This window comes from Opisthocomus hoazin, chromosome 3 (assembly GCF_030867145.1).
Source record: "Opisthocomus hoazin isolate bOpiHoa1 chromosome 3, bOpiHoa1.hap1, whole genome shotgun sequence".
NCBI classification, from domain to species: Eukaryota; Metazoa; Chordata; class Aves; order Opisthocomiformes; family Opisthocomidae; genus Opisthocomus; species Opisthocomus hoazin.
In genome coordinates, this window is record NC_134416.1 from 67675716 (window position 1) to 67801904 (window position 126189).

At 43.6% G+C, this 126189-nt stretch overlaps 3 protein-coding genes across 4 annotated transcripts; 1 reads left to right on the top strand and 2 right to left on the bottom strand.

Moving 5' to 3' along the window:
* Positions 1-29502: 29502 nt before the first annotated feature.
* CYB5A (cytochrome b5 type A) lies at positions 29503-43587 on the bottom strand. Of its 2 annotated transcripts, XM_075416567.1 has the most exons (6): positions 43371-43587; positions 35762-35890; positions 34047-34076; positions 33816-33882; positions 31486-31520; positions 29503-30615 (listed from the first exon to the last, which is right to left on the bottom strand). In XM_075416567.1, exons 1-5 carry the CDS (start codon positions 43509-43511, stop codon positions 31492-31494), a joined length of 396 nt encoding a protein of 131 aa, XP_075272682.1. In that variant the 5' UTR covers positions 43512-43587; the 3' UTR covers positions 29503-30615; positions 31486-31491. The 2 variants fall into 2 exon arrangements, with proteins under 2 accessions (XP_075272682.1, XP_075272681.1); XM_075416566.1 differs by lacking the exon at positions 33816-33882 and having other exon boundaries at positions 43371-43585.
* A 66-nt stretch (positions 43588-43653) lies between these two features.
* On the top strand, positions 43654-67247 carry C3H18orf63 (chromosome 3 C18orf63 homolog). Its single transcript, XM_075416568.1, has 17 exons — positions 43654-43891; positions 45206-45269; positions 45497-45564; positions 46689-46858; positions 47554-47632; positions 49016-49072; positions 50512-50623; positions 51851-51892; positions 53131-53207; positions 54621-54730; positions 55373-55469; positions 55560-55645; positions 56208-56391; positions 57447-58517; positions 59466-59582; positions 61922-62009; positions 65845-67247. The coding sequence occupies exons 4-16, from the start codon at positions 46725-46727 to the stop codon at positions 61976-61978; spliced, it is 2223 nt and encodes a 740-aa protein (XP_075272683.1). The 5' UTR covers positions 43654-43891; positions 45206-45269; positions 45497-45564; positions 46689-46724; the 3' UTR covers positions 61979-62009; positions 65845-67247.
* A 27323-nt stretch (positions 67248-94570) lies between these two features.
* DIPK1C (divergent protein kinase domain 1C) lies at positions 94571-106332 on the bottom strand. Its single transcript, XM_075415286.1, has 4 exons — positions 106147-106332; positions 100426-101103; positions 96467-96631; positions 94571-95741 (listed from the first exon to the last, which is right to left on the bottom strand). Exons 1-4 carry the CDS (start codon positions 106330-106332, stop codon positions 95526-95528), a joined length of 1245 nt encoding a protein of 414 aa, XP_075271401.1. The 3' UTR covers positions 94571-95525.
* Positions 106333-126189: the final 19857 nt, after the last annotated feature.

The following is a 126189-nucleotide window of genomic DNA, read 5'->3' on the forward strand; positions in this document are numbered from 1 at the left end:
GTCAATAACAATATTCAGCACCTGATGTACTCACATGTGTGTTCACTAATGACTTCAGAGATAAAGATGTCTGTCTCTCTGCTACTACCTGAACTTCTGTGGCCTATGACAACTTATTTTCAGACTTCTGTAAATATGTTCTTAATAGTTATTAAAATTACTGATCATTACATGATTATTTTTACAGTTATTATCTCTAGCATTCTAGAGCTTAGTGAAGAGCTGTGAAACATAACACTTCTAAACTTTTCTATTACCTATCTACTCTGGAAGACCAGTAATTAAGTAGCCTATTTGAAAAAGTAAATTGTTTCAGGATCTCTCATTATCTGCTATCCTCAGACTTTGAAAGCGTCAGTAGAATTCTTAGGTCCAGCCTCATCTATTCTAAAAATCCATGTGTCTCTGTAGGTCTTTCTGTCTTATTTGGGGCCTTGATGTCTCTTCGAGTTCCTTGTGATCCACATAAGAATTCTTCTTGCCTTCAGTTGTTTCACCGAAATTTCTGAAAAAGAAGGTTCTCCATAAGGAATAAATGTTATGTTTCAAAGGACATTTCTAGATTTTGCAGGCCCGGAATTTAAGACTTTGAAAAAATATTACCCTCTTAAGAAGTTTTACCGACCGTAGCATTTATGAAGTAATTGTTTTGATTTGTCACAACTAAACTGTGATGCTAACATCGCCTATTCACAAACTGTGAATCAAGCCTCTTGAAAAATGTTTCTTATCCTTTTATTTTCCTTATTATCTCCTTAGGCTTTGAATTAAATTTTAATATGCTCTGATTGTGATCACAGTCACGGAGCCTACAAACCTGTAAACTCAGAATCTTGGATAAATCACTTGACTCCAGAAACACAAGATTTATGCACATCTCTTCAAAAAAAGAGTAGCACTGCAAGTCGAGTAGCATTGCAAGTAAAAGTTTGTAGAAAAAATGAAACAAAATTTCATTTTTATTATTCAACTTTAAGCAAATTCAAGGAGCAGACAAGAAAATAAAGTAGAAAAAGTAGATTAGATACTTCAAGTCTTTATTTTTTGTATAAGAACTCTTGGTAAACAAGATGAGGATTATTTATATCTGAAAATATAATTCAGTTGTTTAATCTTCATTGTATGGTGCGACTCAGAGTCCTTAATCACATGTGTTGGCCATGGAATGGCTGTCTTTGAGGCTGAACAGAGCAATTAAAATCATATGGCAACTCCTAAAGCTAAGCTGCTTCTTTTTTACAGAAGTACAGAAAATTTCGAAGTTCCTTTCTTCCCTAGAAATGGAAAATTCTCTTTTCTTTGGTGCTTTCTTTAGAATTTATGACATGCAGAAAGTGGCTTGAAGTTTATTGACAGTAGGAGGGTTCACATCAACTAACTCTACACAGTGGTGCCTGCTGCCTCAGATCTGCTGATGCTTCATTTTCTTTGGGATTCATCACCACGTAAAAATCAGACGTGTGAATTATGTCTTTGAAACTGTTTTGTGGTTGTCTAATGCTTCACACTACATCACCGTGTTGCAATGACAGGCATTTTATCCTGAATGAAAAATAGATGAAAGGTAGCTGGAAATGCATTTTCTCTGTTGGTTTTTTTTTTTCTGAACGGGACCAATATTTTTTCTCTATTACAACCTAACTTGTTTAACTGATCTTTACAAAAAGCAAGTATAGGATTTCATAGTGCTTGTGTCTACATCATGCATCGCTTTTTACAAAGCTACAGTTACATACTATAAAATGGGAAAACAGCTCCCAAACAAGGCTGACAAGTTTACAAACTTTTCCTGATGACCAGCAGACTTGGCTAGACCTTTGGTATTTTTCTTTCCATGCTGTATGTCAACAAGCTAAGACTCACATAGCCCCTAAGAGGATAATATTAATGCTGGTTAAAGCCAAATAACTCAAAATTTTTGTGTGTGAACAGGATAGCGATTCAGTACACACCTTCCGTTACAACTGAGATTAACATAGCGACGAAGGGGCCGTAGCAGGCAAAGGAGTCATCATCACTCACAGAAACTGTGCTCAACAGCTCTCCTCCAGCTTTGCCCAAAAGCCCGTGCAGACCCCGTGTGGGCTCCACCACTTCTGCGTGGGGCAGGAGGACACCTGGTGATGTTTTCTGCATCCACAGGCGACGCGACCTGAACACCCAAATGCGAACCCCCCCATGGCTACAACCTGTCTCTGTTTCATTGAAGACTTTTTCTGGACTCTGCTGTTCACACTGCCTTTGACCTTCATGCTTGGACCCCAGTTTGCTAAGCTCATCGTTACAAGCAAAGTAGTCGTAGGCCACTGGAAACTCGGTGCAGCCAAACTGCGTGAGAACAAAGTATGCAAAACCGCCTAACACATCTTCTCACTCGCCAGGCTGTGTTGCCTCACAACATCTGGAGGCACACGGGTCCTCCCCCTGCCCTCCCCCTGCTCGGCGCCCCGGGGAAGGCAACAGCGATGACCGTGGCCCTGCTTTCCCTCTGCTTTGCAGGCACCGGCCACCGCTCCCCTCCTGGTTCAGGCAGTTGCTCAGTCTCCTCCGAGCGGCTGGTCTCAGCGTGTGTTTAGCTTCACAGGTTGCCAAGAATTGCAGACCCACAGACCTCTCGCCGTGCTTGCACGGCGGGGTGTTTGTTGCAGAGAGCCAGCACGCGTGCACATTGCAAGCTGCAGGTTTGGACCTGAGAAGTCACGGAGGAGATGGGCTGCTCTGAGGAGAGGAACCTGAAGCTAACACCTCCCACGCCCACAGCCAGCACTGCCAATATCCAGACAAATGGTAAATGGAAATAAATGAAGGAGAAACTAAGTTGAAAACATGTTGTAACTAAAATGGCTGCAGCATGTTTATCAGCAACAGCTAGGGACTTTCCAGAAATGTAAAACGGGATCATCTTTTCCCTGAAGAAACTAATAAACAAGGGCAGGTACGGGCTAGGGGATCCTTATGCCAAAGATATAGTAGAAGGTCACCAGGAGTTATTTAATTAGAATTTAAAGAAAAATTAATTTTCATAAGCAGTGGGAAAGTTTTTAAACAACTGCTGAATATAGGTGAATTATCTTTCACCCAAAGTTACCGTTACAAAATTCACATACCATAACTTTGAATAAATGGCTGAACAGTACTTTCACATGAAAAAAACAATGCCATTTGGTATCACAGCAGAATTCCAGCTGGATGGGAGCTTGGGGCACCTCAGTCAAGCCTCCTGCTCACAGCGGGGCCAGCGATTTCATATTGTGGAGGAGCTACAACTCCAGAATTTCCTCGTTTCCTTTCCTGGATTATTCCATTCCTTCTTTTGTTTAATTAAAAAGTGTACAGTAGTGAGTGTATAGACCAATGGTACTCAGTGTCTAGGCTTTTAGATTTCAAATATGACAGAAAGGGCATATTTAAACATGAACAGATTAAGAGGAGCCAAATCATCGCCTAACAGAAAATAGCACAGGTCTAGCAAAATACAAGTTCTTGTGTGATCTTCTGGGAGAGAAGTTTGCATGAAAGGAACACATCAAATGATCACATTTTTTTCCCAAAAGATAAAATTCTAGGAATGAATAAATATTCATACTACAGAAATTTTAGATGATGTTAGACTAAATTCAATCCTCCAGAAAAATATTAACTTCCATGTTGAACAGGAAAAGGGGAACTTACAGAATCATAGAATCATAGAATGGCAAGGGTTGGAAGGGACCTTAAAGATCATCCAGTTCCAATGCCCCTGCCACGAGCAGGGACATCTTCAACTAGACCAGGCTGCTCACAGCTCCATCCAACCTGGCCTTGAACACTGCCAGGGAGGGGGCAGACACAGCTTCTCTGGGAAACCTGTGCCAGTGTTTCACCACCCTCATGGGGAATAATTTCTTCCTAATATCTCATCTAAATCTTCCCTCTTTTAGTTCACAGCCGTTCCCCCTTGTCCTGTCGCTTATGAAAAGCCCCTCTCCATCCTTCCTGTAGGCCCCCTTCAGGTACTGGAAGGCTGCTATAAGGTCACCCCAGAGCTTTCTCTTCTCCAGGCTGAACAGCCCCAGCTCTCTTAGCCTGTCCTCATAGGAGAGGTGCTCCAGCCCTCTGATCATCTTCGTGGCCCTCTGGACCCGCTCCAACACATCCAGGTCCTTCTGTAACGTCTAGCTTAAAAAATGCTACTAATCTAAAATTAATCAGTAGATCATCAACTGCTATAGCAAGGGCCTCTGGCAATGCTGGAAAAGAAGTACTTTCAAAGGCCGCAAGAAAGATTTTCCCCAGAAACCTGAAGGAACTCTGCAACAACTGTGCTGTTCTGTACCATCTCTAGGACATGCAGGGTCTGGAACAGACATCTCAGAACCCATCTTGTGTAAGTGTCAGCAAGCTCACTCTGCTTGCCTTGTTTTCACGGAGATTATCGACTTCTGATGTGGTAAAAATGTTTACAAAAAATGCTTTTTATTTATGAAAATTAAGTCCCAGTATTTATTTATCTGGCTGCAAAATCCATTTATTTGTATTCCTGTTACCTTAAATATTTTTCAGCTTCAGGTACAGACTTTTTTCCCCCTGGATTTGAGAGAAAACGCTCTCTCAAAATCGCCATTTGTTCTTATTGATCCACAGCTTATAGGTGGGCCACTTGTGAGCCTGAACTGCTGCCATATCTATTGCCATATCATAAAGAAAGTCTGACAGCATTTTTCTCAGCCGTGTCCCTTGGAAGGGCTGGGTTGCTCCACTTCACTCCTAGCTCCCACCAAGGCCCGGGATGGCAGTCTGCTACCTGCAAATAACGGAAGAGAATAAATCCCAAATAAAAAGAATAGCTGGCCTGTTTTTATATGTGAATGGTTTGATAGTTCGTGGCATAGAAACATATTATTCCTTTGTATGTTGCTAGCAGAAAATTAATAGCCTCTTTCTTTTGCCACAAGGGCAACAGTGATAGCTGCTTGCCTAGTGGAGTCTGTCCCGTTTCTCAGCTCATTTATCAGGAATGAGTTTAGATGAGGAGCATTTTGGATCCTATACTTTAGTTGAAAAAATCATGATTAATTGGTTTGGGACATTGCAGCCTGGTTGCGTCTTACACCCTTCTCCAAAACATACGCAGTAACACGCCACACATCTCTGGGAGGTGCTTATTTTTGCATTTCTGTATGCCTTGCCGTATAGTACTCTCCCACAGGTAAATATTCACTGAAATGCATTTAACAGCTTTCCTCTCCTTGTATTTATCTAAAGCTTCTGTGATCTGTTCTTCTTCTTGTTCGCTGACACAGGAGTTACAGACACACCAAGCGAAACTGCTTTGGCACCTTGCTGCTAAAACGTAAAGCTGTAAAGCACTTAGCAGGTGGTCTGACTTTCCTGATTTAAGGAATGCTACTGTGTTCCTGAAGTCAAAGTGGTTATAAGAGAACAATTCTGGCCTTAAAGAAACTGAAATCATACAGCATTGCATAGACTTACTTAAAGTAAGAAAGGTACTGCCACAAAATAGGTATTTTGGATACAATTCAGCAAAAAAATGTCAAAATCTACTCAAGTAAAACCCCTAATGTGTGTTTTTAATGAAGGCTTGCGTATACCTGAAGAAGTAAGTTTGTTTTGAACAGCCAGGTTTTAAGCAAGTGTGGGAATGGGGCTGGGTTCCTAGACTGTTTCTGCTGAGTTTACGCAGTCAAACAGTTCTGACATATCAGCCCTGCAAAACCTGCCAGAGAGCTGACAAATTAGGGGTTTTTCTTTCTTTTTTCCACCTTCATTAATTGAGGTCTCGCAGGAGAGAAGGTTTCCTTGTTCCAGCAGCAGAAATTGTATCCTACTCTTTGTCAAGCTATTTAAATTACACTGAAAACTGTGATGTGGCTCGAGAGTTTTTGACTTCCTGTTTGTAGAAAACATCAATTCTGCTCCCAAGTGCATTTGCGGGAGAAAAATAATTTGTTGTGAGCTCTGAGCCAATGGGTCTTGCCCACATTAGGGACTTTTTACACAAAAATCCCCAGCTGTTGCAAGTAAAGCTGGGAAGATAGACACTTAATGTGCTGCTGAAAAAAAATGTGAGGTGCCCTTAAGTTTTGTATGGTAATAAATCCAAAATTAACATTTGAAGATGTGATCTCATCAGCAGGAATGAAAAAGATCTAATTACAGATGGGTATTTTACACCGGTACTGTAATGTTAACAACTCTAAAAGACAGAAATAATTTATTTTAATTTCTAAAATATGCGTAATTGACTTCACATACAGCCTGGATGCAAATTTACTGACACAGAAGACACCATTCTTGTTGTCATATGCAAAAGAAGAATTGTCCTTTAAATATAATTAAAATCCTCAGAGACACTAGCTTAAATATTTAATGATTTTCAGGTCTTGCTAAAATGATGCTGATTGTTCTTCAGATTCTTCACCCTTCCACTTTGGGAGTTGTTTTTGCTGTGAGTGTTATGCATTCATATAAATGTCTCATGACCACTGAGACTGAAATTTGAAACTATCAGAGCGGTGGGTTTTTTTTCTAATAGTAATGACCACAGTGCACAGGATGTGCATGGTATCTGGCAACTATAATGTCCCTCCTTCTCCCACCTCCGCTCACTGGGTTTGCAAAAAATATTACTTTTCAAAATACATGAAAAAATCAGTGGAAGCTCTTTAAATATTTGTTAACCCGGTCTTTCTGCACGTGCCGAGTATTCTGTGGATAAAACCACATTAAATAATAAGAGCATAATGTGTGGGGAGAGAGATGGGGGCTGGGGGAGAGGCAGACTGCTGAAAGAGCAAGCTGGAAGGAAGAAATGAGGTGATGTATCATGGCTGCAGGCGGACAGCTGGTCCCTGGCCCACACTGATGCTGTCTCAGCAGGACATGGAGAAATTGCTGGCTGTGACATCAGAAATTGCTGGAGGTGACAGATGACAGTGGGAATAACTGGCATAAGTTAGGGAGAGCACCAGGAGGTATGGCAGGAATTCACAGGGGGCTAAGGGGAAGGTGTGTGAGCAGGGGCCAGACGTAACAGCTGAAGGTTGCACGGGGGACTTTTGGGTGTGTTGTAGCTCACAAGGCCAACAAGGCCTGGGGATCCACTTCAGTGACGCCCTCCAAGGCTGAGGGTATCACAAATAGCAAAATTGAGGTGGGATGCAGCAAAACTGGGAGGGATGAGGAAAAAGTGATTAGGGGCAGGCTGTTTATCCCAGTGGAGATAAGGGGAGGTGGAGAATGGGATGTAAAAGGGCAGCTAAAAAGGTGATAAAGAAATAGGAAAAAGGAAGATAAGGTACACAAAGGATGAGATCTGGGTGGTCTGGAGGTACTTGCAGAGCAGCCCAGCACTTGGTCACAGGCTCGCAGGACCATTCCGGCTGGTAGGGAGCTCAGGACATCTCAGTCCAACCTCCTGCTACACCTCTGAGTTCAGACCTGGATGCTGAGGGCTGTGTCCAGCTGGGGCTTGAAAACCTCCAAGGATTGCCGAACCCAGGATGCTGAAACTACATCAGTTGTCTTGCCCACACCATGCATCAACCCTGCTGCCGTGGCCAGGAGGCTGGAGGCAGGGGGGCACTTTCATCCCCAAGCCACAGGTGGTCCCAGGGGACACATGGAGCATGGACCTCCCTTACCAAAACCACATGTTACGGCAATGCAACTCTCCAAAGCTGTGTTTGGTATGTCCGAGATGGGCTTCTGAAAGCTCGTTATCCCTTCTGCCCCGCCTTGCCCCCTCTCTCAGGTCATCTAATGGACACAGGCACAGGGCAGGGTTTAGCCAGTGGCAAGTGACTGTACGAGTCACTTGTGCCAGCGTCAACCAAAAATTAGTTTATAGCTAACCCCCCTTTAGCACTTTGCATCAAGTCTTTCCTACAGTACTAAGGATAATATACAAGAAAGTGGTTTGAATGAGGATACAAGCCATTTATGCAAATCAGGCCTCCTATCCAGTGTTTCAACAAGTAGTAACTTATGACATTCTTAACACATTAAAAATTTTGGTACCTAATCATTTAATCACTCAGTTCTCCGCACTCATTAAATTAACTAGGACTAGAGATGCCCCATTTCCTTACGTTTCATTTTTGACTGACTTTACATGAATCACTCTGGGACTGCAATGCCAATACCTCTTCCTCAGGCATCAGACATCATCACTTAACACAGGATACATAATTCATGCAACCATAAGGCAGTAAAAGAGGTCAGGTAGTCTCAGCCCTGCTTCAAGACCAGGGGAAACTACACCTAAAAATAGACATTTGTCCAAACTGTCTAAAGACCTTTGGCTGTGGCAGCTCCACAACCACCCATGCAGCCTCTTCCATTGCTTCCTATCCTTGGTATGTTATTGCAGCACTGTTAGACCTGCAATCCCCAAACGTCCTGTGATCTTTTCCTGCAGAAGAGAAACATCTGTTCCCTGTGCAGTGACATACTCAGTGACTCCTGCCCAACTGTACCACCTTTCTTTTATCTCCATGGTAGAAATCATCCATATCTCCAGTTTCTCAAAATTTTTGAATTCTAACCTTCTTCCCCTGTGTTCATACCTTATTGTATCCACGGAAATCTGCACAAGAGACATCTTAAACCAGGTGTAAATTACCTTCTCTCTAATTAGGCATGAGCCACTAGTGAAGGTGTGGCTAGGTGCTCTCCATGTCAGCCTCCCACAGGCAGTCTGTGTCCACACAGACTCTGCCTCGACACTGCTGTCCTTCAAGGCATGCATTAATGGCTTTTCCTTTGTCACTGGCTAGCTATTTTTACAAGTAGCGTCAAACTTAATATCTCCAAAACCTTTTTCCCACTGCCAAATTTATTTGACAATAGCCAATAATTGCAAAATTATCCAGGGGAAACAATACACACTTTTGATTCCCTAAGTGACAGTGCTTTAGAAAATAGTAAGAGCAAAAGATGAATTAATGCATTTTGCACTCATGTTAAGTAAATACTTTCTTCATTGACTGAGAAAATTAGATGAATCCCCACCTGAATCTAGCATTTTCAGTCCTGGAGCACCTATTTCTGCTATAGTTTTAAAATCCTAGCATAGGATGGTGACTCTTAAAATAGCAACAGTCTCAGGCCTGGAGAAGATGAGATATTTTCTAAACACTAAGAAAAGAACTGGTGAAAGAGTTACCTGTTCCACCAAAAAATGCATGATGGTACTTATCTTGCTTTAAGAGGTAGTGGTTTTTTACCCAGAATAACAAACATGGTGTGAAGATGTATTGAGTGCACAACTTTGTTTCTAATTTGAAAAAGTTGCTTTTGTCTGTTTGTTTGTTTTTATGGTAGAGTCCTGTTATTTACACTTTGACTTCATAGTATTCCAGCTCCAATAAACTTCTGATTCTCTTTTCCTCCTCTCTCAAAGTAGCTGTTTGAAAGGAAGGGAGAAACAACTACTCTTGCTGCACCAGTACTTTAGATATATAGAATAATCTGTAGTTGACATATTTCATCACTAGAGGGAAATCCGTTACAGTGTTCTTCTTGGTTATGCTGGTAGACTCACTGTTCTCCAGGGTTGCAAAATGCACAACAGGCTTGAGTTCGGGTGCAAAAGTTGTAGAAACCGAGTATGACATAGGGAACACTGTTTTCCCCTTTCTCTCGGAATTGTCCCTAGTGTCATCACACCACACCATAAAAAAAGAAGGAAGATGCTGGAGCACAAGGGTTCCGGAAAGAGAAAACCTCAGACGGGCCTAGCCTGAGCAGTCCAATCGCCCTGCAGCAGTGTCTCCAAGCCAAAACCAGGACAGACAGCTGTCTCCTCTAGAGGAGCACAGCAAAGGAAACAGCGAAGCCTGTTTGTGCCACCAGCCCCCAACCCACAGGCATTTGGAAGAAAGAGCAGCACTTTGAGACACTTGTAAAAACCACTTCCAGCTGCTCTTTCCCTAGCTAGTCTCCATCCTTTACCAGAGCTCATGTTGCTGCTGACCATTAAATAAGATATTGAAGACATATTAGAATCATAGAATGCTTTGGGTTGGAAGGGACCTTTAGAGGTCATCTAGCCCAACCCCCCTGCAGTGAACATCTTCCACTAGACCATGTTGCTCAGAGCCCCACAACCTGGCCTTGAACATTTCCAGGGATGGGGCCTCCACTTCCTCTCTGGGAAACCTGTTCCAGTGTTTCATCACCCTCATGGTAAAAAATTTCTTCCTTATATCTAGTCTAAATCTACCCTCCCTTAGTTTAAAGCCATTATGCCTTGTCCTGTCACAACAGGCCTTGCTAAAAAGATTGTCCCCATCTTTCCTATAGGCCTCCTTCAGGTACTGAAAGGCTGCCCTAAGGTCTCCCCGCAGCCTTCTCTTCTCCAGGCTGAACAGCCCCAACTCTCTCAGCCTTTCCTCGTAGGAGAGGTGCTCCAGCCTTCGGATCATTTCTGTGGCCCTCCTCTGGACTCAGTCCAACAGCCCCATGTCCTTCTTGTGCTGTCCAGTTCTAAAGGCCCGGGAGCAAGAAGCCAATATGGAGATGAACGGTCATAAACGAAAAGCATAAAAGGGGCAAGCAGAGAGCCGGGGTGCTGCGAAGGCAAATTTGTTGCAGTCTGCCTCATAGCCCTGATGTGCCCTTACACATTCTTGTACCCGCTCCGTGTCTGCTATGGGACACGGACACGCTGGGTGCCCGCGCCCTTGCCCGGCCGGCCCGGAGCCCGCTGGCTGCCCGCACTGCTGCCTGGGGCCGCTGCTCGCCCCGGCTCCTGCCGCACAGCCCTGCGCAGCCTGGCCCAGCTCTCCGAGGGGAAAGCCCCAGCCGGCACCTGCCCCGGCACTGCTCCAGCCCTCGCACCGCTGAGGGTGATCTGCAGCGCGAAGAGGAAGCAAGCAATGAGAGAGAAATGCTAACGAGGGAGCAAACCTGCTTCTCAGTGCTGCCTCTTAGGGATTTTATAGCATGTTCTATCTTTGACCTCATTTGGTGGGAGTCCAAGCAAGTCAATGAGAGAACAGAAACAGATCGCATGAGCCACTGCCATTTTGCATGACAGTTTGTCTGTTTCTAGCTTAAATGTTTCATTTCAAAGCAATAAATTGAACTTCCATTTCATGCTGGTTTTACAGTGACCTTCTGTGGCAAAGTACTACAGAAGTCGGTGTGGCATGTATAGCTGGTATTAATTATGCTCCTTTTAATCAAAACATTTTTAATGAAGCATAGTCACGACAATTCAATTTTTACTACTTTTATTTCCCTTTTTAAATACTGCTATGCTCCTTACCATTCAAATATTGCATCTGAATATCAGAATATCTTAAACCCTGAACTTCATGCTATGAATGAAAGAATAAAGAGCTTTCTGAGTGATTTTTTAATAGACAGGTCCTCACTTTGCCATCCATGCTCTCTGTTTTGTTTTGTTTTTCTTTCCACTGCAGTGGCACACACTAGTAACTACTTTGCTGCTCTGGCGTCCTACGCACAGATGCTGAAAGATGGAGTAAATCTTTGGATAGACACAGGGTTACATTGACTTATACTGGCAAAATCCTAAGCTCTGATCAGCCTTCTATATAATTTCCCAATTATATTGTTCCTTTAACACACCGCAAAGCAATTTTCATATTCTTACACAACTTTCTTTAAATGCAGCTGAGCATTAGATTACAAGATTTTCAGGCTTCACAGATGAATGCCTGAACCTAAGAATCATCAAAACCTCGGAGATCAGACTGAAAAAATACTTGTTGTAATTCCAGTTTTGAACAGCAGTCAAAATCCATTTCACGTTCAAAGTTTCTTATTCTGTTCCAAAAACTGAAGTGGCTCTGTGTTTGCATACTGAACAGCTAAAAAACCTAGACACAGTAATACATAATGTGTCCTAGGAGGCTTTTTCTCCTAACAGTATTTTCTTCTTCTATGAACACATATTTTAGTACACATATTTTGACCAGTTAAAAAGGACTTATATGGTATCTAAGTGCTCTTCCTAGATAATAGCAACTGGCAGGGAAAAGAAGAATATGAGGGAGAGCAGGAATAGAGGGAGGAAAACAAAAAAACTAGTGAAATTGCAAACAGGTTATCAGCAAAGGCTGATCAAGAAAGGCTGGTGGAGATACCAGCAACCTGCCTCCACCCTGTCTTGGGCCACCACCTCCGTCCAGCTGCTGCAGGTCACTTGTGGCTGTGCAGACAGACCTGACTTCTAGATTTGCTTGTTTTGGAGCTAGAAGTGCCAAAACACCCGGGATTCAAGCCTGTTTCTAGATATTTTTCATCCAAGAAACAAGTATCTTGGGAAAAAGAAATGTAACTTGCAGAAATCCATAAATAGTAGCCCCTTACTCACATGGGTTCGCTGTCCTATAGCTGATTTTCTGTACTTACATGCTTTAGAATAGCAAGATAAATGACAATTATTTTCTTTACTCACTGATTCAGTCAGAATGCCATATGACAAATTTCATACTGATGTTTTCAGGGAAAATTATATCGTTAGACTGATGCCAAAGAGCAACATTCTTTCAGTATTTGTTTGCATACACATATATACACACACACAGAGAAACTCACAGAAAAACCTTATTTGGAAGGATCCTCCTGATCTCATCTGCTCTGATCCTTGCTCAAAGTAGGGCCAACCTTGAAGTTAGATTCAACGTTAAAATTAGATCAGATGGCTCAGGGTCACATGTAGTCAAGTTCTGATTATCTCCAAGGATGGAGATTTATGTTCTTTTCCTAATAAACAAGTGGCTTAGATCCAGAGCACAGGCAGCTCAAGGACTTAACCTTTTGCAGTTTAGCTTCAAAAGAAATTAACACTAACATAAGGGATCATGTGAAAGCAAAGACACTTCATCTCATTCACTAGTCTCACAGCTGGGTTTGGGTTGTAATCTACTGTTCTGTGATTAATTTTGCTTTTCCATTTAGCCCGTTTGGGGCCTATAGGAAAAATGGGGAAAATCTTTTCATCAGGGCTTGTTGCGACAGGACAAGGGGTAATGGCTTTAAACTAAGGGAGGGTAGATTTAGACTAGATATCAGGAAGAAATTTTTTACCATGAGGGTGGTGAAACACAGGAACAGGCTGCCCAGAGAGGCAGTGGAGGCCCCATCTCTGGAAACATTCAAGGCCAGGTTGGAGGGGACTCTGAGCAACCTGGTCTAGTTGAAGATGTCCCTGCTCACTGCAGGGGGGTTGGGCTAGATGACCTCTAAAAGTCCCTTCCAACCCAAAGCATTCTATGATTCAATGATTTCCAGTGTTTTACTCTCACCCTAACATCACAAAAATCATGGGTACTTTTTCCCTTAGGGGAAAAAATTAATTACATTATATACAGGTATGCAATTTAAGGGTTAAAATCAAAATGGTATCAAGATGTTTCCTTCCAGGTTCTCTCTCGCACACAGACTCTGAAAAACTTCCTTTACTGATTAATAGACTTCTGGCAATCAAATAGTCCAAAGTTTTACTGGCAGGACTGAACTCTTTTGCTCTTTATCATTGATGAGCCTTTTCAAAGAGCTGTAAAGTAATTAGTTAGACTTTTTAATAAATTACCTGGGGGAAAAACCCCACACTGTTTTTACCATCTCAGAGTTGTCAGTAAGCAAAATAATAAAATCAATTGGCAAAAATATAGGTTCATTTCAAGATAAGTTTAAAAATGTTGTGGCATTTGATGTGTTCCACATTTATTTTGAAAGGCTATGCAATATGTTGATATTTTGCATTAGAAAATACAGTTACTTAAAAATATGAATTGTTTTCGAAAAAGCTAGCACAGACAGTGTTTTAAATACAAAACACATTGAACAGCTACATGAAATTTTTCAGCTAGGTATGTCCCAGGTGAAATAGAGGACCAGACTAAAAAACAAGGGCTCCTGTAGCTTAAGCCAGACATTTCAGATGTTCTTGACCCTCCTGAAGGTCTCTCTTCACCGACGAAGGTTACTGAGCCCATCCCTATCTCCATTCTTCATCCATCACAGTCATGGCTGCTGCAAACCTCTCACTTACGAAGATGGGCTTGTTCTAACATGCCAACGCTGGGTACAGAGCTGTGTAGCATGTTGAGCCTCAGCCTGTCCATGTTCTCAGAGGATACCAGAGCCATTCCTCCAGATCAAGCCCACAGGGACTTTAAGCAGCAGGACATCTATTTTATGGTTCAGATGATCAAGGTATCAATTTGCTCAGTCTTGCTGATACTGGGACATCTCTGGATACACATACAGATGCTACCATAGTCATTGGGGAAAGTTAAATCACACAGAAAGATTTTTCGCTGGATGCTAAGAGACTCCAGGGTTAAGCAACACCCAGGCATGGTTTTCAGGACCCTTAGTTTTAGACATTAGGCCATACTTTCATCTGGCTTCTGACACCATCAGCAACAGTACGTCAGCAATACCAAATAAAACAGGATCAAGGCACTGGACCCCACTGCACAGACCTAGCCCAGGCAGCCCTGCACAGCTAAGGGGTTGTGGACGACACAACACACACAACAGCAGGCCGACTGCCCACAGAGAATGAGCACGTCCGAGGAGGTTGATCGCTGTTTGCTGATGTAGCACCGTTACTCCACTGAGCCCCAGGCAAGTGAGACAGCATCATGTGGAGATGACCACAAACCAGAAAAGTCACTTGCTGTAGCCCCAGCTGACTTCTCTCTGCTAGCCTGGGCCTCTTGCACACTGGTATTGCCATCTGCTCCTCTTGTTCTCACTTCCAGCCAGAGTATACAGCACATCAACCTCTCAGTAGGTTGAGAAGCGTGATCCTAAATCCGTCCTTTAACAAGGCCTCATATCTCATTGCCTGAGCAAAGGCAGCCCTCACTCTGAGCCTAACCAAAGTCCTTGCACAGCCTATGCCATACTGACCCCAAGTCTGCACATCATTTCCCTGTTTGGACATCAGAAGGCTGCCACGACCCACCAGGACACTTGTTCTGTGCTTGGTCTCCAGCTTCCAAAAGCTAAAGTCACCGCTGCGGCATCAGCCATAATCTTATACCATCTGTAAGACAGAGCATGGCAAGAGGTCCCAGACTTGATCCCTCGAGGCTTCTTCTAACTGAGGCCTTATTCTTGTTCAGTGAATTCAAGCACACATCTTACACCCTCCCCCCCTCCAAACTGACCTGTGCTGATTTCCAAATCAGTTCCTTCTCTGTCCCAGCCCTTTTCCCCATCAAATGTTCCACCATTGCAGCCCAAAAGCAAAAAGATGCAGTTCCCTCTAAAACAAAATGTTAAGTATTCATGTCAACTTCCAACAAACCAAATGCATCTAAACCGTAGCCCTAATCCTTTACACATGCTTGAAAAGGCAAACCTGATCTAGCTATCTTCCTCAACACATTTCACTCAAGATATTCTGAGACTCCAGACTTACAACTCAAAAATAAATAAACAATAGCTCAATATCGAAATTAGAAAATTATGTCTTAGATATTTATTTCTTTTCCCTAACTCCCCACTTCTTTAACTGAAACCTGTAATTAACTCTAACTACAAATTTTCCAAGGCAACTTCTATCAGCTCAAGAGGAAAGTCAAGCTAGGACATGGTCAACAAAACTGGGCGTTTTTTCTGAATGCAAGACTTACCTCTATATTTAGACCACTGAAAAAAACATACTCCTGCAAAGCCCAATCAAACTGTACCAATTGCTAGGAAGAAAGGTGATCTGCAAGCCTCAAATGCACAAATGCTAACCTGAGCCCTGGATGAAGGGCCTTCTGAAGGTGGAAACTTAAAAAAATGCCCTCAGACCATGCCAGTGCACACCCATAGCTTGGTGTAGCTGCCCTTTACACCAATGTACTCCACTGGAGAAAAGGGCAATCCTCCCTGAAGAGACTCAGAGGAGCAGACCCACGAGTTAGCCTGAACTCAGGGTAGCCCAAGATAGCCATTTTTTAAAATCAGTCACCGTGTGTCAGAAGCACTCTATCTAACCTCATTTCAGAAAACCTGGAGTCTAAAACATACAGCAATAAAATCAAAACTTCCTCAGACCTCAACCCACAGCCCTAACATAAAAATTATTTCTACCTGCACCATCCCCCCCAGCTGTCTAACACCAAATAAGTCTTATTTATTCTAAAAAATTCCACAGTATAAGCACCCTCCAAAATATCCCCTCTTAGAAATCAGGCTGATCAAATAATGAGACTGGGGATGAAGTTAGGAATACAATTTACTGAAACAATAGCCAAGATTGTTATATGTTCATTATGAAATTAATTAATCCTTCTCTCCCACCCAACAGGATTAAAAATCAGTGTCTGCAAAAACTGGGCCACCAAACCCATAAAGGATCCCATGCTTCTTTGCAAAGTTGACATGGCAAGGATATCCCAGCACTTGATCAACATTGAACTTCAGCCAAAACAGAGAGAAAAGAGCCTCCTCTGGTACAGCCAAACTTAAATTCATCTTGCTGCCTCTGTCCAAGACCAGAACTTTTCCAAACACTTCCAGCCCTCTCTGCCTCTCTTTGAGGCCACCATGAGTTGGTGGCTCCTGGCACAGGAGGGTTGAAGGCACTGGGGCTTCAGGCATGGACCTCAGGCCAAGGTAAAGGTCTGGCTTTCAGGCAGGGTCCCCACCATTGCAGGAGGCCACTGCCCCACTGCCAAGGACAGTGCAAGGGATGAAGATATAGTGCCATAAGCCAAGGGGGTTGAGAAGGCTGAAGACTACACGGGTCTCTGGACAAGATTTAACTTGCATTTTTTTTGCGAGGACTCCCACACCAGCGCCCTGTCCCATGGGGGGTGGTCGTGCTGGGTCACAGGCTCACCGAGAATAAAGTGGAGGCCCAGGACAAATTTCAAGGCCATGTGCATGTGGGGCTGTAGGCTCAAGGTGGGGTTTCAGACCCTGTGAATACCAACACAAGAAGGTGAATGAGCTGGCAAGGGCTCGCTGGGCTGAACTGAGGGCTACTCTCCAAGTTCGGCACCACAATGTTTCAGCACTTGAGGCTAGATGGGGTGCCTAGACCAGGATTAGGTTTGGTACAACTTTTCAGGACAGCATGAACACCCAGCTTTAAAAAATGGGTTGTCCAGGACACACTGCGGGCTGCAGCCTCGTTAAGACAGCACAGCTCTTGCAGGTAGCAGGGCATAGGCTTTGCTCTGACTTTGCAGAGCCTCGGGACAAAGGCTTATCAGGCTAGTTTTGCCTGCATTTCTGTAGACCTGCCCAGAGCTTTCCTTTTTTTTGGTTTCTTTTGTCGCTGTAACAGCCATTTCTCTAACGACCAGGTAGCCACACCTAGCTTGCTTTGCTCATCTTCGTACACTATAACCATAACTTCTGTACAGGTAGTAGTAACATGCAACTGTGAATTATTTATGACCTTAGCAGAATGATGTAATGCAGGCCTGGTGTGAGAGAGGAGGCCCTGAAGATGGGCTTGCAAGGGGTGGCGTAGAGGAGTACAGGCACAGGACGATGGACACGGGGCGTGGGGTATTGCCGAGCGCTGCAGGGCTGTGACCCACACACCAGTGGTCATCTACAGAAGTACAGACCTGGGAGTTGAACCAAACCCATCTGAGGAGCAACAAAAAGAATGAAGAACAAGTTTCTAGCATAGGTAAAATGCACCATATATAGTAAATTTAGATATGATGTAGAATTGCTGACTGATGAAGAAAGAACAAAGAGTGAAAGGTGTTGGGAAACATGAAAATGACCCTGAGTGGATCCTAGAGGAGGAGGAAGAAACCACCGCCACCATACTCCTCCCAGTGAAGGACTCAGGGTGCCGTCGCCTCGCCACTCCTGTTCCCCCCAGGAGGGGGAACAGCCACTGACCCAGGGGAGCAGTAGAAGGGTGAGCAGGACAGCAGGGGAAAGGGGTAGAGCCTAGACACAGTTTTGACTCTATTATTATTGCTGAGGCTTTCCATAAATAATTATATTCCTAATTTTTTTCCTCCTTCTTCCCATTTTGAAAAACAAACAAAAAATCAATCTGCATAACAACAATTTTTTTATTAGACTGCTAAGACTTCAGTTATACCCTCCCCCCGTAAGAAGATTTTGAATGTGACAGGGCTTGTACAAGTATGGATTTATTTAGGCAAAGGGTGGCAAGGATTGCTAGGCTTTGGCTAAGGCTGGAGTCAGAGTTTGGTTTAAGGTTGAGTTCGTAGCTCAGGTTTGAAGGACTCTTCCAGAAAGCATAGAGTTTGGGCTCCAAAATGTCTGTCAGGTGTGGCTGAGCTAAACCAAGGTCATTCAATGCGATCCCTCCACATCTGCAGCTACATTCTTGCAGGCATCTCTAACAAAAGCATCAATCCTTGTTGAGCAACCCTGAGCAGGGGCAGAGCTCAGTGACCCATGCAGGCATTAGCAGACAGCTTAACCCCCCATCACTTTCTGTAGCCTGTCAGTTGCCTCGGTGTATCCCAAATCCCAGCTGCGGCCAGGCTGTGGGCAAGGGTGATGGCTCGGGCTTGCATACACCCATGAGTGGGAGCAGGCTGGTACCACCAACAGTTCTGCAGCTTCCCACCTCCGCTGCTGCCCGAATCTGGGGGCCTGAACCTCAGCTAAGGGTCATGCAGCACCAACAGGAGGGGAAAAGGAGAGAACCTGCCAAGCGAGAGCCCAAATCCATTCACTGTCCCCAAGACAGCCTCACCTTCCTGCTCTCTGAACTTGGCTTAGGTCTCAGGGAATGTATTACTCTGAACGTTTTTCCTTCCAGTTTGGATGCCAGACCATGACAGTGGCTCTTAGGCAACAGAAATAGTTAATTAAGCAACAAACCTCTGAATGGAGTTGTCAAGCAACAGGGTCAATTTAACTCTTTTGCCTTGGACTCTGGCCCGGGACTGTTGCCTCCACACAGTCCAGAAGGACACAGTCAAAGTTCAAGCAAACAAAAGATTATTGGTCTGCTTGGGCAACTGGGAAGAAGAGGAAAGATAAATTATACTGCCTGGATAACCATGTAAAGATTGATTGTTATTACTAGTGTAGGGCAACAATAGAGAGAGGATAAGAGGTTTATCCACATTTTGCAGTGACAAAAGATACAAAAAACATCAAGAACAAAGCCTTTCCCACTTCTATTTATACAAAAATTATTTTACACGTAGACACTGAGTTAAAAAAATTACTGAACGAGTAGGAAGAAAAAGCTTTTCGTAATTTCTCCTCTTTTTTAAAAGGAACCAAAACCAAACATAAATACCTTGCTTACTTTAAAAAAAAAATCACTTTATATTCTTTTCTGTTTATACACTTCATATGTACAAATAATTTACTGAATTTACCAAAAAATATTTTGACCTACCATTACATTGAAAAAAAGTAGATCTTTCATCTTTGGATGTTTTAGTAAATGGCAATTTTTACAGAAGACACTACCCTCATTCAAGATGTCAACTTCATTATGTCTCTCCAGCCTGACATAACTATATTCCTCATCGCCACAGAAAACTTTTTTGGCAGTTAATCAGCTTAACAAGATTAGTGCAAGGATCCCAGCATTTGCTGTTCTCCTAGCGCAACTTTATGGTGCCTCGCTTCTAAGGTCAGTGCGTTTCTTTCCATTGACACGCACTTGCGTGACACAGCTGATCCTGGCACACCTTCAAATGAAACTCCTGGGCGGCCTCTCATGACCCCCTGAAGAAACGTTGGCTCTGAGAGCTCAGCAGTCTTCAGAGGTGCCTGCAAAAGAAGTCTTGCAAAGAAGGACATACCAACAGAAAAGAAAGAATTATGGAAACACAGTAGGCAGCCCTAAAACATCACTTTTATGACCCAGCTCCTCTACAGCAGGACATTTGTTTGGAGAACCCTCAGCTGTAGCTGATCAAACCCTCGGCCACAGAGTGAGGCAGCCAATGCCTTCAGCCAACAAGGCTGTGCTGGCAAGCATTGAGAAAACACGCACGGATACAAAAATCTTCTCTTCTGGGGTGGGTGTGCAGCATTTCTTCCTCCTCTGAACCTTGAATACTTTAAAAGAAAAAAAAAAGCCCACTAAGAATGAGGGAATCATCCAAAAACTCCCCTGGGCACAGACCAAGCCCCTCCGTGACTCAGAGCCCTGCTATTTCAGCAAGGTCAGTCAGAGTTAGCCTGAACTTATGGTCAAGCAGCATTTGGCCCAACATTTTTTTACAGGCACTTAAAAGAGTTTTCTTCTGCCTCAGCCTAACTTTCAGTGAAATGCACAGTAAGCCTGGGGGAGTGGGACCAAGCAGGATGTTTATACCGATCCCCCAGCTGCCCCTGCCTGTGGGAAAAGCTTTGACGGGAGAAAACAGCAGCAGCTCTTACAAAAGCCAGGTAACCCCATACAGTACATATTTCTGTAATTTTATCTCAACAAGGAAAAAAATTAACAGATCACCTCAGCCTCTTAGAAAACCTTTTGTCCCTCACTGGTCGCGTTCTCTGGCAACAGAGCAGCTCCATGTTTGGGCTGAGACCTGTGTCTCAGCTGTCTTTTGGCACGGCTACAAAATCCAGACACAGATTTTGCCCCACAGAAGGCGGCATTAAGGACTCAGAAGAGAAGGTGGAAGAGAGCTATTCGTTCTTGGGTAAAAATTTGAGCAGAAGTTTTCAAAAAGATGTGGATTTTTTGATGCTCAGTTCACATGGGTGAGCAGATGAGTCTGAGAATTCCTTTTTTTTTCTAATGAGAGCTTTCCCTTTTTTAGTTATTAACATGTATCTACAGAACAATAACCCAACTAGTTTTTGGCATCAAGCAACCTTAAGATTTACCTTAGCTCAGTAAATCTGTTTACTTTGCTGAAGTGCTTCTAATAAATACTAAACAATAAAGAAATTTACAAATAATAATAAGGATATAAATTAAACATTAAATATTTAATAATATTTAATTAATTAAAATAAATTATAAAATTGTAAACATTTTTTTAAATTTAATATTAATAGAAACTCTAGAAATGCTCTGCATTTGAAAACTGGCACCAGTGCAGTGTTGCAGGACACACAGAAGGTGGCATAAGAAAAGCAACTCTTACATATTGAGAAGAATTTCTCAGAGTTCTCAAATCTGCGTGCTTTGTCTTTGATGCCCGCTACCTGGAGCAAACCATACTTTTATTTTACCCATTAAAACTTGTTTAACTTGCACTTAGCTGCCTTATTCTTTTCTATTGCCAACAACTTAAAGAGCCCTGATGAGTCTCGTACACTATTTCTATTTTATTATGATACTTCTAGTCTCTGAATGGCTTGGTGGCGTGGTAACTCACAAGGTCATTAGAAACTGGAGGGACTTTTGGATGCAAGCTTCAGTGTTTGGAGTACTACAGTTAAAAAAAAAAGTAATGTAAAGTGTTGGTGAACCTCTCATTTGTCTTTTGGAGTGGAAATCAAATCAAGTTCTGACCATGTGAAGTCATTGAATGCACCCTATGAAATGTCTGTTACTAGGGCAGAGATATGAAATGCCTGCGCTCTGGCTGGGGCTCATTAAATTGTAATAATAAGACTCAAACTATTTCATGAAACTGAGAGATTGGGAGGAGAAGGATAACCAAGGGTGTACAGTATATCTTTCACTGATGTCCTACCCACTTAAACAAAAGTCACTACATCTTGTTTTGATACTACTTTCTGTTTATATTTTTTATAATGCAACACATTGATAAAGATAACACCTATTTTGTTATACTCATAGGAGACAACATTTGTCTTATGCTGAGCAGCTGCTTGAATGGATTTGTGGTCTAACATAGCTGATTTATGCAACAAGATGCTAAAAAATACATATGCCTAAGAAAACATGTTTCTGGAAGAAGGCTATCCTTACTCCAGAATATTTTGACAGCACAGTGTTGCACAGACTGGGTTGATACCTCTAAAAGGGACACTGTTGCCTCAGTTTAACATTTATTTAAAATTTTAAATTATAAAAGGAAGGGTTTTTTGTGATGGAGCAATCTAATTTCTGTGGAAATCCTGTTTTCTTCATGATGTTCCTGTCACCGATCTCCAAAGGTAACTTTGCAGCCAGGATACGATCCATGAATCCTAGAACTCATAACGCTTCTATGATGCTCTAAAAAAATAGAAGTCCTTTTTATATTGTCTTAATAAAACAAATATTAAGGCAAACTTAGCCTTCTTCCAATAGCATTGTATGAGTGGATTCAAAATGAGATTATTAAGGGAAGGTTTACCAAAAGCTAGAATGAGCAGAGTGCAGCCTGCCAGAAGAAACAGCATGCTGAGCGACATACGTGCTCCCCTTGCTTACTTTAACACTCCACAGCACCGCACAAAACCGCAGTTCAGCGCAGCGTTCACACGTGGGGTCTCATTTTGTGCTCAGTTTCAAGACAAAGTCTGTAGCCTTAATTCACTCCATATTCCAGATGTTTAATTGTTTTCGTAGTTTACAAAATTAAAAAAAAAAAAATCTGGCGCTGACATGTAGAAATTTGTATTTATAAGGGAATTTAGACTCATCCGCTTGCCTGCAAGCCCCGTTACCGATACTCTTATCACCACTGTTATTAGAACCACTGAGCCTTCCGAATGAGAGCAGGGCCTGTTTGCACGAGGTGTTTTACACAAGAGAGTGAAGTCCTTGCATCAATGGGTTTAAAATATGTGGATATTTAAAGTACAGGAAGAATGCAGTTTGGTGATTCGTCATTAATGCTAACCCTGGGCTTTTTTTTTTTAAATTCAAATTAGCAGTTGGAAGTAAGGAGCCCATCCATTTCTAAGGGATTCGCAATGACCTGGCCCAGCCTCGCGAGCAGACGGGCAGGCTCCCAGGCGGAAGGCGAGCCCGGAGCTGTGCTCATCTGCTCGGCGGCAGCCAGCGGCGAGGCCCAGCGGGAGCCAGCGAGGTCGCGCCTACGGGAATGACGCAGACACATCCAAGCTCACTCTGAACTAGGCCAGAGTTCACCTGGGCTGTACAACTTTGTCCAAGAACCAGGGTAGATATTCGAGCAGTTCATCCATTCCAGCGAGAGAACGAAAAACAATGCCGGATTCAGAGAGAAGAGAGCAGGACTCTCTGCAGCTTAGCAGTTAGGGCACAGAGCTTAGAAAGAAAATCCTGGGTGACAGCCTTTGCTTCACAGGCTGTTTCTGTTTTCTCCAGCCACTCTCCCCGCTCTTTCTCACCTGCTGACACTTGTTTGTGGACACCAGCTCACTATATGGGGAAGCATAATTTGTTGTGAAGAGTCTGATCCTGTGGATGTGTGTTACATGTGATCTGAGACGCCATCCTGGATCAAGACTCTTGTGGGACCTTGAGGCACGAAGGTCTTGTTTGGCCAGGATTACACACCTACTAGATGCTGAGCTTCTCGAACATGGGATCATATATCCTTCAGCAAAGGTGCAACAACTTGTCTCGCACGCAACCAAGACTAAGAGCAGCCCACCACCAGGAGCTGCCAGGGAGTAGCTAGCTTTAAATCTACACACCCTAGCTTGTATTCTAGTAACTTGTTCACCCACATCCTCAGGTCTGAAGATCTTCTCACCGTGACAACAAAGTCTATAATAACCTGTATTGCTCAAGTGTATTTGTTACTTCAGTGAAGTCAAAAAGCAGTTCTACAGAATCGCCTAAAAATAAAACAAGGTTTTCTTATTCTAATCCTGGAAGCTGTGACTGCTCAAATACCAGCTTCCCTTTATTATTCGCATGCTGCTTGTCCTCTTTAGGCTGATGCAGAGAACGTTACCCATTGCAATGCTACTCTGAAAATGGATCCAAGTATATACAGGTTGGGAATCCATCCAGTTTGCAAATGAAAGGCCATATTTGCTTGTTACCAGCCCACCACCCTGCGGCTTCTAAGCAGCAGGCTAAGCTCTTCTTTGATGTCCATCCTCACCACCTACACAGATAACCTACACATCATGCTCTTAAAGATATCCCTGCAAGCCATGTTAAGACTAGATGAGTGACACTAAAAGCATTAAGTGGCTTCAGCAATCTGTGACAACTGAATCTGATGGGTGAATGATCCTTCTTCTCAAGAAGTCATTTGGGAAAGCACTCCCTGTGCTTGGCTCACCTTCTTTTCCATAACCATCCCCTCCTAGACCTTGAAGCAGCTTCCAGAATGCGTTCTATTTAAAGAGACGTTTTCCCACAGCTGACAGGTAAAAACCATGTAATTTCCAACAATACAAGGCTGCATTTAACCAGGACCTAAGTATGGGGAACTCCAGAGACACCGTGGAGTGCTCTCACCCTGCAATAGGATCAGTCAATCAGCTTTACCCGTAGACTGGGGTTTATGGAAAAAGGAGAGATTTCTGCGGTAACTGTGCTGCTGGATACTATTCCTGGACTCTGGGCGTCTGTGTAAGTTCTGCGGGGTTCTTCCCGGAGATACCAAAAACCCTTCCCTAAGGTTTTCCCGTGTATAACTCTTCTTGCCTTACAGTGCTGCTTTTCTCTCAGTGAACAGAACTGACAGTTCTTTGCAGTACGCTGTCTGCCTAAGTGCAGTAAACTGTAAGGCAGAGGCACAAAAATTATGCTGCACAGGATAAAAGTCATAATCTGTTCCTTATACATGAGACTCTGCAGTGCAATCGAGTCCATTCTAAGCTATGTTTTAGCAGCCAGCAATACACACCAGTAGTTGCACTGTATGTCCCCAATTTTATAAAGCTGGCAAAGAAAATGTCAAGGATTGTTTTATGCACACTCTTACATGTAAGAAGATTAAGAACAAGTCTTTCAAGTTTTCAGAAAGAACAGAAAATCCAGCTTTAATCATCTGCCAAGATCCAATGTTCCAATACTTCTCATGAATTTATATGCTTGTCTACCCACATACTTCTAAGCCAGGTCATTCAAAACTCAAAATAGTATCATAGAATCATAGCCTGGAAAAGACCTCTAAGATAATCAAGTCCAACCGTAAAATATTTCAACACATAATGAATTGATCGTAAGAACAAATGTAATATAGTATGAAAGGAAAGTAAAAAACAAATATATGTACTACTAGTTACTAGCTTTACCTCAGATCTAGCCAGGTGTTAGAGCTAAGCATAAGGGAGTATGAGCTTCCTCCCCTCCTTTGTTGCTTCTATGCTGTTTCTGAAATCCTTTTCTATATTCAGGAGAAAACACTGTAATACTATTGATGTTCTACATGTTTTGTGTGATACTTTGATGTAGCTCATTCATTCTCCCTGAGTTTCAGTTAATAATATTCATTACCAACCTTGCAGAAAATACAGTAACAGTTTTGCTCAAAATGGCCAAGAATTTATAAGCATTCATTTACCCTCAGTAGTCAAACATCCAGAAAATAAAAACTGTATCAATCACCCTCCCATTTTTTTCATTCTAAGAAAATTTGTGATCAGCTTCCATTTGCCTAGCTGTTTACCCCCTGGCCAGTTCCCCTCCAGGATTCTGCAAAATCCTGACTGCAGCACAGCATTCGGCACTATAGAAACGCACTGGACCAGTGTGCCGAAGCAAGTGAGCCAGAGAAAGGGCCAGCATGCTATTCTTTTCTCATCGTAGCCGAGGGAGCAAGTGAACAAGCTGTGCTGGCTTTACTCCATAGGCATCAAGTGGAAGCCAAGGCCATCTCCATTTAAGGGAGCTCTCTTACCATTATTGCGTTCTTGTGAACAACAGAGGATAGGCAAAGGAAAGCCAAAAATGCAATGCTCAAATAATTTGTTTCAGGATATAAAGGCGGTACAAATATTGTGAGGGTGTACATGTAAACAGCATAAAAAAACATCTGATCTAAAGCATTGACCACCAAAACCAGCTTCTCCAAACAAAAACTAGTATTAAAGCAAATTGCCAGACAAATAGAGCAAATGCCTTCAGATCGTATCTGGGGACAAAGGATTTTGTTCTGAGAAGAAAGCAGACTCTGTCCATTCTTTTCTTTTTGCTGTCATACTGTAAAAATATTGACTACCCTCAATTCACTTGACTAGTTTTTCAATAGCATAGTCATTCGTTCCTCTCCACACCCATATACCTTTTCTCTTCCTCTCATATTCATAATCAAAAGCTAAAGTCAAATAAAAACTCCTGTACAACACCCTATGGAAAGCAGCTCTAACCTTACAGTATTAAAAAGGAAAATTCTAAGTCTGATTATTTTTTGAGTTTACAAATGTATCTGTTTACATTTAAAAACCTGAAACAGTCATGTTCACCTCTGAGGAACAACTCCCACCAGCGCTGGTGGAAGCGAACATGAACAGAGCAGCTACAGCAAACAAGCCGTGTGCCATCTGTATTAGCGTTTTAACTTGTTTCCATTTTTGAAGCACTGCCTACTCGTCTCCACTCACTGTGGTTTTGGTTCACATTGAGGAAATTCCCTGCACGTGCCAGCTGGACTGATTTTAGATGGAACGGAGCTAGCATAGCTACTCCAGGGGACTGCATAACGCGCTCCAGTCCCCAGTGAACAACCAGTATTTAGGACCCAAACAGAGTTATACCATACTAAAACAGTTAAGCTTTCTAAAGTTGAGGGGTTTTGCCTCACCAAGTTGTGTGAATTTAAATGTTATTTTAAAAACAAACAGAAGATTCAGTACTGAAATTTGATTTATGAGCCCAAATGAGTTATATCATATCTATGAGTTAATACAGCCTTCTCAGAGGTTATCTGTAAGAATTCAATAAAGCCTGAATTTTTAACTCAGCTTCACCACATTCAGAGGAAAAGCTAGGGCAAGAACAGGACAAAATAAGCTAGTGCTAGACACAATCCCAAACACTGCCATTTACAGTGCAGGTTAAAATTTCCAAGGTAAAGATGATGGCATCTACTGTAAGTGCACGTGTCCATCTGTAAACCAAGTCTGACAGAGCACATGAAGACAAATGTAAGAGATACTAAGCACTTTCACAGTTGAAGCTATATGAGATATTTGCTGTAACAGTAAAGGAATTCCAACAAAAGCAATCCCTCGTAAGGAATTCTTAAATGATTCCTGTATTGACATATTCTTCAAGGAGCAAGTCTTAAAGGCACAGGAGCAGGCTGTCCCCATGTGCCACAAGACAAACCGGCAGGGAAGATGACCAGCCTGGCTGAACAGGGAGCTCTTGCTGGGACTCAGAGAAAAAAGGAGGGTCTACCACTTTTGGAATAAAGGGCAGGTGACTCAAGAGGATTACGGAGATCTCATTAGGTTGTGCAGAGAGGAAATCGGAAAGGCAAAAGCCCAGCTAGAACTCAGGCTGGCCACTGTTGTAAGGGGCAACCAAAAATGTTTTTACAAATACATTAACGACAAAAAGAGGGCCTAGGAGAATTTCCATCCCTTATTGGATGAAAGGGGGAATATTGCCAACAAGGATGAGAAAAAGGCTGAGGTACCTAATGCCTTCTTTGCCTCAGTCTTTAATAGTTGGACCAGTTATTCCCAGGGTATTCAGCCCCGAGAGCTGGAATACAGGGATGGAGAGTGGAACAAACCTCCCATAATCCAGGAGGAAGCAGTTAGCAACCTGCTGTGCCACCTGAACACTTACAAGCCTACGGGGCCAGATGAGATCCATCCAAGAGTACTGAGGGAACTGGTGGAGGAGCTGGCCAAGCCACTCTCCATCATCTATCAGCAGTCCTGGCTACCAGGGGAGGTCCCAGGTGACTGGATGATCGTCAATGTAATACGCATCTACAAGAAAGGCCAGAAGGAGGATTCCGGGAACTACAGGCCTGTCAGCCTGACCTCGGTGCCGGACAAGATTATGGACCAGTTGATCTTGAGTGCACTCACTGGGCATGTGAAGGACAACCAGAGGATCAGGCCCAACCAGCATGGTTCATGAAAGGCAGGTCCTGCTTGACCACCCTGATCTCCTTCTATGACCAGGTGACCCGCCTAGTGGATGAGGGAAAGGCTGTGGATGTTGTCTACCTGGACTTTAGTAAGGCCTTTGACACTGTTCCCCACAGCATCCTCCTGCAGACACTAGCTGTGCATGGTTCGGATGGGTGTACTCTTCACTGGATAAAGAACTGGCTGACTGGCTGAGTCCAGAGAGTGGTGGTGAATGGAGTTAAATCCAGTTGGCGGCTGGTCACAAGTGGTGTTCCCCAGGGCTCAGTTTTGGGTCCGGTCTTGTTCAACATCTTTATCAATGATCTGGATGAGGGGATTGAGTGCTCCCTCAGGACGTTTGCAGATGACACCAAGTTGGGTGGGAGTGTCAATCTGCTGGAGGCATCTGGACAGACTGGATCAATGGGCTAAGACCAGCTGTATGAGGTTCAACAAGGCCAAATGCCAGGTCCTGCACTTGGGTCACAACAACCCCATGCAACACTACAGGCTTGGAGAAGAGTGCCTGGCAGAAAAGGACCTGGGGGTGTTGGTCGACAGCCAGCTGAACATGAGCCAGCAGTGTGTCCAGGTGGCCAAGAAGGCCAAAGGCATCCTGGCTTGTGTCAGGAATAGTGTGGCCAGCAGGAGCAGGGAGGTGATCGTGCCCCTGTACTCGGCACTGATGAGGCTGCACTCGAGTACCGTGTTCAGTTTTGGGCCCCTACATTGAGGACATTGAGGTGCTGGAGCATGCCCAGGGAAGAGCAACGAGGCTGGTGAGGGGTCTGGAGAACAAGTCTTATGAGGAGCAGCTGAGGGAACTGGGGCTGTTTAGTCTGGAGGAGGCTAAGGGGAGACCTTATTGCTCTCTACAACTACCTGAAAGGAGGTTGTAGTGAGGCAGGTGTTGGTCTCTTCTCCCAGGTAACTAGCGATAGGACAAGAGGAAATGGCCTCAAGTTGCATCAGGGGAGATTTAGATTGGATATTAGGAAAAATTTCTTTACTAAAAGAGTGGTCAGACATTAGAACAGGCTGCCCATGGAGGTGGTTGAGTCACCAGCCCTGGAGGTGTTGAAAAAACATGCAGATGGGGCACTTCAGGATATGGTTTAGCAGGCATGGTGGTGTTGGTTTGACCGTTGGACTTGATGATCTTAGAGGTCTTTTCCAATCTTAATGATTCTATTCCTACATACGTACATGACAATCTCCTGAAGTCACATCATTTCCTCTCCCCCATTTTTTTTTTTTTTTTTAAAAAGCCCTCATGTTTACAGAGTACTATCTTTCAATTTGATTTGACTGGACACAGGGCCTAAACTGCATGCATCTTCCCTGGTGCTGCTGGGAGACAGCCCTTGGAATCGCGTTTCAAGTCCTGATGAATGTCAGGGAGGGAGAGCTTGCAAGGCCAAGCCACTGCTAAGGCACTAGTTGGTGTTGAGGTCATGCTGATGAAAATATTGGTCTAGGCTAACTGTTCTACAGTACACTTCCCACTTTTCACATGTGGGTCCCCTACATAAGAGACACATCTTGACTTTCAGGATGCACCGTCAAACAGGTACTTCCGAGAAGCGTCCCCCTACGCAAGAGCATCCCTTCCAAGGCCTTAAAAAAAGTTTGAAATGAATGTATTTGAGCCAGCAAGAGTAAGCAATTAAAGTTTTATTCATGATCATTTACATATGACTAAAAATGGTCACCACAAAATGCAAACTTTCAGTTACCTTGTATTTAGCAGTGAAAATAGCCATCTCTTCATAGTAAAGCACCAAGGAGCACATCACTGAACAGTCAGAAACAGATTCCATGTATCAGTTTTTCCCCTTACAATGTACATGACAAAACTGAAGATTTTAGAAAAGTCTAAAAGTTCCAGAACAAATTCTAGAGTCACCTGAGTGCTTGGCAGGAACAGTATTATTTAGTAGCACTTATACTACCTGTAGTGGAATTTACATAAGTTTTTTTCCTCAAAAAAACCACAGAAAAATGTGCTCTTTTCACAAAACTGAGACAGACATAATTGGGCCAAACATTGGGTTTTGTATTTTCAATGGGAGCCAAACAGAACAGTTTGCTAGTAACGGTATCTACAACCACTGTAACAGCAGATGTCAAGAGGAAAGGAAAAAAGTCAGCTCATCACAGCCTGATTGGTAAGGCCCAACTGCTTACAGGCACCTATACCCACTATTCCACTCAGCTTTTTCCAATACTTTTAATTAGCATTTCATTCAAACACACTACATTTAAGAAGACAACATGATTTTTTAAGTTACGTGAAGTTGTGTACATGGACAAATACATGTCCACAGTTTTGGTAGTCATTTAAAGCTGTAAAATTTATATGTAAAGAGTCCTACGGATCCCATTACAGATTTAAGAGAAATAATCAGAATCAGTGTTACATACAAAACAATGTTCTAACACATAAACCAATACAGTTATCAAATAATTCATTAGAGAATAAAATTGTTATACAAAAAGAGAAATGGTGCCTTTTTATCGCTTCAGAACAGCAAATAAGAAGGCAACATTAAGAAAAGTGCACAGCAGAAAAGAATTGTTCAGTTTTCTGAAAAAGTTTAATTTTTCTTTCTTGTCTGGAAAGATATTGGGTTAGGATTGCTTATATTCTCTTCCAGATCAGTCTCTTCTTGAATTAGTTCTCAGTAAGGCGCTTACTCTGACATGTAGGAACGATACATCAGGGCCACGATAATTGCCGCTATTGCTGGGATCACCCAGTTGGACCACGAACTAGAAGGAAGTTTTTGAAACAGCAGTTTAGGAAGTGACGATCAACAAGTTCAAAAAAACAACAAAAAAATAATTGCTTAAAGAAGTTCTTCCTCCCCGCCCCAACAAATGCTTCAACATTAGGGCAACACTTAGGGCAACCTGGGCTGGCCAGTAATACTCTAGCCAAGTAAAAAAGCTCATACTGTTGGGGCTTTGTACTAGAGCTTACAAGAAGTTTGCTTAATAGAAAAGAGTAGGACTCCAGACACAGTTAAAGTCACGGCATGCTGCCCCGCACACCATTAATTCAAAAGCCATTTCAGCAGCAGCATCACACAACACTTTCAACCACCCAGGCTCCCCACTCAGAGGAGCATGGAATCATCCTCTGAGGTTTCAGCAACAGGCAACTGTCAGCAGCACGTAACTAAGAAGTTTTATTCAGTACTGTCCCAAGGTGGCTTTTTCCCCCCCTCCCAATTCTGACAGATTTTCCTTCTTATAGACACAATCCTCTCATTTCCCTTAGATGCAACAGTTGTAGCAAATTTTAAAAGTGAGGCATCCATGTCAGTAAAAAAAGTCAGCAATGGCACCAAGTGTCTTCTATTGACTGGACAGCCTCCAAAAAGGAAGGCTATTGTTGTGCAACGTAAAACATTCAGTAGAGACTGACACATACCAAAGAGAGAAAAAAATCTAGACAGTAAGCTAACATGCTTGTAAAGTGGTAGACAGATGCCAACTTGGACTTCACGTAGAACAGAAATTTTCACACACCACCCTCTGACATCTAAGCTTCCAGCAGATAGAAGCTATGCAGCTTTTTAGGCTTCAGAAACATAGTCATGAGGAATTTTAAGTTTGACAACAGGTGTCATACTATACCTGGAATTAGACTGAGTAGTGGTAATAAGAGTTTCCTGGAAAGCAAAGCATAAAAAGATATTTATGTCAGGCAGACATCCCTCTGAATCTTAACCATCCCCTCAATTTCTAAAAACTCATTAAGTGGGACTAATTTAAAAACAACTTAGTGCATTGCATTTGGAAAGCATATCTACTACAACAGACTGTTGTGTTAGAAGCTAGCTAGCAGCAGTTTCTGTAGTCAACACTGCATCAGAAGTTACTAAAAAAAAAAAAAGTATCATCACAAGGAATTTTCCTGCAAGTTTCCATGAAGCTAACTTCAACCTCAGGTTTGAGAAACTTTGAAAAGTTTTAGTTGCCTAAAAGGCAAAGAACCCTTACTTACCTCAAATCTAATTGAAAAGACTCTGAATTAATACACAGATATTTTTTACATGGAACCTACATGAAGAAAGTTACCAATTTACATCCACAAGGCTTATTAAACTCAGTTTTTTAGTTTCAGATGGTATAAGAATCAGTCAAATTGTTATAGTTGTTTCTGATACTGATTTGGACTTCTTGTTGAGTTTCCATAGAAAAAGCAGCACTACAAGATCAAACCCCAGTTGGGTACACATGCACAATTTATATGAAGACTTATTAATTTGAATACTAGTAATTGCACATGGCCTTAAGTGCATTTAGAAGATCCAAGCATTAAAACTGTACTTAAATTTAGTGGTACAAGATCCATCACTGAAAAATTAATTGCTTCAATATCAGAATATTTGCAATTCATTTAAATAGCAAAAGATTCCCAACGTCCTCACATAGGTTCAGACAGGCTACTTTTTCAAACCCCCTAATCATCAGAGGCTTACACATGACAAATACCATGCATAAAAGAATAAGACTCAGATGATTACATCTATATTGGTTTTGTCAACGCTTCTGTGAAAAACTAATCCCAATGCCAAACAGTGCGGAGCAGCTTGTGCCCACATTATCAAGGCTAACGCCTGCTACGACACACTTGCCGCATCCAGTGCTGGAGGACGGTTCTCCCCACACCAAGACAGTAAGAATACAGCCCAGCTCATATTGTTTTTAAACAGTATGACACTGGGCACGTACACCAAGGGTACTTTAAATACGGTGCAAGGATGAGCAGGCCCTTTGAAAGCACAGGACCTTCTGACGGGTCCTGGAGGGCCAGGGCACGGGGCATAACCTGTCACACTGCGCACCCGGGGCCCCGCGCGCAGCGGAACTGCCTTATCAGCTACGCCCATGCGTCCTGCTGGAGGAAAGCGCTCCAGCTTCCTTCTGTAATGATGGAAAACACACATGTAGCGTAGATAACTATGACCTGCTCTAAAACAAGGGACTAAGCCAAACAGGAGGATAGTAAAAAGTCGTTTGGATACATCTTAACGCCCAGTTTGCAACACTTTGGCTAAGCTAATATTTTAAGTACTTCAGTTGAGTAAGTTCCTGTGAGCTTAATCAAGAGATAGTATACTGCAGCTTGCACCGGGCAGTCTGCTTCTCAGTTGCGTTTATTGTTGCTGCTCCTACAGTTTAAGTGTAAATTGCCCTGAATTTCAAAAGAAATCGGAATGCAGTTGTTGTTCTTGGTGGGAAGAAACTCTGAATTCCAGTCACCACTCCATTTCTTGTTTTCATTAGTATACTAGTTCCAGTTCTTAATTAAGAATAAAATTAATAACTGCTATAGCAAACCTTTCAGTGTATATAGTTTTTTTAACTTTCTCTCCTTTAACTTACTCATATTATTGGAAGATCTTCCAAAAGTCGTTTCCTAAAAGTAACCTCTCAAACAGCAAGACTAAGATCCTATTCCTACTACACTTCATTTAAAAATGATCTTTAACTGCTTCCTCAGTGCACTGCTGTACTGTTGAGCCAGCCCTGAGTGAACATCCTCTATACACACAGCAGCAGCAACTGTACAAATTAATCCCCAATACACTTGCTCCTTTAAGGGACATCTAAATTTTGTAAGTTTGATAGTTGAGTGCCAACACAACTTTACTCTATTAAAGATAGAAAAAAATAGAAAATAAGTGAAATACTGCATTGACAGGACACTTGGCAAAATCTGCTAAAACAGTCAAGAAGCAAACAGTGTTTTCACCCTTGAAAAGGGTTCACAATTGCAAATTAACTCATCTGTAATACAGCAATCAAATGCCCCTACATTCTCCAACTGCTAGTGGTATCCATGTATTAAGCATAACATTTTTCCCCACAAACACTTCTTAGTTTAATCCATTCTGTCTACAAACTGATTTTTTTCTTAAACTGAATACTAGAAAGCCACTGACTGATTCTAGACTCACCTTTTTGCTGTAGTGTAACGCCATCACACTTAGTAACCTCCTGGTTACCAATTAAAGAAAAGAACAGCTAACAGGAAAAGTAAGTTGAAGCCAGATCAACAGGTTTAACAGATTTATGACCTGAAACACTACACTTTAAATCGAGCTGAATTATTTTTGCCTCTGGAGGTATACCATTTAGAGAGACACACTATCCCCAATGCCCAATGGCATTTCAAGAAACACACTTACTGTTGGTTTCTGAAGCTTCCCTCTATCATCCTGCAAGAAAACAAGCAAAAAAAAAACACCCCATATTTAGAGAGTAACTCAAAGCATTCAAATAACATTTATCACTAAATTAAGTTTGCAATTCTATTCTGATAATGTGTACCTATTTTTACCTAGGAAACAGACTTGCAAAAGAGTAGATGCCACTGTATGATTTTGAGCTACCATAAACAAGATCACTTCCTTAAATAATACTTCTCAGTGTACAATAAAGAAGTGAAACTCCAGTCTCCAACATATTTCATTATTTCTTGTCCCCATGATTTTGCATTTCCTTTGTCTCTAAACAGTACATATATCCTTAGCTTATACACTGATTACAATCGTATTAGTTTCCTTCTACCTAGTCTACTCATACTGTCACGCAAAGTCATCTAACTAGTTTTGTTCCAACGTCCAGTACAAAGGTTCCAAATTCTGTGGATCTTTCATAAAGTCAGGAAGTCATAATTGAAATAGTCACATTCAACACAAAAAAGCCCAACGTATATAATTTTGACAGTGCTGTACTTGTACATGAAACTATCAAGCTGTTTGTTTCATGTCACATGAAAACAGGCACTTGTCAAACACAGAAGAACTGGACTAGCAGACAGGTTAAGAACAAGTTTACTGGCATTAACTGCCATCTGAAATAGATGACAGCCCTGCAAGCTTACAAACGTGCATCAGAGCTGAATTATTTCGTGTCAGGAGAAGCTACAATATTAGTATTTATCAAGAGAGGACCCAAGACAAATACAAGATAAGGAATCTTACTTTGAAATATGCTACTCAAGACAGTGATATTTACCCCAAATGCAAGACAAAAACACACACAAAACAGACAGAAGAGAAAAAGAGAAGAGGTGGAGATGGGCAGCAGAGCAGATGGGCACACTAGCAGCCCAAGTCTCTAACAAGTGGTTTTCAAGCACTCAGATGCAGGAGAGCTTAAATAAGGCCTATCTGAGGGAAGCCAAGGCAGCAGCAGCTCTGTAGCTAGAAGTAAATCCTACAAAGGTTGCGGCCACAGAAAGGTGCTTGTTAGAAGTCCAGGAAATGGCAAGGCCAGTATAGAAAAAAGGAAGTGACAGATGATCCAGTGGAACTGATCACAAACAATGCTGACAGCTACAAGTAGGGGACACAGATACAGCACAAAATGGGGGGACCCAGAGAGGGGAAAGACAGAGCATCAAACTACAAGAAGCTTAGAGCAGCCATTTTCTAAACATACATGTGAAAAGCCTGAACTGTACTTTCAGATCCAGATGGAAGTCTGGCATATCTACTTACCATGGTGAAAGAGGCTGTCAGTAACCACTCTACGTATTGACATAAGCAAAGGTCTAGACATTCTGACCTAGCATCTTCAGGGGTTATAGAGTCCCACTATAAAGCTCACAGGATACACCAGAAATGGCATGATTCCATATTCAGTTTATTCAAGAACTAAGCTGTAAAATATTTCAAAGCAGCTAACATTCAGATGCGACCATCCTTATGCTACACTAATCAAATCCCTTCACATTAGGGGAACCTATGTCCAGTTCAGGTCCATCCACCAACAGCTGCAGGGATGGCATCCAACGGAACCAGCAGCTCTCCTTTATTTTGAAGTAAATTACCAGAGAAATAACTAGATGCAAAACCACTACAGTAAACAGCAAATATTGGTATTCTCACATACTCACCGGATGAAGTTCCCCAACAATAAATGTTTCTGACAGTGTCCTTGCATCTGTGGAATGGCCAACATCTTCGAAGTTCTCAGTAGCATCTCCCCCAGCTTGCTCCCTTAGGACCTCTTCACCACCTGGGTGCTGCAATTTTGAATAAGTTTGAATTTGCTACCGAAAACCACTCCACATTCTAAAAATGGAAATTCTTCATTTCTACATTTCTAAAAATAAAATAAAATAAATTGTCCTTGCAAAATCAGCTGCTAGACTTCTCAGAGCAAACATAAGCTTCTCAGAATAACTAAAAAGCTTTATGTATTCTCTGAAGCCAAAACCAAGGAAGCGAAGTCTCTATCAGTGACAGAGCAGTAAGAGGCATTACCCCTAATAACTAACATTTAAAACATTAGGGCAAACAGTCAGTCTCTTAATAGCCCAACTATTATCTAAAGTTACATGCTGTGTTCTCACTTCTGCAGGAAATGTGTATTTTTATTCAAACAACCCTTTATACCACAAAAAGATAAAAGCCAAAAGGTGTAAGTTGCAGCAAGAACATTCCAGGTAGATATAACAAAAAAAGCTATTGACAAGAGCAGCAGTCAAGCACTGAAGGAAGTTGGCAAGGGAGCCCACAGAATCTCCATCCCTTGAGGTTGCCTAGCCAAGGTGCTAAGGAACCTCACCTTCAAGTTAATCCTAGTCTGAGCTGGCAGTTGGACCGGGTAATCTTCAAGGGTCCTTTCCAACATACATTACTGTACGATTATTTAGTAATCCAGCGACTTTTGAACTGCTTAAACACAACTGAAAGCTTATACAAGACACTAAAGTAGCAATTTGGTTTTAGCAGACTATGGAATCTGAAAACCACATTGCTGATAAAACCCTTGAGATGGCAGAGAAGTTGTCTCCCTGTGTCCGCCGACAGCTCAAGCCGTCACCATTCCCTTAACCTAAATCCCTGTTCTCCACTGACTTTGATTCTTCCCCAGGATGCACTTTCAGGATTGCATGCAGTTCCACATTTCCATCCATCATATACCTCTGTATGTACTGCAAGATGTATCACATCTTCTAGTTCAGCGAATTTACGCAGCTTCAAGTTACTCATTTATGTAACAGATAAGTAACATGCCATAAAAATTCACCACTCAACTTTTCAGTAGGGAACTACTACATAAACACCAGGAATGATTAGATAAGCAAGTTGAAAACACTTTATTACTACTGCCTCCAATTAAGGCAGCCAAGTTCTAACACTTTACCAGTGACAAGAAATAAGGCTACAGAACCTCAACTCCATTTTTAATACTTCTGACTACAGGATCTAAAATTATGAAAATAGGCTAAAGTTCTACTATTTAGGGTCATCTTGCCTGGAGTATAGCTGAACAGAAAGGCTATGCTTAGACAGTAAATGAAAGAAATGGTATAAACATTGCTGCTATTCTAGACAATTCAGGTTAGCATTTACTTCAAATCCACCATGTCAACCTCCTATTAATTCTCTTCCAACAAAAATAAAACTTGTTCATACACGAAGACTTGTGCATCAGGAAGACACTACTACTACCAGTTGCCAGCAGTACCAGAACTCCAAAACTTGCATTATTTTAATAGATTAAGAAAGTTTGTTTTTTTTAAAAAAAAAAACAAAAACAAACAAAAAAAAAACCCCACAAAACAATCCAACTCTTTTTCTAAAGAGCCAAGATACCACAGCTAGAAGGGTAAGGGATCCCTACAATGACTAAGCAAAAGCAAGATTAAGCAATCGACAGAAAGATTAGGCACGGCAGCTGAGCCAAAAATGGCTAAAAGAGTGCATGCAGAGTAAAGATTATGCAAGCAGACGTACAAATATCGCATGCTCACCAAAATCCTGCCCTTGAATCCGTCCTGATAAGTATTCAGGGAAAGCACTGGACAAGAGTTGAGAGATCACTCGAGTTCAGTGCCTCGAAATGTATAGTACATTTAAGAAGTTGAACTTGGGTCGAACAGGCTTTCCCACATATTGCTACAACTAATTCTTCAAGTAACTCCTTCAGCAACATGGGGTTTAGGGTTTTGTTGGGGTTTTTGGTTTTGTTTTTTGTTTGGTTGGTTTTGGTTTTTTAATACCTTACTAAAGAATTGTGCGCCCCAAAACAGAAAAATGTATGAAGAACATATGAAGAAAAGAAGGCAAAACTCCTTGGAAAACATGCTTACCAAAGAAGACATCAACAAGTAGCAAAAGGCACCAAAGTCAAGCTACCCACAAAGCACTGGTAGCACGAGTAGCATGTAGTATCGTACTCGTGCACTCAATGCCAAACCCCACTCGTACAAGTAAATAAACCACTAGTTACTCCAGCAAGTTGTCAAGATCACATGGTTTACACTAGTTCCCCCCAAAAATCCACCAGCCAAACAAGTGGATACCTACCAGTATAACAGCATCTACATTAAAACTGTTTCACAGTACTTTAACAAACTACCTGCAAGTTGCTGACTACAGAATGATCATATACTGGTGGTATTTTTTCCTCACATCAGCAAGACTAAGGTAGAGACAATCTCACACAGAGTTCCCAACTTAAGCCAATTAGCAGATGTTGTTACTAGTAACCTACCAGACATACACAAAAGTACTCTGAAATTAAACACTTTTCTTTTAGATGGCACCTCCGCTTGAAGAGGCAAACTTGCAAACCCTCTGCAAACAACTAGCATGTAACACAAGCAATTAATGAAAAGACTTCGCCTCCCCTAATGCAAGGGAGCAACTCAAAGGGCAAGAAGTGACTTTTCTAGCAAAAGCTGAGCTTTTTGTATATGGTTCAATGAGTTTCTCAAAGTTTCTTTATACGTTTTTGGGCCTTTTTGACACTTCTGCCTGGTAAACAAAGCTTGCTACCAGAATTTCTACTTTAACAAAGAGCCTCTGGAGAGACCCTGGAACGGGAAAGCCCAGGAGACTATACAGATAATGACTCCTAAGCTGGGTACAAATAACTAAAGTGGTTTTGCAGGTCAAATTGCAGTTCAAGAAAAATGAAAAGGCTCTTGCTGGTAAGTTAAGCTAGTCTAGCTCATTCCTAGGACATTCCCATTACAGTAACACAGATATTTAAGTTACACGTGTAACAGAAGTCTGTGCAAAGCCAGCACTAGTACTTGGCACAGACCAGTTCCTAACAGCAGCACGTTAGTAAGGTCTAGATAAAGAAGATAAGCAGTTAAACTCACTGCTCTGATCTGGGTCAGAAGTCTGCAATTACTTCATCCTGAATGCCTGTCACCTCTCCTCCCCCTCACTGCAGTCATGCAACTTTCTCAGTACCATAGTTCAAGACCCTATTAATGTATAACTACTCTAACTCACAATCCCTGCCCCCTCCCCCTTCCCATACTGGGACAATCAAATCCAGGGTCCAATTTAACTTTGGGGGAGATCAGGAAACATCTCCACCAGTAGCAGTCTTTATGAATTCACGTTTTGCTTTCTGCACTACAGGGAATGAGAAGCAGAAAGGAGCAGCAACAGAGCCAGAAACACACAGAGAACCTCAGCGTTATTCTGCAAGACAGACAGACGAACGCTTGTTCTTTTTAAGGGCACATTCATGTAGTCCAAAGAGTCCTCCACATTATTTCCATCACCTATTTAAGTTACAGGGCAGAAATTCTGTACTCATCTAAAATTTTAGGAGCCTAGGAGAGAAGATCTCTTTCCGAGAGTCATGTATGTTTGAAAACCATCATTAGGGTTTTAGATGAACTGCAAAAGAAACACGCAATAGCTGGGTGCCCCTTTCCCTACTTAGAAAACAATTACAGCTTGCCGCATCTTGCATTAAAGAGTGCAAAGAAGTGCTATTTTTTTCAAAGCGTTTTCAAATCTTGCTGCAATTTTCAAATCTTCCTGCAAGCTTCATCAGAGCTTAAGGAAGTGACAACACCGGTTTTAATCCTTAGACTACAAGGTTCTGCAATGAAAATTCACATGGTACACTAACAGACTTTAAAACGTGCTAGTACTGGCAGCTTCTGATGCAAGCTATTCATTACTTTAAACATGGAAGGCATAATGCTACTCCTCCACAGTGTCATCATACTGGATGAATGTTAACTTATAACCACATAGTGAAGAGAACATCTTTCATTCTGACACAGTAAACCAATTGTTTTTCTGCACTTCATTTGATCAGCATTACAAAACTCTTTTTGCGCGAGCTGTCCATTTTGTTTAGAAACAGTGCTGCGAAAGCACCTTATGAAAAACCCATTTTTATTGGCCACTAATATTTTCACTAAATTACGAGACCACCAACAACTGATGTAGCCTAAACAAAGTCTGTATTGGATGAATATTAAATACATATCATAGTTAGCTTCCAGAATAAGGAACTAGTCTCAGATAGAGATGTTCTTATCCTTGTTAGCTTCTCTGCCTAGCTTAAGGCATTCAACCAAGTTCCCACAAAAGCCACAGGGAAGACTCACCACAACAGGAAGCAGATCAAGACACTGATCATTTTATTGTTATTTTTATAGCCCCCAGCTACTCTTGTTTAGCTCATTAGATTGATGTCAAAGCCTGACTATTGGGATTGCTTTATTAAACTCTGGGAAATACTGTCAAGCTTTACCAACATACTTAACCCATTAATTGACATTTAGTATTATTCACATACGTAATTATTTGTAATATGGTTATTACCATAGGATCCTGCAGTGAGTGCACATACATTTCTACTAGCTATTTTCCCTTAAATAATGGAGGACCTGAAACTATGAAAAAGGTTTCCCAAATTTTCTGTAATACAGGTCTGACAGCCTTTGAATGAAAAAGATACTAAACAAGTTTCTAGTCTCAAGAATAGTCTGTCATGCCAAGAGCTTTCAGATACTACAATCCAAAAGCTGAAGTCTCTAGATTTCCTATCCTAGAGGATATACTTGGATAATCAAAGAAAATTCAGATACATAAATTCAAGCAACAAAGTTTTCCTAAGATCTGCCATTAAAAAAAAAAAAAAAAAAAAAGTAAAAAACCCAGTTGCTGGAGTCTTCATCTTCAGTAACCCCCACGGGAAAGTGTCAAAGTACACAATCCTTTCCTCCTCCAGTACTTCATCTGTATTTCAAATGATCTTTTTAAAGCCTTGTCCTTAGGAAACCAAGCTAATACAGTCACACTGTGCAATGCCTCCACTCCTTTCCAGCTTCACCACTCCCAACAGATATACATCACCACCCCCAGCCCGCTTAGCATCTAACTTCAATCAAGTGTTTACAGAGGCTGATGGTTCCCAAAAACCAAAACAAGTTTCACTAAACATCTACAAGCTTTATGAAGAGACAACAGCTGGACAGAGGAAACATACCCTTTAAGTACTGCAATGGAGTGAAAAGCAGCAGCATACTTTCACTTACTAAGCACAACAGCATTCAAGGTGTCTTTAACACTGAAGCACTGTAAAGTTTTCAACTTCATAACCAAAAAGAAAGTATTTCCATAGGTTAACGCAGTGGCTGGAAAGATTGCTTGTTGAGTTAAGAAATGGGGCTGGTGAAGTCAGCTTCTGTGCCTAGTAAACTGATACTTTTACTTATTTACTACTTGGAAAGAGCAGGAGATGATGCTTTAGCAGTGCACCCTCTTTAGTACCACTGGACTTATTTTCGTAGTCTACATTTAATTCTTGAAATATTTTAAGCTTTCCTACTACTGCAAGGAACTGTAAGTAGTAAAAATGAGTCTGACCAGTAATGCTATTGAAACAGCTAACGTAATCCCCACTTCACTAAGAAGTGTTTACCGTACTTCAGAATGCACCAGCAAGAGGCTAGCTCTAATTTCTCCTCATCTGTCACATTTAAATGCCTCAGGGTGTCTCACAGCGTCAAAAGAATTAACACATCACTTAACAAATTAACTAGGTATCAAAAGCGTTCAACAAAAGGTAAGTAAAAAAGTGTCCTACGAAATACTTTAATGCAAGGGTTCCATCCCAAAAATCACCAACACATTGAACATGACAATATCCAAGGGCTTTCCTTAGGAGTGTAGTTTCATTTACATACTTTGTTGAAAATAGTTATCCAATCTTATTTATTATCTCAGAATATGAGCCAGAAATTTCAGCTCCAAAACCAGCCATATTACATTGAAAGCTGTTTAGTGTGAGGCTAAGATTTGACCCATGTGTACCAGAGTGCATCTGACATCCCACAACTGTCCAAGAAACAGCTATTTAACTGCTTACGGACAAACCGAATTCGGTTGATATGCTGCCGAATTAGCAATGTTGTCATTAAGGCTGAAATGAAGACTTTCTGGAGAAATCTGCATAAGGTAGTGCCTCTTAATACTTACCCATTTCATCACACGTACTGAAGGAAGAGGCTGCCAGCTTGTTTGTGCAGCTACTTAAATCCAAAAGCTGACAATCATCATGTTTTTATGTTGGGTTTTTTTTTTGTCAAGTCTGTTTTTTCTTGTGTTTGGGGTTTTTTTCGTGGGGGCGGATGGGTTCTGATGTGGGGTTTCCCACCCGCCCCCAGTCTGGAAGCACTTATACAACTATGTATCAACCAAAACTGATCAAGTTGCCAAGGACAGCTACTTCAATTTCTCAAGCTGCATGAAAAACTGCATTCTCCTCCGGGGCTTCTATAATTAAATCGGCCTTGTCTTGCCTCCATAACCAAACAAATATTTCCGTAACTAAAGGCCGAACCAGACCAGGGACAGAGCTAGATGAAAAATAATCAAGAGTCATTAGATCGGTTTCACAATCTGCCTTGCTGGAAAGCCAAACAATTTCTGTTGGCATGCAGCTTCAGAAGCAAAGCCTACTTGTGTCAACGCTTCCTTTGAAAAGTTGCTTGCCCACCTCTTATTTGCAGAATGCTGAATTTATACTTTACATTTCAAGTATTTCGATTTACAACCACAAAAAAATCAAGATAGGGCTGCAGAACTACAGAGGCTTGAATTCTGTCACATCACTACCGACCTGAGTAGTCATTTATTAAAGAAACGAATGCAAATCGGTAATAACGTCTCAGCGGGACGCCAGACCTTTGCAGATAAAGGGAGAAGACTCAAAAGTACCGCTGGTAACTCCTAGCTACATTTAATACTGGAAAAGAAATCGCGGAGGAGTCGCATTTCTGTACCTCCACAAACGAGCGTTTCAGTGCGGTAACTGAAACGCTTCTTAACCACGGCTGCCAATAATTACACCAATAGCTCACCACCACCCAGCCATCGGGAACATCAATCGTTAGTTGGGGGAGGGAGGGGAGTGGTCGGGCCCGACCACAGCGCTCTCTGCCAGCGCCTGAGCTCCTGCAGCCCCGCCGTGCGCGCCGGGACGCGGCAGCAGCACGGAGAGGCCTCGGGGGGCTCCGTCTCCCACCACGGCGGGAGGCTCCGAGGCAGGTGAAGGGGGAACGCGGCTCCCAGCAACGGGTCACCGCCGCCCGGAGCGGAGCCCGCCGCGCCGGGAGAGCCCCCCCCCCCGCTCCCCCTCAGCCAGGCCCCGGGGCCGCCACGCCGCCGCCTCCCTAGAGCGGCATGGCGGTACAGGCGGCACCCGCGGCGCCCGGCCCGGGCACCTACCTCGTCCAGGAACTTGGTGACGTCGTAGATGCGGTGGTGCAGGATGATCCAGGCGCTCTGGCTGTTGTTGTGCTTCTGCACCTCCTCCAGCCGGTAGTACCGGCCCCGCCACGACTCGCCGCCCTCGCCGGAGCCCACCATGTCCCGCGACCCTGCCGACACCCGCGGGCTCCGCAACAGTCGACGGCCCCGCGCGCACGCCGAACGTAGCCCCAGCCGCAGGCCTATCACCGCCCGCCTTCCTCCCCTCCCTCCCTCCCTGCCGGGCTTCTGATTGGCGCAGCGAAATGCCTCTCACAGAAGGTCGTCAGGCTGGCGACCGAGGTGGCCGCGGGGGCGGGACTCGTGCTGCGCCCCCTCCCCGTGCGCTTTCCAGGCCGTCGGCGGGCTCCGGGCAGGTCGTGCCGTGAGGGACGGTGCTACTCTCCCCGCCCCGGCCGGCCGCGGGGCTGCTTGGCCGAGGCTCTGGGAGCCTTCAGCGCCGTTCGGACCGAGGGCCGGTTCCTTCGCGCTGCCCTCAGGTGTGTCCGGTGGCTTTGTTTGCTCGCTGGGCCAGAACGGGACCCCACGTCCCCTTCACGGCGGTGCCCCGCGCCGGGCGGTGCCCGCACGCCGCCGGGGTGCCTCAGCCGGCGCTGGGCTCTCGGGTGCCCCGCGCTCCGGTGTGGTGGCAGGCCGGGGGTTTTTGCGGGGGTTGTTTACAGCGCAACTTTACTGGTAGACGTAAAATTTACCCAGTGGTGTGGCCTGTCGAGACCCCGTTCCCTGAAGCTGGAGCCTGGGTAGTTGTTCTGTGCCCCGTGCGCGTGCTGTTGGTTGTCAGCGCGCAGGACAGCTTCGTACTTCCTCGCTGAGCCTTCCGCTTCACGCCCCGTCTCCAGTTCATTGCAGTCAGCTTAGCGGGAGGAATAGCTGCTGCCCCTCGCAGACTGGTCTCGTTCGCAGCTTTCATAAGGTCGTTACTGAAAATAACACATACTGTCACCAAGCTCGGTGAATTACCTGTCTGTTCTGACAGAAAACCAGCACTAGGCATTCTCCGGCTGATGTCCTGTTCAGCTTAGCCGGAGCTCTGTGGCGGTTTCAAGTTCACGTGTTGCGTGTATCAGCGTCTAAAGATGTAGTTTCTCCCATCTCCTGCTTGTACAGAAGGCAGTTGGGTTTGTTTCCTATGGTTCATAACTGTCTTCTATCTTAACTGGTAGTTCTCTCTTTAGCCTCTCCCCCGAAGGGAGAAGCCATTTGCAAGCACTCTGTCCCATTAGCTTTTAAGATGACCGGCAAGATTTAGTTTACGCTGAATACAGCGAGTGGTTCCCACAGGGGAGCTGGCGTCAAACAGCAAGAGGATCACTGGAGCATTGCAGCATGTGTTTTACAACATCTTTGCTACACGAATCCCCCATTGGCCAGTTAGGATTCTTCTAAACATTATGAAGGCTGGGGACCCAGCCTTTCTTTTCTGTGTTTGCAAATGGACAAGTTTTTTTTCTCATTTGTTTAAAATGGTACTTACGCTTCAGCTGGAGCTTTTATAATTCTCTGATGAACTGATAGTCGTGGCTGGCATTTTAAAAAAATCTGCTTTTCATGATTGCTAGAAAAAACTTGAAATGTGTTTTCCCTTAAGGAAACGTTATTTTCTTTAAAATTACAGTTATAAACGCTGATCTTCTGATTTTTCCAGGATATGACTGAGATGAACATTTTTAGTGTGTTATACTGTAAGCAAGGCAGAGCAAAATCAGAACAGCAAAGTTATCTGTGACATTGTTCCTGAAAAAATGTTTCCAGTTCATCATTTTTGAATCATGATTTGCAATATTGCTTTTCAGGTGAATACCTTGTGACTTCGTAAAATTTGGAAACAAAATATTTATTGCTATCTTCACTGTGCCGGTAAGACCATTTCCAAAAAGGGTTTTAGGGCTTGGAGTTGGGGAGAGCTATTAAAACAAGTTTTTCTGGTGTGCAGGGTGTGCTCCTGGATTTTCATAACAAATGGACTTTCTACCTGCCTGGTTTTCTTTGAAACACTTTGGCTGAGAAAGGTGCTATAGTTAAAAGGTGTATTTTCTTTATATAGTGAAATGTCACATGTTCTTTTTTTGTCATAAATGTTCTAGTTCCTTTACGCTGAGCCTGGCCTGTGCTGCAGTACATAGGAGCGTGCAACAGCCATCCAACAGGCCAGGTAACAGCGATAATTTCATATTATTCCCACTCATGTGAAATTTGTTCATACTGCATCAAAGATCACATTCTCAGTCTGAAATTCTGGTTCTTTCAGTTCTTTTTGGTGCTTTCTAGGAAGTTCCAAAAATGATGGAGTTGAAGCACATCTGCTCGGTGATGTATTCTGTATCCTCACATCACGTGAAATAGCAGGTCATGTGCACTTCAAGATAATGATTGTGGCCTGAGCCCAAAACTGCCTCGTACTCTCGAACACAAAATATAGTTAATAATTTCTATTGCAAGGCAAAGTTTAGGATGTGAGAGACAGCTTTGGTAGAACCGCTATATGTCTGACCATATCCCGCTCCAAATACCAGCTATGTTTTCTTCGTCTTTTGAGAGGTATGTAGGTGTGTACCTATTAAAAATTCTCACAAAGACAAAACACTGCTCTTCGTACATTTCTCCTTTGAGAGCAAGAATGGGAGAACAAATTGTCATATAGCTGAATGCCGTTCTGGATTAGTACGGCTTTCAGTCCGGTGTAAGATTGTACCCAGTTCTGCGTAAGTTAGAATATGGTGTTCACCTGTCGCTTCAGAAGAGAGAGAGATTGAAGCAGGGAGCGCACAAGTTCCCTGTACCGCTTGGAACGGAGCGTGGTGTGGGGAAAAAGGAAGAGCTTTCCAGTGTGCCTCCATGATTCTGTGGTATTCATGCTCCCCCACAGGCTGGCCATGATCTTGGTATGCCTTAGTGAAGAGATCTCTGTTAAGCTGCTGGGAATTAAACTTTGTTGCCAAACAGGAGGGGACCAGTGTTGTAGAGGGATTCCTCAGCTCTTGGATCTGAGGTAGATTCCAGCCCCAACATAGACTGAGAAGAAGATGAAAAGGATGCTTTTGTCCTTGTCTTTACACTGAATATTTTGACTCTTGTAAATAATTATTTTTTCAAGTATAATGCATTTTTTATAGCAATAGTATTTTGAGCTGTTTTAGTTGACCAAATTATGTTACATTGCCTACCTAATCTTAATCAGAAGATAATTGATTATTCATTTACCTGATACCATATCCTTACAAAGTTCTGTAAACAAATACCTGCCTTATGAAAATGAATTTAAATTTTTCTTTTAAGACCCAGGCACCGCTTTGGGGCAATCAACAACATAACATGAGTAGCACCAGGCACCAATCTCTGTTCTTTGCCAGTCTGCCGGAGCTACAAAAACTCTGTGCCACTACAGTAACACTGAGTTCTCAGATACCGGAAAATGAGACAAGGAGTACACAGATAAAGATTTGCAGGTAAAGAATTCTGAGGATTATTATTTTCAGAAGCTGTTGGTAGTTGTTATTCAAAGATTTTATTAGCAGTACTAGAATTAACTGTAATAAAATCAGCAAATTTCTTATCAGCAGGAAACAGTATTGAATTGTTCAAAATAGCATTTTTTTCTTGGTGGAGGTTTTGCTGATTATAGGGGGGAAAAAAAACACATAGCCATTATGTTTTAAATGTTATCAGGTAAAGCTGACAAGGCCATCTACTTCAAATTAGTAAATAGTTAGAATCAATCTGTGTTCACATGCAAGGTTGGAATGCTTTAGGTACTTCTTTTGAGCTTTATATTATTATTAGTATTACTTTATGTACGTCAAAACTGAGTGAAAAGAACACTTAGAAAGCATGTCTATGCGTCTTAGTGTTCACCAAGAATTCCCTTGATTAGGAAAGGGAAGAAATGAGAAATTCTGCCAAAAGGAACACTTTCAGAGAGTTCTGTTCATGTGCCAAAGGCCTGTAGTCTTTGTCTTAGACCACTGTGGGTGGGTTAAGAGTGAATAACTTGGACTAGTCCAATATATTATACAGAACCACTGGAAACTGATTAGAATTGGAATGTATTATCTTTGCAGAAGGTGAGGAAAATAAATTTAAGCTGAGAAAATCAAGTATGGAAAATTATTCTTGAATTTTTTTTCTAACTTTTTTTTTAAAGACAGTTATTATTCCTGCATCAAGACATCCTTTCTGCACCTGTTATTGGAACACTAAATCAAATTTCAGTTGTAATGGCGGTCAGTATCACTGAGTAAATAAGTGTATGTAGTTACATACTGTTGTGGATGAGTGGAATGCACCTCACTTAAAAGAGAGAAGCGGCAATATATTTTATTGAGGTAAAATAATAATTTGACAGAGTTCAACACGTTCAGTGGCAAGGTTCATTGTAGTAATTACTGCATGGAAGAAACACACAAAGGAAAGTTGAGTTAGAATGACTCATACAGAGACCAGAGGCACAAAAAGTGCAGAGGACCCTCACGTTGAGTCCCGAGGTTCAGAGTGGACCCCCTTGCTTTCTAATCTCATTTTTGGAGCCTAGGTGCAGCTGGATCTGATCTTGGTCTCAGACTTGGTCAATGATCCATGTCGAATGGAATTATCCATACAACGTTTATAGTATCTGAATAACTACATCGATTAGTAATGCTTCACTGCATTAATTCAGCATGCTGTCAGTCACTTACCAAGGATTTGTTGTGGGTAAGGGGTCTCTCCGCCTTGGGTAAGGAAGGATCTCTTGGTCTCAGATAAGGAATCCCTAACCTTGAGAGGCATCCCTGCTCAAGGGGAGAGTCACCTGGCGTGCAGTCCAGCTGCCTTTCAGGGAGAGCTCAGATTGGGCCCATCCTGATTTTAATATTTATAGGGTGAAGTAGTTGGCTGCTAGTCAGTAGTACAGACAAGACAGATGTCTTTGATTTAGCTCTGATATCTTGTTCTATACTTTGGTTATCTTGTAGTTTGGGGTTTCAGAACCACCTTTCAAAATATTTTTCAAGACACCTTCACTCCGTTGTACATGAGCCAGGGGCTTTCTGTCTCACAAATTCACCCTATGGACATGAAGCGTGTTGCTTCTTGCACAGCCTGATACAAAGCACAGCTAGGAGTCAAGTGTATCCGTCACACACGCATGCGTGTTTCTCTAAGAAGTCTTTTGTCTGAGGATCAAGGAGAAGTAAAATTATGTCATTTAAAGCAAACTTTTATTTTTGTGCATTAGTAATGTAGATGGCAGCTTACATCTTCTACTCTTTTGATGAAATGGCCTTTTCAGATGGTGAACATTTTGTGGAACAGAATGGACTCAACTGGTAAAATGCCACCCAATTCCCAGTGAGAGCAACAGGGGCAGAGTTCTGCAATTTTGTTTTGGGCAGTCTTTTGCTTACGTGTTAATGTATCTTTAGCTGGAAATGAGATTATGCTATGACAAATGCCCAAACTAATTTTAGTTATCATTCTCCTTTAAAATATAGGATATGATGTTTGCTGTAACTATTCCCTATTACGTTTTCTGTAAGCAAAGTCACTGAGGGACTTCGCAAATTTAATTTGCAATTTGCTAAAACACCCCTTAATTTCAGATGCTTTTTTTTTTTTTTAATGTTTAGATACCATTTTACAAATCAGGAATATGTCAAGCCTACGTAGAGAAACACGGAGCTACCGTAAGTGCTGAAAGATGTGACAGTTCGTGAGATGGTTACGCTTGTCTACAATTGCTGTTGCCAGAGATAAGTATTTTTCATAGGGCATGTGATTTGCACTGCAGAAGCCACGTTTCAGGGTAAAAAAGTCTGTCCCATAGACAAAATGTCTCTTACGAATCTGGATATGGTAAGTGCACTTTGTCAGAGTCAAAAGTTTTAAGATGTTGCTGAGCAATTTCACTAGATATCTCTGCTGCAGCGGGATCGTGATCCTGCTCAAGGGCGTTGGGGTTTGACCTCGAGGCAACGACAGACCTGCCCTTCGGGCCAAAGACCTGCAGATCCCCTGCTGGTGTCACCCACTCTGCGTGTGTGCTGTAGGCTCCACGGGTCGGGGTGTTCAGACAGCTGAACTGTCTACCTGTTCACATTTTGGCTTTATCCAGCCTATATAGGATAGTCTCAGAAAAACAAAACAGAAACATAGAGAAGAAATCGAACCCATGAGCTTAACAGCTGATACAGTTTTAGACCATTACGCATGTGCTTTACTATCTTCTAGTATGCAGTGTGTGTAGATTTTGTGAATGTATGTGTGGATGCACTAAAATTGCTGAGTCAAAAGGCTGATTGTAATCAAAGCCAGTACCTCTCGTGATTCGTTTGTACAGCCGGTGGGTGTATTTTCCTTTCTTCCAAGAAGACTAAATGCATATCTGGATTAGTAAGACATATACTGTTCAGATATGCTTACCTTACAAAACTGCTTTATGTTGGTATGTGTAACTGACCTGTCATCTTTAGATTTTCCAGCACCAGAAGATTAATAGTATGAAGTATATTTAATAACTGTGAGCTGCAAGCAAATCCTTGCAGGATCTCATTAGAAATATCCTCTCGGAGGTGTATTAGTTTTTAACATTTTAACCTATTGTAATTAGTTTATTTTTCTTAACTAGTGCTGACTGTCAGTAGAAAGCTATGCAGGACAGGCTATACAAGCAGTCAGGCAAGTGGTACTGCTGGGTGAACAAAGCTACATTTATGTATTATTGTGACTGCAAGAAAAAGTCTCTGGTCTTGAGTTTGACAGCAGAGTTTATATATGTAAATTTTTGATGTTGTGCCTATTGTCTGGGAAGAGATGCATATCTAGTAAAGTACTCCACACAGTTCAATTAATCTTAACCACAAGTGTATTATCAGCCCTGTGATAAACATTAAAGGAATTGTAGTGCACCTTATTTTGATAACACATGAAATCTAAATGCCTACATAAAAATTGTACTAACTTCCTCTTGTAGCTAAGTAGATGAAAAGTAAAGATGTGTAACATATACTAGGATTTGGCTCCACGATGCAGGAGCAATATCTTTGATTAAATTTTGACTGAAGCCTTTAAAACAACCTGTTAAATTATTGATGATGTATTTTTATTTTCTCACTGATGTTATTAGCTGGAAGCACCACAAACAGTTAGTCCAGTCGTTCTCCAAACCTGTCTCTCCTACACACTGACAGCCAGACTTGCACCCAGATGGAACAAGGCTGGTCATCTCTTGGTGCAAGGTATTTCAGTCACCTGGGTCAGGGATCAAGCATTTAGTTTTCAGTTCTTTATTGTTGCATTTATTTTCCCTAATTTAACTTCCATAATTATTTCAGTTCTATCATTATTTCATTTGTTATATTAAATTATTTTATTCATTTATCCTGTGGGGTTTTTTTTTGTTTGATTGAATTTTTATTATTCCTTTGTCCAAGTTCAGTTATTCAAGTTAGCAATCTGAATGGATGTATCAGTCACTTTTTCATCTTCCTCTTCATCTTTGTAATAGATCAAATAATTAATTCAACCAAATACAGCATACTAGATTAATAATTCCTAAACCAAATATTGTTGGACAGTAAATGTCTTCAAAAAATTGTTTTTTCAGATTCATGCTTTCATCAGGGGCACTTCTGCACATGGTTTGCATGCTTTTCTAATACAGACATGTTTCTCTGTCAGACCACCTCCTTCTACCAAGCTTTGCCTTTTTAGATGGCAGTTCCTTTGCCTGACATCTCTTTACTAACTCCTGTGCAGGATAAATGTGGATTACAAAAGAATGGAAAAACAGATGTGTTTCAGATACACTGGTGTGCTCTTACTAAGCTGAGCAATTGTATAGATCATTCCAAATATACATTGAGAAAACTGTATATGTTATTTTCTTATTTCCAGCCACAATATTAACAGTATCTTGTTTTCAGTATCTTCAAAATATATATCTCTTGAATGAAATCAGCTTATTCAGGAATAGCAGATAGAAGTAGAGGGCTAGATGGTAGCTGATATAGAACTGGTTTCAGTGAAAGACATTGACTAACAGCAATGGGACGCTCGTACATGCAGCTTGTCTAATCATATATGTTGCTAAAGCTGGGCAAAACTGATGAGAGGTGGTAAAATAAGTAGTAACACTATACAGATTTGCTTTTGAACCTGATAAATTTATTAACTGTTAGTCAATTTAAAATAGTTGTGTGTATAAATTCCTTACTGGGAGGAAAAAACTGTAAAAATTGCTGTCCGCTAATATACTTTCATGTATCTTTCTTTTTTCATGTAAGATTTAAATGAATCAGTGAAAAGTTAATTGATAGAGGGGTTTTTCCTCTCCTTAAAAGGAACAAACCTTTCAGCATTCATGACACATACAAGCGAAACTGTGTGATTTCTCCTTCTTTTTTTGCATTAAGACATTAGGCATATGGTTTTGAAAATACCATCTGTCTATTTTATTTATTAAGGAGAAGATTTTTTGTCTCACTCAGGAAGGCAAAATGCTGTTGGTAAGTACAATATTCTGTTAATGATAAACTTGTGAGAGCAGGGTATAGTTATGTGCTTTCATACTGCCATGATCTTGGTATTACCAACACAATGCCTTTTTGCTTGTCATTCTGAAATAACCTTAGTCAAAATACACTTGGTGGCAGACAGTGTAGTCAAAAATTGTCAGCTCAGCTGCACCTTTGAAAAATTACCCCTGAAAAAGGTAATTTTTCCACTATTAATCTACAGCTACAGATTGAAATTTACTATTTAAAAGTTATGATTATTACAGTTAAATGGATTTGCCTCACGTGATAAGTCTTGCAAGTGATATGAAAGTTCTGTAATAATAGTTAGGAAAATGAGCTAAACTGACTGTCCTGTATGTACTACGTTTGCTGTTCCTAAAAGTTAAGTCACAAAGCATACTGCTTAGCTATTGCAGAAATTACAAAGTAATATTTTTATTCCAGTATAAAAATTAAAGATTGTATTTGGGGATATTGTTGCTTAAATTTGCAACAAGGATGTGTGTTGAGCAACATAATATGTTCAGTCCCTGTGCTATAGGTTGCTCAGAGCTGGGTGAGTCTTCTGGAGATCATAGAATCATAGAATCATTAAGATTGGAATAGACCTCTAAGATCATAGGTCTCCCCTCAGCCTCCTCTTCTCCAGGCTAAACAGCCCCAGTTCCCTCAGCCACTCCTCATAACACTTGTTCCCTAGACCCCTCACCAGCCTCGTTGCTCTTCTCTGGACACGCTCCAGCACCTCAATGTCCTTCTTGTAGCGAGGGGCTCAAAACTGAACACAGTACTCGAGGTGCAGCCTCATCAGTGCTGAGTACAGGGGCACAATCGCTTGCCTTGCTCATATAGTCTTTCCTATTGACTGCTTCTGGATGCATAATACTGGGCTAGATGATTCAGTACAGCAAATGGTCATAAGAACTACATATGCTTTGAAAATGGTTGTTTGTGTATTAAGGATATGACTATCAAGCATCCAGATATATGGACAGCCATGAGTTCCTAGGGAGGTGTACTCTATGGATGGTAATTCATTATTATTTAAATTTTTCACAGTTAAAATACAAGTAATTTTTATTTGCATGCTGAGGAAGTCTATCCTTCTGATTTTCAAATGCAGCATTTTGACTAACAATTACTTTAAATAAACGTTTGGTTTAGCTTTCTGTCTAACACATGGACTGTAGTTGAAAACAGGGTTTTGTGCTTTGTTTTTATTTTAGTTATAGACCTCAACGTAGCAGAGAGACAGCTTTGCATCAGTGTGGAGGCTTGCTCAATTCGGTTGCCACCCCCTGAGGTATAAAACAGTTACATTTTCTGTTACTGTATTTGTCTGACTAATCTTTATCTTCTTTTTTGTTAGTTGACTTGCAATTAGCATGATGGGGATAGAAGTGCTTATTTCTGATTGTGTTAAGACAGTTACAATATTCATTAACTATCTGCATCTGTTCTGAGTGCGTAACATCCGTATTATATCTATATTGATGCATTCTGGCAAGCATTGTAAAATTGAGATTCTAGCCTAATTAAGAGACCTTTTGAAAAATGCTAACAGAGTATAGTAGTGAAGTGCCTTTATGATTCTAGATTTCCTTCTAGCAGTATTTTCTAGAGGGGTATCACTGTCTCACTGTAATACATAGACAGTTTTGAGTAACATCTTAAAAGTGAAGCTACAAGTAAGTTGTCAGCACTATGTTTAATGTCCCTGTATATAATTATTCTGGAATCTGCTTCATTTTCTATGCAGCTTCCAAAATACTGGAGCAGCCTGAACTACACTGCTTGTAAGCATAATTAATAAATCGCTTAAGAAGTGATGGTTGACCTTGAAAAATTACCATCCTTTCTGAACATCCATGTCACCGTTGTGGAGTACGTTCATACATACAGGGCATATTTCTCAGACTTGATGGTTTTGTCCAAAATAAGTATTTCTGATGCAAATTCCTCTGTCTTACAATAGAAGAATAGGATTTGTTCTGTGACCTAGCTGGACAGCATAAGAATTGAAGCAATCCAATTCCAGAATGACATAAAGCAATGATAGAAGCAATCATCATGTGGCTTTATTATCAGTTTGATCATTTAAATACTTTTTTAAAATAGAAATGGCCAGATTTTTTTTTAGTGAATAAATGCAAACCCTGGGAGACCACAGAGAGAGAAAATGTTTCTTGTATCTCAGTGGTTGATTGGCCCCTACAGACAAATACTTTCACATTGTGAAGATGTGTGGTGTTTTTTGACTTCTCACGGGGTGAAACTATATTGTCCCATTAATTCTATTGCTGGGATCTTTGCACTTGATTAGGCAAGGTGGCATATGCAGTTACTAGACTGTCAGGCATAGGTTTCTGCCTTGAATTTTAAAAACGTGCATGGAAGTGAGACAGTTCTTAGTCTTAGAAATTCCTTCTGTACTCTTACTTATTAAAACACTTCAAATAAAGTTTAAATCTCACTGATTTAAATAACTTTTAAACCTTGTACTTGGATAACTTTTGGAAGTGTAGGCTCTACAAATGATAGTATGCAATTTGGTAATGGGAATATCTTCTGAAATAAGCAGTCCGTGAGAGCTGATAAAAGAATAATAATGTATAAGCTTCAGTGTATTGTGATACACAAGTATTTTTGAAAATTTTAATTTTGTACAGGTGTGAAAATATTTGCAAGTAACTTTTTTTTTTTTTTCTGTTTCAAGCTGGGAGATTTTGATATTTCAGCAAACACATTGAAGCTGTTTAACAGTGATGAAAATACAGTTATTCACCAACATTCCATATTAAGTAACTGGTGCTATGTTTTGCCAAGGTAGGAGTCTGTTTACATTTCAGCAGAAACAAGTATTTCCTGGAATGCTGGCCATAGAAATTGTGAATTTGATACTAGTGATAAGAACACTTCTGTTTTACAGTCTGTTTTACATCCAGGAATCTTTCTTTTTTACTTTTATGGTCTCAATGTTATGGAAAACAAGAAAGAAAAAATAGTAGGTCATAAATTACACCTTTAAATATTATTTAACTTTTAGTAATCTGCTACTTCTGTGATATGCAAGAGCATTAATTTTTCTCAAATATAATTTTATCAGGAAGTGTCAATTTAAAGAAAAAACATATTTACACCTTTGCCACAAACTATGTCTATTTTCACCTACGATTTTCATGATAAAAATATGAGAAATAATGATGCATTTGCTTTTGTTCTGCATTCCCTGGTAGTGAGTATTACAGACAAGAGAAATTAGACTTGTAGGTACCAAGTTCTTTTCCATATTGCTGTTGTTCTGTCATAAACTTACAAGCTAAAGGTATTAGTACTCAAATCATAAAAATAATCCAGAAATACTTTCAATGCCAAACATAACATTAACTTTTTTAAAAAAAGTCCACTATATGTCCAGCTAAGTTTTATGACAACCTTTCTAAGCATCCTTTCTTTACCCATGCACAGCATGAAAATGGGTCAAATCATAAACATCAGCCACATAATTCCTCCAGAATCTCCTTTCCGTTCATATGAAGAACTTCAAATCCACTGGAAGAATCTGGTAAGAAATAATATACACTTTCTTTTTTCCCTTCCTTTTTTGTACCTGTTGAATTTGTATTTGTAACACGTGTTTGTGGATTTTTTGAAGTATGGATATATTCTTCCAGAGGATCTTGACGAGACAAAAATATACTTCAGTATTTACTTCAGGCCAATAGGGGAAAAGTTCTTTACGTATCCTTTCAGAATACTTTTGTACATTTCCTCAAGTACAATTCTAGTGAAGATCTAATTTTTCATTTTTGATTGTGTCACATTTTCTTCTTCCATAATTTCATAGAAGTCTCTGAAGAATTGTTTCATTAGACAAATTGGAACAAAATATTTAGTGAAGTCTCTTTGTCCTAGTATTGAATAATAGTAAGTCGAATAGATCAGTTTGCATCACAGCTTCTGTAAACGTGATAATGCCACGCTAAGTGGTGATGTAAAAGGAAGAGTTAAATTCCTGTAAAAATATGGTCAACGAAGATTTGTTTTAAAGAGAATTTTCCTGCTTGGAAAGACTAGACTAAGGATTACTTACATTGAGTAATTTTTACTATGGTAGACTAGCGTGGTATAATCATGTTGAAGTCCTGTAACTTTATAAACTTCAGTACCTTAAGAAAGTAAGTGCTTTTGTTCACCTTTTGGAAAAAACTTTAGACAGGTTCATGCTTTCTTCTCAATGAAGATGATTCATAATTACAGAAATGTAAAGAAACTTGTTGTGTATCCCTGAACACTTACTCAGGTATCCTTTAAATTGCATTCGAAGTCAGCCAGTGCAGTATTTCCCTAGAATGAATTCAGAAAGTGTGCTGAACTCTTTTCTTTCTGACATGAAGCGTAATCTTTCACATCTATGTGGATTTCCAGTAAAGATGACAAGTAAAGCACTTTATGCTACGCAGGAACTCTCCAGGGCTCTGGTGCGTGTAAGGTTTTTTTTTTATAAACATGCTAGTGGCATGTACTTTGTTCATGGTATGAAGTGGGCTTTATTGTATTCAGAACATAGTAAGAGCATAAAACTATGTTTTTCATGACAGCTATCAGTCAAGTAACTTTTCATTAAATGTGTAACTAAATATTATATTGCTGTTTGCCATTGTTGTGGTGTTGTTCACATCACAAATACATTAAAACATTGGACTTAGTGTTAATTAGTTGCTATCAATATTTGCAATTCTATAGACTTTATTTTATGGTTGGATATCCAGAACTTTCTCACACCTCTTCCTCCATAATAACAATAATAATATTACAATTATTTTTTAAAAAATAATCAAAGAAAAATCCAAAGTTCTGTGGACTTAGGCATTTAAAAACAGTCAAGCTGTAGGATTTATTCCATGGCTGGTGATGGAAAGGAGGCAAGCAGTCAAAACTCCTTTAATTTGAGTTTGCAACAAAGGCTGAGACTCAGATTTCTTTGGTAGTAGCGTGTGAAAGAAGAAATGAAGTAATTAATTCTGAACAAAGAATAGTGACAGAAATTGCAGACATTTTAAAATACTGTAATCCTCTTTCAGAAAGCAGTTCCTGTTTGTCTCTTCAGTGATCAAAGCTAGAATGGCTCCACATCCAAACTGTCTTTTGCTCAGACTACAGATGCCCTTAGAAGTCTTAAGAGATGAGGAGCCCTGTTAGTCAAACTCTCTGCAGACCCCCTCAAAAGGGGTAGGCATCACCCGGTAGGAAAGCACTAAACCAAGATAATGACTGTAATTTAAGTCTTTCCTTCTGAGAGATACGATATTCCAGCATAGCTTATAAACAAAGAACTGAGGGGAGGAGAAAACAAATCTTCCTTTATACAGACAACAAAATATTGTTTTAAAAATATGGTTCATTCTAATTCAAAACAGGAAAATGTATAGTTATGTATTGTGATGTTTATTAGGTAGATATCATATAGTGATGCATTAGATGGCACTATCAGATTTTTAAATCGAGTTCATTCAATTTAGCAACTCTTACTGTATTGCAGGAAATAAAATCTAAGCACATGAAATTGGCTGGTGAGATGGTTTGTGTAGCTTCTGTAACGCAGGCTCCTCCAAGGAAACAGTCTTTGCCTAGAATTTCTTCACCGTGCAGCACGGAGAACAGCCACAGGATGGAGCGCTGGATCAAAGAGCCAGAAACGCGCTCTCACTCGAGTAGCTCTAAGGGTACAGAAAGGGCTAGCGTTGAAGCCACAGAGAAATCAGTGAGTAACAGGCAGACACCAGGAATACCAGAGTTACCAGCTGTGAAACCTTTAGGGATGCCTGTAAATTCAGCCTTTGAGCTCCCCCTCAAAAAAGTCAGCAAAATTATACCAATTTTCAAAGGAAAGTTGATGCAAATGAATGGAAAGACCACAAATCAAATGGATGGGAAGAAAAGAGAAAATGCTGAAAGATGTTCCCCAGCAAAAATGATGGGCGTTTCATCTTCTATGCTGACTGCGCATAAGTCCAGCATAACTCAGGTTTACAAGCCCGTTCAAAATATGTCTGTCAAAAATCCTACTCATAGCGGTGTACTTCAGGTAATGAACACAAAAACATACGCAAAACATGGTATACCCATATTTCGATGGAGAACAGAGTCCAGGGGACAAATGACTACTTCTGATTTTTCTGATAACTCACCTTCAGGTGGGGGTTCAAGTGAAGACAGTCATAAAAAGGCAAATTCTCCTTCTGTGCTGAAGAATTTTGGGTCAGTGCTTCAGAAATCTAACATCAATCTGAGTCTGAATACATACGCATCTCCTACTTCCAGTGCAAGCAGGGGAAAAAAGTTTGCAAGTCAAAACATCGTGCAAGTTCTTGAGAAACAACACCAGTCAAAGAAAGTACATTTGCAGATTTGTAAATTAGACAATGAAACAACAGATTCCAGTTTATCACAGGCACAAAGAAAGAGATCAAATGAAGGAGCAGGGTTAAATATTCATGAATCTGTCTTAAATGTGTGCATCGCCAAAAATGAAGGAAATAAAGCAGCATGCCATTCTAAGGACTACATTGCTAAGACAACTAGTTGTCATTCCAAATCCAACTTTGAACAGGTATGGTAAATAACAGGGCTCATTCTCACTGGTTCTCACAAATTCAGTATATTCTAAAACAATGTTAAGCAGTAAAGAGCATGACTTTCATCATGCTTTACCATCATTCTCAATACAGTTTTCGAAAATTTCCAGTATGAAAGTTAATGTTTTCAGCCACTGCTGCTTTTCATCTGAAAGGAAGGGTGATTTACAGTGTTGTCCAAGATACGCACTTTTTATTATTTGGGACTTTTAAGGTGGGATAATTAGTTTTCTTTAAAACAGTTTATCAGTTTATCAAGATTTGTGTGAGGTTAACATGGTGAAATTTTCGGTGTTCAGTCTGTTTTCATATGAAACCGTGTTAATGAACAGCTCCTGGAAGGAGTCTCAAACTTCATCAGTTGTGTAGCACTGACTGCAGTGTGTGCAAAGTGCTGTGCTGTTAGACAAACTGGGAAGTTTTGCAAACACAAGTTGCAACAGGAAAAATTCCTACTGGGCAGAAGGAAAAATATTCTTCAGAGGGTGGTTAAGTGCTGGAACAAGTGACACAAGAGAGGTTGTGGAGTGGTTATCCTTTCAGATTCTCAAAACTTGATTAGATGAGGCACAAAGCAGTGTGATCTAACTTTGAAGTTAGCTCTGTTTTGAGTAAAAGTTATGGTTATATGACCACTAGAGGTACTTTACAACCTAAATTTTCTGTGTTTCTGTCTGCATTTCAATAAAGTAAATAACTGAGCTGATTTCAATGCAGTTTTTATGAGGATGATATTCTGCAGATTGGGAACATGGATGAAATGTGTTGAGTTTGTCACATTTTTTCACCTATAAAATGTAATTTGGTAGGTTATTTCAACTTTGTGTTATGAGGGCACCTTTTGAAAAAGTAGGTCATTTTAACAAGTAGAAAAATACTAGAGTTTTTTTGGCTAATGAAGGTATGAATTTCTGTACTTTAAGATGACTATTGGGAACGAGTATCTGACATGTGAAACACTGACCTCGAAACTGACTTCCTCAATCAAGGAGAGCAACGTGGAAGCATCTGTAAAGAAACGTTGTGCCAGAAGAGGACAGGTAAAAAAACTCATAGACGTACACCCCTTAATCCAGTCTGTAAGGACCTGAATTAAGAGATAAAAAGGAAAAAAGAGATTTTTTTATTTTAGCATGTTCCAGTTAAAATGGGAAAACCAAGAAATCTTATTGAGCCCACTCTGGATAAAATTAACCATTGCTTATGTTACTGTTACTTCAAGTATGCATTGCAAATGTTTGTCTCCTGCAAAAGATACTACTAAAATGAAAATGTTTAATGATGTTACTTAATGTAAATATGCTTCTGAAGCAGATTTTGTGATTCTACAGAAAACAGTTTTATCCTGTCCAGTATAACTATGGTCATTCTCATTGGCTCTGCAAGTGTCTCATCTTAAGTGCTTGAATTCAGCAACGTACTGTAGAAATCAGTTCCAGAAGTCTATTTGTAATTCATTCTGGGTTTTAAAAGTTACATTATCTTAGTGATTTAATATATTTAAGTTGTTATTGTCTTACTAGATGGGGTCAGCAGCAGCAATTAGGTAAGTTCCTAATATGACTTATGTTTTTAATACTTTTTCTTTTGGGTGCTGTTCTAATGATAGTAGTATATACTTTTAAATTCCTCTTCAAAATATTTTTTCATTATTCTTAAATATTGCTTTTACCTACCACTGGGATACACTTCCGTTTCTAAATATCAGTTCTTTAAAACTCAGTTGCATCTTCCATCTCCTTCTCCTTACAACCACATTCTCTATGTTTTTGCTACCTAGAAATTAGGCTCATTAGAAGGAATGGGTCCCAGGTCTCCAGTGCTCAGTAGAATTGTGTTTTCTTATATAAATATGTATGTATTATTTCTGCTAACAGCCAACCGAAAGTACTGTGCAGTAACTCTACAAAATAAGCCAGGAGGAAAAGTTGCACAAATGTAACAGGTTCCTTTGCCTTTTATATTTCCTTTCAAGTGTGACCATTTGAGGTCTCATTACCCATGCTTGATCTGAAGTGCCTTTGCCTAGTCATGTGTTGCAATATATAAACTTACCTTGTCAACATACTCGTTAACTGTCAATTAAGAACTTAAGAGTATATATCCATAATTCAGATTCTTTCACTTAATTTGCATTTGATTAATTAAATTTTATCGGTCATCTTTTTGTCTTGTTATGCTTTTAAAACCAAATACAAGACAATTCTGTAACTTTTAGTGGTAATTAAAAGAGCGCAGTCTGTGCTATCCAGGCCAGTAGAGCAACCTCAGGGGCCTGCTGCAGGAACACACTCATACCCCAGAGCTCAGACTGCCGCAGGGAAGAGAGGGGTTCGTTGGGAGACGCCAGCCCAGCTGCTCGGAGCTGGCCCGATCCAGCTGCAGCTGGGAAGGGCCTTTCCACAGGGCCACAACTGAGTCACTGGTAACAGGCCCAGCGCTGTGATGCTGCAGCAGTGGAGTCAGGAGTCAGTCTCACAAAGAAGAAAAGAAGAACAGCAACTAAAAATGACTGTGGTTATAAGAATAACAACCCAGGGGTCTGAGTACTGAAAGGAGACTTCCACCATAATACGGGTTAAGTGCTGAAGTCCTTTGCCTGCCACTGGGAATGACTCAGCCACACTAGGGCTTGTGAGCACGGAGCTAGCTCTCCAGCCTGGGCAGCTGGACAAGCAGAGAGCTCATAGCTGGTCTGGCAGCACTGCTGGGATGGGGAAGGGGCATTGCGCTGTCCTCGTCGTGAGTCACAAGTGCCCCCTGCCATTCCTCCCTCTAGGCAGGCTGGGAGCACCATGGGTACCAGCCTGAGCCCTGCAAGCTGCTTTTGGGAAGCGGCAGGAGACAGCAAGTTCTCACTGTCTGCCTGCCGCTCTGCCAGTGCAGCATTGCCACTGCTGGAGCCAAGTGAGGTGGATGGGCAGCTCTAGGGAAGCCTCTACTGGAGCCTCAGGAATAGGAGAGGGACTTCTCTGTTAGCTGGGTAGGGATGGACTCTCCAGTGCTCGTTAGTCCGATTCCTCCTTTCTTCACATGAAAATACAATGGTGCTGACTGGGGACGCTACTAAGCACTTCTCTGAACAGTAAGCCATTGTCATTATGTCAAGTTTGAACACCAAAAATGATCAGTTGGTTTTGAAAATCTTGGTTGCCAGCATGTAAAAGGGTATTTTCAAAATAGCTCTGGTTTTAATTTTTTACCCACTGTACATATAAACATACTTTATATTTATATTGGAAAATAAAAACTTTTATTAATTACTTCTCATCATTTCACTCAGAAACAACTTTTTAATTGAGCTGTTAGCTTAGTATTACTACTTTGTTTGCTTTACTTTTTTCTGGCTTTTGTTTGTTTGCTTGTTTTTTGTAAACAGAAGGAAGAAGGTTATTCAAAGTTAAATAAAGCCAAGAGAAGTAAGCCTTCCATTTAGGATGTTCTGGAGTACTGAAAGAAAACTCTGGGTATGCTCATTACAAATTTTAAATATTTTTCTCTATTAAAATAATATTGCGTCTATAATAGTTCCTATTCTTTTGGATCACAATAATGATATCAGCTGCTCCAAAGAAATCACTTTACTAAACAAAAAGCTTCTAGAGCAAAATAACAAGGTAACAGAAGTGAAGATTCTCTGGTTTATTGGACACCAGCAAGTAAAGCTTTGGGTTTTTTTTTGTGAAACAAGCAAAGTTAAATATAAAGGCATCTTGTAGTAAGTAGATCTTAATATTTGGCTTAAATTTGTATTTTGATTGGCTTATTTTCTTTTAGACTAAAAGAAACCTGTTTTTTGTGCTGTTGAGTTTCATTTGAATGTGAGCTGAAGTTAAAACCATAAACCATTAAAAGTGCAGCTATGTATACTATTTAATATCTTTAATAACATTACGTGAAATGGGGCATCTAAATACTTTTGTGGTGCTAAGATCTAATCCAAGGACAAAATGTTCTGTCATACAAAATCAATAAATTTAGTTTTGTGACCAGATATTTCAACCCACATTGTGGGTGGTTGTCTATAGTAGTCTTGCAGGATAGAACAAGCTTTTCCTTTGAATATTAAGGATAAATACAGCATAGGAAACCCACCGGTTTTATTGACCTGATGCCTATCACAAGTTATCAATAGTAAAACGTGCAGGGAGGAGTAGCCCATGCAGTTAACTGTTTCAGAGATAAATAGAAGTATATTTATTCAAAAGAAAATATTGACGTAAGCATGATGGTTGCACAGACACAACAGCACAAAAATGTGTAATATGCAAAACAAATAGAAAAACATAGCAATAAAGAAGCAAAATATAAACTGCGCATCTTTTAACCTGGCTTTTGGCTTCAACATAAATGATAACAAGTAGCCAAATGTGCATTTTGTCTCAGAGATGCACTTTATGTCATTCCTTTCTGTGGATAGTTTTCCTCCAGTGAACATGTACATCAGTTGTCTGCTTTCCCTAAAGAAAGTCCGTTGTATGGATCGAAGCTTTGCATACAAGGCCTTTGTACTTCAGCATATCCTGTTCCTGGGTCTAGCATTTCATCTCTCCTGCTTCAAGCCAGGCATTTCAGGCATGGTCCTTCTTCAGAAGTGATCTGTTTTAGCGATTCAGCATAGATATCTGTAGGTCCTCTTTCACTGAGGACTGATGAACAGAAATGGTGTCTCTGAGAATGGTCAGAACTGTCATTTTTCTACTTATATAAAAAAAAAAAAATCTAATTTTTTTCTTATTTATGAGTGAAATGCTGCAGGAGCAAGTTGTGGTAGGCAACGCTTAAACGCTGGAGAGGAAACAGTGTCTTCCATAAAGTGCTTAAAATATGATTTCTAAGAATCCCATTGGCATGGGCTCTTCATTGGTGTTGATGATTTAAAAAGAAAACTAGAGCTAGAATAGCTTCTGCTATTGGATCGTTGCCTACAATTTTGATTCTGAAAAGCTTTGCTCTGAATTTCTGTATTATGTATTACTACACATGCATTCAGAGTACATGTTTTCATTTGAACACTTGAGAATTATTTCTAAGTTTTCAAATTCACTGTGTAGCAAGATTTATGGGTGAGAAGGTCTTACAATGGAATTCAATGATGTAGTCAACAGGAAGAACTTGGGTCTATAATTCATGACAATAAAAACATTTTTTTTGCAATTATCTTGCAATAAGGGTCAGTTTTTATGACTAACATGCCAAGTTGCACAGCCTCTTAAATTGTCCAGGAAATCACAGCATAATCCTAATTTTCTTCTTTATTTTGCTGGTGAAAATAGTGGGTATGTTAATAAAGCAACGTGAGAGAAGTATTTAACGTTTTAAGAAGCTGAACATTTGATTCTAATACTAAATCATTCTCATTCATTCTGGTTTTACCCATATGTAGACAATCCCCCACTCTCTGGGGAAGGACTTGGGCTTTTCTTTGGCATAAAAGAGTATCTGGATATTAAGCCTGAGTTTGAAATACTCCCATCCTGCCTGCCAATTTAGGGGTCTGGACTATGCTAGGTACATTGTTCTTTTTCAAGGCCATGCAGATTGGGCCAGTGGAACCTCCAAGGCTGCTGAGGTGCCCAGCCCATGGGGTGGGGGCGGGATCTCTGCTGCTGAGTGAGCTCTGTAGAGTCTGTTGGGTATGTCTACTAGATTTAACAGGAGTTTGGTCATGTAACACGTATATAGACAGCTAAATGTAGGTGGTCTAAATCTGGAGCTCAAAACCATTCCAAGAGTCAGACTTGAATAGTTATTCGGTTTAAATAAAGACTTGCATGTTTACAGACTTCTCAGAAGAGGTTTATACATTCTTTTTAAGCTATTTTATATTTGCTGTCAAATTAAAAAAAAAAGTCTCCGTGCTTAGTCTTCTATTAGTGAAAGTCATCCTGTCATTTTCAAGGTGAAAAACTACTGTGAAAGGGAGGTTTGGCTTCTAAGACCAATCAGAAGAGCAAAGCTTCCAAAGGAGAGTATATACCAGCACAGAAAAATGATTTAACAGAAGGATTTGCATCGTTATAAACATTGGTGCTAGAACAGACATATTCAAAATAACAGTGCTGAAGTTCCCAAGCCTTTTCCAGTGATCTCCATAACTCTTCCTGTTGCTCTGCTCCCGTGTTGTCATATGATACTGACCTTTGGGTTTAGTTGCCAAATTTCATTTAGCAAATGAGCAGCTAAAAGTTCATTTCATATAGTAATAATAGTATTATATTACATGAAAGTAATTGATGCCATTACTGTCAGGATATTGTATGAACACAAGATGAAGGCAGGAGATCCACACAACTGGAACTGAGTAAAAATTCTCAGCAGTTTTGTATATAAGGGCTAGAGATCTATTGGATTGATTCTTCTGAAAGGTAGATTGCCCCAAGTCAGCATTTAGGAATTTCTCTTCTAATTAGAAGCTTATGGTACAGAAATTTCAACAAAGACATCTTTCAAATGCTTTCTTGATGTGAAATATTAGGCTAAAATAATACCTTTTAAAATATCATATAAATATAATAGCTGGAGTCGGTTTTGTGAAGAAACAGTTTTAACTTAAATATGAAAATATTTGCATGGAAATTGTATGTGGTGAAAATATTTGAGTTTTCATTGAAAAAATATTCTGAAAATGTTTAGTCTTTCAATGAAAAAGCAACTTCTTTTATGATGGGGGAAAATTCATTTCCTAATCAAATCTAGTATCAGAAATAAACTTTGGACTGTGTTCATTAGTAGGTTGTTCGTACCTAAATACTTGAGACATACTCCAAAAAATAGATGCTATTGTAACATTATTGCTATTATCCTGTCCATTTTTCATTGCTGCAGGATTGTTCCATGCTAGGGCTAACCTAATTTACTGCATGGCTGGCCATTTAAAAATACTAAAGAATAGTTTCTTAAGATTCTGTCTCTTATTTGTTGTAGACCTAAGAATGTGGTTTCGTTACCTGATCTCAGCTGGTTAAGACGGTGTAAATACACTTCTGCAATCAAAGTTCCTCCCTCCAACACCACAGCTGATTGCAGTATTTTGAGGGCTTTAAATTTATGAGCTCAGACCGAAGAGGAAGGATAAAGCTGAGCATAGTACCACAGACTTATCTAGGAGAGGATTTTTTTTCTTGTTCTGTATAAAAATGCAAACATTTAAATTGAATGCCGTAAACCCAAACTTTGTAAACAGGATGCAAATACAAATGTGGAAATACAACAACTTTTGTTTGCGTACTAACCATATAGTTCTGGGTTGTCTTTCGGTTTCTTTTGTAATCTAAACTTTTTCTGTTTTCCTCCATTCAGGTTCCCAAGAGGGCATTAACATACCTGAGGATCTCTCAGCTTTGTGAATTTTGCTCTGTTTATTTCACATCATTGGTACCTGTTTCTGGGTCAAAAATTAAGGGTTAAACATGTATAGTGAAGTGAATCCATGTATCAACATCTTCTCCAGACAGTTTAGGTTAATAAGCCTCTAGTGAATTTGAGACTTTAGCTAATTGCTTACTTTTTGAACCACATTATGTCTGTCCTGGTACTTGCTTACACACTTAATAATTCTTCTAAGTTATTTTGAAGTTTCAACTCTGTCTTTTTATGATAGAATTGTATTTAATTTGTTGCTACAATGTCTGGGCCTCTGTTTCATCAGTAAAGCATTCCTAAATAACTTTTCCTTGTCAAGTCACATGGCTACAAAATAAACGGTACATTTTTTCTTAGGGGAATAATCTGAAGGCTGGTTTAGATTCAAGCTTCTTTAATTCTTGTTATAATTTTTAATGAATTTGCATTTTCAGAAATGAAACTGCTCTTCAAAATATTTGTCTCATTGATAACGCCATTCTTCAGCAGTTCATGCAGAATGTGTATAGCTGCCCTTTGACTAGTTTTAGCAGCATAAATGTATCTTCAATGACCTACTTGAAGGTGTAATTACAAATATGTCTGTATATATGATTGTTGCCCCATAATCGCTGTTTTGAAGTGAATATTAATGTGTTACCTGGAAAATAAGAATCAAATGATACAACACTAGCTCCTCAACTCAAACGAAACAGAACTGTAGTTTAACACTTGCTTTAGATATAGATTTGCAAAACTTTTTTTCCTAAAGGAATTGGTACAATGGAACTTTATGCGCTTTATGGAAACCTTTTCAGGTTTATATTGCCGTAGGTGTACTTTTATTTACCTCATTTTTCAGAGCAGGATTTTGTCCTACCACAATGACAACTGCTGTTTTGGTTTATTTTTTTCTGAAATGGTGACTGTTAACATGGCTCTAATTTAATGGTGACAGTGTTTAAAAGGAAGTGGGCACTTCAACAACATGTGATTTTCTCGTACATAATACAAAAAATACAAACCAACACAAATATTTTAAAAATTAGAGGAATATGCTCAGGAAGAAATCAAATTATATTTACATTTTATCTGGAAATTGGTACACAAAGCTACTTTTCAAATGCCGTGGATTAGTTATTCTTTCATAGGTTTGACTATATGTGTAACTGATCTTTTCCTTGTCTTACAACATGAAAAAGCCTGCAGAGCCGTTGTCTTTCTGCTATGTTATATAAATTAGTACTTCATCTCATCTGTCTCCTATTGTTGCTTTTTAAATGCTGCTGGTTGCCAACATTTGCCTTGTATTATAACAGAAGTGTTATCTATTACAATACTCAAAATACAGAAAATGTAATTATTGCATATGTTAATTTTTTTCCATTTAAAATAAACTATTGAATTATTCATTCGTGCTAAGCTGCTGAATACTTCCTAGTCTGTGCTGTGGGAGAGGACCCTGTTATTCTACCCCATGCACCCACTGCTTGTAAACATATAGTAAGGTGTTGATACTGAGTGGGAGCGTACTGGGTGGAGGAGCAGTGGTGGAAACGCCGCTAACAGGGAGGGAGGATTAGTGCTGTGGCTGCCTTCGGAGGATTTGGTGGTGCTGAAGCGACCTTTGCTGCTGCCCTACCCACGAGTGTTGGTATGGAGGGGTTGTAAGAGCCTGCCTCACTTTCTCCTTTTAATCAGTTCTTCCTAACTGGGCAGAGTACCCCTTGCTTCTGGCAGGTACAGGAAGCTGTCAAAGCACAGGAGCCCTCGACATCCAGGATCACCTTGGCCCCTCCACGTGTGATGTCTGCAGGCTTGATTTCTCAAGGCTAAAGGAGCCCTCCATCTGCCCTGGCGTATATGAATGTACATCAGGAACAAGTGGAAAGATAAAAGAGAATCTGGTGAGAGGTCAGCTGGCAGAAGACATCACCTGCCTTTTGACACCTGCTGGGTTTTGTAGTGTTTTAGATCTTTTTCGTCAGTTTTGAAATGGTCTGATTCTATGTCTAAGCCAATTCAGATTTGCATTTGCAAAAGTTTTCTTTGGCCACTGTATTAGAAGATTCAGAAAGTATTCATTGAGCTGAAGTATTCGTAAGGAGTTCATGTTACTTAGTAAATATGCACTTCCAGAGAGTGATTTTTCTCAAATATTCCCATAAATTGACAGTGTTCTTTTCCTCCCTCGTCTTCACAGATGTAAGCCGAAGGGACTTCTTACATACTTTAAATTGGCGTATGCTCAAGCGCTCTGTCAAATCTGAACTTAGAAGTTTACAAATTATTTTATAGGTGCTTATAACAGCAGGGAGGCTTGCTGGTTAGTTCTTTTGGTGCCAGTGTCATACCAGCTTGTGGTTAATAGTTGGTTTAAAAATAGTCAGATTAAGATCTCTGAAAGTATTGTGTCACAAAGTAATTTAGTAAATACAGCAATTTAAGCGCTTGGGGCTGCGTGCTGATTTGCATCAACATGCTCGACCTAGCTTCATGGAGAACCATGAACTGATGGGCTCCGTGACCTCTCTTTTACTAGTTCAGGAAAATTATTTGTCCCAGCCCTGGAAAAGACACACTGTTCTGTCTCTTCACAAAACCGTAGTTCTGCTGGCCCGCAGACAGCGCAGAGCAGCGGCTCAACTTCTCGCCTAAAAATTTGCAGCCAGGATGAGCAAGTATGTTTTCCCTGGGATCTGTGCAGAACTTGATGCAACCTCCGAATAGCTTAATCCCCCCAGGGTAGCGTTAGAATCTGGGACAAAGAAGTCTAACTTTGCTGGAAAATATGTGAAAATTGTTCCCAAAGAGCTTACAATTCCATCAGGAACACACATAGCTTCTTGCAATGATTTTTTTTTTTTATTGTTCAAAAGAGTGACAGCAAATTTCTTATTATACCTAATATGTAAAAGGGATTCAAGCTTGCTCTAGCCAGGGAAGTTCAAAAACATTGGAAGCTGATACATCTGATCTTCTTGCAGGATGAAGCTCCTTGCCTGGGATCAAATAGTCACTTTTGGGAACAGATACAGTTTTGTTCCAGTGTGAAAGCAGCCCAATATGTGTGTAGATATATGTGTATATATACACATATGTATGTGTGTTAGGGCGTGTGTGTGCATATACACACACACATACATAAAGCTATGCTTCGTCACACATGTTTAAAAAATATGTAGAGTATGTGTAATGTGAAAAATTTTGCTCTGGTACGGACAGTTCAGACTGGGCAGCAGCGTTTGGTAGTCGCCTGTTGCCAGGTGCCACGGGGGACGTGTGAGGGATAACTTTCATTTTGTCGTCCTGGGTCCCTTGTCAGAACGCACAGCACAAAACTCCATTTACATCGAAGGGAACAGGCTGCCAAAGCTTCCCTGGTTTTAACCGTGCTGTCTCTGTCAGTATATGAGCTTAATTAAATGCTGTTAAACCATCAACTGCTATGCAAATAAATCAACAGTTAGTCAAGTGCGCCGATAGTTGCAGCATGCAGCGTGGCTGTGGTATGAAATCCTGGGCGATGCCAGCTCCGTAATGGAGGTAAAACTTCGGCTTTTTGCTCCACGCCAGGATCTACCTGTTCCGACGCATCGGTCTGCGCACTTGGGAGTTGAAGTGTTCACCTGGGTAGGTGGTCCAAAGTTGAACCTTAACATAAATAAATGTCAAGCACGTGATTATGTGCTTTCCAGCTTCCACAGACCAGTAAAAGGCCTTTCCCTTAACTATGCATGATCTGGCAGCACAGATTTCAGCAAGAAAAAACATTTGCCTTACGGAGCAGCGGCCACCTGTCTTGGTTCAGCCCGTGAATAGTACCGGGGAAATCAGCTAAGACCACTCGCTGCCAAAGCGCTTGCCAGAATGAAAAGAAAAAGGGTTATTCTACTGGGAGGTGCTAGCAAAAGATACCTATTCCTACGCAGCCAAAAGAGATGCAGATGCCTATTTAACTTTTTATGTTACGTATTTGATTATATTATGCACTAGAAATGTTTTTATTGCAACTGGAGCTGTGTGGCTCTGGGATATTTCAAAGAAGATGAAACAAAATTCAACCTCTGCTGAAAAGGGGAAAAAAAGATAAGTCACAATTCAAAATAGTAATGTGTAGTTTTCAGTCTTCAAAAGAAAAAATTATCAGAAAATTAACTTAATTCCTTTTTCTACCATTCAAATAATGGAAAATAATATGGAAAAGAGAAAAACAGGCTCTCTGTAAAGCAGGTATCATTCTGCAGCTTACAGTGCATCTTTTAACATCCGTGACTGGCATTGTAAAGAACTGAAATTTGCGTAAGTTCAAACATTTGTTAACCAGGAAATTTCCGTAGCGCTCTTTCTATTGAAAGAAAGACTTAAGTAAGACTCAGCTCCATAAGGTTTTATTTCCTGAGAGATCAGATGCTTTGAAGGCTGATGAAAGCATTTCATTTCGTATCAAATCCCACAGCTTCGTTAGGAATGCCCTCACTAAAATGCCATCCAGACAAAGCGAGCACTTCGACCTACTGACCAAACTTGCATTATTATTTTCCAGTCTTATAGTACTAATTGGATATTCTGCCTCTGAAGGTTTTTGAATTCAGAAAGAATAACAATAAAATCCAAATTCTGCACATCGGTGACAGTAAATGCATTCCAGTAATGGAAAACACATAGCTCACAATACCTGGGCACCCGGCCAGCCCAGCTTGGTGTTAAGCATACATCTTCATTAATTCTCATTTACAGGTGAATTGATTGATGTTAGCAGTGTAAGCTCAAGTAGTGTGAACCACCATTCGGAGGTAAAGGAAACAACAGCATCAGTCTCGGGACTTTGCACTTGCTGGGAATACTGGATGTGCGTATATCCATCAGCAATTGGCACGCGTGCATCCACGGAAATCTGAGGCCCCAGCTGGGTGAGGGGTGCTGAGCTGACCTCCCTCACGTCCTGCACTCCCCTGGCAGAGCCAAATCTGCCGGCCTTTGGGTCAGAATGCCAATTTTACCTACTTTCCCAGGCTTTTTCTGGGCTGGAGGAAGCCAAATGGGTGGGAGTGAGAAAGAAGTGATGCTAAATCGCAGAGACACTTCTTTAGAAAGCTGTTTTGCCTGTTTGACATAAGGTTACAGAGATTAATTAATTTTAAATGAGTCCAAATTAAAAGGCTAAAAGCTACTTACTTTCTGCATTGTTAGTTGGTGATAATCAGCCAGCGGGAATTTATCGTACCGATTATGCTGGGAGTTTCAATACTCTGAATGCTGTATACATCTTTATGGAAGAAAATTCTCATCTGCTTGGATCTTTTCAAATATTACTGGAAGGTTTAAAAGGTGCTGTAGAAGAAGGTGTTTTTCTGCTTCACAGCTTAAAATATTTGAGGTTTTTCCCAAACTTCAGTCAAAAAAACCCTGGTTTTATGCTATCATACGGAATTTGTAACCCAAGATGGAGCTCTAAAGTAGTTTTACTGGCAACTGGAAAGGAGAACACAGAGCGCAAGATCTGACAGAAAGTATCTGTAGGTGAAGTAGAAGAATAAAGATACACAGAAGGAAAGCTTTTAGGTGAACCGAGCCCATGCCCCTGTGCATCGAGGGCATACCTGTCTAGCTGGAATCTCATCTGAACATAATGAGTTGTGCATCAGTAATGAGATAACACTGAAAGTATGCATCATTAATTTTTAGGACAGCTACTGTTAGAAGAAAACCGTCAGACTTCGTGAAGAGTGTGATAGACCTGTCGGGGCTACATTTTAACACCACAACATTTTTATTTTCATGTCTCTGAAGAGTCAATATCTGTTTAAGTTACAGCAACACTGACTTACTGTGCAGTTTCACACGATACCCAGGGGAAATTTGATGCAAAGTTTAGCTCCTTCAAATCAACTGCACATGCCTACTACTGTATAATCAAGGCGAGTATTTTCAGAATTGTTCAGAATAATTACACAGCAGCCTTTTAACATCTTCATCACAAAAAAAATTTAGCATAGAATGCACTGAGTGATTTTTTATATTTTTGTGAACGTAGGATAAAATATTTTTGCAGTAATTCACTATTTCTTTAAGATAGGATATGTTTTATTATACTTTTAAATGTAACAGTCACACAAGCTCAGAAGGTCTGTAAAACTTTGGAAGTCACATAGCATCACTGGGTATGAGACTCACTGTTCTGATGAGCTTATACTCAGACAGGAAAGGCACGAGCTGGGAGGCACAGGCTACGCGTAGGAACTGCGAGCTGGTAAGTATCAGAATTTATAACTGACTCTTGGTCACCTGATTCCAGCTGAGTTCTTGGTACATTTAATCCTGTCTCCGTTTATGATTATGGTGGCACTTCTATTAAAGCTAATTAATCAATCATCGAATGGTTTGGGTTGGAAGGGACCTTACAGATCATCCAGTTCCAACCCCCTTGCCATGGGCAGGGACACCTTCCACTAGACCAGGTTGCTCAAAGCCCCGTCCAACCTGGCCTTGAACACTGCCAGGGAGAGGGCAGCCACAGCTTCTCTGGGAAACCTGTGCCAGTGCCTCACCACCCCCATAGCAAACAATTTCTTCCTAATATGTAATCTAAACCTACCCTCTTTCAGTTTAAAACTATTACCCCTTGTCCTGTCACTACATGCCCTTGTAAAAAGTCCTTCTCCATCCTTCCTGTAGGCCCCCTTCAGGTACTGAAAGTCTGCTAAAATAACATCATATCATATCATATCATATTGAATTCTGTGTCATTTTTGTCACTCCCCTCTCCCACAAGTTTACGCATGCTCAGTCCAGAGGTGTAGCTCTCTGCCTGTATCCAAATGAGGGTCTTCCCACCTCTGCCTCATGAACCACAGCGTGCTTAGAACTTCAGTGTGATTAACGGACTTCTGGGAATGCTCTACAGAAATAATTAATGGGGATGGCTTTCATTCCTAGTGAGTCATGTTTGGGCCAGCAACAATTTTCATAAAGTGTAGGCTGTTCGCTGTTGCTTAACAGGGCAGATATGATTAAATGCATTCAGAGTGTCAGAGCCAAGTGTCTTTTGAAAAGGGAACCTGAAGAGAATTGAAATAAGCTCTTTTTTTTTTTTTTCCCTTCTTGGTCTTTTGAGAATGAGGTATTTAATTCATAGCCATATACATTAGGTTTCTTTTACCTTTTCCTTCTAACTTTTGTTCTTGGGGGGGGGAAATAGTTTGACTTAAAGTAAAACCGCGAGCATAGGTATTCTGCTCATATATTTGCTCATGTCTTTTTTATCCTTGTCCTTTCTGCATCAGCTTCCACTGCTTCTTGCTTGTGCTTGCTGCGTGCTGTCTCACAAAGCTACACGCTTCCGTTCAGGGCGGCGCTTTGCTGCTCTTTGCCGATCACCGCTTTTCCTCCTGTTCCAACCCCGAGTGGGTCACCCACGGCCGCAGTCGCTTGGGGTGCCCCCGCCCCAGGATGTCTGTCTGTCCCTGCCCCAGGGTGTCAGTCTGTCCCTGCCCCAGGGTGTCTCTCTGTGTCCCTGCCAGCTTCTCCCTGGCCAGGAGTGCCAGCCCCACTGAGCGGTGCCAGAACCAGCTTTGCCTGCGAGGAGGTGTCCCCGTGGTGGCAGGGCTCCCAGGCACGACGAGATGGCCACAGCTCTGGTCGGACAGCAGGACACCGTCTCCTGTCCCTCAGCCTCAAATCCCGGTCCTGCAGCGGTGCTCAGATGGCCGCTGAACCAGCGCCAGCAGGAGAAGCGGGTGGCAGGGCAATGATGTCGCTTGTTGGTGCCTCATGCTCCCGTGCCCGCAGCTGCAGAAGGTGCCTGCCATGCTCCCGCCCTCAGACTCAGCCCCTGTGTCATTTTTGGGCAAGCCAGTGCTTCCCACAGTCACTTTATACAACGTCAGAAAAGATCTTAACAGGAATGGTCTTTGTTTGCATTCAAACTCTTTGCTCCAAGGTGCTGGTCCTGCTTGGTACCCAGGCCCTGGCCAGCCGGCTGCCTCCCCTGATGCCCTGACACCCACCCCTCCATTTCCCCATCCCAGCCTTGCAGTGTTTACCCAGTTGGTTGATGGCAAGACTGGACTCCCATGGAGCTGATTCCCTCCTGGGCCGGGCACCAGCTAATTCTGTCTGTGAGTACATGCTGGCAATCTGTTTCCGAGCAGCCTGCCGTGCCCCACAGTTGGGCAGCGCCAGCCTCTCCCACCAGGCTTGCCCTCTCCCACAGCCTTACCCCGGGCCGATGGTTTCCCAGCTTCCCAGCCAGAAATCTCTGTCACTAGTCAGTGTTTTCTTACCCCTGCCTTGGCTTCCACACTTGTATCAGCGCAAGCAAAGATCGGAGGAGGACTGAGAAGACTGGCAGTTGTCTGCTCTTCCAAGATTTGCTATGAAGGGACCTTTGAGAGAAGGACCTTGAGACTTGTCCTTTAGAGCAGCGTCTTTTCCAGGGCGCGAGGGCGAGGGAACGTGCTGCTGATTTGAGACGGATGATGTTCTTTCCCTGGCTGCACCACCATCTTTCTTCTAGCTCCTACATCCTTTGTGCTCAGCGATTAGTGATTACTGCCAAGCCGTGTATTCCTCCAGTTGTGTACATGGATACCTGGAAAGTGATCCTGTGGCATCCCAAGACGGGGTGATGGATATACTGGCAAAACCGCCCCATCCCTGCCAGGGCTAGTGTTGATGCAGAAGCCATCTAACCAGAAAGTTCATGGTGGCTGTGCCTGCTGCACAGCTTGGTTCCCATTAGGCACTACCAGAACTACCCAGTCAATTGATGTAGGGAGGACATGAAGGCCAAGTAAACACCCAGGAGGTGGATCCGTGACTGACACTGAGCAGTAGCCCTGCACAGCTCTACAAGCAGCCAGTTTCTCTGTCCTCAAGCTTTTACCCCTTCCCTCCTTGCCTGCTTAAAGGGGTCATCCTTCACACTTAGTCTTTGTGATGCCCCCCACCACAAAATGTCCTGAAGTGGGTTCCCTTGGGCTCAGAATGGTTTCTTTTGGTTTTCTTTAGAAAAGCAGATAGCCTTGTTTGTGCTTCTTCTGCCCTGGCAAGTCTTATCACAGCCTTCATGGCAGGCCTGGCTCCACGGCTTCTTCAAGGACATCCCACACTGGATTCACCGGGCATCGAGGCATCGGAGTGCACTGCTTTGTAGCCCTGTTGCATAGGTCTGAGCAGAGCATGGGAATGGGCACAGAAAAGGCATTTTTAACTGAGGCAATACCTATAGACCCTGACCTTTGCAATGGAATAAAGTCTACGTCTGTGTAGGTGCTCAGGGAAAGCCGAGGGTGCAAGTGCTGAGTGCTCCATTCAGTGCCAGCTTCTGGCTGCCGGTGGCTAGCGTAGGGACCTCAGGACTGGGTTGCCTCTTCCCTCTTTGTGTTAAGTGGCAGTGGTAAAGAGGAATATGAGGCAAGCAGAGCCGTTTATGTGAGGCCAGATAGGTAAGGCCCTGGATGTGTGTCATGTAAACAAGCTGGGAGGGAGCTGCAAGGGCTTGAGGGTAGACCACATGCTCAGGATCTGCCAGGATGCCCTAAAGGGCTGCGCTTTGGGTCGAGGAGTGCTTCAGCCTCGGCTAGCCTCAGGATTAACCTAATCAAGGGGTACAGAGGCAGCCACAGAGATGAATCCTGTAGTTCTTGACTCTGCTAATTAAAAGTCATGGGAGTTTCCATATGTAAGATTTGGCCCAGACCAGAACTATGCTTAGTACTTGGTTTGCTTAGTACATTTTATTGCCTGGGGTTTGTGATTAAATGGGGAAGTAAGTTCTCATGCCCCTTCATCTCCTGTTTATCAGCATAGCTGTGTTGAAACTAAAACAAATGACCTTAGTAAGGAAAACCTTATGTTACAAAAATACTCTTACAGTATGTATGGAAAGCATGTGAATATTCCTGAAATATGATCAAAACAAAACCCAGATGACTCGAAGAGATTGAAGTAACATTATCTTTCCTTTATTCAACCCAAGCAGAATTTAAATCTGCTGCAGGCAGTCTCTAGAAATAGCACTTAATGCAATGCCAGAATACTCTGCAGAAAAGGTGCAGCACATTAATGTACCTGGATTGTCTTTGATTTCCTTTAGCTGTGTGAAAGGGCGTAATCGGATAACTGCGCTAATGGTAATTGTGTAATCCATTCATTCACAATGATTAGTTAAATGCAGTGTTGTTCTTCTGTGGTGGAGAACAACAAGAAGAACTTAGACCATTATCTCAACTACTAAAATAAATCTTGGCTACTTTGTTTTGTAGGGGTCTTTGAAAATCTCGTTAGAAAGATGACAGTAACTTTCTCAGAGTAGTACTTTGCAGTTAGTTTGCGGGTTTTTAAATATTTTTGCTTTTCCTGCCCTTGCCCCTGGGCTGTGTGCCTGATTTTACATCTCCGTGGGCTTTGAGGCTGGTGGGTTTACAAAGCATTCTTGTGCTTGTCTCAGGTTTTCAGTCTGTCCTTATGGTCCCATCCTTCCGAACCCAGTCTGTAAACCGACGGCTGGCGTACCCAGCCCAGCGCAGTGACGTTGACATGGGGAGTGCCATGAACAGTTCTTGAGTCTGAGGGGACTGTGTAGAGGAAATATTTCAGTCAAAGCAGTAGAGCATGCGATAGCGTGGACAGCAAAGCTTCCAGAGGTTTCAATGGATGCAGACCCAGATTTTTTCTTCTCCTCTCTACTGTGTTTTCTGCATTTTTGAGCCATTCCTTTTTCTTCTGGGCATGTGAGGCCTCAGTTTCTCTGATTTCAGAGTAGAGTTGGCAGAGAAGAAACGGCTTTCAAATGCAAATACAGCTATTGAATGCCACAGTTGGGTCTTTAAGATTTTTCCCTATGAGTTTCATTAGAGACAAGTGAAGCTTTGAGTATTATTTCATTCTCTTTAGTCAGCCAGACTGTCGGCTGGTGTTTCTTTAGAGTTTCCAGTACTGTTCTTGGCCTACTCCTTACACAGTGGATTTCTCTAACTTCATAAACAGACACTTGAGATGATAGACAAGAATGCAGATGTTCGTTACACAAAGCAGAAGAACAAATACGTATTTTTTTGTATTTTGCCAATTCTCAGTAATACCTGCCTAGAGAAATATTAAAATGAAACCATATGCTCACATAATGCCCAATGCCTTTTAAAATGCTGTAGAAAACACTAAGTCACTGTATTTTTTTAATTTCATTTAATGTAAAAAAATATGTAAAGAGTTTATAACTAAAAATGCTAACATCCATTCTTGCAGAGCATTTTGCTCGAGCGGACGTAGCTTGCCAATGCCTGACCCTGACTTACCCAAAGCTGTCTTAGTTCATGAGAAAGACATTGTGAGAATAGGTGGCTGGAAGCCAGCATCAGACAGATTTAATTGAGAACAAGTGAGAGTGATTAGACATCGGAACAAACTACGAAGAGAAGTGGAGGGCTTTCCATGACTGGATGTCTTCAAATCAACAATCAAATCTCACATGGAAAAAATGAGTAATCAAACAAATATTTTCAGGGCTTCAACAAAGAATAAGTGTGTGAAAGTCAATGGCCTGTGATCTACAGCAGATTACAATATTTAATGATTCCTTCTGGGCTTAAGTCTGAGTTCAGGGCAAATTAAAATACTGATAACACGAGTATGACTTTCTGAACCCTGAATTCCCTTGCAGATCTTTTTCTCCAAGTCTGCCAAACTCCGAACATCCAACTATGGAGAGAATATGGAAATCATTGTTTAAAAGCCCAGTTTTGCAAAGTTGCCAAGAAAATCACGGGCCCACATGTCACAGGAGGCATTTGTAGGTGAAAGCTTCTCCCAGCAGAGAGAAGCTGGCTTTATCCTGACGGGCCATCAAGGAGCCTCGCTAGAGATGGTCTGCCCGCTGCTGGCACTCTTTGCCCCAGAAAACACCTTGGTGACCCCAAGTGTGAGACCCAGATACTTCTTTGACCTGGTAAGTTATTCTAGATGGACATCAAATGCAAAGGCTGCCAGGATTTGATTGTCTTCATGCTTGACAAGCCCAAGGACGGAAAAACGGATTGAGCAAATCGACTTGTAAGTCATCACCGGTTCTCCCAAAACACATTTCCATCCAACCATTGAGTCATGCGATAAAACATTTTACCATTTGATAAAACTGAGCTGTCAGGGGTTAAGGTACAAGAGCAGGCTATCACATAGAAAGCAAATCATTACAAGCACGTATTGCATTAGATGTTTGTGGTGACAGAGTCCCCGCGCTGAGACCAGCAGACGGACGCTTCTTGGGACTGCTCGGGGTGTGCTGCAGTGAGCGCTGGGAGCATGTGTAACCCACTGCCATCGCCCTTCCGTGGCAATAACTTTGCTAGCAAGCACGGAGTTCATAATCAGTCGCTATTTAAAACACCCATACAAACAGTGGCACATCTTCTCTCCATACATAACAAATGAATAGTAATTAGAGGAGGAAGAATTCAGTAGCTTTTGCCTTTGCAGTAAATTATTGTTTGTGAGATATTCAAAAAGTTGCAGCTCTTTCAACCCACTTTTATGTCTCTCTTGCAAAATAAGCAGGCACATGTTTTAATTTCAGGCTAGCACTCTAACCAGTGGGGTTTTTTTTTTTTCAAAATTAGAAAGAAAAATTGGTTCCTGTGCTTAGTGGATTCCTGTGATCTAAAGCTGCAGTGAGATATTTCCCCTGTTATCAGTATGCAGCTGCTTGCTTTAAGTCGCCAACTTCTGAAACACTTTTTCAAACATGCCTGAAATAGAATATTTCATGTGGAAATAAATGAGTGTGAAACCCTTTTAATTATTTTACTTCAGTGAAAAGATTAAAATCTAAGTCTCTCTCGCTGCACATCCATGTTCTAACTTAAAAGAATATAAAAGAGATAAATCATTTTCAAGCCAATACAGAACAAAGGCTATTTTTTCCTTTCCCCCACAATCTGAAAGCCATCAAATTCCCCCACCCACCTACTGCGCATATGAGTTGAACATTGTCAAGTACAAATTAAGGATCTGATCTAGCAATTGCTTCTGAGCGTAGGCTCGCAGAGCCGTGCCGGCTGCGGTGGGGAATCGCAGGCTGGATTCAAAGCCTGCAGCGCACTTCCGTAATATGCTGGGGATCAAGCATCTCGGAGAGATAAAAAGGCTCCACATCTGCAAATATGGCCCATATCTAATTCTAACTGTAAAAGAAAAAAGTTACTGTCCCAATTTTAGCAAAATTTAGCATCATTCAACAATAAAATGGCCTGATGAGTTTTTGGAGGGCAAGATGTACCTGTCCTGAGGGGCTGTTTGGGAATCAGGTTGGTGAGAAACTAGACCTCAAGATTTGGGTCTTTTTGAGTTTGTATGATTTTGTAGTGCCGTTTGCTCCCAGTGAACACACTAAGCCTTCTGCCCCGCTCCTAGGGAAGCTGGTTGCTGGGAATTAATTAAAAACAAGGGCTTAAATGTAGCCTACTGGCCCCTGGGCTACAGCTGGTGAATACCCCACCACAGTCTGCAGAGCCATGAAAACCTTGATTGCAGTTTAGTTCGCTGTAATTTGCACTTTGTATTTGTACTATGCATTTTAAATCAGGTGTGCATTAATGCATCAATTACCAAGAATGAGCAGCACAGAGTGTTCAGCTTTTTATAAAGATGTATTCCAGGCTAGCTGATTTTTAACGTGTGTGATTAGTTGCAACCGAAATTACAGTAATTGAAATAAAATTATACACAAATCAGAATAGGATGCTTTTACATAAGAATGGGTCAAATGATACAACAAATGCCAAATTGATTTCTAATGGTGGTTCAGATAAAATGTTTATAAGAATTACTTCTGCTTTGATCTCAGCACTGAAAAATGTGAAGAAGTTGTTTATTAAAAAAATACTTCAAAACTATTAAACTGTCTGTTAATGGATGCTCATATTCATATGGGCATGCCCATATTTGTAAATACTGTAAAGAGTGACACTAAAATTGGGAGTTTGTTTTATGCAGCATAGTGAGCATCATTCACAGCAACAGAGGCATCCCAGATGTCATGGGGAGTTCTGTACCTTACAGTCCCCTTTTGCTCAGAGTCTCCAGTTCCCAAAAGGTGAGTCTGTTCTCTGAAAATCGTCAGCTGAGTCGGGGCTTCTACGATGCCGGTTTTGCAAAAGGGTTCTGGAAACAGTGCGGTCATATGCTTTGAGGCAGCTCACAAATTAGGGCTACTCCTAGGTATGAACATTTTGGCATCTGCAGGACCACCCCTATCACCAAGAAGACACAGAACAACATATCCTAGGCATTAAGCCTAGTAGGTAGCCTGGCAAAAAAAATACACTAGTTCAGTGCCATTTTTGTGTTCCTGTGGATGTTTCTCACAGTGGATACATTTTTTTTTTTTTCAAAATATTTTCTTTGATTGGTATTTCTCAGTCTTTTAAAAGTTGCTAAAAAAAATTCCCAAGCAGCTGGCTGTGGAGGCTTTCTTTACACAAGAAATGCTACTTACGTACCCTTGAATTCAACCCTAAGAAGCACTGCGCTTCTCTAGAGCAATTTATACCCAGAATCTTCTCTAATCTCTGGTCAATTATTGTGTGTTTTCCCTGGCTCTGCTCCATGCCTTAGAGTTAATTTCTCTTGCCAGCTTGCTCAGTGGCTTCACCGTGAACAGATTTCCTGAGAAGTTTCAGATTTTTCCTGTGCCTCTCATGTATTATGGGTTTCCTAATGGAATGAGTTTGCACCCTTTGGCTGCAATCTGACCAACAGGAAAACAAGTTTCTGTTCCCTGGGCTCTGTATTTGGTGTTTATTCACCTGATTCTCCGCTCGTGCTCCCTGCGTATAGGTCTCCACACATTCCATCACCCGCTTTCTTCTGAAACCCCGCCAAAAGCCACCTCGCCTTTACAGCCTGCAAAGGGAGAGAAATGAACTTGCGCTACACTTGCTCTTGACCCCGGGGAGTCCGGCTGCAGGGTCTGAGCTGACCCATCTCCCTCACCTCCGGCCTCTGCAGCTGTCCTGATGGCACTGCTGCAGCTCCTCTCCTCCCTGCTGAAAGGGCTCGGGGGAGAGGCACGGAGGTCTCCACGAAGATCCCGGTGCCTGGCTTTCTCGCAGTGCCGCAGACCAGGGTGGTTGCTGCTCTAGAGCTGCCAGCCCCAGCACTGGCTTGGGCTTTGGGGAGCATTGCTGGGCGGGCGGGATGCCAGCCCGGGGTGGTGACGCAAGGCATGCATGGGGGCTGGAGGCTTTGGGCTGAAAACGCTCGCCCAAAGTGCAGGGTTTCACTGTTACCTTTCCTCCAAGCCTCTTGTGTCCTTCAGTGTGTTAGTGCAGGTCAGGCTTAAAAGATAGTTGTGCCAGGCAGCCCGTGGCAGTACTTGGCTGGAGCATCTACCTGCAATGTACCTAGCTCCCCGTGGCTGTCAGTAATCCAAACAACAGTCTAGCTACTCCTTTTTCTCTCTAAAGACCATTACAAATGAGAGCTGCTTGAGATACGCACAACAGTAGCAAAGCCCTGCTTTGAGGAGGTCTTGCTCAAGGATAAATAAATTCATGTTCGTGGGGTTCCCAGCCTCTGCGTCCCGGGGGCTGTAACAGTGATGGAGGCAACTGGCAATTCAAGCACCGGAAAATACTAAAACGTAGAAAAACATCCACATCAGTAGGTTACCTTCATGTAATTAGGAGGTAGAATATTTTTCACATCTCTTAGAAGTTGGCTGTGACCTTGTTTACTAGGATAGCCCAGCCTGTAACACAGCTAGCCCTTTGCACAGCGATCGACCCAGCTCTGGTGGTGAAGGGGACCTGATGCGCTGGCCCCCGGGGTGTAGGAGATGCAGAGATCACCTTGTGCTTAGTAAAAACTGAGCATGTAAAAACTCCCCTAGAACGTAGGAGTGAGGTTTTGAACCACTGAGGCTTGATTAAAGCCTGAAATGTGTACTTTTTGTAGCCTATTATGTTTTTGTTTTTCAAGGCAGGCCAAACCCTCAAGAAGCCTGCTGTTAGATGTCACCTGTTAACTTCTCATTATTAAAAATAAATTTACCTCTCTGTCCTGAGGTAACAAGTAACAAATATGAGGTAGTGTATAACAAATGCACATGTTGGAGTCCAACTTGACTGTGTAATTTCACTTGCAATGCTAGGCGAGATGTTAGTCTGTCACTAGAACACTGCCAGATTGCAGCCAGTGAGGATCTGACTGCTAATTTTCCTCTCCCAACGGTCTGTACTATTTTGAAAAGAAGTTTTCTTTAATGAAAATTCCATTATTGTTCCCTTTCACTACTGTTAGCTGAGAAGGTTCCATTTGCTTTATTAAAAAATCATTTTTCATATGAACTTGTTCTGACATTTTCTTGGTCTGACGATGAGAAAATCTCTGAATAATGTGAGAGGAATAAAAATGTGCTGCCTTTTTTTTTCCATAAGGAATATATTGTAAAAGACACTCACCAGCTCCACCAGAACTGTTTTTGTGAGAGCATTTGTGCCTTTCCTGATGGCAGGGCTGTTAGACATCTATTTTGTCTGACTTGGCATGGCTCTCTGACACGTCCCATTTCATACCTGATGAGCCTGCACAGCCAGCTCAAAATGTTCAGTGCCAGATCCTCAGACTGTGTAAAAAGACCTGGCTCCATTAACTTGACTCAAGATGTGTCCATTTACACCAACGGGCGCAGTGTGAAGCGCAGCTATTGTCCGTGGAGGGAAGAGGATACAGAATGTCGGAGGGGCAGCCACTGACAAACAGATTATATCTGACAACAAAAGCGGAGCAGAATGAAATCTCCATTACTTTTTTCAGGGCTGCTATTAAATGGTCTTCCACTAACTAATGCCACAAATCTTCTTTTTCCTCCTACAAGCAGCAGGCTTGTGTTAGCACAGATCACAATTCATAATGTGCTAACAAATTCTGAGGACCCTTCTAAGGAAAGTCTTAAGGTACCTCTCAGATATTTGCGGGTCATGACAAAATTAGACCAAAGAGCCTCAAGTATTCATCCCAGATGTTAAAAAGTCAAAATACTGTTGTCAGTGATAACAGCTCGTAGCCAAATTCCTGGGAAGCCTGTGCACCTGCTGAAGAGAGTTTGATAGGCTTCTCTGCTGCAACCACACCATGTTCTGGTCAAGACAGCAAAGCCCCAGGGTGCACCATAGATGCAGCAATTCACGCCAGTGATTTCCAGCGGCTTACTTGGTGGATGACAACACCCCTAACTCTCAGCAACAAGCCTGTTCTCCCTCTTTAGGCTCACTGATCCGGAGGAGCCGGGTTTGTTTTCTTTTTAGCAGATGCCATCCTCTGTTTCGTCTGCCATGCAGTGAAGAACACATTGCTGATTACAAAATAAAGGTTTTTATTGCCTCCTCCCTTAAAATGTGATATGGTATGACAAGGTTCACATTACCTTTGTCCCTTCTGGCATTCTAACGAACTGCCTCTGTGGCTTTTGGCAGTCCAAGCTGCCCCCTCACTGCCATGGAAGTGGAAGGTGAGGCAGGAGCGTCCACAGCTGCAGTCAGCTGGATGCCATTGCAGCTTCAAGAAGAGAAGAAACCCCAACCTGCCTGAGCTTGTTCCCACCTAGAGACCCATGGGACACATTCAGCTGTCTCCTTCACCTGGGTCAGCTTTTACAAAAAATTACTATTTTTGCAGCATTGCAAGAGGTTAGTTTCTAGGTCTCCAGCACTTTTTTGTTAATGAAAACTAAAATGGTTGAAAACTGTGCAGATCCTAACAACCTTTGACTTAATCTTCAGATCTGTTGTAGGTCATGTATGGGAGAATATGGTTTCATACAATTATAAATTAATGAGGAGTATGTTATTAGTGACAATGAACTCTTTGTAGTTTATGATTTACTGAAGAATACTTTTTAAAAGAAGACTTTGTGGTCTCAGGACAATTTATGTTTGAACAAGAGCATCTATAAACTGCAGGTGTCTCATTAAATTCTGCTGGTGATTAAAAGAAGCAGCCATGTGCAGAGATGTTCATCAGGGGCTCCGTGATTTGTGTTGTCATGCTCAGCTTTTCCCTAATAGCTACACACTACTTAGCATTGATGCTCAGCTGCTGTGAGCAGAACTCTGCAAAAATAGTCGGTTTCCATTCAGAAGCGAATGGCATCGAGCCAGCTATTGATTTATAGACTGACACATACCCCTTTGTAATGACCATGACAACGTTTGCTACTTACCTGTTACCTTTCTTCAGGAGTACATTAAAAATAATTTTCCACTTCATAAACGGGAGCACACAGCATGATATTTTTACTGGTCATTTTCATAGAGAGATCTGCAAAGGGCTGCTTTATACAATTGCACTGGAGAGAGAGAGAGGTTGAGAAAGTTTGTCAGTATTCCCAGTTCTGGTTAAATAGTTTGGCCTGAAGGCAAGATGGATACATGCCCATTTCTTTCCAGCATCGACATGCATTTGAAAACAGCAACTTGGCATAGTGCTTCAAAAAAAAACCTAAACCCAAACCAACAACCTTTTGTATCTGCCACATACACTACTTCTTTGGGGAGAAAAAGCAATTATATTCAAGCTTCTAACAATAGAGATACATTATTTAGAAACGTGCTATGTCTTATTTATCTGAACAAATAAAAGGCATTTATTTTCATATTTCTGCAGAATTTATTTTAAATTCTCTGCTAGTTACATGACAGCTACATTTCAAAATCTTGGTACGTCCAGTGCTTGTCTGGTCTCTTTTTATTCTTAATCTCACAATTGTGCCTAAGATAGAGGAGGAGCAGTGGGGTTTTCTCAGCACTGAGGTTCTGTTTGGGAAGAATAATCTGAGTTATGCCAAAGGGCACCAAACTATTTGGCTTGATTCCAATTTTTTTCTCATGTTGAGGTCTTGCAGCAGACTTAGATTGTACTGATAGTCTTGCCCCTGAAGGTCTTTTACAGAGCAGGCCAGAGGGATCCAAATGTGAATGCAGACTCAGGCACTGTTTATTACTCTGGTCCTGCCCAGCACCTGACACGAGGCCCTTACCCACTTGGCCTACTAGAGACAACAAAATGTTTAAGCCATGAGCATATTGCCCTAGAAGTTCAGATGAAGAGTAAGTTTGGGGATTCAAGAATTTTGCAGAGGATTCATCCTGTTGGCAATGCAACTCTTCAGTTCGTGAAACTCTTGTTCTCCCCATTCCTCAGCATCCTAAGAGCTTGAGTTGGTTTTGGCTAGGCTAGAGTGTGAAATCTGTGCTTCAGCTTAGAGTAGAAGATGCCTGCAAACAACTGGATGGGGCACTTGTTAGACAGAGACCAAGTGTGTGCTTTTGCCTCCTTCACATAAAGAATAGCCACAGCTACAAGAAACATTTGGGTATGTTGAGCAATAATAGTTAAGAAAGACCATTATGTATCTCTGATTTTTAAACTGTGGTTGACATTTTTGAAAATCTGCACGCTGGACTGAGACATGGAGGTCACCTAGTCCAACCTCCTGCTCAAAGGAGGCCCAATTAGACCAGATTTCTCAGAGCCTTGTCCTCTCAAGCTTGAATAGCTCCGAGGCTGGAGACTCCACAACCTCTCTGGGACCCCGTTCCAGTGCTTGACCCTCTTCACAGTGTAAAAATTTTTCTTAATACTGTGTTGGAATTTCCCATGTTCCAGCTTGTGCCTGTTGCCTCTTGTCCTGCCACCACGCACTTCCAAGAAGAGGTTGGCTCCATTTTCTTTACACGCTCCTGTTAACTGCACACAGCAGTCACTTCTTCAAGCTACACAAGCCCAGTTCTCTCAGCCTCTTCTCATAATAATCTGCCCTATTCCCATGCAAGAGAGAGGCTGTATTTTTTTGGTATGTCTTTCTTCTGATGATGAAAAGACACCATTATCTTCTGCTTTTAGTAGCACTTCACAGCACCAGAAGTGTCCACAGAGATACATGCACTGTTTAAAAGCCCATGCCTATTGATTTGGCATTGCTCCAGCTCTGCTTAGCACTCCGGCATCACTGCAGCTCGAGAACACGCACTCAGAGCAGCTAGTTTAAGTATTTATAGCTGTGTGGTTGCACACTCCGGCTACCAGACTTTTATCCAAACGCCCTAGCAGGTGTGTGTGCCTGCATCGACATCCCTGTTGCTTCCAGAGACGGCATCTGACCCAGCTGACAGCTTTGTGAACTCCCGGACTACAAATGAATCACAGCCTTGCAGTGGGCTATGTAGGTCTTTCTCAGCAAAGTTCGTGTGAGGCTGTCAAAATCCTGGGGCTGTGGGAAAGGGGTGAAATCAATAGACCAGAAGCTTCCAACAGTGCTGCACTTCTTTTGTTTTCTTTCTCTGCGCTTCTTGACATGAATGCGGCATTTCTCTGAGGCGCCAGTCTCGGCATGGGAAAGGCTCTCACAGCCTGCGCCGGAGAAGCAGGACAGCGAGTGGTGGGGTGAACCCCCCACACAGAGCCCCACTGCTGTGCCGGGATGGGGAAGGGCCCCTATCACAAGGGAGACTTTCCTGGAGGGGACAGCTCGGCCCTGGGGACGGTGCTAGAGACTCACCCTCCCGCACCCTGCTGAGATCCATCAGCATTTATCTCTCAGTGAGCTTGCACTCAAGGGCTGGGAGAGGGAACACTCGTAACTCATGGCCTAAGGACCCGCGCTATCAGAGAAAAGGGACAGAGCTACAGCCTTCATCCGGTAGCTTGGCCTCATCTATCTGGTCAAGGTTGAGGGAGGTTCTCCTCCCCCTCTACTCTGCCCTAGTGAGGCCCCATCTGGAGTACTGTGTCCAGTTCTGGGTCCCCAGTTCAAGAAAGATGAGGAGCTACTGGAGAGAGTCCAGCGGAGGGCTACGAGGATGATGAGGGCACTGGAGCATCTCTCCTATGAGGAAAGGCTGAGGGAGCTGAGCTTGTTCAGCCTGAAGAAGAGAAGGCTGAGAGGGGACCTTAGAAATGCTTATAAATATCTGAAGGGTGGGTGTCAGGAGGACGGGGCCAAACTCTTTTCAGTGGTGCCCAGTGACAGGACAAGGGGCAATGGGCACAAACTAAAGCATAGGAAGTTCCGTCTGAACATGAGGAAGAACTTCTTCCCTCTGAGGGTGACGGAGCACTGGAACAGGCTGCCCAGGGAGGTTGTGGAGTCTCCTTCTCTGGAGATATTCAAGACCCGCCTGGATGAGGTCCTGTGGAGCCTGCTGTAGGTGACCCTGCTTTGGCAGGGGGGTTAGACTAGATGATCCCCAGAGGTCCTTTCCAACCCCTACCATTCTGTGATCTGCTCATCATCCAGGTGCAAGAGAGAAGAAGGTGGCGTGCCCCAGAACTCCCTGTCCTGCCCTAAGGCCGAGAGGAGGCGGATGAGGTGCGAGCAGAGCCACACCCCAGCGCCGGCGTGCCGGCCACCATCGCTGAGCCAGCATCTGTGGAGTGACGGCTACAGACTGTGCCGTGGTCCTCAAGGAGCATCCCTGGAGCGCTTCTGAGATGGTGCAGCCATGCGTTGCCCTTTCCACAGAGCTTTCAGCTAGGGAAAGGAAGAAAGCTCCGGGCTATGGTTAAATTTCTGTATTCTTACATTTATTAAATGGGCTTATTGCTCATATTACTCCTACCTTGCCCATTTAAGAAAGAGCTCCTGCTCTCCTGCTGATGTGAAGCAAGAACACACACCAAAATGCCAGTGAGTTATGCTGGTGTAAATCCAGCTCAAGCCTTAAAACATGCTAATATCACGTGCGACTTCATGTAAGTGCATATGCAGGGAAAACGACACAAAAAGAATGAGGTGAGACTGAAGATCTGTCCCTGCTATTTAACATAGAGTCCATTTGCAGGCATTTCAGTAGTGCTTATTGCTGTCCTGTCCGGCTCTTGGCTTCATCTCTTCGCTTTTGAGAGATATCTACTGAAATGGCAACAGAAACTCATGCAGTATACTTGCATTATCTAATGCCTCTTCAGCGATATTGCTTTGGCTAATATAATACTGTTCATCTGATATTTTCTAAGAGTTGGAGACTAGAATGTGATCCAAAATATTTAACTCTAATCACTTCAGAAAACTCAGTGAAATCAATGGGTAAAAATGCAGAATTTGATTAAGCATTCCATTAATTTTTCATTATCTCTCCACATCGTGTGATGCTCGTTCATGTTGTTAAATAGTCTTGCATTTTCTCAATTCATATAGAATATAACATGAAAAATAAAAATACCAGGCATTCGTGGACTATTCACTGAGCATTTGTTACCTGAAGTTACAGTTGAACAGACTCGAGTATCTGTGTGCACCCACACTGCCTCTACTCCCCAAATAGGTGATTATGATGACTAAAAGAAAGACCACAGATACAAGTTTGTAAATGTTATTTTTTGTTCCTCTGTGCTCCAGTCCAGATACACAGTTTTTCCAAGAGGCAACCGTAGTCTTAATCCATGTGAAAGCATATCTGAACGTAAGTTTGGCAAAGCACTTACTTGTACATATGTAATGTGGAATCGGATAGGATAATACTGGTATCATTCCATTAAAAGCGAAATTCTGAACACTGGAGTAATTAGATGGCTATTTATTTAGCTATTCTTAGACACTGAGTCCATTAATCAGGCCCTGGTGTCATGTAATAAATATTTAGCCACTGATAACCCTCTGCAAGATTAGAGTGGTGCTTAATAACCCTCGAACAAGAGAAAAAAATAATTATTGGAAACTGCATTTTTCCAGATATTCAGTTTCTTGGGATAATGGAAAAAATCTGTTTCCTAAGGACAAAGATACAACCTGAAATGTCTGTCATAGAAATGGGAAAGAAGTAATTGGCATACCTGTGAAATCTGGAGTAGTAAACACATTCTGCTTTTTTAATTCTCTTTTGAATGGGAAAGGAGCAGAGGGCTTTAGATCGTTCAAATACAGACAAATGTTAATTCATAAATGTACATCGGATTTTGGTTGAAACATTGATTTTTTTCACCTACTTACATTTAGCCAGCGAACCTCTTCTTCAGAAATAAAACTTAACCTCTGCTCTTTCCGGCAGCTTTGCATGTCGTACCTTTAAGAGAATGAACCCATCCTGAACTCGACGCAATTTGGTCTTTCCCTGCTGTAGCATGAATCTTGGAGAGATTATAACCAATTTAAGCAGGATGGGGGATTCTGTTTCTAACTAGCTACAAGCAAACCGCTAAGGAACCAGCAAGGGAAAATGAAAGGTATTCACAATAGTCTCCAGCTTGGCTTACATGTGAAAGCATGAGCAGCAGATGCTTGTGGGAGCGATTCTGCACTGGATCACACACACATCCTTCTGGCTGCCGGCACCACTTGGGCACAGTCGTAGCGTAGGAAAAAGCCCCTCCAGTGCACAGCAAAAAAGGAGCTCAAAGTGTATTCCGGAAGGCACCAATAATCACGGAGTCTAAAGGAGCTCAGCAATCACTCTGCTGCTTCGGGGCCCAGGCCTGCAGGATCAAAACTTTAAACAAACCACGGGATTACGGATTGTAGCCTTTCAGGGATTTCAGCATTTCGCCGTACTTTAATTTATAGACATACTAACACTTTTATTGAGAAAAGCACTCCTCTCTTTTTTTGGCCGACATAGGCTGTTAGTAATTAGGGCAGTTTTCTGCATTTATGTAAACAGTAGTTCTAAAAGTTTCACTCCATTATTTCATTCTGTCTAGCTTTAGGCTGCAGATGTCGTCATACAGCTCTGCAGTGTACCTGACAGACCCTGAGACACATACAGCAAACGGCTTTGGAGATGCCTGCACTATAGCCCCTGTGCTGCAGTTCTTTTTTATTTAAAAAAAAAACTACAGTAGAAGTGTTTGGGATTTAGTTTTCCAGTAAATTTATTGACGTTCTCTGACTTTTCAGTACAGGGGTTCTCTTATTAGCTTTGGTTCCAAGTTCAGCTGTCCTGGGTTTTAATTCTTCCAAGCAGCTCCTTCTTTCCCTCTCTATGTGTCGCTGCCTTCTTCTGCTTCTGAAAGCCTCATAGCCTTTCTCCTCGTTTCACCGAGGCTCCCGGAAAGTGGTAGCAACTGAGGCTCCTGCAGCACGGGTCTGCTCATGGCTTGGACTCGCTGCAGGTCAGCCCCAACACAGGGATTTCATCGCTCATCTGTCCCAGGCTTCCGTCTGCCAAGAGGGCTAATGTGATTGCGTGCTTCCACTCACACTGGTTATGGGGTTTTTTTTCAGTTGGTTGTCCGGATGTGTAAACTGTATTACAACCACAAAGCTCCGATGTTACGGCCTGATGCTCATTAAAAGCTGCAATTTATCACCTTCCTGCCCATTACATACAACAATATGGTCTGCTGAAAGACAGGCAGCATGGTATGTGGCTGCTTTAATTCTTTTTTTTTTTTTTCTTTTCCAAAATGACTTAAAAAATAAATAGGGCAGCTTGGGTCTACACTTTTTAACAAAGGAAAAAAAAAAATCAGTTGAGGAGTCCCTAACTCCTTCAAGTTTGTGATCCCATTTTTTACCTGTAGGAACTGTTTCGTTCGGTCGATGTTTCTAATCAAAAGAAAACAAACCCTTCCCTCTCTTCTCCCCGGGTCCCAAATCTCTGTTGTTTTCTCTCGTGCTGCCTCCAGAAATGTATCCAAATGCTCTCAGTGGAGGGGGGGGCCATGAATTCACATGAGGGAGTAGTGGTCTCTATACGAAAAACTGGCTAAAGCAATGACCTGCCTATTGCTTGCAGATGTTTTCGCAGAGCATACAATACCAATTGGAGAAAAATCTGCATTTCAGAAGTAGTTGTTCTGTGCAAATCCTGAGCAAAGGGTTGAATTTATCTTTCCTGAAGATTATGAAGCAGACCTCCAACTGGTCTCACCTCTTGTAAAGTGTGGGAACAGACAGTGTATTTAGATTATCGCAGAGTTGAAGCCCGTGCTGCTAACCGAGACACAAAGGAGGGATAAACAATGACTTTATGCCATTCCTGTTTCACAGGGAGACATAAATATGGGGAGAAAGTTGCTGAGTAAGGGACTAATGCAGCAAGTGGTAGGAATGAATCAAGACGTAGTGCCGCTTCTACAGGGCGAAAAGGATTCAGGAACGGACTGACGGAGCAGAGATGGGGCTGGGATCGATTGAACGGGAGCAGACTTCTGGGATTAAGCGGCCCTTCCCAGTGCAGCCAAATGCTATCAGTCAGCCTGTATAAGAGGAGTCATCCTTCACACAGAGATGAGCAGCTGGAAGAATCTCATGTAGCCTGTGATTTTGCAAAGCTGCAGTGAACCAGATATCAAACAGGGATGCCAGTAGGCAGGTGCTCTGCAGATACCTGCAAGTGAGAGAAACTAAGCAGAAACCGTCGCACCCCAAGTTAACAGCACAACCAGTACGCAGAAATGAAGTGAGAAGCAAAGGTGACTTCAAAGATTACACGTGGATCTCCTCTTTTATGGATCTGACCACAGGAGCTAGGTGAAAAAGTCTCTGCAAAAGATTTTGAGCTTTCATAAGATTTCTCATCTGAATCAGGATGAAAAGTAAACATCAGAAAATGCTGAAGGTACTAGCAAGCTTCTCTGCGTAGAGCGGATGGAACACTGCTTTTCAAATTGTGATTAATTTCCATCTTTGTCTTTTTGCTTTGCAAACCTTTTCAGTATGAATTAACTAAAACTGAGACAATAACTTGCAAATTTTTCCAGACAGAAACTGTCAAAACTGAGTATGTTAGACATTTTCAAAACTGACTTAAAAGCACTTTAAACTGAGAGTGTCTAAAAAAAAAAAAAAAACCCAAAAAAACCCCCAGAAAAACCCTCTTGTAGTGCATGACACCATTTTGGACAACTTTGCATTTCCTGACCACAGCCCAGGAACACTTCACTGCAGAATTTCCCTGCCATCAGTGCTGGCCGTTGTGTGGCCACAAACGGTGCCAATGGCCCAGGTTCAACAGCACGCAGGACTCTCGCTCAGTGCTCGTCTGACCCGGCTGTGCCCTCAGAAGTACGGGCCAGATGGGTAGCTCTTTATGCCAGGGCTATTGCTGGTGGTCAGTGCTGCCAAGGCAGCATGAAAGGGGCTTTGTCAGAAGGGAGCATCAGGCCATGTGAGCCCGGTCCTCTCTGTCAAACACCTGTATAGGTATTTCCACCAAAAAAATGTGGGTGTAAAATAACACAGGCTCAAATGACTGCAGTCTGCACTTGCCTTCTTAAGGTAAATGGTAACTAAACCAGTGTCTTCATTTTCTTTTCCTTCTGTCCCTGGGAGATAAAGACACAACCACTGTTTTATTCCTGTTTTGGTCGTTAGTGCCTGTGCTAAATAAATTGGAATATTTCATTTGTTTCCCTGGTAATATTTTCCTCTCCCATTTCCCAGGTTTGAGTGACTTCTTTACAAGGTGCACAGGGGGCAGTGACGGACCAATCCCTGTGTTCACACAGCCTGTCAGATTCTCCTTGTCTTTCCGCTCGCTGGGGAAGGCGTACCAAAGCCAGGCGGAGCTGGCTGCATCGGAGATATGCAATCTCACAGCCCAGCCAAGCACAAATAACCCATCTGTGTTGCTCTTGAGAGGTTTCTGAGGGTTACTCTCTGCATCCTGAAAAGAAGTGAAACTTAATGACCTGGGAACGTGTGTGATGGGGGGGGGGGGGGGGGCGGTGGGAAAGAGGTGCCTGCCAGGTGGAGGTGGCTGCAGCCAGACCCTGGGGGTTTGGAGAAATCTGTCAATGGCAGCTTCCCTTCCTAAATCCTGCCAAGGAGAAGGACCTTCTGGGCAGGGTGACATTCCACCAGAGTTTGGCTGCCACCGGGTTTCATTTTGCTTGTTTTTTCCACCTTTTTAAAAACTGAAATACCACATCCAACAGAAATTTAGTCTGTTTGAAATGCAAACCTGAAAATGGGGAGTCCTGCCATGGTGGAGCGTACCACTGCTGCAAAGCACTGAGTGCCTGCATGGTGCTTGCTGTTCCCTGATGGCACCCTCTGGGCTTGGGAAGGAGGAAAGAATTATTGGGACCAGTGAAACAGAAGAGAGATCATGTGCAAGATCTTCAGGTTCCCCAGCAGTGTTCTGGGTACATACCGAGTCACTGTTGACCTAGGAAGGATCAGTTCCTAGGTCCTTCCTTCAGCAGGGAGGTCATGCGGGGAACACACAAACCCTGACCACAGCACCAGGCTCCGTAGCACCATTTGCACAGTTGGAGAGCTCTGTGCCTTCCCTTCTCAGCAGACCCCACGGATTTGCACACGTAGGGTAAGGGAGAGTCACCTACCCTCATGTGTCAGAAGGGTGGATTTTGTTGCGAAGGACTGGCAAGAGCACAAACATAAGCTGGTAATAACAGAATCACAGGACTCGGAGATAAAACGCTACCTTCAAGTCAGCAGCATCGACACAACTGCACATCCATCATTCCTGACAGGCACTCACTCTTGCCTGTAGTTAAAAATCATAACTTACGAAGAGTGAAGTTTTCCCAAATGATCTGTGCCAGATCTCCACTGTTCCTTACTATTAGAAAGCCTGGAACAAATGTCTAGCCTGAATTTTTCTTGCTACCATTTAAGCTCCTTGCTCATCATATCCACCAAGGAAATCTGGACAGGGCAGTTTTCTCCTATCCTCCTTTTATCAGCCTCTTTCTGCTTCCAAAGGTACCGTGCTTCTCTTCAGTCTCTTCCTCCTCAGACTAAATGCCAGCTTATTCAATCTTACACTATAAATCATGCTTTCACAAAGCGGGCCATATTTTTTACTTAATTTTACCTATTTCTCCTTTGTCTCTTTTTCCTCATCTTCTCTCTGTCTGTTGCTTTATCTGTCCCTAGCCCTCTATCATAATCTGATTCTATCGCTAATTATTTTCTCCTCTATCAGATAATTTCACGATTTTGTAACAGGGCTTGTTTCGGAATTTGAGTTTCTGCTTGTTCTGCTTTGCCTTCCTGCTTTTGCAAAAAAAGAGTTTTCAAAGTATTGAGACCTTGTCTCCCCCCGGTTAGAGGAGCAGCACGGGCTGAGCACAACTGCACCAGCCGGGAGCTCCTAAGCTGTAGCTCTGGCTTAGCAGCAGCTTGTCTTCAGCACAGCCCCAGGCAAGACCCTGGCCTCGCGACGAGCTTCTTCAGGGCTTGTGTGATTTTTAAAATTATGGTACTTTTTTGCTAGAAAAAAACCCAAAAACCTAGCACTAGTCTGAAAATTTGACCTAGTTTTGGGTAAGTGTCAAGATCTTCTAAGCAGCTCATGATTTGCTGGTCGCACGCCATCTTGAACATCACTTCAAAGAACCACCCCAGAAATGGAAAGTTTATGTATAATTAGTGCTCACAGGCTCCGGGGCTGTCACAAGGCTGAGGGATATAAAGACGAAGAAGATTCGGTGCTGTTATGCGCTTCGCATCCACAAACCAGTATTTCAGTCTTAATATTGAAGAGTCCTCTGAGCCGAGGGCTGTCACAGGCTGTCGGTTTATTTTTGTGTGTGGAGTTTTCAACGTCTTCATGCCAAAACCAGCTCATGGCTATATTGCCCAGTATTGTGCCTAAACACACACAATGTCTTCTGAACCCACGTGTTAGATTCTCCAGACATAGCTACACATATGTGAAAGGCAAAATGAATGACTTTAAGTTAATCTAGGGATCTTTATTTATGTAAGTGATTGCAAGACAATGAATTCTTACAAAAAGATTCCTTTTGTTCATTAAAAAATACTGTGTAAGAAAACTCTGGGTCTGGATATTGTTCTGCTCAGTGCAAAGGACAGATTGTTGGCATTCTGGGATAAATCTGCTCTCTGGCAAGGGAGTGCTTCTTATCAAGTGCTCTGATGTTCAAGGGCCTGAGGGCTTGTTCACGTGGGAAAATTCAGTGGCATTATTCATACCTCTCCACTGCAGAATATGAGTACCCACATGGGAATTCAACAAGGGTATAATTATTTTGCTCTAGAAAAGTCCTAAGTACCTTCATACAATTTCTCCCGAGAAAGTTATCTATGGCACAGGTAATACAACACACCAGAGAAAATGCATTTGGGGACATCAGACAGGACTGCTTTGTACAAAAGCAACTCTTCACTTGTGTGGCAATACATTTCCCTATTTGAGGTTTTTTTTTTGCACAGAACACTCTGTCCCTACTTAAAAAATAAAAACCTCATTCTACAGAGAAATGAAAAAAATACCATGCACATAGTTATCAACACCCACCCACTGTTTTCATTATTGATATTAGTTTTGCTGCACCTACATTTTTCTTCTGTAATGCACCCTCACTCTGAGCACCGCAGTCAGACAGATGCTATCTGAGCAGTGACTGCAGCTCTTGGTAAGCAAACAATGTGCCGAATGCTGATGGAGAGTGCTAGCGCAAGAAAATAAGCCAGAACAAAATCCAGGTAACATAAAACAATTTCACACTTCAAAGGACTTTAACGGGATGTGCTGCACCTGCAGCCATGAATTTCATTTGCATGGGAGAAAAGCAATCTCTGCGCTATGAATGTAATGCAATGGGTAAGAGGGATGGAAGAGAGAGAAGACAACGGAGGCTGCCGTGCCTCTGTACAGCGTCCCTTCGCAGCGGCTGCGACGTGGCCTTCGTGGTTCCGCCTTTCGTGCCTACTCTGCCCTTTGCAGCTCTCGCTGCGTGACCCGGAGCAGGCGGTACAACTCGGAGAGAGATTTCAGAGTCTGCTGGTGCCCGGCTGCGCCCACGTGCCCCGGCTCAGCACACTCCTGCACGGCCTTCTGCAGCTGCAGCTGCAGCAGAGGGGGAACCAACGGTCCTCTGAGATGTGGAGAAAACCAGTGGCGGAATATTTTGTCACAGATCACCTGAGGAGAGGAAAAAGAGCAGATTGTTGTCTTTCAGGAGCTGCAACTAATGCTCTGCTGCTTCTCTGGGACTGTAGTGTAACGTCATCTGAATCCAGAATGCCTCCAGCCATTCAAAGAGGAAGGTATAGACCAGGAGTATCCACAAAAGCCACGCTCTAGCTGAGGAATTCCCTCTTCTCCTCAGACTGCTCTTGCCCTTCTGCATGACAAGTGGCAAGGGGCTGGGAGAAGCAGGGAGAGCATGGCCAAGACACAGCTACGCTCCCCCAGCCCCTCCGCTGCACCAGTGCCTCCCATCAGCACCATCTGGGTGAGCCGTAGGACACCTCATCCCCGGGCCAAGACTCCCTTTGCCACTACACCCACTTACCACGTCGGTAGGACGGAGATTCGCAGCCACTACCCCTCACTGCTCACATGCGGCCAGCCACGGCTTTGCCGTTAGTGGAGGCAGTGAGGCTAATCCCCTGCCCCTGCTCCCTCCACTCGCCTGTCCCAGGCGCTGGGCAAACAGCTACCTGAAAATGTGGCAAATAAACACTGCTGAATACAACGACCTCTTTGCGTGCTCCAGGATGGGATTTCTGCATGGAACAGGCATTTACGTGGCCACGTTTAAAAACCTGGCTGTCTTCATCTCAGTCTTCTAGTACATATCACGCATTTTATAGTCAGTGTGATTTTAAAAGAAATAGATGCATAAAGCAGCTGTGTCTACTCACTTGCAAGTTGTTATTGGCTCTCTGTGCTCCACATTTTCTGATTTTCAGATTGCATTTTGAAAAGCAATCAAAAAAATTACAGTCTTCGTCTCCTGTGCAGTTCTGTTCAAGAATGTCCCTCATTTTGGGTTCAAAAAAGGCCATATCCACATCGATGGCCACCACCTGCGGATCAAAACAACCCGTCAGACCTGGCACGGCACAGCCCGCGGGACGAGGCTGAGCAAGCGTTCTTTGCCGCGTGCTTTTGGACATGCTGTGCTGAGAGCATCTGCCAGTGGGGAACTGGGATCACAATGAAAGGGCTTTATTTCACTTAACTGAGCTGCAGTAGCCTTACGAATACCACTTTTAAACAAAAGCACCCCACCCAGTGCTTACAACACCAGGCAAGGGAAAATTATTTGTGTACAACATGAGTCCCTGGGGTCAACCGGATTGATTTGCCTTAAACCGGGCCTATCCAACTTGAAGACTGATTTACTTCTTGCAGCATATACAGATGGCACCTCAGCGTTTTTAATTATACGATGGTGCAAAACTACCCACAGGCCAGATGGTGTCATCTCACAATTCACCTTTAAGATTAAACCCCTGACTTTATCAGTGCGGAGAGGAGCAGTGGGATGCGCAGAAGGAGCTGCACCTGCCTCCGCTCCTGCAAATCTGCCATTGCATTCGGTGGGTTCGAGTCCGCTCAGTTGTAGAAAGAGATCCCTGAGGCTGGGGAAAGTTGGGACCGACTTTGCCCGGTCCTGTTTGCTATGGTTTGACTCCTTTATTGTGCATGGTTCTTGTTCTGCTGTCCAGAAATATGGTCCATAGCGGAGTCCAGCCAGTGGTTGGTCTCAGCAGAAAAAGCAAGGACTGAAGAGATCAATCTGTTTTCTCAGCCTGAGGGAAGCCTTCTGAGACCACTCTGGGAGCGAAGGGCTGAAGATAGTCTCAGTTTCTGCCAATGTAACTCCACGCATGAGTATTTCACTTTACAAAACCCACAGCAACAAACAGGGAAAGAATGGAAGGCAGTAGGGGGATGGCAGCTGCTCGACGTGAGACAAAGTGTGGGCGACCGCCGTGACGGCCGACTGCCTTCAGCGCTGCGGCTGCAGCAACCAGCACACCTCCAGAGCTGCGCTCAACACTCCACAGCCAGGGTCAGGGAGGTTCCCTTGCAGCGGCTGACACACTGTCATGGAGGGAAACGTCTGGGACCCGGGCAAAGCAGAGTTACTTGGGCTCAAATGATAGTCTCATTTTTAAGATTCAACCTCCCGAAAAACAGGGGAAGCTGAGCTGCGTGGCTGGAGCAGCAGCTGGATCAACCCCAGGAACTAAAGATGTCTGGTCTGGTAGAAGGCCAAACAAACCTTCCACAGGCAAAAGAAAGAACAGGGGATAATCTTCATTTCATTCTACTCCTTTTTCCCCAGGGAAAAATCTTAAAGAGATGAGGCATAGCTTAAAAACTCAAGCATTTTTAAGCTTCTTGGAGAGCTTGATAATGATGACGTAGCCTAAGGAATTATTTCACATGTTTGGACAGGCAAGTCTTTTTTCTTTTCCTCTTTACTTCCTTAAGCTTTCTGCAGTTTCGCCATTCCCTTCTTCGGAGAAGAGACAGTAACAGTGGTGCAGGTTTCCCCCAGCCCCAGGGTCGCTGCACCAGCTCCCAGGTGGGGTCTCTGCCAGCTCTGAGCACCTTCGACAAGCTGATCACCTGCTCCGCCAGGAAAAACAGCCCTGGTTCCCAAACGCGCGGCTGCCAAAGGGCTCAGTGGCTTCACTGAAGTTCATCTGCCACAAAAATGTGCGGGCATCCAGCCAGACCCTGCGAAGACAGACCTGGCTGACACACTACCTATAAACAGCTACATTTTGGTGGGGGTTGTTATGATTGTAACTGATGATGAACGTACCTAGGGAAACACAGGAGGGACCCAGCTCGGCTCCTGACCTGATTTAAAGCCATATTTAAGGTGCTGTAACCCTTCTAGTTCTCTCTGAGGTGCTGGCAGAAGAGGAAGCTCTCCCAGAGCACTGTATATTCATCAGACCTCCTTCCAACTCTGCCCCTTGTGTAGCTCCAAAGCAGCTTAAAATTCCCCCAGATGATGTACCAGGCAGTGACCTCTCCCGTCCGTGCCGCAGGAACGGCATGTGAAGGCTGGAGTGAGGGCTGGAGGCTGATCCCCACCATTTGAAAATAATCCACAAAGTAGAACTATTGCACTCCAGGCACATTTCTTTGGGCATTAGCAGTCTCGTTACCGGGATGAGGAATAGTGGCACTATGAAGGCTGTTTATTATTATCCTATACAGAGCACAAGAAAGAAATGAGTGAAAAAATTGCTTAAAACAAACACGAGAGGCAAAAAGAGAGGTTGCCTTGCTGTGTCCCTGTTCTGGAACTGGCTGGTGAAACCACCCAGAGTTTCTCCTTCTCACTCTCCTGCCTTCTTCACAAATGAGAAGCGCTCTCTGTTCCCCCAAGGCAGCTTTCTGACTGCGTGTATCTCCCGTCTCCCAGCCCAGTGGGGTGACAGCAGGTGATATCAGCAGGTTGTAAGCTGTAACTGGGAGAGCCATGTGTGAGCGGCAACTCACTTTTTTTTTTTTTTATTATTAATTCTCCTACAAAATCCTAAATTAGAATACTTTCCTATGCCAGCAGGTGACTGTTGTCTCTTTGGACCCCAGAAGTCATGGGAAGATCCTGGAGAAGCAAGACTCTTCAGAAGGACTCGTAAGAGAAGACACGTCCAGGATTTTTTCTCTTTTCCTAAATGAAATCGCTTTTCCTCTAAGCAGGCTGTAAAAAAGATGCTCTGGTGTGTGCTCAGCCCCACGCAGTCACAGCCCTGTGTAACAACATCAAAAAGCTGGGCAAAGCTTGCCTTGAGGAAACCCTGCAGTACCTCAATTTGCCTAAATACTGGTACGCTTGTTTTTGGTTCTTGCTGTAGCTCCTCACCCAGTCCCTGTTCAGCTGCTGTACTGCACCTGAATAAACGATGGGAGGGAAGGGAAGGGTGAAGGGGAAGCCCTCTAATTGCTCTTAATGGCTATATGTTTAGGCAACCTTTGCCTAGTACTCTGAAGTTTCGAGGGTTATGTTAACACTCTGTGAGTACTGAGAGTAGCATTCAAGTCCCTGGAAATGCTTTATGTTCGCTCAGAGTGCAGAAACTCCCCTGATGTCGCTGCAAATTGTGAGCCTGGTTCAAACACTCACTTACTGCACAGCACCTCCAGTCCGTACACACAATTCCCACTGAAACCAGTGGAATTTCTGCCCGCAGCACGAATGCGAGACACGTTCAGCAGCGCAGTGCTGGGCTACATCACTACTTAAAAAACACGGACAGCTATTCGGGTCTGGGTTACAGCTGTACAACGAAAAGTCAAAGAGTAACAGCACCAGGGAGTTTCATGTCGCTGTCCTTGGATCATTTCCAGACCAGGTAAGTTGAACACTAAAGCACCAAGATGTGCATGTTCGGATGTGGGGAGTTCCCTTTGTGCCAGGTCAGACAATTCAGCCTTAGCTTTCAAACTCCAACAGTTTTTCTTTTCAGCGTCACTACCAGAAATTGTTGCCGTGACTCAAATTACCGCTTCATTTACAGCTTTTGCCATCTCCTCGCCTTCAGGAGGTATCCCTCACCACACCCAAAAGACCCTGTCGGTGCTGCTGCCTTTGTGGAGACAAAACAAACCAGAACTGAGCAAGCAATTCTCAAAACAAGCAGCAGGATCTAGCGCTCAGAAACGTGGCTGCACGTATGACACAGAGGAAAAGCAGTGGAGAAGCTCCCCTGTCACTTGTAAGTGCATCGGTTTTGCAAAAACTTGGCCAAAAGCTGTACAAGGAGGGAAGTGTCATTCTCACACAGCCACTTGCAGACTAGAATTTAACCTCAAATTGCTGCAACACCACCCCAAAGACCCAACTTACCGTGAGATCGTGCCTGATAGCGAAGTTTTCTGGTTTGATGTCACACAGGTGAAGCCGGTGAGAGAAATCATTATCAAAATGCTGCACCATGTCCAGAAAGCTGAGTGCAATGTCAATGATGGCTCTCACTCTGCTTCTGTGGCCAGCTACAGAGGGACCAACCACGTTTTCCAAGGGAAAAAGAGTTTTGTGCCAGGCATGTCCAGCTGTGAGATACTCCACAGCATAAAAGTGTCCACAAGAGCCAATAATTCGTAGCACGTGTTTGCTGAAGTCCTGCAGCAAACTGAAGTAGATATATTCTTCCTGCTGGAGCAAGGACCACATGCTGGCCACCTGTGCTTTCCAACGTGGGCCCTTCTTCCTCGTCCACAGGGGCCCCATACTATTGTTAGATAGTTCTAGCCCCAGGACATTTTTGACCTCCAAGGCTACCATCAGCAGAAGATCTGTTTCCGGAATATCCTCTGTTTCCACCTCCTCTAGCATACTGAGATGCTGGTAGCTGGAGAAGATTTCCTTTTTGGATTTCAGGATGATGGGCTGGCCTCTCCAGTCAGCCTGGATGACCTTCTTACCTCTGTCATAGTAAAGGCAGTGCTTGTACACCAGCTTCTGTGCCACACACAGGTCTTCACAGAGGTCGCCAGTCAGGGCTCCGCTGCTGTAGTCAAGGCACTGGAGTGAAAGAGCAGAATATTCATAGCAGGACCACACACCCACAGACCACTTAGAAGAAAAGCAAAGAATCAGCATCAGTCCTTAGCTTGAGAGGCTTGCAGCAGCCGTGGTACCACAAGCACACACACCTTCTACAACCATCAGGTGATTCAATGGTTTTCCACAAGTCTCTAGAGACCTTTCACTAGGAGGAGTCTTGCTTCAAAACAGGGATTCTTGGGATCGTAAAGGACAGGCTTTTGGGGGGCAAGGAAATGGACTAGACGACCTGTTACTCTTAAGTTCTGGCCACATAAGAATTCAGTGAGATAAGCTTTGAACACGCTTGGCTGCACAATGTGACATCTGTAAGGCACAGGAGATAACACCCAGTGCAATGCAGGACTTCTCTGGAAGGTTCAGGGCAGCGTAACTCAGACATCCTCACTTCAACTGCAGGAAAACCCACGGGCAGCTGGATTGCTGGGACCTCATGCAGCCTTGGACGTTTCAGCTTTGCACTCCGCACGCCCTGAATGAAGCTGTAAGAACCTCCTTCTGCACTACCAGGAAACACAGAGGTGGTGCTCAGTGCTTCTCGGACCAAGAACTTTCAGGATTTTTAAGTATGTAAATGCTGTAGGATGAAATGACTTTTCCAGTTTTTATATGTAATTATCAGAAGTGACATTTTAATATTAGTTGCTTACATAATTTTTTTCAATTGGGAAAAATTCAGCCCATGGAAACATGGGAACTGCTGCTTGATAGTTAAGTGGTCACTGCAAATTCGTACAAGAACTGCAAGGACTCCCTCACCAGTCCTTCCCTCAACCCATAATTGTTTCCATATCATCATTTCCAAAAGTGCAGGCAGTCAATATATTCCTGCGGGCATTCAGAAGCACAGCTGCAGGGACCGCTCTGGGCGAATCAGTAGAGGGGATGGTCAGAGGTCTCTGGTGAAAGGGGAATAGACTGTGGTGGTGTAGAAAGCCAAACATCTGGGAGGTGGCTTGACAGTGTCAGCCTTCTTCATTGCTTTCTGGCATTTGAATCTTCATTTAAACAAGTTGGCAGCTCCCCCTGCACGTGGAGTACTTGCAAGGGCTGCCTGACCCCCACCTCACTTGTGACTTGCTGTTACATACACAAGAAACATGATCATAAAATTCAAGTGATGCATTTTCTCAGGACAGTCTCTGAGGTGTGCACCAGAGGAGTATGTTCTGATGCCAGGCAACACCCAGAGTCCAACCTTCAACCACACACTGGGGAATGGGTGGAGGATAAATTCCAAAAGCCAGGAATGGCGACAAACTGACTAAAACGGCTCACTGAGGGCAGTTCAGACAGGCATAAAATTTATTTATATTCTGATGTTCTCACAGCCCAAAGAAGAACATTCAATGCCAGGAAGGAGAGACAGGTAGGCAAACTCTAGCATGAATGTCCTGACCCTCAGTCCAGGGTGATGGACATGTGTGAACCACACACATCCGCATCCACATCCACACCAGGATGGCCAAGCAGACTCAGTGGGCTGTCTGCAGACTTCAGAGCACACAGATCAATGTTCTTGCCTTTGAAAATCTACTCCTATGAATGTAATACAAATTTTTTTTCCCCCTTTTAAGTAGGAAATGTAATTTTCTTAACAGAAGTAGTTTAGCGCTGCTTACCATCCGGAACTCTAAGTGATTTTAGAAAGAAGGTTACAAACAGAAGGCATTTTGGGGGTTTTCTTTGGAGCATAAGTATAATCACATTTAAAATCATTGCTTTCCTATTGAGAAGAGCACAACCTAACTCCTCTTCTGCTACAGTAAGAGAATATAGGACGTAGTCCTGTAATCGGATCCACATAAGCAAACACTTGCCCCTGTGGACAATTTTACTGTGGTCCATGAAGTTCACTCCTAGACAGCCCATATGCATGGACCTCCTGCATCTAGAAGAACACACGCCCAGAAGAGGTGCAGTCAAACATGTGAGCATGCAGCTTATTTCCTTGTGTTGCCACCACGTCATTCTTAATGGCATTGATGAGAAAAAGTAGCTGTGGAAAAAGCAGTTTCACTTACATTTCCCAGACATAGGAGATGGGTCATTTTTGAACCTGGATGCTGCTTAGGACTTGTCAGCTGCTCCAGCTGAACCCGTGAATCTTTGAAGATTAACCTACTATCTGACAAACAGGCTCCAAATTGGATTCTTTTTACACTGAGCTTGCGCAGTGTTTTGCAGACTGGGATCTGTGATAGAGGACTTGACCAAGGAGTTCCTGGTCTCACAGTGATGAAACACAGATCATCCTTCCCAAAGTGACATTCTCTGCTGGTCACCAGCACAAGCAAGAATTTCAAAAAGGTTTCCTCAAGAAATTTGAGCAATTTTCAAGGTCTCTCTCTCTACACACAGAACGTAGCAAGTTGTGAGTCACCCAGTGGCTTTAAAAATCTCAGTTTCCTGTTCCTTGTAACCTAGAAGGTCAGCAAAGACTAAACCCACCTTCATGTCCTCGCTACCCCTCCCATCATTCCAACTTCTATGTTTTGCCATAAGCATAACACACCAAGTCAGCTTAGCTCCCCAGCCCTCCTTATTTTTTCAGCCCCCAGATGATTTTTGTGTTTTTACTCCCTCCCTGTTTCTTCTCTCCATTTTCCCCTCCATCATCCTGAGAAAAACAGACACCAGAACTGAATGCTGTTTTTCAGTGCCGCAAAGACAGCCAAAAGCCCTTCCCTAATTCTCCTTTCCTGAGACATTCAGAGCTCGTATCAGCCTTTTAGGCACATTCTGCACCGGTAGTTCATGTTGAAGCAATTATTTGACCCCTACGTTCTTTCCAAAGCCATGCGGTTTTACAAGACAGTCTTCCATCCTATCGGCATAGCTTGTACTCTTGTGCTCCCCAGTGTACTAGCTTGCATTTTACTGTATTAAAACACATTTTGGTGGACTGAAAACATTCAACCAGGTGATTCACACTACCCTGCAATGAAAAGATGGTCTGCTTATTATTTACCAACTTAGGAACCTTTGCACTAACTGCAAACTTTACCATACAAGATTTTCTATCATCATGATGACTGCTGATAAAAAGAAGAATCAATTCCCCAAAGAAATCTTCCAGAAATGGTCCTCCACTTAGCAAGATAAGTTAAAAAAGCTGGGTTTGAATTCATGTAAAAGTTCAAATTAATGTAAACCCCACTAAGGATTTTTATAAATTTAATTAACTTACTGTACCGCCATCACTTTTGTGTAGATCAGGCCTGAGACTGAGTCCTGCCTTGTCACCAAGTACTTCTCCAATGTAAATGCAATACCGAGCAAGGTTTTGGAAGGCATCAAAACTAATTAATTTCTCCAGAGAAAATAGAAATTGATCACTATGATTTAGTGTGTTCAGTGTAAATGAAGATGACACCAGTGTTAGGAAAGAGTAAGTGGGTTTTAGGAGAGTTAAAGTTGGCCTCTGCAAAATGCCCAGTGCTGCTTCACCCTTCCCGGTGCAGTACACATCTGCACAGATGCACATTTTACTCAGCAGAAGGAACTATACCTTCAGAAATACCACTCGCAAGTGTATACAACCACGCAATTTTCCCCTACTTGCTTAAAATAGCTCATCTTCTCTCTTACCGAAAACACGACAGATGACTAGTAAAATAGTTTTTTTGGAGGTTGAATTTTGCTTAATAAAAGGCGCGAGACTCGAGCTATCACATTACTTGCTTTGTAGATCAATTGCGCTTTCTGTAACTGCGAAACTCCTGTCACGCTCAGAAGATGTTGGAAGACGTATTTCGAGGCTGATGAAGGCGAGCTCGTTTTCTAATTGCTCCACGAGGACGATCCCTTTCTAACATCACTTGGGGAAAAACTATCGCTTGCAGACCTGAACGATGCTACTGAAGACTCGCCTACGGACACAGAGGAGCACAGCAACCTCAGCTACTCTTCCTCGGGAAGGAGACGAACCATCACGCCGTGACAGAGACAACCTTCCAAGCTTGTGCCTGAAACCTGCCCCGTGCCCGGGCTTCTGAAGTCACGCCTGACGCCCTCCCAGCTGAAGAACAGCAACACGTCCCTGTCCATGTCTTCAGGGCTGAGTGTGATGGCAAGGGCCTGGACCTCGCCAAGCTCGGCGGCTCCTCGCAGCCCCACGCCGCCGCGCTCTTCCCAGCCGCGCAGGGAGCGGGCAGCGGGCAGCAGTCGTTCCCAGCTGCAGTCCCCAGCTCAGCCGCACCGCAAGCTGACTGCTGGGGCAGAGAAACCGCATCCCACTGCTGTCAGACACACGCTGTCAGGATCGATGCCTCTAGTTCCTCTTCGTTATACACAATTTAGGGAAAATCTACACTTATTTTTTTTCTTGCTGGAGTAACAGATTTCCATTAGGATTCCTACCCTGCCACCTAGCCATTGGCACTACAAATACCTTAATTAAGAGACCAAAATTAAACTCAAAGCATTAACCCACGCTGCTCCTCTTTTCGAAGTGCTTCCTACATAGTTCTAAATGTTTCTTCATTTTTTTGGGGGGGAGGGAGTAGTTAGTTTTTAATGAACATTCGCAAAATTCTTTCTCGGATTCGTAATAACTGCATCTTAAGCACCAGCCCCTGCCAGGCGTAAAGGAGGCGTCACAAGCTGTGCGGCGTTTCTGAAAGACGACTTTTGTACAAACACCTTTCCGGCTAAATAAAATAAATAACAAAAAAAAAAAAAAAAAAAACAGAAAAGAAACATAAACCCCGGGGGGAGGTTTGCTCCCGCGTCGCAGCGTGCGGGGTGCCGGGGGTGCCCCTTCCAAAGCGCCTGGCCAGCGCACCCGGCCCCGCCGCCCGCGCCGGGAGGGATGCAGGCAGGGATGGAGGGAGGCAGGGAGGGAGGCAGCCCCCCGCCCGCCCGGGCGCACCGCGCCTGCGGCCCCCCCGTCGGGCCGGTGCCGGGGCCGGTGCGGGGAGGACCCCCCCGTCCCTCCGCAGCCCGGCGGCCCCCCCCGCGCCTCGCCCCGCCGGGGGACGCCCCTCGCCCCGCACGTACCAGCCTGGCCAGGACGCGGCGGCTCCCCTCGTCCGAGCAGCGCTGCGGGAAGGCGCTCCGGCGCAGGAGGAAGAGCGCGGCGCCCGCCGCCGCCCAGCCGGCGGCCCACAGCAGGAGCAGCGCCGGGCCGCCCCGCCGCCGGGCTCCGAGCCGCAGCCGCTGGAAGCCCCCCGCGACGCCCCTCATCGCCGCGCCCGGGCGGGCTCCGGCGGCCGCTTCGGCCCCGAGCCGGAGGCGGCGGCGGGCGCCGCGCCCCCTCCTCACCGCCCCCCACCCGCACGCTCGTCCCGCTCCCCGCCGGCGCCCATCGCCCACCCGACGCCGCCGCCGCCGCGGGCCCCGGGGGCTGCCCCCCGCCCCCTCCCCGCGCCGGTGCGGCCCCCCGGGAGCCCGCAGCGCCCCTTTCGAATGTCAGCCACGTAGTTCCGCCGGCTCCTGTCCGCTCTGCCCGGTGCCAGGCGGCCCCTCCGGCTCCTGGAAGGGGGCTTGGGCGGGGGGGAGCTGCTTATTCCGGAGTAACTTCTCCAGCCTTACCCGCCCGGGGCGAAGGGAGGGACGGGGAGAAGCGGCTCAGGTGCCCGCTCACTAACGCAGCCCCCGCCATGCTGGGGCACCCCCCCCCGCCCCGGCCAGCACCCCCCAGCCGACCGGCTCCGCGGAGCGCAGTGCCGAAATGGGGCGGGGGGCGCCGGGCCCCGGGGCGCTGGGGCCGGCAAACGGCCTCCCCCCCTCCGGCACAGCGGGAGTCTGCGGCCGCGGCCCCCTCAGGGGGGGTCAGCGCGGCGCGGGGGCCTCTGCTGTACTGGTGACCGCGTTAGCGTTCCGCGGGGGTCCAAGACCCAGAAGCTGCGGCTGCCCCCTCCCTGGCAGCGTTCAAGGCCAGGCTGGACGAGGCTTGGAGCAACCCGGTCCAGTGGAAGGTGTCCCTGCCCATGGCAGGGGGGTTGGAACCAGATGATCTTTCAGGTCCCTTCCGACCCAAACCATTCCGTGATTCTGCGTTTGTTCCTGTGCAGCAAGGTCCTGGCACCCTTTCCTCGGTCCAGGTGCAGATATCCCCCGTCTCCACTCAGATCACCGCTTTCGCTTTTTTCTCCCCTGACTCCCACCCGATAGCATCTCACCTTCACAGATTTCAACGGGAAAATTCATATTCCAAAGTAACAGGGGTATTTGGTTCAGGTTTGCCATCAGATTCTATGAAAAAGGCCCAGATTCAGTTTCCCTCCTTTGTCACCTCAGGCTACTTGCAGTCCCGTAGCAGGAAGATGAACTGCAGTTAATGAAACCACTCGGAGGGTAAATTATTTACCCAAATGTGTAAGAACAGCAGAATCTGGCCCGTGGATGGAGAACCGCAGAATAACTCAATAGACGTATTTTAATGTGCATCTTGTGTAAGTTGCTCTGGTGCACAGTTTGTTAGTAAATTAATTTAACGTGACAAGGGGAGAGTTCTCTGTTGGAGAGCTGGGTTCAGGGATGTGTGTTCTGTACCACCACGTCCAGCCTCAGGAAAAATCTCTCCCAGTACGTGTCATTAAAAAGAAAGATGTGTCTATCAATATGATTGAATTTTATCTCTCAAAACAGGGAGGGGATGAGCACAGGTGCAGCAAACTTGCTGTGCTCCACACCTGTTGCACGGTCAGTGCAGTTCTCCCCTACACGGCAGAGCAGGGCTTGAAAAGAAAATGGAAAGATAAAAAAGTCGCTGAAAATACTACAGCTTTCTAGAGACTGGCAGCGGGGAGGGGGACACAAGAAGAGCAAAATGACTTTTGTCTCCGAAGAGTCTCAGAGACAGAATCATCACCAGCCACACCTATAGTGTGTTTTGCTCTCTCTCTCCACCATCTCATTTCTTCACCCGCAGAGGCTGTCTGTGGCCATCCTTTCTATGTCTGCTCCGCCACCCCGATCCTTTTCCCGAGAGGAATTTTCCTTTCGAGGCACTGGGGACACAGTCTGTTTCTCGGCAATGTACCAAGCAGGAAAGACTGACTGGGCAACTAGGAAATGAAAACTCTTAATCCTACTTCTCAGTCAGATACAAAATGCTTTTATAACCTGTCTCTGACCAGTTTTGGGTGCTTGTCTTGAAATTCTGAGGGCAGCAAGTGGAGAAGGGCAAGAGGGACCTCTGCGCAGCCACCCCTCTGTGGGGAGCACCAGCTGGGCTTGGACACAGCCAGCCACCCCCAGCTGCTGCCACCGGCTGGGAGTTCAGATCGCCCATCTGTCACGGCAACTCATGCCGGGGGCGATCCTGGGGCGGAGGGAGATGTGTCCCACATGGAAGAGGGATGCAGGTTGGGGTGGAAAATCAGGCATCACACTGTCTCCCTACTGCTTGGTCCTAAGCTGTCTGGGTAATAGTTTAGGCACTACCAAATATATATATATTTTACACTTTATATTTTAATGTGCGAATCTTGACTCCTGTGTGTGTCAGCATTCCCTGAAGGATATCATGTATTCTTACTTCATGTCCGTGAAACTCTGTATATGTATCATTTACTCTTTAATGATAGCTTTGAAAACAAATCTTAATTACTCCTGACTTTGAGCTAAGACCAAAGTATGGAGACTTCAGATCCAGTTAGGTGTCACGGCTGTGCTGCTCTAATTGCTACTGAAAGAAACAAGCGTGTTCCCTCCTCCTCCTCCTCCATCACCTCCCTGTTTGCCTGCTGTTCCTGGCTGGGTCATCCAGCCCCTTCCCCCAGTAAAAGACGCATCTGGCCGCCCAGTGAGTGAGTTTACTCAAAGCTGTTCTTCGCTGCGACTGTCTTCAGACACATCGGGGAGCCCAGCGGATGCCCCTGCAAAGGTGCTGCAGCCCACGCGTTGGAGGGGACGCGGGCGGCAGCGCTGTCCCCCAGGCTCGGCCATCTCCCATCCCCACGCTACGGATGCAGTGCGGTATCGTGGGTGAGGGGTTCTAAAGGGAAACGGTCGCTGAAAGGGCCAGTCCTGTTCCCGTTTTCAGCCCGGCCCTATGCTCCCACCGCTTCCTCCGCAGTGGGATCAGGGCGGTTACCCCAGCAGGCAGCACCTGCAGGGTTTCAGAGCGGGCTTTTCATTCCCTCCCAAGGTACCAGCCCAAAACCGATGGATTTTGGGGTGTGTAAGGAGCCCCCATCCTTCCCTTTGGTTTGGGAACAGCTGCTACACATAGCGAGTGCAATTCTACCTTTAACACACAGGTGTCTGCTGCTTTGAAATTACGGAATAAGAAGAAATAGGCTAAGAAAAAATAATAGGTTTTCATATAGTTTTAATAAAGTTTTAAATCGTTTTAATAAAATATAAAAGCACAAGTTGAAAGGAACCCAATGAAGCAAATGCAAGTTGCATGGCACGCTAGACTTTTTACGTTTAATTTTACGGTAAATCCCACAGGGAGCATCGCCAGCGAATAAAGCCCTGTCTTCCCAAAAGATTTTGACACAGCGTTCAGACAGGGAAAAGCGTTTGTATCTAGCTGTTCAGTCTCTGAACTTTCAAATATTCCACTGACTTCAGTAGGAGTGAAAAATTGGACAAGTCTGGTACATATATGTGTGTGTGTGTACATATATCTTCATCTATGTACCTGTATACATACACACATACACATAGACGTCTTCAGAACAGATTAAGAATTGACCCAGAAAGCCTGGATTCCATAAAAGATAAAAGCCTGGGTGCTTTAGGATCAGGGGGTTTAGCCTTCAATAACAACCCATTGCTAGAGGCAAAATTCAAAGCTAGTTTTAGATCTCCCTAAACTTCAAGGGACGAACAGAGTTAATTCTAGTCCATCCTCTGTAAAATATGCATCTAAGTTTCTCTCTGTCCCATAGCAATTTTCCCTTGAAAAAAACCTCTGCACCAGAGGAGCTTTGCTTCCTGTGCATATTAAAATGTGACTATTTCACATTGCATTCCTGTATTCCTAAAGGAAGCTATATTCCTATTCTATTTTTAAGTGAGAATTAATCTAGATGGAAATTAATTAGTAGAAGTTGAATTACAGTGAGTGACATCTAAGGGCAGTAAAAATAATCCTGGACTAACTGTATTAGTTCCTACCCGATTAACACGCTGAAACGTTTGAATTACTGCTTCAAGCACGATGACAGCATCAAGATGGTCTCCTCTTCATCGCTGTGTTGGGCACATCACAGAAGTGCGCATCACCGGTGATGGTTCAGAGCTGGAGTAACCACAGGCTTCCGCGGCCGGGAGCGCGACGCCTTGGCCCAGCCGGGCGGAGGAGCCTGGCGTAGTGGCTACCCGTGCTGTCCACCTACGTGTGGGCTCAGCAGCTCCCCAGGGCAGGACCGTGAGGAGCCCTCAGCCTGAGGAGCTGCTGAGCCCATGCGTTTCTCATCGCCTTCAGACACAAACTGCCTTGCACAGGGTCAAGTTGCATTAGGCTGTTAGTTCTGATTTTCTTAATTACTTAATTCTTTATGAGAGCTTAAAAGAAAGAAATCAGTCATTGAGAACTACCTTGGCACTCAAGTTAATGAAATGTAAAACTGGTTCATTAGGAATTATTGTTCTGTTTGATTGATTTCATCACCTTCGGTCATTAGCACTAGCTTGTCTATGGAAATAGGGTACATCCCTGTTAATCTTTCACAGGGCACAAATGAATCTCCTATTCTCCTGCCAGTAGCTCAGGAAGCTTTCAAGTGCTGTTCAAATCTACCTTGAAAATGTACTTTAATGTATAAATATTTCTTTCTGATTTCCTGTGGCGAAGTCGAGTTACTGAAAAACATCACAAGGTTTGACGTGGGTTTGAACATGTCCTTTCGGCAGTGAAATTCCCCTGCAGAGTACTGAGTCTACCAGAGGAATCCAAATGCATTTTCTCATTTATTCCATTAATCAAAAAGAACGTGCTGCAAACTACTCACAGAAGTTTTGTTGCATCAGTGTGCAGTGAGTTTATTGGGTCACGTTGCAAATCAGAAGCAGAAAAATGGCACAAAATAAAATACAGAGTATAGCTTTGTGGGCAAGGGAAAAGCCTACAGTAATTCACTGATTTAAACAAGGGAAGGTGTTTAGACAGAAAAAGCTTTCCCATGTATATATAGAATAAAGAATTTGTGATATATTTTGTCCTGTTTGCTTACTTCAAGCAGATATTTCTTAGGCATAGTTGCCCATGAAAGCCAAAGATTTTTATTCTCTTCTTCCCTTTTACCACTTTCTAGATTCCATGCTGCAAATTTTAATTGTCCTGCTCTCCTCATATATCCCCTTCCAATTAATCTCTTTATTAACCCCATGCCAACTTTCCCCTCTCGTTTGGAAACAGTATCGCCTGAAGAAGCCAGTGAGATACCTTGGCAATGACCATGGCAGGTTGCGGTTTACTCGTAATTCTTCAGATTAGATGGAACAATAAAGCTGTAAAAATATTCTGGAATTTTTGTCCACGTATTAAAAATGATGCCAGACACAGCATCGCCTATTGCTTATCTGCTACATTCTTTGCCTATTCATGCTACCAGTCACTGACAGGAAAAAATAGCTTCATTAGCAGTAAGACAGAGCTTAATCAGTTTGTAGGTGGAATTTTAAGTGGAATTGTCTTTGCATGAGATTGGAGTCAAAGGACTGGAGTCAGTGACTTGAGAACAGTTTTTCTGCCCTAAGAGGATGCTGTCCCAATGGAATCTGCTGCTGTGTGGCATGTTGTATGTCTGCCCACAGCTTGTGAAATGGAAAACAAAGAAGGGAAAATGCTGCAATCCTTTTCCAGTCTTTCTATATGCGTTTTCTGTTCTTTGCACCAAGTTCAGGCCAAGTGATCTCATTATACCAATACTGAATCTGGCTCTTTGTAGCCTCCCTTTATGAGAGTCTGAAGCTATTCCAGAAATATTTTGAAGTTGCACTAAGGTTATGCAGAAAGAAAAAAATGCACCGTCTAATAAGATAATTCCCTGTGGCCTCTTGCATTGTGCTGTTATTTACATGAGTGATCTGAAGTAATTTAAACACACAGATTATTTTACGCCAAATACATAAGGCTTTCACAGGGCTGTGATCATTCAGACATGTGGTAACTTGAAAGAGTAAGAAAGTTAAGTGTCATCTTTTCTACTTCCAATCACTAGATTGTACATTCCAGTGCATTAATCAAGAAGATGTTTCTACAGCTGATACTGTCAGAAAAGTTACCATGACGTCATATAGATTAAAATCGGTCCAGCTCTATGGCTGCAAACTCTCTGGAATTAGTTTACGTCAGGAATTTGCACCAGGCTGATTTTGAAATTGTTTCACTGGCAGACTGATATAGAGTAGCCGAGGACCACCCACTTGCACCTTGTTATGCCATAGTGTTTAAAATGCAGCCGAAGTGTTTCCAGCATGTTTCTGCATGCTCTCTGTTACTAGAAGGCAAATGGAAAGCAAATAATTGATTCTTGGGGATGGAAAAAAGCACCTTCATTGCAGGCACAAGTGACCCCCAAGTGGATACTTTCGATATTGCACATGAAAGCTTTTGTAAACTACAAATAGACCTTCCAGAGAGAATCTGCGCTGCTTTTCTCCATTCATGTAAGTAAATCTGAATTTATTTTTCTAATAGTTTTGCTTTGTCCTTTCGCCTCAAGGGCTGTGCACTGCAGTACTCTATGTTTAAAAATCACATTAAGCGTAGCCATCACATACGATAGATCATAGCTCATTTACAAGTGGGTAGGTCCATGTCTTGATTTCTCTTCTAAAAATCTAAATCTGAAACAGAGAACAAAATGAGGATTTAGAAAGATCACGGATGACTCTCAGTATCAATTCTGTACAGCTTAATTACTTTCAGTTGTTTTCTTGAAGCTGTTCTTTGCAGTTTCTTTGTGAATGATGAATGGCTGGGCATGGAGCAAACTGCAAAACAATCCATTAGTGAAATTCAGTTTTCTATCAGTCTTCACTAGTAATTAGCTTTTCTTTAGGTACTGTATTGGTAGTTTGCACGCATCCAATGTTTTATGGCATTTGTTTAGGAAAAAGCAGACAGTTTAGTTGCTGTGTTGCTTACAACACATAGCTCATAAATGTAAAAAGGTTAAACATCCATTAGTGTGAGCAACTCCCTTGTGTTACTCTTGAGCAAGAAACCTGCGTGAGTAGTCCCATCCAGCTGTTTGTGCCGTGGCAGTGCCACTGCTGTGGGATGTTCCTCTTGTTACACAGAAGCGTCCTCCAGGAACCCAAGTGGTTCTGGTGGCCAGGCCTATTTCTGAGGGGGTCTTTCCTGTGCGGGCATCAATAGCCAGTGCAATAAGCAAGGAGTACCACAGCGCTGCTCTCCTTCAAGCAGAGGTGTCTGTGGCTGAGCAGCCTCAGAAGTGGATTTCCATAGCTTCTTCCACAGGCACAAAGATTGTACCCTATTTGGAATGCGCTTCCTCACACAAGAAGAACAGAGAGGAGAACTTGCTTCCCATCAAAGCCAAGCTGGTGCGTACGGTTTACGCGGTAGACGAGTCTTTCGTGAGGTGTAACATTCCCCTCTGTCTCTTCCTATGTTATTTTAAAATCTGGCATTGAGTCAGCTCCTCCTGCCAGGCCACACTGGTTTTTGTGAGCTGTCTTTTGATGAGAAACTTAAGTTGACTGAGAAATACTTCATAAGGCAGTAACGTATCTTTTGAACAGACTTCATTTGTTATGGCCCAGAGCCAATGGCCACTGCAGTTAGCGGGAGTCATCCCATGGTTTCAGCTGGCTGTGGCAGTGTAAGTATCTTTCAGCTTTAAGGACGTGTGATTACAAAAATCCCACCTTAAGTTAGCTACCCAGTTGTCCCTATCTACACTTACTCGTTGCCTAGAACGAGTCAGACAGCCCCATGTATTACAACGGCCTCAACTAAGAAAAAAAGGAGGGTCATTGTCATAGGTGATTCCCTTCTGAGGGGAACGGAGGGCCCGATCTGCCGACCGGACCCATCCCACAGGGAAGTCTGCTGCCTCCCTGGGGCCCGGGTTAGGGATGTTGCGAAGAAACTCCCTGGTCTGGTGCGGCCTTCTGATTACTACCCCCTCTTGGTAATGCAGGTTGGCGGGGATGAGGTAGCAGAAAGAAGTCCCAAGGCCATCAAAAGGGACTTCAGGGCACTGGGGCGACTGGTTGAGGGATCAGGGGCGCAGGTGGTGTTTTCCTCCATCCCATCAGTGGCAGGGGACAGCACTGAAAGGGGCAGGAAAACTCACCTGGTTAACAGGTGGCTCAGGGACTGGTGCCATCGGTCAAATTTTGGCTTTTTTGATCATGGGGAGGTATACACAGCACCGGGCCTGCTGGCAACAAGTGGAGCTCAGCTATCACAAAGGGGGAAAAGAATTCTTGGCCACGAGCTGGCGGGGCTCATTGAGAGGGCTTTAAACTAGGTTCGAAGGGGGAAGGGGATACTGCCCAGCTCACTAGGGATGAGCCTAGGCTTGGAGTGCCAAGGCCAGGGGTGAGATTGACAGCCCAGCTCAAGTGTGTTTACACCAATGCACGTAGTATGGGCAATAAACAAGAGGAGCTGGAAGCCATTATACAGCAGGACGGCTACGACTTGGTCGCCATCACAGAAACGTGGTGGGACAACTCGCATGACTGGCATGCTGTCATAGATGGCTACAGACTCTTTAGGAAAGACAGACCAACAAGGGGAGGTGGGGGAGTTGCTCTATATGTGAGGGAGCAACTGGAATGCATTGAGCTTGGCCTGGGGGCAAGTGAAGAAGGAGTTGAAAGCTTGTGGGTTAGAATTAAGGGACAGGCTCACACGGGTGACATTACGGTGGGTGTATACTATAGGCCACCTGACCAGGAGGAGGAGGTTGATGAGGCCTTCTACAGGCAGCTGCAAGCAGCCTCACAGTCACAGGCCCTGGTTCTCATGGGGGACTTCAACCACCCTGACATCAGCTGGGAAGACCATACAGCTAGGCAGGCGCAATCCAGGAGGTTCCTACAGAGCATCGATGATAACTTTCTGATGCAAGTGGTGGAGGAACCAACAAGGAAAGGCGCGCTGCTGGACCTCGTGTTAACAAACAAGGAGGGACTGGTGGAGGACGTGAAGGTTGGAGGCAGACTCGGCTGCAGTGACCATGAAATGGTCGAGTTCAGGATCCTTCGTGGAGGAAGCAGGGCGATAAGCAGGATCAAAACCCTGGACCTCAGGAGGGCTGACTTTGCCCTCTTCAAGGAGCTACTGGGAGGAATCCCGTGGGCCAGGGCTCTCGAAGGCAGGGGGGTCCATGAGTGCTGGTCGCTTTTTAAACAACACTTCTTCCATGCACAGGAGCAATGCATCCCCCTGAGAAAGAAATTTAGCAAAGGAGGCAGGAGACCTGCATGGTTAAACAAGGAGCTTCTAGCGGAGATCAGGCAGAAGAGAAAGGTCCATGGAATGTGGAAAGAGGGACAGGCCACTTGGGAAGAGTACAGATATGTGGTGAGAGCATGCAGGGATGCGACGAGGAAGGCCAAGGCTCACCTGGAATTGAAGCTGGCAAGGGATGTCAAAAACAGTAAGAAGGGCTTCTTCAACTACATCAGCAGCAAAAGGAAGGCTAGGGACAACGTGGGGCCGCTGCTGAATGAGGCGGGTGTCCTGGTGACGGAGGATGCGGAGAAGGCAGAGCTAATGAATGCCTTCTTTGCTTCAGTCTTCAGTGCTAAGACTGGCCCTCAGGAATCCCAGGCCCCGGAGGTAAGAGATGAAGCCTACAAAGAGGACGACTTTCCCTTGGTCGAGGAGGACTGTGTGAGGGATCACTTAAGCGATCTGGACGTCCACAAATCCATGGGCCCCGATGGAATGCACCCACGAGTGCTGAGGGAGCTGGCGGATGTCATTGCTGAGCCACTCTCCATCATCTTTGAGAGGTCCTGGAGGACAGGAGAGGTGCCCGAGGACTGGAGAAAGGCCAATGTCACTCCAATCTTCAAAAAGGGCAAGAAGGAGGACCCAGGGAACTACAGGCCGGTCAGCCTCACCTCCATCCCGGGAAAGGTGATGGAGCAGCTTATCCTGGAGGCCATCATCAAGCAAGTGGAAGAAAAGAAGGTTATCAGGAGTAGTCAGCATGGATTCACCAAGGGGAAATCATGCCTGACCAATCTGATAGCTTTCTACAATGACATGACTGGCTGGGTAGACGAAGGGAGAGCCGTGGATGTTATCTACCTTGACTTCAGCAAGGCTTTCGACACAGTCTCCCATGATATCCTCCTGGGGAAGCTCAGGAAGTGTGGGCTGGATGAGTGGTCGGTGAAGTGGATAGAGAACTGGTTGAATGGCAGAACTCAGAGGGTTGTCATCAGCGGCGCTGAGTCTAGTTGGAGGCTGGTGACAAGTGGAGTCCCTCAGGGGTCAGTACTGGGCCCAGTCTTGTTTAACTTCTTCATCAACGACCTGGATGAAGAGTTAGAATGTACCCTCAGCAAGTTTGCTGATGACACCAAACTGGGAGGTGTGGTAGATACACCAGAAGGCTGTGCTGCCATTCAGCGTGACCTGGATAGGCTGGAAAGCTGGGCAGAGAGGAACCTGGTGAGGTTCAACAAGGGCAAGTGCAGGGTCCTGCACCTGGGGAGGAACAACCTCATGCACCAGTACAGGCTTGGGGTGGACCTGCTGGAGAGCAGCTCTGCGGAGAGGGACCTGGGTGTCCTGGTGGACGACAGGTTAACCATGAGCCAGCAGTGTGCCCTGGCTGCCAAGAAAGCCAATGGGATCCTGGGGTGCATCAAGAAGAGTGTGGCCAGCAGGACAAGGGAGGTTCTCCTTCCCCTCTACACTGCCCTGGTGAGGCCTCATCTGGAGCACTGTGTCCAGTTCTGGGCTCCCCAGTTCAAGAAGGATGAAGAGCTACTGGAGAGAGTCCAGCGGAGGGCTACAAGGATGGTGAGGGGACTGGAGCATCTCCACTACGAGGAGAGGTTGAGGGAACTGGGCTTGTTCAGCCTGAAGAAGAGAAGGCTGCGAGGGGACCTTATAAATGCCTACAAATATCTGAAGGGTGGGTGTCAGGAGGATGGGGCCAAGCTCTTTTCAGTGGTGCCCAGTGACAGGACAAGGGGCAATGGGCACAAACTGAGGCACAGGAAGTTCCGTCTGAACATGAGGAGGAACTTCTTCCCTCTGAGGGTGACGGAGCACTGGACCAGGCTGCCCAGGGAGGTTGTGGAGTCTCCTTCTCTGGAGATATTCAAGACCCGCCTGGACAAGATCCTGTGCAGCCTACTGTAGGTGACCCTGCTTCGGCAGGGGGGTTGGACTAGATGACCCACAGAGGTCCCTTCCAACCCCTACTATTCTGTGATTCTGTGATTCTGTGATACACTTGTGCGATGGATAATCAAAACTTTGTCCTTTTTCTTAAAAGCAAAACTTCATAAAAGATTGAAAAATGCATTTGTGTAATGAAGCTTTTGCTCCAGAACTTCTTATAATTAAATTGGCATTACTTCTTTTTTTCTGAACTGACATGTTGTCATCCTTTTCCTATCTTCTGTTTTCCATCATTTTTCTTCAGTACAATCCCATTTTCTTCCCTACTTACATTTTTAGAGTTCTCCTTATTCTTCAGTGATTTACCCTTTCTGTCCTTCTTAGCCCTTAGTTGTCTGCCACCAACAGCATCGGTCAGTCACCTCTCTCCTCACTTTGTGTGTTGGAGAAGGAAGTCCCTCTTCCACATCCTTAGCAAGAGGCTTCTTAGTTCTGACCTAATATCAGTGGAATTACTTTTGATTTACACCTAGGTACATAAAAGGAGGGATACACAGAGATGCCGTTAGTATACAATATGTAATATTCCTTGCTTTCACAACTCCCTGTTTCCTGCATATAACTAAATTATGCTTTCAGCCCATGCTGTACAGATGCACACACATTATGTTCTTACCAAACAAACTCTTAGCAAGCCTCCCAAAAAGAAAAGCAAGCATTGCATTATTCTGGATGTGATCCTCCATCTGAGAAGAGGGGAGATGCACCAAAGGATGAGGAAAGGATCCACAGTGAAACCACAACAGACACTGAAGAGCAGTCCTGCAGAGCTGCAATCCTGGAGGAAAATTCCAGCTGGGGAAGCACTTAAGCTCTCTTTCCTTGAGGAGAGCATGCAGCGCTGGCCAAGTCTCTTTAATATTTCTCTTTCACTTTGGCAACTCAACAACTTATAAAAGACTGAAATAAAGTCTCCCAACACTCCAAAATATATTCAAGGAGAAATTGAAAATGACATCTACTCACGCACACAGCATGTTCCATGTGTTTTCAGCATGAATAAACTGGGCATGGTGTTGGAATTAAAAGTTGGGATGAAATACAGAGTAGTTAAGTTGCAAAAGGGTAAAGGTTTTGGCAGTTGGGCTCTGTGGTCATTCCAAAGAGAAGTGCTGGACTGAAGCAGTCTCCAAGGGCTGTGGTTCTCATTTGCAGCAGACCACATCTAGCCAGGCTATTGACTCTTTGCTTGCCAGTGTATTACACTGGCTCGTTACATGTCACAAACCCCACCGCTCCCATGTGAGCCACCGCCTTGCTACATCAACGCAGAGTATCAGGACAGGCAGGCAGAAGCACAGAGTGCTTTAGTGACTCTGAGGCAGAGGAACAGATGTTGAACAAAGGGACGTAGGTGCATTTTTCACTCCTTTCAGAGCACTGGCACAGCTGGACAAACACTTCAGCAAACAAGGAGCCATCTGGCATGCCCATTCCATGACTTTCCAAGCCATGTTAGCTCTGCAGTTTGGGAGCCAGTCCTTCAAGGTGCTGGGGAAGAGCAGTTTACTAACAGCTTCTCTCACCGTTCTTTCATCTGTGCCTCAAAATCAGAAGAGGGAACAGTGCCTGCCCTCTCTGTGCCTAAGATCCCCAAAATAGAAAGACTGCCTGTTCCTGGGCAACATTAGGGCAGTGCAATGTGGCGCGTCCTGCCAAAAGCACATTAATATTTGGGCAACCTGCATGTTAAATTTAGGAGAGTTTCTTTCTGTCTGGCTCCCTGCCACCTCTCTCTCTAGTTAAAGACAGTGTCTCCAGCCCTCTAGACAGGTTAGTCAGTATTCAGGTTTATTCTGGTTTCCTAACAGATACACTTCCACCATGGCACTACTGCATCCTGACAAGAGGACGCAGAAAACACAGAGACTGCATTATAGTGTACAGGCTCAGCAAAATAGCAGTTACAGGGAAGGGCAAAGCACCTTGTATAAAGCCAGGAAAAAAGGAGTGAAGAGTTATCCAGCAGTGCACAGCGAGACCCTTGTATTCTACTCAATAAATGGTGGGGCAGAGGAAGGCAAGGAGCAGAGAGAGGGAGAAGGGTCCTTTAGTATTTATTATTACTTGGGCTGCTGAGCCACATGGGCCCTAGTTGGCACTGGTGCCCCATTGTGCAAGAATGAGAAGAGGGATAACAGGACCAGGACTCTAGACGTAGATTCAGCTCTTGTCTCAATTGCAGCATTCCTCTGGGTCCACACCTCTGTCCACAACAGCAAAAACTGGGTGCATAGTCCAACATGGGGACATGGCACACTCCAGCGGGATTCTGACCAGGGACCTGGGCACACAGGCACCCCACTGTGCTGTCTCACGTAAACATCAACATTTTCTACATAGGATAAGTGTAGTCTGTCCCGTACTTTGATTAATTACCTACTGAAAAATAAAACAGTATTTCTTTTGTAGGAGCAGGCTTGTGAGGATCAAACTCATTCATTACAATATGGCACACATGCATATACTGATTAGCAAGGCTATGAACACACCTAAATATTCAACACACTATAATTACATATGTCACATAAGCAGCCCTGCTTTTTTGGAGGCAGAGCAAGGCTACCTCTGGAGCCATAGTACTGACTGGAAAAGAGGGACAGTAAATGATACTTTGATTTGTTGTAGTTTAGTTCTATTCCTCTAAATTAGTTTGGCCTCTGAGGCCACATTCTTCCTACCACTTGGTTTTGAAGAGTCAGGGATAACAGGTGAGGTTTACGTTGCTGGAACGTCAACGGCAAGGCAATTTCCAGATGTAAGCAGTCCTGTTCACCTTTAGTCAACAAAGTCAATCCTGGCAGAAGTGGGTGTAATGCCATTGTCAAATTTGGCCCATAAACTTAATCTTCTTCTGCCGGGTCCAACACAAACAGTAGCCTGCTCTGTTCCCAGGGAAGATTTCATACTAAGCCAAAAATAGATGTGGTGATCAGAAGGCAGAGAGAGAAGTAAAGTTGCCCAGAAAGCATAGTCATCTTTTTACTGACAAACGGCTATCAGAGTGAGAACCAGGCTGAGTGATACAGGTCTCTATCCCACAAACAAGGTTCAGCATGGAAAAGTAAACTGCTTCCACGTGCCTTATTTGAGAACTGTGGCCGTCACGAGTGAAGCATCTGTCTAAAGTAATAGGGAAGAAAAACAAAGCCTTAATCCAAAGAATGATGTTCTGGAACAAACTCATCATTAAAATTGAGAGAAGAAAAATCCGACAAAGGAAAACTACCATCTTGTAAACTCCTGGGAAGAGTTTTATCTGAAGTCTGGTAACATGAGCAGTCTTTCTTGAAGCTCCTAAATGCCAGCACTGTGTTTCACGTCTCCTCCTCCTTGCCTCAGATGGCTTCTGGTGTTAATGGCTGCAGAACAGTTCAAAAAGGTGAACTGATCCACTGTCATTGATCTCAGAAGATATCTGACAGAGACTGAAAGACAGAAAAATATGACTCTGTCCTGTTTTTGGCTGGGATAGAGTTAATTTTCCTCTCAGTAGCTGCTGTTTTTTGTTGATAACACTGATGTTTTCATCTGTTGCTATGAAATCAAGGACTTCTTCCAGTTTCTCATATTCAGCTGATGAGCAGGTGTGCAGGAGCCGGGAGGGAGCATGGCCAGACAGATAGCCAAGCTGGCCAGTGGAAATATTCCATACCATAGATGTTATGCTCAGTTTATGAATTGGGGTGGCCAAGGGGGGCAGGAATCTCTGCTTTTTGTGTTTCCATGAGTTTGAATCCTCTCTTGGCCAGGAGTTCGAACTTTTCTGGGAGTTCGGTCTTTTTCAGGAGTTTGGTGAAATTCGCAGTTTTCTGGGTTGCACAATTGCTGCTCAGGGACTGGCGTGAATCGGTCATCCAGTGGTGAGAGAATTGTGTTGTATGTAGTTTGTTTTGGATATTCATTATTGTCATTATTATTACTAGTATTGTTAGTATTTCCTTCATTGTCTTATTAAACTGTCTTTATCTCAACCCACAAGTTTTCTCTTCTGTCCATTTCTCCTCCCCATCCTGCCTGGGGGGAACAGGAGGGGTGAGCAAGTGGCTGTCGGGTCTTAGTCACTGGCTGCCAGGTTAAACCACGACAGACTGTAATTGATGGCCTTGCTGGACTTGTCAAATGCAAGAGGAAAGACATGCTCAGACTGAGGCATCAAAAGCCAAAGAGTTCACAAAGGGAGCAATTAACTGGTGCTTATTTTATCAGACAAAAGTAAGGGGGGATAGCTCATCACTGTAAATCAAGTGATCTGTGGGGCCCGTGGAGGCTGCACAGCCAGAGATTGCTTCAGATAAAGAGCAAATGAACCCTGGAAGTGCACTCCAAGATGCCCGCTCCGAAGGTGTGTCAAACTGAGTCCTGCTTCTGACAACATGACATTCCATGCCAAGAGCCAATCGATACACAGTAATTGGCTTAGTCCCACCTCGCCAAAAGATTTTCCAAACATATAAAAATTGGCACTTGAAAAGTCTCTTTGGGAGGAGGAGCCAAGCGAGAACTTCACCTGATGGATTGGTCCACGGGCCTGAACCTCTCCTCTCCTCCCAAGAAGGGACGCCTTTTTGGTAAGAGTCACGCCTCTGACTTTGTCAGACATATCCCTGGGAACACATTGTTAACTAAAGAGCTAAACTATTACTTTGAGCTCAGCTTTTGTAGACAGTGCATTTATCAATGGCAATCCTGAATCTGTGATACCTGTCGCTTGAATAAATTACCTATTGCTTCAACTTTGCGAAACTGTTTCAGTGAAAGTCCTTGGGAGGGCTCTGGCAGGCAAGTTGAATCTGAGAAGTGGCTACACAATTAACCCTTTAGACATAAACCGTTGACCAAGTCTCGGACCAGGAGTTGATCCAGCTGCACCTAGACTCTCCTCTGAGAGAGAGTTTAGAAAGTAAGGGGATCTTCTCTGAACCTCGTGACTCAATGGGAGGGGTCTCCTTTTGCCGCTTATCACAGAATCACAGAATCACAGAATAGTAGGGTTTGGAAGGGACCTCTGTGGGTCATCTAGTCCAACCCTCCTGCCGAAGCAGGGTCACCTACAGCAGGCTGCAGAGACTCCCTTACCCCCTTTAACGCGACACAGACCCAAAGAGACCTCAAGAGCTCATCTATCTTATGCTGATGGTTTCTTGTCTAATTTGTGCTAAAGACTTTTATAATGCCTCCAACATTGGAAAGTCCACAATTTCCCCAGGCAGTCTGTTTCAATGTGTGGTGGGTTGACCTCAGCTAGCATCTAAGCCTCCACCCAGTAGCTTGATCCCTCCACTCCAGCAGGACGGGGGCCAGAATCGGAAGAGTGAAAGTGAGAAAAAAACTCATGGGTCAAGAAACAGACAGTTTAATAAGTGAAAGGGAAAAAATCTGCAACCCAGAACAAGTGATGGAAAGGCAGTCACTCACTACCTCCCATCAGCAGACTGATGTCCAGCCAATCTCAGAGCAACAGCTGCACTGGAAGAACTCCCCTCCAAGTTCTATTGCTGAGCATGATGTCATACGGTATGGGATATGAGCATGATGATATATAAGGGATGGGATATCCCTTTGGTCAGCTGGGGCCAGCTGTCCTGGCTGTGTCGCTCCCAGCCTCTTGCCCACCCCTAGCCTACAGGGGGTGGCAGAGTGAGAAACAGAGCAAGCCTTGATGCTGTGCAAGCACTGGTTAGCAACAGCTACAACACTGGTGTGTTACCAACACTGTTTTGGTCACCACTCTGAAACGCAGCACTGTACAGACTGCTGTGAAGAGCATTAACCCCATCCCAGCCAGACCCAGTACACAATGCTTTGTAATCCTTACTGTCTCTGGATTCCCAGTTTCAACTTTTTTGGTGTGATGTAAACCTGTTCTACTTGTTCTGTTCACTTGGGAGAAATGATCCCTTTTGCTTGCTGCAACAGCTCTTTAAACATTTCGAATGAATTACCTTTAATTTTCAAAACATATAATTTACCTTCACGCTTTCACTTGAGATTCTCCCTGTACGCCAAGTTTTCCTTCAAGTATCAGTGCAAACAAGCTGAAAAAACAAAATAAATTTTGACTGATTTCTCTTCCAAGCCTTCCAAGACCCTTTGTTCAAGCCTGTCAGACTGTAGATTCTTGGAATAACAGATTAGTTTTGGTTGGAAGGGATTTTTGGAGATCACCCAGTCCAGCACCCTGCCCAAAGCTCTGGCCCTGCCTCCTGGAAGGACCTTAGACCCCTGTTTGTAGGTAGGTTGCCTCTTGGTGACCCCACTGTTAGGGCGCTGGGTGGGCCAGGGGCTCCCTCTGGGTCTGGGACCAGGAGCAGTGGCGACTCCCCAGGTGGTCCAGCAGGGCCTGTCCCACCACCCCTCTGGAAGGGCTGAGACCGGGCCGTGATGTGGGCCCAGGAGACCCATAGCTGGGCAGGGCAGGGCAGGACTGTGGGCAGCTGGAGACCAGCCCTGCTGGGGCAGGGGCTGCCACCTCTGCGGGTCTGAGATGGGGTCCTGGCATGGGTGAGGTAGTGGGGGAGCCCTGCGTGGAGGAAGCAGGGCGATAAGCAGGAGCAAAACCCTGGACCTCAGGAGGGCTGACTTTGCCCTCTTCAAGGAGCTACTGGGAGGAATCCCATGGGCCAGGGCTCTCGAAGGCAGGGGGGTCCACGAGTGCTGGTCGCTCTTTAAACAACACTTCTTCCATGCACAGGAGCAATGCATCCCCCTGAGAAAGAAATCTAGCAAAGGAGGCAGGAGACCTGCATGGTTAAACAAGGAGCTTCTAGCGGAGATCAGGCAGAAGAGAAAGGTCCATGGAATGTGGAAAGAGGGACAGGCCACTTGGGAAGAGTACAGATATGTGGTGAGAGCATGCAGGGATGCGACGAGGAAGGCCAAGGCTCACCTGGAATTGAAGCTGGCAAGGGATGTCAAAAACAACAAGAAGGGCTTCTTCAACTACATCAGCAGCAAAAGGAAGGCTAGGGACAACGTGGGGCCGCTGCTGAATGAGGCGGGTGTCCTGGTGACGGAGGATGCGGAGAAGGCAGAGCTAATGAATGCCTTCTTTGCTTCAGTCTTCAGTGCTAAGACTGGCCCTCAGGAATCCCAGGCCCCGGAGGTAAGAGAAGAAGCCTACAAAGAGGACGACTTTCCCTTGGTCGAGGAGGACTGTGTGAGGGATCACTTAAGCGATCTGGATGTCCACAAATCCATGGGCCCCGATGGAATGCACCCACGAGTGCTGAGGGAGCTGGTGGATGTCATTGCTGAGCCACTCTCCATCATCTTTGAGAGGTCCTGGAGGACAGGAGAGGTGCCCGAGGACTGGAGAAAGGCCAATGTCACTCCAATCTTCAAAAAGGGCAAGAAGGAGGACCCAGGGAACTACAGGCCGGTCAGCCTCACCTCCATCCCGGGAAAGGTGATGGAGCAGCTTATCCTGGAGGCCATCATCAAGCAAGTGGAAGAAAAGAAGGTTATCAGGAGTAGTCAGCATGGATTCACCAAGGGGAAATCATGCCTGACCAATCTGATAGCTTTCTACGATGACATGACTGGCTGGGTAGACGAAGGGAGAGCCGTGGATGTTGTCTACCTTGACTTCAGCAAGGCTTTCGACACAGTCTCCCATGATATCCTCCTAGGGAAGCTCAGGAAGTGTGGGCTGGATGAGTGGTCGGTGAAGTGGATAGAGAACTGGCTGAATGGCAGAACTCAGAGGGTTGTCATCAGCGGCGCTGAGTCTAGTTGGAGGCTGGTAACAAGTGGTGTCCCCCAGGGGTCAGTACTGGGCCCAGTCTTGTTTAACTTCTTCATCAATGACCTGGATGAAGAGTTAGAATGTACCCTCAGCAAGTTTGCTGATGACACCAAACTGGGAGGTGTGGTAGATACACCAGAAGGCTGTGCTGCCATTCAGCGTGACCTGGATAGGCTGGAAAGCTGGGCAGAGAGGAACCTGGTGAGGTTCAACAAAGCCAAATGCAGGGTCCTGCACCTGGGGAGGAACAACCTCATGCACCAGTACAGGCTTGGGACGGACCTGCTGGAGAGCAGCTCTGCGGAGAGGGACCTGGGCGTCCTGGTGGACGACAGGTTAACCATGAGCCAGCAGTGTGCCCTGGCTGCCAAGAAAGCCAATGGGATCCTGGGGTGCATCAAGAAGAGTGTGGCCAGCAGGACAAGGGAGGTTCTCCTTCCCCTCTACACTGCCCTAGTGAGGCCTCATCTGGAGTACTGTGTCCAGTTCTGGGCTCCCCAGTTCAAGAAAGATGAAGAGCTACTGGAGAGAGTCCAGTGGAGGGCTACAAGGATGATGAGGGGACTGGAACATCTCCCCTACGAGGAGAGGCTGAGGGAACTGGGCTTGTTCAGCCTGAAGAAGAGAAGGCTGAGAGGGGGCCTTATAAATGCTTACAAATATCTGAAGGGTGGGTGTCAGGAGGATGGGGCCAAGCTCTTTTCAGTGGTGCCCAGTGACAGGACAAGGGGCAATGGGCACAAACTGAGGCACAGGAAGTTCCGTGTGAACATGAGGAAGAACTTCTTCACTCTGAGGGTGATGGAGCACTGGAACAGGCTGCCCAGGGAGGTTGTGGAGTCTCCTTCTCTGGAGATATTCAAGACCCACCTGGACGCAGTCCTGTGCAGCTTGCTGTAGGTGACCCTGCCTGGGCAGGAGGGTTGGACTAGATGACCCACAGAGGTCCCTTCCAACCCCTACTATTCTGTGATTCTGTGATTCT

Excerpts from the sequence above, each read along its gene's own strand:
- CYB5A (XM_075416566.1), bottom strand. The coding sequence starts at position 43,511 with ATGGTGGGCTCCGGCGAGGGCGGCGAGTCGTGGCGGGGCCGGTACTAC. Across the intron at positions 34,077-35,761 it reads TTGTTGGGGAACTTCATCCG|GATGATAGAGGGAAGCTTCA; the intron begins GTGAGTATGTGA and ends GTTTTCTTGCAG. Across the intron at positions 31,521-34,046 it reads GGAAGCTTCAGAAACCAACA|GAAACTCTTATTACCACTAC; the intron begins GTAAGTGTGTTT and ends TTTGCTTTCCAG.
- C3H18orf63 (XM_075416568.1), top strand. The coding sequence starts at position 46,725 with ATGAGTAGCACCAGGCACCAATCTCTGTTCTTTGCCAGTCTGCCGGAG. Across the intron at positions 49,073-50,511 it reads TAGAGAAACACGGAGCTACC|CTGGAAGCACCACAAACAGT; the intron begins GTAAGTGCTGAA and ends TGATGTTATTAG. Across the intron at positions 54,731-55,372 it reads TGGTGCTATGTTTTGCCAAG|CATGAAAATGGGTCAAATCA; the intron begins GTAGGAGTCTGT and ends ACCCATGCACAG.
- DIPK1C (XM_075415286.1), bottom strand. The coding sequence starts at position 106,332 with ATGAGGGGCGTCGCGGGGGGCTTCCAGCGGCTGCGGCTCGGAGCCCGG. Across the intron at positions 96,632-100,425 it reads CTATCAGGCACGATCTCACG|GTGGTGGCCATCGATGTGGA; the intron begins GTAAGTTGGGTC and ends TTTGATCCGCAG. Across the intron at positions 95,742-96,466 it reads GAGCCAATAACAACTTGCAA|GTGATCTGTGACAAAATATT; the intron begins GTGAGTAGACAC and ends TCCTCTCCTCAG.